This window comes from Odocoileus virginianus, chromosome 22 (assembly GCF_023699985.2).
Source record: "Odocoileus virginianus isolate 20LAN1187 ecotype Illinois chromosome 22, Ovbor_1.2, whole genome shotgun sequence".
Taxonomy (NCBI): Eukaryota; Metazoa; Chordata; class Mammalia; order Artiodactyla; family Cervidae; genus Odocoileus; species Odocoileus virginianus.
In genome coordinates this window covers 51,876,729-52,019,710 of record NC_069695.1, presented here as the reverse complement: position 1 = coordinate 52,019,710, position 142,982 = coordinate 51,876,729, and the positions used below count along the sequence as shown (strand labels likewise).

At 47.1% G+C, this 142,982-nt stretch overlaps 2 protein-coding genes and 1 long non-coding RNA gene across 7 annotated transcripts; 2 read left to right on the top strand and 1 right to left on the bottom strand.

The window, feature by feature from the left end:
- The first annotated feature begins 21,446 nt into the window (after positions 1–21,446).
- On the top strand, positions 21,447–37,127 carry LOC139030406 (uncharacterized). Its single transcript, XR_011482778.1, has 4 exons — positions 21,447–21,729; positions 23,467–23,623; positions 30,677–30,859; positions 36,869–37,127. It is a non-coding gene; the product is annotated as an uncharacterized lncRNA (long non-coding RNA).
- TIMM21 (translocase of inner mitochondrial membrane 21) lies at positions 31,123–44,726 on the bottom strand. 2 transcript variants are annotated; one of them, XM_020877037.2, is made up of 6 exons: positions 44,133–44,726; positions 42,220–42,282; positions 42,024–42,121; positions 39,689–39,762; positions 39,497–39,602; positions 31,123–31,945 (listed from the first exon to the last, which is right to left on the bottom strand). In XM_020877037.2, the coding sequence occupies exons 1-6, from the start codon at positions 44,431–44,433 to the stop codon at positions 31,877–31,879; spliced, it is 711 nt and encodes a 236-aa protein (XP_020732696.1). In that variant the 5' UTR covers positions 44,434–44,726; the 3' UTR covers positions 31,123–31,876. The 2 variants fall into 2 exon arrangements, with proteins under 2 accessions (XP_020732696.1, XP_020732694.1); XM_020877035.2 differs by lacking the exon at positions 31,123–31,945 and adding an exon at positions 38,907–39,393 and having other exon boundaries at positions 44,133–44,722.
- A 204-nt stretch (positions 44,727–44,930) lies between these two features.
- Positions 44,931–81,793, top strand: FBXO15 (F-box protein 15). 4 transcript variants are annotated; one of them, XM_070452965.1, is made up of 10 exons: positions 44,931–45,512; positions 52,245–52,355; positions 54,162–54,266; positions 58,122–58,364; positions 58,804–59,013; positions 62,516–62,642; positions 63,680–63,762; positions 64,612–64,754; positions 80,129–80,253; positions 81,421–81,793. In XM_070452965.1, the coding sequence occupies exons 1-10, from the start codon at positions 45,385–45,387 to the stop codon at positions 81,688–81,690; spliced, it is 1,545 nt and encodes a 514-aa protein (XP_070309066.1). In that variant the 5' UTR covers positions 44,931–45,384; the 3' UTR covers positions 81,691–81,793. The 4 variants fall into 4 exon arrangements, with proteins under 4 accessions (XP_070309066.1, XP_070309069.1, XP_070309067.1 ...); XM_070452966.1 differs by lacking the exon at positions 44,931–45,512 and adding an exon at positions 45,862–46,044; XM_070452967.1 differs by lacking the exon at positions 44,931–45,512 and adding an exon at positions 46,085–46,448.
- The last annotated feature ends 61,189 nt before the right edge of the window (positions 81,794–142,982 follow it).

The window sequence follows — 142,982 nt, the reverse complement described above, 5'->3', positions numbered from 1 at the left end:
TTTTTTTTTTTAAGCTACTGGAATGCTCTAGGGTATAGGTGACTTAAGGAGACACGACGGATGGATGAAGTACCGGATGCTGGGTGCTTCCTGTGCCGGAGGGAAAAGTGCCATAAAGGGTGTCGGGGGTCTGTTGGCAAAATCAGAACATGGATGGCGCCCTGGCAGGCGAGGTGGTGGCAGAGAATGCAGTGTGTCTCCCGGTGGCTGCGTGATGTCACAGTGGGCCTGGGTCTGCTGCATGCTTGCCGAGCTGCTGCCAGGAGGGGGACAGCCCTGCCCGGCACAGGTCCGCACCCCATGCTCCCCTCCTCTGACCCCCACCTCGTGTCTCTGTCCTTCCCAGCCAAGCCCGGCTAGGCCGCTCTTCTCCAGGTCACCATGAGCTGCCAAAAGGTGCAAACTGCTCACTCTTACCTAGCAGATTGGTCACCAGTTGGTGAGCTAAAGGATATTTTCTTCTAGCACATTTGACATTTCTTTAGTGAGTAGTTAATGATTTGCTTCCCTGGCTTTGTTTTTTATGATTGAGTCTTTTCTTTCGGTGCCCTGGATTCTCAACGCATTTGTTTCTGAAATGGCATTTCTGATGCAGAAAGTGTATATAATCGGAGTGTGTGGTTTTCATTAATAAAACGGTTGTCTTTCAGCCACGTTGTCATCACAGGACCAGGCTACAGCACCCCTCACTTAGGGGGCCACACCCGTCCAGGGAAGCTGGGGCCTATACTTTCTGGAGAATGACTGGGTATCACAGCAGATGTTCGCTGGTGAGGAGGCCTCCATGATACTAAAGTCTTTGTAGAGGCCTGGGGCTCCCAGGCCTAGGAAGGGCAGAGGGCAGAGGGCAAGTATCTGGCCATTCCCTCCCAGCCTCCCTGGCTGCTTCTCCTTGGAGCTGGCGGCTTCCTGCGTTCTCTGCCTCTGAGATGTTCACTGGCTCTGCCTTGGACCATGGCTGGCCAGCTGCTGGGCAGGCTCGTAGGGCCTAGGAGGTGATCTCCAAGGAGCGGCTCCATCAGTGAGGGCCGGAGTAGGGCCCAGCACCCCCACTGCCTCCTCTCAGCTTGGGACGGTGCTGAAGTGTGACACGTGTCCTTACTGAGCCCTGAGGCCCGCACCATGTCCCCGCTTCACTGTCACAACCTTGGCTGCCTGCCTGCCATTCCCTGGCTCACCCCCCACATTCACTGCTTGTTCTCGTGGGCTCATTCCAGGATCGACCTCCTGAGACCTCCTAGCCCAGTTTCAGATCATAGGCTTCAATGGTAAAAACCCAAGCTCACGAACTCAAGTTCCATCCAATCTGTGTCTGTGCCAGTGTTCACCGAGTTGATCTTTTCATTTTCCTTTTTAGAAATAATCTTCTGAAGTAAACCACTCAATAAAATCTTAATTCATATTAAAAAAAGATATCATAGGGCACATTCAGCTACTTAAGAAACATTTCTGAGTTGAAAGCAAGGATGGGAGCTTCCCTGGTGGCTCGGGAGTGAAGAACCCACCTGCCAATGCAGGAGACGCGAGTTTGATCCCTAGTCTGGGAAGATTCCACATGCCTCAGGGCACCTGGGAGCCACCACCACTGAGCCTGCGCTCTAGAGCCCGGGAAACACCACCACTGAGCCCATGAGCCGCAACTACTGAAGTCCTGGCCCTCTAGCCCACGCCCAGCAACAAGGGAAGCCAGCTCAGTGAGACGCCTGCTCACTGCAGCCGGAGAGCAGCCCCAACTCGCTGCAGCTAGAGAAAAGCCCGCAGAGCAACGAAGGCCCAGCACAGCCAAAAATAAATACATAAAGCCAGAATGTTCATATGAGCCCTTTATACAGTGCCAAGGCATAATGCTATGTAATATTATTTTATGACAATGACAAGCCATCTGAAAATAGTCTTCCAACAAATATTTTAGGAGCTATTCTTCTCAGCTGTTGTGTTATTAGAAACTGATTTCAAGGACTATTAATTTGTGACTGCTTCACATATATTGCCTGGTTGATGGAAGATGCCAGCAGAACTCGACCATGTGACACATCATCTTTGGAACTATAGGAATCAACAGTCTCTAGAAAGCGTGATGACTGACCAGCACCTTCTACTCCTTAGCGCTTTCATCTATTGAGCATGTATTTTTCAAGTGCTGCTGTGTGTTTGAACCTTTTGTTCCTAGAGACCCGGAGCTGTGAGCACCTTGTGCAGGTGGTGGGCGGGTGCAGGAAGGGAGGGCAGTGGCGTGGGACCCCTGCCGTCACAGACACTTGCCCCGTATTCCAAGAGAGCCCAGGATGAGAGGCAGATAGATCAATAAATAAGCATGACACGTAGGATTAGAAATACTGTGTGCTTTCTTCCCGAACGCGAGCCTGGGTTGTCCCAAGTCTGGCTTCTCAAATTTTTCATTTGAAGTCCCATCTGTCGCAGTTGGGATTAATATTTCAAGCCCTCTTGCGACACAGCTTGGGCTGGCACAATCGATCGTTCACAGGGCGGCCTGGCCTCGGGGAGCATCGGGCAGGATTAGAGGGCTGTTTCCTCATAGTAACCTCCTGGGCTTCAAGCGGGAGCACACATCTTTTTCTTGGCAACCGGCAATGGTTGAAACAGGAAGGAGTGCTGGACTTAGGAGGGAGGAGAGATGGGTTTTCAGTGTGGGCTTTGCCCTTGACTGTGTGACCCTGGGCAGCAAGCCACGCCCCTGTTTGGGTGCAGATTTCTTCAGTGGCAGAGCCCTGGGTGGTGATGAGTGCGCCTTGTTGCAGAAGGGCCTGTGTAGGGAAAACATGGCTGACAGGTCTCCTCTGCAAAAGGGAAGAAATGGCAACCTAAAACCAGGAATTGCAACACTCTGTGTGCCTTTTAATGTAACATTTGAGACTTCTTTCTCCTGAAGATGGACAGTATGTCACTTGTAGGTGGCTCCTTATTAGACGAGGTCACCCTAAGACCTCTTGCAGCTTGATAAGTTTGACCTCCCCTTGCCTCCCCAGTCTAACCTCTGGTAGTAGCAATGGTTTTGACTTGAGATACTTGGTTGTCTTGCAAAGATATGTAGAGGGTTGCAAAAGAGGTGCTTGGGATCTGCTTGCCGGGGCAGAGTTCTGGATGCCCCTGTGAACTGGAAGGTGCATGGGCGAGGGGGCTGGCTCGTTCCAGCTCTGCCTGAAGCAAGTCCACACTCCCCTCCCAGCTGGACTACAGGGATCCGGCGGACCCAGAACCTCACATCGGGAGTGGTGACCTCCTTATCTGACATGGGTATTTGCTTGTTCGAATTTACCTTTGCTGTGTTTTCTTTGCCCTTGACATTTATTAACATTCGGTAGTTTTATTTACAAGTCATAAGAGTTCATTCAGATGCATCATGGCAAGTCCTTGGGGTGGTTGCACATCAGAGCCTGTTTTGTGAGCACAATCTGCATTACGTACCTGGGTTCTACTCACCCTAAGCCTACCATGCGGGGTACGGGTCCTTGGCAGTTTTTGCTCTCAGATTTCTTTCTCATATGTTCCCTGTTCAGCTCTGTGTCACTTGGGGCTGACCCCGACTCTCTTTCCCAGACTCTCAAACTAGTCAGTCAATCCTAAGGGAAATCAACACTAAATATTCATTGGAAGGACCGATGCTGAAGCTGAAGCTCCAATATTTTGGCCACCTGATGCAAAGAGCCAACTCATTGGAATAGACCCTGATGCTGGGAAAGATTGAGGGCAGAAGGAGAAGGGGACAACAGAGGATGAGATGGTTGGATGGCATCACCAACTCTATGAACATGAGTTTGAGTAAACTCCGGGAGATAGTGAAGAACAGGGAAGGCTGGCGTGCGGCAGTCCATGGGGTCACAGAGTCAGACACAACTAAGCAACTGAACAAGAACAGCAGAAAGGTGATTCAGTCAAAGGGGACCAGGGTCAGAGACGGACTGAGCAGGAGGAAGGGACAAGCCACAGGGACTTTTCTCCCCATGTTTCCTTGTGTCTCAGGCAGTGGCTGCACTTTCCTTCTGGCCCTGGCTTTCTGTTGGGCAGGCCTGCCATGGTTCCCACCTCTCTGGGCTAAACCATAACCTGTTGTTTGAGTTGGGATGCTGGTTGAGTTTAAGGGTTTGGGATACTCACTAGAGGCTACATTCTACTGATGGGCAGTAATAATGATCACGCAGATGGTGCTGGAAAGCTTCTGAAATGACCATCCAGTTCTGAGCTGGAAGTCTGGAAGTCCAGTCTGAGCTGGGTTAGGCACAAATCCAAGAGGTCACTCAGAGGTCAGCGTCAAAACAGCAGTTCATTTCTTGTAACCACAAGGAGAGCCTGGCTGTGGATCAGGCCCAGTATCTAATTGTGTGGGCAGTAGAAATGACAACCAGGACTTCCCTGGGGGGTTAGTGGTTAAGAATCTGCTGGCCAATGCAGGAAATATGGGTCCAATCCCTGGTCTAGCATGTGCCCCCCTGGTCCACATGCTGGGGGGCAACTGAGACAGTGAGCTGTAACTTACTGAGCCAGAGCTCCAGAGCCCACGCTCAACAAGAGAGGCCCCTGTGGTGAGAAGACCTCCAGCCTCAGCAAGAGAGCAGCCAGCCCTGCTCACTGCAAACAGAGAAAGCCCGTGAGCAGCAACGAAGACCCAGCTCAGTCAAAAATAAGTGAATAATATATTTAAAAAAGAAAACCAAATGACAGCTACAGTAAATCCCTTATGTTAAATTCAGGGCATTAGTGGGAAGAGGAGGGACCCGGGGATTTGGGAGGGAGACATCTGAGTGGACTCAACCAAGAACCCTGACCACCCCTACTCCGATTCCTCCAGCCTGTCTCACTAGATTTCTCCCTGTCTGAGGAAAGTAGGCTTTCCTGCATAAGGACTGTGTGCTGAGGTCTGTTCTCGCCACCTGCCTTTGCCTCCAGACGTATAACCCCAGTGGGTCCCAGGATCTTTGTTCCCTGTAAATGCTTGTCAAAGGGTCTCTACTGCAGAGAAGACTCAGTAATCAGTGGACAAGATGGTCTGTGCTGTGTACCAGCATCTTCCTCCATCTCTGTGGAGGCTCGATGGGCCAAGAGATGGAGGTTTTTGACGGCTCAGCACAGACATCCTCTTTTTCAAGGCAACCTGGGTACCACCACTGCCAAGGGCCCAGTCTGCCAACAGGACAACCATGAAAGGAAGCTATTGCCTGGTAACTGTTGGGGGCAGGGATGAGAGGCATTGCCAGAAACCTAGCAGTGAGTTACTGATGTTGTGCTCAACTCATCATGACTGGTTCTTCCTGAATAGAAAGGCATCCTTTTTGGGTATGGGTTTGTCCTCCCTGACTGAATTGCTTATGTAAACTTCAGACACCCCTTGCCCAAGGTCCTGGAACCCTGCATGGGGATCGTCCTTCTCCCGGTGAGGACATGTAGCCCTGGGCCCCTCTCTTCTCACCCTCCAGCCAATCATCACGTGGCCCTGAAAGAACAGAGCAGCCTGGCAGGCAGCCCCTTGGGAAGCTGAGTACCATCTGACAGGACATGGCAGATGTCTTAAGCCAGTAGATGGGTTGATGATGCTCTTTGGCCCTCAGTCTGGGAACCACAAGGTGGGACCTAATAACCCACAAAAGAGTTCTTGCTTTTTATTCTCACAGCTTTGAAATCTGCTGGTTTAGATGCTTCAGTTCTCATTTCAAGAGAGAAAAACTTGCAACAACAAGTGATAAACAGGGATAAACCATAATGGAAAAGAATATGAAAAAGAATATACATAGATATGTATAACTGAGTCACTTTCCTGTACAGTAGAAATTGGCACAACATTCTTTTTTTGTTTGTTTGTTTTTATTTTAATTGGAGGTTAATTACTTTACAATATTATAGTGGTTTTTGCCAATACATTGACATGAATCAGCCTTGAGTGTTCATGTGTTCCCCATCCTGAACCCCCCTCTCACCTCCCTCCCCATCCCATCCCTCAGGGTCATCACAGTGCACCAGCCCTGAGCGCCCCGTCTCATGCATCGAACCTGGACTGGCAATCTGTTTCATATATGATAATATACATGTTTCAATGCTTTGGCCCATTTTTTGATTGTGTCATTTATTTTTCTGGAATTGAGCTGCAGGAGCTGCTTGTATATTTTTGAGATTAATTCTTTGTCAGTTGCTTTATTTGCTATTATTTTCTCCCATTCTGAAGGCTGTCTTTTCACCTTGCTTAGAGTTTCCTTCATTGTGCAAAAGCTGTTAAATTTAATTAGGTCCCATTTGTTTATTTTTGCTTTTATTTCTATTACTCTGAGAGGTGGGTCATAGAGGATCCTGCTGGGATTTATGTCAGAAAGTGTTTTGCCTATGTTTTCCTCTAGGAGCTTTATAGTTTCTGGTCTTATGTTTAGATCTTTAATCCATTTTGAGTTTATTTTTGTGTATGGTGTTAGAAAGTGTTCTAGTTTCATTCTTTTACAAGAGGCTGACCAATTTTCCCAGCTGCTGCTGCTGCTGCTGCTGCTGTCACTTCCGTCATGTCTGACTCTGCGTGACCCTATAGATGGCAGCCCACCAGGCTCCCCCATCCCTGGGATTCTCCAGGCAAGAACACTGGAGAGGGTTGCCATTTCCTTCTCCAATGCATGAAAGTGAAAAGTGAAAGTGAAGTAACTCAGTTGTGTCCGACTCTTTGCGACCCCTTGGACTGCAGCCCACCAGGCTCCTCTGTCCATGGGATCCTCCAGGCAAGAGTACTGGAGTGGGTTGCCATTGCCTTCTCTTTACCACTTGTTAAAGAGATTGTCTCTTCTCCATTGTATATTCTTGCCTCCTTTGTCAAAGATAAGGTGTCCATAGGTGCATGGATTTATCTCTGGACTTTCTATTTTGTTCCACTGATCTATATTTCTGTCTTTATGCCAGTACCATACTGTCTTGATGACTGTAGATTTGTAGTATAGCCTGAAGTCAGGCAGGTTGATTCCTTCAGTTCCATTCTTCTTTCTCAAAATTGCTTTGGATACTCAGGTTTTTTTGTATTTCCATACAAATTGTGAAATTATTTGTTCTAGTTTAGTGAAAAATACCATTGGTAGCTTGATAGGGATTGCATTGAATCTATAGATTGCTTTGTGTAGTATACTCATTTTCACTATATTGATTCTTTCAATCCATGAATATGGTATATTTCTCTATCTATTTGTGTTATCTTTGATTTCTTTCATCAGTGTTTTATAGTTTTCTATATATAGCTCTTTAGTTTCTCTAGGTAGATTTGTTCCTAAGCTTTTTTATTCTTTTCATTGCAATGGTGAGTGGAATTGTTTCCTTAATTTCTTTTTCTGTTTTCTCATTGTTAGTGTATAGGAATGCAAGGGATTTCTGTGTGTTAATTTTATATCCTACAACTTTACTATATTCATTGATTAGCTCTAGTAATTTTCTGGTAGAGTCTTTAGGGTTTTCTATGTAGAAGATCATGTCATCTGCAAACAGTGAGAGTTTTACTTCTTTTCCAATCTGGATTCCTTTTATTTCTTTTTCTTCTCTGATTGCTGTGGCTAAAACTTCCAAAACTATGTTGAATAGTAGTGGTGAGAGTGGGCACCCTTGTCTTGTTCCTGACTTTAGGGGAAATGCTTTCAATTTTTTACCATTGAGGATAATGTTTGCTGTGGGTTTAGCAAAACATTCTAATCAACTAGACTTCAATACAATTTTTTTTTAAAGGAAGGGGGGCTGCATAAAACTGGACATTACCTCAATCACCACCTGACTGTCTTGAATTCCCTGTGCTACTCAGAGCTTCAGGTCACATCACCCCTGCATCTGGCCTTACGGGAGAGATTCTAGATAAACTTTCTTGATCTACTTGTTCACCAGTAGAAGGTTTGAAGGTGGACTAATACTATGTTTTGATCACCTGGGGAAGAGGGTTGAAATTAGGAAAACTATTAATAAGTCTTAGCGTGAAAATACTTGAATGCAAAAGAGAAAGCAAGTTAATGAGTAATTAGCAGCAGCAGGTGTTTAGAGAAGAAATGGGGAGAAGGTGCGCACTTCTATTGGTTCATGTTTCTACATTAGGGTTTGGAGGGAGGCAAACTTATATGCAGAGTACATCATGAGAAATACTGGGCTGGAGGAAGCACAAGCTGGAATCAAGATTGCCGAGAGAAATATCAATAACCTCAGATATGCAGACGATACCACCTTTATGACAGAAAGTGAAGAGGAACTAAAAAGCCTCCTGATGAAAGTGAAAGAGGAGAGTGAAAAAGCTGGCCTAAAGCTCAACATTCAGAAAACTAAGATCATGGCATCTGGTCCCGTCACTTCATGGCAATAGATGGGGAAAAGGTGGAAACAGTGGCTGACTTTATTTTGGGGGGCTCCAAAATCACTGCGGATGGTGATTACAGCCATGAAATTAAAAGATGCTTACTCCTTGGAAGGAAAGTTATGACCAACCTAGACAGCACACTAAAAAGCAGAGACATTACTTTGTCAACAAAGGTCTGTCTAGTCAAGGCTATGGTTTTTCCAGTGGTCATGTATGGATGTGAGAGTTGGACTGTGAAGAAAACTGAGTGCCGAAAAATTGATGCTTTTGAACTGTGGTGTTGGAGAAGACTCTTGAGAGTCCTTTGGACTGCAAGGAGATCCAACCAGTCCATCCTAAAGGAGATCAGTCCTGGGTGTTCATTGGAAGGACTGATGCTAAAGCTGAAACTCCAATCCTTTGGCCACCTCATGAGAAGAGTTGACTTATTGGAAAAGACCCTGATGCTGGGAGGAATTGGGGGCAGGAGGAGAAGGGGACGACAGAGGATGAGATGGCTGGATGGCATCACCGACTCAATGGACGTGGGTCGGAGTAGACTCTAGGAGGTGGTAACAGACAGGGAGGCCTGGCATGCTGTGATTCATGGGGTCGCAAAGAGTCAGACATGACTGAGTGACTGAACTGAACTGAACTGAATCTTTCTGCAGTGTGGGAGACCTGAGTTTGATCCCTGGGTCCGGAAGAACCCCTGGAGAAGGGAATGGCAACCCACTGCAGTATCCTGCCTGGGAAATCCCATGGACAGAGGAGCCTGGCAGGGTACAGTCCATGGGGTTGCAAAGAGTCAGACACACTTAGTGACTAATTAACAACTTGGAGCCAGGCTGCCTGAGCTTCGAAGTTGGCCCTGTCCCTTGCCAGCAGGCGACATCAGGTGACTTGTACAGACTCTGTCTGAGTTTCCTCTCTCATAGAACAGAGGTGGTAACAGCTCCCACTTCCTCACGTCACTCTGAGCAGTCAGTGAGGGAGTTCATGTAATGTGTTTGGAGCATCATTTAGTGGGTATTCAATCAATGTTTTGGTGGTAAGGTGATGTTCATATAGGCATAGATTCTGGGCTAGAATTGTCACATGTTCAGATTGATGAAATCTAAATAAAGAACCATAGTTTAGAAAATAGTCCTTGAAAGTATGATTTACCTGCAATTTTTGTTCGTGTGTGTTTTGAATGTGGTACCTGCCCTATTTTAACAGCTTTATCGGGATATAGTTCACATGCCAATGGATGCTCTATTTTGAGAGTGGAAAATATTCTAAATCTGGAGTCCTGGCTAAGATTGCAATAATAATATCGTTATTGGACATGCACATCTAAAAATAGAATTTCTTTTATATATCATTTCCCACAGTTAGAAATATGTCTGGTTATTTTGATATATAATTTCATTTTCAAAGGTAACATGAATTACATTGCAAGCACTCGTTCAATTAAACATTTTGTAATAATTCACCTTTCTATCTCTCCTATGAAGATCTTTTATTTCTGAGTGCTTGCAGCATAATCGGGCTTCCCAGGTGATGCTAGTGATAAATAACCTGCCTGCCAATACAGGAGACATAAGAGATGCTAGGTCGATTCCTGGTTTGGGAAGATCCCTTGGAGAAGGAAATGGCAACCCACTCCAGTATTCTTGCCTGGAAAATTCCATGGACACAGGAGCCTGGGGGGCTACAGTCCATGGGGTCGTGTATGAGTTAGACATGACTGAAGCAACTTGGCACACACACAGCATAATACAATTATATCACCTTACTGATGAATGTTTATAAGAAACTAAGTAAAATCATTATTAAATATTCAGCATTTTTATTATCAAATGTGGGTATTCATTTTCTTAAGTTACTTTTGCTCTAGCACTGAGTGGAATTGAGCAGACATGAATAGGAACGATTTCACAGTTCACTGAACCAAACTAATGGGTCTTATCTTTTCCACGCTTTTCAATTTCTATCATTCCAATGACATTCTGCCCTCTTTTGATTATATGTCATGGACTTAGAAATAATATTCCCATTTCACACAAAAGGTATAGTTTTTCTGATAGAGGCCATTTCTCACTCTTCCACACCAATTTATTTTTGGTTGACAATACTCAAGATCTTAAGACAATTGCTCTTTGGAAAAGCAAAACTAAATGTCTCACAAGTCAGCTCCTGCTGATAACACCCTGGTGTCGGCGAACCTGCTACAGTCCTCTGCCTCCTCCTCCCACTCCCCCAACCCTGCTGCCCTTTGCATGGAAGCATTTTATAGAATGGATTCCCAGCTACTCAGTCATAGCCAGTGAAAGATAAATTTTTTATTAGTCTCACGACTCTGAGAAAAAGTGAGCTGCTCGCTCCCAGGAAAGTGAGTCGCTCACTCACTTAAGTACATGAGCTTTTAATCTACAGGAAACTTAAAAGTGCTCTTAAAGCTTAGAACCATGACCAACTATTGCTTAATAAGTTTCATCTAAAAAATAACATATCAATAAGGTCAAACTCTACCTCACTGCACCTCATCTAGAATTTCTTGAGTGACATTACTCACATTAAAAAACTGGAAAATATTTAAAATATGATTTTAAAACTCCCTTTAGCTTCACCTACAAAGACTTAGACCTTCCCTGATTGGAAGAAGAATCTGCCTGCAATGCAGGAGAGGCAGGAGACCCGGGTTTGATCCCACAATCAGGAAGATCCCTGGAGAAGGGAATGGCTAACCCACTGCAGTATTCTTGTCTGGAGAACCCATGGACAGAGGAGAGAGCAGCCTGACGGGATCACAAAGAGTCGGGCACAAGTGAGCGACTAAAACACTCTTTCACAATACATGTTTAATATCACCAGTTAATAGAACATAACTGATCTTGGATGTTTTAGAGTATGGATACTATGCCATGTGTCTTCTTGTTAAAAAGGAGAAGCTGGGTGTTAACTGTCTCAGTCACTCTGATGAAGAAACTGAAGTTCTGAGAGGCAAAGTCACCTGATGGCAGTATAAGAAGGTTCCCAGAAAGGACCAGGTCATCTGAGCAATGGATCCCCAACACTAATCATAAGCCTTTAAATAAGCTAGGCATGCCTTGAATGGCTGTTGAAGGAAAGATGTTTTTGAATCGCTGCTTTCAACATAGAACACTCTCAAATAAAAGGTCCAAAAAAAAAAAAAAAAAGAGTTATGTATGATCTGATCCCCGGAAGTTGTCTTAAAAAAATAACCCCCCAAATCAGCTTACTTACTTGTCACTTAGATACCCATGTGATGGATGTCTGCCTTGCAGGTGAGAACCATTCCCACCTTCACCCAGCAACTTGCCATTTACTTGGGGGTGGTCCCCTCCCCCTGCCATTCCCATTCCAACCAAATGTCTCTGGCAGAATTGTTGGGTTCCCATTAGGGCCACACATGGCTGTTGTTGTTATTATTACTGCTGTTCAGTCACTAAATCACATCTGACTCTTTGCGACCCCATGGACTGCAGCACACCAGGGTCCCCTGCCCTCCACCTCCCGGTTTGCTTCAATTCATGTCTATTGAGCTGAAGATGCTATCTGACCATCTCGTCCTCTGTCATCCCCTTCTCCTCCTGCCTTCAGTCTTTCCCAGCATCACGGTCTTTTCCAAGGAGTCAGTTCTTCACATCAGGTGGCCATAGTATTAGAGCTTCAGCTTCGGCTTCAGCATCAGTCCTTCCAATGAATATTCAGGACCGATTTCCTTTAGGATTGACTGGTTTGATATCTTTGCAGTCCAAGGGATTCTCAATAGTCTTCTCCAGCATCACACTTTGAAAGCATCAGTTCTTCACTGCTCAGCCTTCTTTATGGTCGAACTCTCACATCCGTATGTGAGTACTGGAAAAAGCATAGCTCTGACTACATGGACCTTTGTTGGCAAAGTGATGTCTCCAGTTTTTGATATGCTGACTAGGTTTGTCATAGCTTTCTTTCTAAGGAGCAAGTGTCTTTAACTTCATGGCTGCAGTCACCATCCACAGTGATTTTGGAGACCAAAAAAGGAAAATCTGTCACTGCCTCCACTTTTTCCCCTGATGGGACCAGATGTCATGATCTTGGTTTTTTGAATGTCGAGCTAAACCTAGGCCATCTCCTAGGACGTTCTGCTGAGGAGAAGCCGGTCACCTGTGGGCGGGGTCGTGACCTCCCTCACATTTGGCTGTTCAAGCCTGGATTCCAGGCATTTTTTTGTTTCTTTTGCGCCTAAGCTTGCTGATCTGTTTCCGGACATTAGAACCTAAAGCCTAACTTGCACACAGTGTCAGTTTATTCCTGAATAGCACCCATGCATGCATCCAGACACTCAAGAAACGAGTTAGCACTTGGGAGGTGAGCCGACATTGGGGGGTGGGCGGGGGGTCTGAGCTGTGTGGCACCCCAGCCGCGGGGCTTCTGAGAACCCTGGTTCCCAAGCCTGCGTTGCTTGCTACCTTCCAGCATGCCTTTCTCTAGAATCTGTGCCGCTCACCACCCTCCTAAACACGTTTCCTAGTGTAACAACAGCCGACTTAATTTAGACATATTTTTAAAACATACTTTAAATTTTTTTCAGCTTTATAGCAGTGTAGTTGATGAAGAGAATTGTTAGATATTTAAAGTGTACATAGTAGTGACTTGATATCCATATACACTGTGAAGGGAGTCCCTCATCTAGTTAGTTCACCACCGCCTCATGTATTTACCTTTTGTGTGTGTGAGACCATTTAAGCCCTACTCTTTCAGCACATTTCAATTATACAACAGTGTTGTTTAGTGTGGTCAGTATGTTGTACACTTGCTCCCCAGATCTCATTCATCTTATTAGCTGAAAACTTGTACCCATTAAAAACCAACCTCTTCTTATTTCCCCCAACCTCCAGCCCCTGACAACCACTTTTCTGCACTGTTTCTGTAAGTTTGACTTTTTTATTTTTGATTCCACATATACATGATACCATGCGGTATTAGGCTTAGACTTTACTTAACATAATGCCTTCAAAATCCATCCACGTTGTCACCAACAGGAAAAGGCACTCAGCATCACCAACCATCAGGGAAATGGAATCCAAACCCCAGGGAGATATCACCTTACACCTGTATGGTTGAATACTATCAGAGCGAAAAGAGGTAACAAGTGACAGTGTGAATGTAGGGAACAGGGAATTCTGCTGCGCTGTGAGGATGGAGATTGGTGCAGCGACTATGGAAACAGTGCGGAGGTTCCTCAAAAACGTAAGGATAGAGCTGCCATTCCAATTCTGGGTATATACCTACAGGAAATGAAAACAGGGTATGGAAGAATTATCCGCACCCCATGTTCAAGCTGTGTGATGCACAACAGGCAAGAAATGGAAACCTATTTTTCAGGGGATGAATGGATAAAGAAAATGTGGCACGTATATTCATACAATATTCCATTACTGTCCATGGAGTTGCAACGGGTCGGACACAACTCAGTAACTAAGCACACAGCACATGTATGTAGACACTATAAGCATACACATAATGTAGAACATATACATAATATATAACACATTGTATAACATATATAATATATAACATGAAAAGTGAAGTGAAAGTGTTAGTCGCTCAGTCTTGTCCAACTCTCTGTGTCCACATAGACTGTAACCCACCAGGCTCCTCTGTCCATGGGATTCTCCAGGCAAGAATACTGGAATGGGTTGCCATTCCCTTCTCTAGGGGGTCTTCTTGGCCCAGGGATCAAACCCAGGTCTCATGCACTGCAGACAGATTCTTTACCATCTGAGCCATGAGGGGTATAATAACACATATTATATATATATATATATATATATATATATATATATATATATATAATGTATACATAACATATACATGGAGAAGACAATGGCACCCCACTCCAGTATGCTTGCCTGGAAAATCCCATGGACGGAGGAGCCTGGTGGGCTGCAGTCCATGGGGTCACGAAGAGTCGGACACAACTGAGCGACTTCACTTTCCCTTTTCACTTTCCTGCATTGGAGGAGGAAATGGCAACCCTCTCCAGTGTTCTTGCCTGGAGAATCCCAGGGACGGGGGAGCCTGGTGGGTTGCCGTCTTTGGGGTCACACAGAGTCGGACACGACTGAAGTGACTTAGCAGCAGCAGCAGCAACATATACATGATATATAATAAATATTGTACATATAGAATATATATTATATACATATATAATGTAATATTATTCAAGCATGAGAAAGAAGGAAATCCTGCAATTTGTGAAAATATATATTTTTATATTCAACTATTTAAATTGCATTTTAAGTGAGATGATTGCTTCCTAAAGATATATAAGGAGATGTTAAACTTATCTTTCTTGGATAGTTTTCTTTCAGAAATATTCTCAGAAGGTACTTGAACTTTTTCCTGAAATGTAGCTACATGCTAACTTTCTTCTCAGACTGATTCATAGTTAAACCATTTCCAAACACAAAGGAATCTAAAACTCCAACTTATCTGAATGTATTCTTTAATAGAAACTCAATATAAGGACTCCGCCCTCATCAGTGCACCACATCCACAAAGCTAAGCTGCCGCATTTAGAGATTTGCCTATGGCCTGAATTTCAGTAACTTCACAGTTGTGGCTTTTTGTCTCATGACTTTTGTTCATAAAAGAACTTTCTTTGGGGAAACTTTCATAATTACAAACTATTTAACTGCCACCAACTTGCGGAGGCGGTGGTGTTTTGGGGCTCCTGTGTGAAAATGTTAATCTCTCAGTTGTGTCTGCCTCTTTGCAACCCGGTAGGCTGTAGCTCGACGGGCTCCTCTGTCCATGGGATTCTCCAGACATGAATATAGGAGTGAGTTGCCATTCCATTCTCCAGGGGATCTTCCCGACCCAGGGATCAAACCCAGCTCTCATGCATTGCAGGTAGATTCTTTACCATCTGAGCCACCAGGGAAGCCCCAAGTCTCGGACTCCTGCTGCCGTGGAAGCCAGCACATGAAGAGGACTTGGAGATCATCGGGCCAGCATCCCTCGTCTTACCTGTCACTGGAAGCTGGGAGGGGACAGGCCCCAGGTCCCTCTGCCATCACAGGAGAGGACAGTCAGTTCAGCAGCTTCCTTTGGCTCATCTCCAAATTCCCCGTCAAGCTGGCCAGGACTTGGGCCAATAGAAGCATCGGGCCACCAGCTCCGACCTGGACTCTCTCCCATAGGGAAAGTGGCATCGGAGGAGCAGCCGGCAGCTTTATGTAACTTGTGCATTTTGGCTGAGATTGCTCCAAGCCCGGAGCTCTCGCCGTTGAGTTCTCAGGTGACAGCAAGGCTATCAGAGTCCTCCCTGAAAGCATTTAGAGGCCCAGTGCCTGGGGAACAGGCAAGAAAAGGGAAGTTGACACTCAGTAAACATTTGATTACGCAGTCACTGTTAATCCTCACAGCCAGCCTGTGAGCAAGGTCACTACATGAGTTTCTCACGGCTGCCCTAACAAAGTGCCTCAGGGAGGCTCACTCTTTCACAGCTCTGGAGGCTGAAGTCCCGAATCAGCCTGTCTCGGGAGCCTTGGGCTCCCCCAAAGGCTCTGGGGAGGATGCTTTCTGCCTCCTCCACTTCTGGTGGCAAATCCTGGGTGATCCTAGGCTTGGACACATCACTCTGGTCTCTGCCTCCTCCTCCCCATGTCTCTCTGTCTTCTCTTGTCATAAAGACACCAGTCGTTGGATTCGGGGCCCTCCCTGATCCAGCCTGATCTATCTTACATTACATGTTAATTACATCTGCAGATACTCTATTTCTATATAAAGCTACATTCATATATCCTTTTGGGAGACACAATTAACCTCCACAATTACCATCATTTTACAGGTGAGTAAGGCTCTGAGGGCTCCCCTGCTGACTCAGTGGTAAAGAATCCACCTGCAATGCAGGAAATCCACATTCAGTCCCTGGGTTGGGAAGATCCCCTGGAGAAGGGAATGGCTACTCACTCCAGTATCCTTGCCTGGAGAATTTCATGGGCAGATGAGCCTGGCGGGCTACAGTCCACGGGGTCACAAAGAGTCAGACACGACTGAATGACTAACACTTTCACTTCACTTACATTAGATACTTAGGAAGAAAATCAGAAGATCTATGCATTTGAGTTTTGTGAACAAAGATAGAAGTGGCACCTACTGCCTCCCCCCAGACCCCCAGCCCCAGGGAAGACCTGCTAGCATCCTGCTTCCCGCTGACCCAGAGTGGAAGGTGGAACTCCATCCCATTCTCCCAGCCTCTGCTGTTTTATGGGGCACTCCCCCCAACCCCAGCTCCTGGGCCACGGGGTCGGACCTTCTTCTTTCTCAGCACTTCTCCCCAGTTTCAGGGTCTTATCTCCTTTACAACCTGTCTGAGGTGCCTGAGCAGTACTGGCACAGAATCTGGTTGTTGTGAAATAAGATTATTACACCAAGACACGTTTTTCCTGTCTCCTTCTGCTGACTGTCACTCAGCACATATGACTGAGATGACTTTTACTTCTCTCTCCAAGGAGAAAGTAACAATAATAGCACTTGCTGAGCTGGGCGTACTCTGACTGTGGCATACCTGCTCCCTCCTTGTCCTCCTCCCTGAAAGATTTGAAGGGATTGCAAATATCCTGGCTCAGAGATGAGGAAACAGAGACTGAGGAGCTTGTTCCAAGCTTCTTGGGTCATAAGACCTCCAGGCTCCATGCTTTTACCAGTACAAGGCTCCTTGCGCAGGAAGGTGACATCTTCCCAGCCTCTGAGGTGATATCTACTTCGTTCTCCTCCTCACTCCAGTAAAATAATTACGAGGGGATGTGTAGAGTTCGTTGTCTGGAGTTTTCCAGAATGGCACGCCAGTCGCGCTTGCCTTTTCCTGCACTCATTTCTGCCTTCTGGTTCTCCATCCAGACAATAAAAACCCCAGCTCAGAGCTCTGAAGGGAGCAATCTAGAGGAAGAGCCGACATTTCCTGCCTCCACCCCCCGACCCAGCGCATTTGGATTTGAGGGAAGACAGTGGTCAGTGGGTCCACGAGTCCTCAAATCAGTGGCATGCATGTCAGCTTTGTGGGAAGTGGGCAAGACAGACACTGAAAAGTGAGGGCTCTGGTCCCCTTAGCTGTTCTGTAAACTTCACCTCAGGGCTTGCTCCTATCCTTCAGCCATGTCTGACTCTTTGTGACCCCAGGGACTGTGGCCCACCAGGCTCCTCTGTCCATGGGATTCTCCAGGCAAGAATACTGCAGTGGGTTGCCATTTCCTCCTCCAGGAGATCTTCCCCATCCGGGGATTGAACCCTCATCTCTTATGTCACCTGCATTGGTAGACGGGTTCTTTACCACTAATGCCACCTGGGAAGCCACACAGCAATGGACTGGAAATGCTTCTGAAGGGTGCCCCAGGTGGACGTGAGGCTTTTCCAGCTCTGCTCTGTACTTTCTAATTCAAATATTAGGAGGTTCCCTTCTTGGAACTTTTTTTTTTTTTTTAATTTTAGCTGCACTGTGAGGGATGTGGGATCTTAGTTCCCTGACCAGGAATCAAACTGACGCCCCCTGCATGGGAAACTCAGAGTCTTAACCACTGGGCTTCGAGGGAAGTCTCTCTTTTTAGAACTTGATTGCCCCAAAGTGGAGTAGAAATAGATGAAATATTAAAAACGAATTCCAGGAACAAAGAGCCCATCTTTAGAGGGGTAAGGATGCTATTTTAAACCTTGGAATGTAGCTTCTAGCAATCTCCATATTCTCTCCTTGCCATCACCAAAGTTTACCTCTGGCAGCCCTGGAACCTTCCTTATCAAGATGCCTGTCGAATATTAGACAGTCACACTCAACCATTATGAACTTGTTCATGGGATGAGCTAAGCTGAGCTTCCTTTAGGAGAGTGTCAGCATCAATGGAACAGACTAATGGTGTAAATACAATTTCAAAGGTGTTTCTAACGCTGAAGAGATTAACGGAATATTTGCAAGGGTGTCAGAGCATAGTTTATCATGGGGTGCCACTTGCCAGTCCTTCTTGTGTATTCGTCAGCTCCAGTCTCCTGCAGCTCTACTGGTAGGCATACCTTGATTTTAGTTATTACAGATAATTGACATGGGGCTTCCCAACAGCTCGGCAGGTAAAGAATCTGCCTGCAGTGCAGGAGATTCAAGAGACCTGGTTTCCATCCCTGGGTTGGGAAGATTCCCTGGAGGAGGACATGGCAACCCACTCTAAAATTCTTGCCTGGATAATCCCATGGACAGAGGAGCCTGATGGGCTAAGGTCCACGGGGTCACAGAGTTGGACACGACTGAAGTGACTGAGCAGATAGACATAAATGATAGTGATCACCCTGGATGCGTGCTTGACATATGTCACTATCATTCTCCTACTTTTTATTACTTCATATCACCTTTTCTCCAGTCCCTTGCCTTCTGTTTCCCAAACCGGACTCCTCTTTCACAATCTTGTCCTTCTTGTCCAAATTCAAAAACTTGCTGACATTTAAAAATCAACCTTCAACTCTCTTGGCCTCTCAGAAACCAAATCCTGGGGGAGGGTCTCCACTGTGGCCACACCCACCGACCTTCCCGACTCCACCCACCTCCTACTTCAGACCCCGCCCACTGCCCTTCCGGCCCGCCCACCGACCCTCCCGACCCCCGCCCATCGCCCCTCCTATCCCGCCCACCGACTCTCCAGACCCCGCCCGCGCGAGAAGCAGCCTCCTTTCCTGTCTCCTCCACACAATTGCATAACGGGACAAAGGGACACAAAAGGGACAACACGTGGATCCGAGTTTAAGGAGCGGATCTTCTGCATTGTGTCCAGAGAGATGCCCCGGACATAGGTCACCTGGGCCTCCCTGGCCCCCTCTGCCCACCGCCCCCCTCGACCCCCCACTCACCTCGGCCCTCCAGCTCTCTCTAGAGGGTGTGAGTGGTCTCTTTGGCAGGCCGGGGTACCTCGTGGCGGGGGTGGGAGGGGTCCCTTCCCAGCCCTTTCCCACCCCCCGCGGTGTCCACTGGCCCCTAGGAACCCTTCCTGCCAGATTGAGTCATTCTGTCTGATCCCCTGGGCCACCTGTGTGCCTCTGGCTGCACTGGGGTCCTGGGGTCCCTGCGGGCTGGGGGCGGTGGCTCTTTGTGTCACCGCTGTCATCTGAGCACTGCTGTGTGTGTGCTCAGTCTTGTCTGACTCTTTGCGACCCCAGGGACTGTAACCCTCCAGGCTCCTCTGTCCATGGGATTCTCCAGGCAAGAACACTGGAGTGGGCTGCGCTGCCCACCTCCAGGGATCTTCCCCATCCAAGGATGGGACCCACGTCTCCTGCATTGGCAGGAGGGTTCTTTACTGTCTTAGGCAGCTGGGAAGACACTGAGCACTAAAGCTGCGTGTTTATCTAGATGACTGTCCCCAGGCCCTGCTCTCCAGGATGTGGGTTTCAGGCCTGAACACTGAGAGGAGTGCGCTGGGCCCAGCACTCACGGAGCTGGACCGTGCGCCCGAGGCCAGCCCCCTTGGGGACGCCCCCTCATCCTTGTCAGCTCGGTGCCCTCAGATCCCTCCCTGTGCAGTCTTCAGGAGCAGGACCTGGGGGGCTCTGGAGGCTCCACCCCCACCTCGAGGGGCTTGGCCAGCATTTCTGCCGTCCTTCTCTCCTGCTGAGAACCTAAATCCCCAGGGTCAGGAGGTGGAGAGGCACCCCAGCCCATGGCTCTGACAGTTGAGGGCCAGAGACTGACGTCAGACATGGTTTTCAGGGGCTTCTTCACCTCCAGGCTCCTCTGCCCCTGTTTGCCATTCTGGGAGCTCCTGGGGACAGAGGGCTTAGCTGATACCTCCCAGGGCTCAGAGCTGCCTTGATTGCCCTCTGATCAGAGCTGGCCCCGAGCCCCAAGTGGGACAAAGGCCAGCACCCGTTCTTTTCATTGGCAGGCGTTTTATTTGTTCGACTTACTAGTTACCTCCTCATTAGTCCAAAGAGAGGAGAAGGCCTCCCCTCTTCACCAAAAGGACCCAGCTTAACACCCACCAGATTCAGATTCCTCTGGCTTCTCAAAGTGGGAGGGGAGGGAGATTTTTAGAGAAAAACATGGCTTTTGGAGAAAATACGTTTTGTTTTTATGCTTTCTTTAAAATTGAGAATGTCTTTTAAAGGGTTTCAAAAAGTTCCATTTCTTACAGTGCTTGGCAGGTCCCTTTAGATTTCTGATGCAGTCAGGTCTTGGGGATGACCCTGGTTTGTTGTTTGTGTGTTTACTCTGATAAATCTGATGAACAAGCCTCTTTGGGAGAGTGTGGGGGTGATTACAGACCCTCTAACTCTCAGCTGATAAACACTGGAGTATGTAGCTCACTCCACTTTGCACAGGAAATGCACACACATTGCTTTCATGGGGTCATAGGTCATGTTCCCTCTTTGCTCTTGTCTTTAGCTGACTCCCCCCACCCCACCCCACATAACTACAAGCACTGAGTCTCTCTCACCTGCACTGCCCTATCCTGGGTCTACCCTGACGCTCACCGTCCATTGCTATAGTGAATTCTTTATGCTTCTACTCTATCTGCTCTCAGAGAAAAGGACTGAGTCTTGCTCAATTTTGTGACCTCACCGTCCAGCACACTCTTACAGAATGCATACACAGCGTTTAAGCGTCTGCTGAGCACGTGGAGGCTGTGTAAATAGCTTTTGCTCTTGTCCAGTCCTGTCTGACTCTTGGCGACCCCATGGACTGCAGCACGCCAGGCTTTCCTGTCCTTCACTGTCCCCTGGAGTTTACCCAAACTCATGTCCATCGAGTTGGTGCTGCCATCCAACCATCTCATCCTCTGTCGAGATGCCTTCTCTTCCTGCCTTCAATCTTTCCCAGCATCAGGGTCTTTTCCAATGAGTTGGCTTTTTACTTTACATTTAACTGAACTTCCTAGGGGTTCTTTAGGTTGAAATGAATACTATATATAAAACGAATACTAAAAGAACAAACTCTTTAAAAGACGATCTAAAAAGTGTTGTCTTGAAAGAACGCCTTTGTAATGATCCATTTACTGTATTTCACGGAGCTGAGATTCATTTTGCTGGGTGTCTGTTGCCCTCTAGTGGCTCCAGAGGGTTAAAGCTCGGGAAACGGTCCTCAAGACGGTCGTTCCCAGGACACGTGGGCGAGAATTTCTGGACAGGAGAGGCGGGGAGAGAGACGTTCGCAGCAGGAACGGTGTGATCATCTCACACAGTAACTTGGCCTTTTATACAGACTTCTTAATACTCTTCCTCTGTTTACAAAACAAAGAAACAGAGACCGCAGAGCCTTAGATGCTGGGGAAGGCAAAAACCAGAGCTCCCTCTTCTGGGCAAACGAAATTCTGAACAGCTTGGGGCCGCTTCCGAAAAAGGGCCGCCCACACCAGTGAGCAGGAGTCCTGTCTTCACCTGGTGACTCACCTCGCCTCTCGATCGACAGAAAGGTAAAGATAAGAGTTACTACTCTGTGTGTGTCTGCTTATTATGAACAGTTTTCGGTTCACTTTCCATTTTCTATCATGTGGGGGCCATTATTTTCAAGCGGCTTATAATTCTGGGCCTGGGGAAGTTGCTTGTGAGAAATGGAATCTTTCCTGATGTATCAATCATCAGGTGTTCCAGTGTTCCAGCCGCAACTAACGATGAGCTGGTGAGCCCTGAGGGCACTCTGGAAGGAAAGAATACCTGCCCTCTAGCAGCCATCAGACTGCAGCCCCTCCCCTAAGGTGAGCCCCCTGGAAAGCAGGTTGTGAAAACACAGGACGCTGGCCCGGGATAGCTGAGGTGCATCTCAAAGGACTGATTTCAGAGAGCCCGGACTCTTGCATTTTCCCATACAGAGAAAAGGCTAAATTCCTTAGCCTCAGACATTTGGTTTTCTTTAGTTAACAATAATCTTTTGATGTTCTGACTACCTGCCCTTGAACATTCATTGGAAGGATTGATGCTGAAGCTGACGCTCCAGTACTTTGGCCACCTGATGCAAAGAACTGACTCCTTGGAAAAGACCTGCATGCTGGGAAAGATTGAAGGTGGGAGGAGAAGAGGACAACAGAGGATGAGATGGTTGGATGGCATCACTGACTCAATGGACATGGGTTTGAGTAAACTCCAGGAGTTGGTGATTGACAGGGAGGCCTGACGTGCTGCAGTCCATGGGGCCGAAAAGAGTCGGACCCTGAGCGACTGAACTGAACTGAACTGAACCTGCCCTTTGTTGCAAAACTCCTACATAACCTGGCTTTCTCCTCCTCTCCTCATTGGAGCGGTTCTCCCAGGGTCACTTGAGATGCTGCTTCTTGGGCTTAAGTCCTAAAAATTCCCAGCCAAAACACACACACACACACACACACACACACACACACACATGCACACACACACCAAAAAACCTCTCAACTTTTCGGTTGTGAATATCTTTTAAGTTCGCGTTTGTGTGCCTAGATTCACTCTCAGTGCAATCAGCGTGTTACTGAGTCCAAGCTCACTCTGCTCACTGGGAGACGAGGTGTTGAGGCAAGGAATATGACTTTATTTGGAGAACCAGCTGATTGAGACGATGGCAGACAAATGTCTGAACATAATCATCTCACCTGGGTTTGGATGCCAGGTTCCCTTGTGGATCAGAGATGGGGGAAGGTGAGGAAACAAAGTAGAAAGGCCATCAGTCTTGCAGATATCTCCTAGAATGGCAAACCTCAGGCTGGAGGATGTGTTCCTTCCTTCCTGCCATCCACAGGTGGACTGGCTTCTGAACAAAGGCACTTTAGCTGAACAGTCAGGCAGAGAGGCAGGATTCTCTGAGGCAGGCCATCATGTATGATTACAATAACAGCAACAACGATAAAGTAAGTCACACAGTTCCAACAGGGGGTCAGAACTGGCTTCTCCCTGGGTGAACCAGCAGTGTGCTCTTTCCTCTGAGGACCCGGGGAGGAGAGGGAGCCCCTCACCTTGGACACAGCTTTGGGGCAGGGCAGGGAGATCCAGAAAGGCAGAGATTACGGTAAATGACATTTTTGTGAAATATATTAAAAGTAAAAATAAATGCAAATTTCCCATGATAAACGAAACTATTGGTGTTCTAGGTAAAGACGGGATCAGCTGAACTGACTTTTCTTTCCACTTCGGTCTCCATTGTGGCTGGTCCACTGCTGATTTCTCTTTGTTGTTTTTTTTATTAGGAAAGAGGAGCTTCCCTGGTGGCTGAAATGGTAAAGAAATTGCCAGCAATGCAGGAGATCTGGGTTCGATCCCTTGGTTGGGAAGGTCCCCTGGAGGAAGGAATTGCAACCCCCTCCAGTATTCTTGCCTAGAGAAGCCCATGGACAGAGGATCCTGGTGAGCTACAGTCCATGGGGTCATAGGAGTCAGACACGACTGAGTGACTAACACCTTCACTCCACAAGTGGTTAAGGGCCCAGCCTCTGGTACCTGGATTTCAAACCAGGTGCTGCTACTTACTGGGTACCTGATGTTGGGTGACGTTCATCATGTGAGTCCTTAAAAGTGAAGCCTCATTGGTGACTGGGTTGGAATAGAGGAAAGGGAGGATGGAGGAGAGATTCATTCAAGGTGTGAGAGGGGCATGGCCCATCTTGCTGACTTTGAAGATGAAGGGCAGGAACCAGGAGACTCAGGATGGGAGTGGCCCCTAGAAGCTGGAAATGGTCCCCAAATGACAAGCTGCCAACCCCCCAGTAACAGGAGAGAAAAATAAGGGGCAAAACAGGAACAATAAAGAGAGCAAAAAGACATGCGTGCTTAGTTATTTCAGTTGTGTCCGATTCTTTGCAACCTGTGGACTGACTGTAGCCCGCCAGGCTCCTCTGTCCATGGGCTTCTCCAGGCAAGAATATTGGAGTGGGTTGCCATTTCCTCTTCCAGGGGATCTTCCTGACCCAGGGATCAAACCTGGGTCTCTCACCTCTCCTGCATTAGCAGGCGGGTTCTTTACCACTAACACCACCTGGGAAGCCCACAGAGAGAGCAAGAAAACACGTGTGCCGGCCTTTACATGGAAGGGATGTGGGGGAGTTGCGGGTGGTGAGCACACCCTGCACCCTTTTGGCGGACTGCGTGCTTCAGGGCGGTTTGCTCTGTTCTCTCCCCACCCCTGCCCCCGTCCCCGTCCCTGCCCCCAGTTTGGGGACCTTGGCTCTGGACCCTCATGTATTTTACATGTCTATCAGGGCAGCAGGAGATTCAAAGTGCCTCAAAATTAAAAGCTTTTTATTCTCTTGCTTTCCCCCCCACTGCTTTTATTACATACAAATTTGGCATAGAATACCATGCCTGATGCGGACATGTAATATTTAATAAACAGCTGTTGCTTTTTCTTTTGCTATCCCCATGTGTTAAGATTTTGTGTCTGTGTGTTCAAAGCTAAAGAAAATAAGGCTTCAGTGTATTTTATGTGCCTGTTAAAAGCTGAATTAACAGCACTGTGCGTGCTTAGAAGCCTGTGACAACAGCCAATGGGCCGCCCAAAGCCCATTTGCAAGAAAAGGAAAGAGACCCTTCTTCAATTAAAAAAGGTTAATTTGGAATGCTACTTTTTTTGATAATAACAGTTAAAAAAACATAAAATCAGTCTATGTACATTATATAAATCAAATTGTTGAACCCAATGAGAGGTTTAAAAAATTAATCAAAATAATTAGGAACTCAAAGTCTCCAGGATATAATAATTAGCTTCATATAGTTTATCCATTTTTCTGTTTTCCAATATTTTGTGAAATTTGTCAATAGTAATGGATAAGGAGAGCTTCCCTGCTGGCTCTCTGTAAAGAATCTACCTGCGATGCGGAAGACACAGGTTCGATACCTGGGTTGGGAAGATCCCCTGAAGGAGGAAATGGCCACCTGCTCCAGTATTCTTGCCTGGAAAGTCGCATGTACAGAGGAGCCTGGTGGGCTGCAGTCCATTGGGTCACAAAGAATTGCATATGACTATGTACACACACACGCACAATGGATAAGGAAGTAGATGGTAGTAAATTCAATCTCATCCTTTGTTGTGTTTGACCTTGGGACATGTGTTTTCCCTGATATTTAACTTATTATCTCTAAATAAATGATCAATCGGGTTGAAGTTACGGTAGATGGGGGGGAAAAGACAGCAAAATATGGTCGTGAATATAGTGTCTTGATTGTAGCTGACTCTTGAGACAGCATGTTGTGGGCTGTAGAGAATTCCGAAAGTATGAGATAGAGGGGGAGATGGGTCTTTGAGAAGCAATTTGGAACCACAGCATATTTCTGAGTAGAGTAATGGCATACTCAGAAGGACAATAAGCAAGTTGTTTACGTTTTGGAAACTACAGGAAAATGCTTGAGTAATGTTACAGATTCAATTACAATCACACTGAAAACTCCTTAAACTCCTTAGGCTCAATGAATAATGACTATCTGAATCCAAGAGTATCCCTTTAGGGTAAATCTCTACTTACAGGAAAGAGTTTGATACAGACACAAACTCAGGAGTGGCTCTAACAGTAGAAAATAATATATGACATGAAATTTAGGGAGCCCAGCCCTAAATGTTTGCTTTGCCAGAAGCTGCGTCATTATGATCAGGATTGCAACCACTTAAGTTTTACCCAATAAAAACCTATTAGGGACTCCCTAGACGGTAAGGCGGAGAAGGCAATGGCACCCCACTCCAGTACTCTTTCCTGGAAAATCCCATGGACGGAGGAGCCTGGTAGGCTGCAGTCCATGGGGTCGCGAAGAGTCGGATACGACTGAGCGACTTTACTTTCACTTTTCATTTTCATGCATTGGAGAAGGAAATGGCAACCCACTCCAGTGTTCTTGCCTGGAGAATCCCAGGGACAGTGGAGCCTGGTGGGCTGCCGTCTATGGGGTTGCACAGAGTCGGACACAACTGAAGCGACTTAGCAGCAGCAGCAGCAGACAATAAGGAGGCAAACTGTAAACGTGATAGGAGGCTGTTGAACAATTGGCTGGGCAGACAGGATGCTTGGGCTGTTACCTGGAGTCATTACCCAGTTCTGTCCAAGGATGTAAAAATTTCATTTAAAGATATTTCCCTTTATTAAAACACAGGAGCAGTGAAACTTTCTACTGGCTTTTTGGAGACCAAAGGAAAGAATCTTACTTTGCTTGATTTCTCTAAGGCAGAAAATACATTGTGTGTTGTCCTCATTGAGTCACGATGGCCCCAGAGGTTCTCAGAATGGCAACTTTAGACAAATAAGCCTGGAGCTCTGTTCTGTGGTGGTGGCCCCGGTGACTAGACCCCTGGTGGAGAGACTGAGGGGAGTTAGGAGGGTCAGTTCTCCTGAACACCCCCCACCCCCACTGGCCTGTGACTTGTAGCCTATGGCCTATACTCCTGTGCCTGGGTTTAGGGTCTCAATTCCACAAACACAAGTATGATGGGCTTTTGAATGGAAGAGTCAATGAACTGACTACAGAATGGGGGTTAGTGAGATGCAAGCAGCTTGTTAGGAAGAAGGAGTCATGATTATAGTTTTGGAGAGAGGTTTAAAGATTAAAAGAGGTAGGTTTTAGAAGAAATAAACTAGAAACAATTAAAATATTTAATTCAGTATTCAAGCTAATTCAATGGTAAGTGATAAAGTTATATTAATTTAAAAGTATGACCTTGAAAAGAAATATTTTCTCCAGTTTCATCATAAAATGTGGCCTAGGGAGGGCAGCAGGAGCATCATTTCTGCACATCCCCCCCCCCCCCCACCTCCAGCTCGCATGCATACACTCAGTATCCACAGCTCTAATATCATAGTGACTCCACCACTGCTTCTGGCAAGGTAATCCTCTCCGAACACGGGATCTCAATGACATCAGGACAAGACAGCTAGCACAAAGGGCTTTCTGCTCATCTCACTGCAACGATTTGAGCATCACAAAGAAAACAGCACCCTTAATTCGAGTAAGATAAAGTTTTGAAGGTTTGCAAACTTGTAATGACACGCAGGAAAGAAAAGTTAATATCAAATGCACCAAACAGCACTGTGAATGCAACAGGGAGTGTTTGATTTTTGGTGGCCTTTAGAAGTCGGGACTTGGTGCATGAGTGCATGAGTGGCTGAACTTCAGGTCCCCGTCTGTTTATGAGGCACAGGTGTGGCCCTGTTCGGCAGTGTTGCCCGGGTGAACGAGCCTTAACAAAGCTGGCTATGTGATGGTGGAGTCCCTTGAGAGCCTATTTCAGTGATGACACAATATCGTGATTAGGTCAGACAGACCTAAAGCCAGTAAGAGGGAGTAGGCATTCATGTATGCATTCGTGTAGGGGCTGCTGGCAATTCCCAGGGAAGCAGAGGGGAGTGAAGAAAGGGGGTGCATCAGAGGGTTCACTCCTGAGAGGGAAAGCACGTGTGGTCTCTTTCTCAAGGTCACCTGCCCTGCAGAGGGGAGGGAATTAATGATGCCTTGCCGTGACATCCTGTGCAGTGGCCCAAGGGCAGGCTAGTGTGCTGGACAACACGTTCCTAGGGGATGGAGGGACACATATACAAAATTAAGAGGAGAAAGGGACAGAATCTGATGGACAAATTCTGCGATGCGCGTTCAAGTTCTTTGTCTCAAGAACATCCAGACACTTGTTCCCCACGGGGCTCAGCTTCCCTGGCTGGGTACTGTGCTCTGCTCCTGCTTCTAATTTTTTAGCCTTCTTATTACTCTCCACCGTCTGTTCCCCAAAGCTGAAGAACATTTGTGTACAGATGAGAATTTTCCTCAAGTGAGGCAGAGCAGACAGCAGGCCGTAAATATTTGATGCTTTCCAGGATCATTTTCTTGCAGAGTATTAAGAATTCATGCCAACAGTTGGTAATGGGTTATCCGAAGAATGCTTTGCTTAGTAAAGCATTCATCTTGGTAAAGGATAGGAGGAAAGGACTTGGATAAATTCAGAGCTGAGGTTTCAAAGAGCTGCAGTGTCATTTTGCTCATGGTGGCAGGCTCACCTACCTATTAACAACACTTAAAATTCTCCTCTTGGACTGTTCTTCTTTAACAGCTTTTTGGGAGCCTCCGACTTATGGAAAAGTGGCAAATATGTGCAGTACAAAGAACTCTTTTTTTTTCCTATACCATCTGAGACTAAGCTGCTAACATGTTGTCACATTATTTCCACATCCTTTAGTGCATATTTCCTACAAATAAGGATATTCTCCTACTTGAATGTGCTGACTTATATCCCCCCAAATTCATATTGGGGCTTCCCAAATGGCACAGTAGCAAAGAATCTGCTTGCCAGTGCAGGAGACGCAAGAGACTCAGGTTTGATCCCTGGGTCAGGAAGATCCCCTGGAGTAGGAAACAGCAACCTACTCCATCCAGTATTCTTGCCTGGAAAATTCCTTGGACAGAGGAGCCTAGCTGGCTCATCAGGCCGCAAAGAGTCGGACATAACTGAGCAACAGAACACACACATACAAATTCGTATGTTGAAATCCTAGCCCTCAGGACTTCAGAACATGACTGTATTTGAAGACAGGATCTTGAAAGAGGTTGTTGTTTACTTGCTAAGTCGTGTCCAACTCTTTCATGACTGCATGGACTGTTGCCTGCCAGGCTCCTCTGTCCATGGGATTTCCGAGGCAAGAATGCTGGAGTGGGTTGCCATTTCCTTCTCCAGAAGATCATCCCAACCCAGGGATCAAACCCATGTCTCCTGCGTTGGCAGGTGGACTAAGAGCCACTAGGGAAAGAGGTAAGTTAGAATGAGGTCATAAGGGTGAGCCCTGATCCAATGTGGGGTCCTTACATGTAGAGGAGGTCAGGACGCAGACACCCGCAGAGGGAAGATCAGGAGAGGGTGGAGGAGGCGACTCTTGCTCTTCGCACACAGTTCTGCCCTGAGCAATTGGTGATGTTTGCTCCCATCTGGTGTCTCCTCGGACGCTTGGAGGATGCGTGAGCATGGCATACGTGTGGTTCTGGTCTTCAGTCCCGAGTTGTGCAGGAGAGGAGTCCAGTGGGCTCAGCTGCCTGTCCTGCGTCCCAGCATGCCGGACACTGAAGTCTGGCCCGTCCGGTGTGGACTTATTTTCACTGTCCCTCGTCTCCTGCCTGCCAGGACCCCTCCCAGCTCCCCCACTGTGTCAGATACATCTTTATTCTTATGCTAAATTCTTAGGGTGATCCATGCTGCAACATTTTGAGAATTTATGGCAATGAAAGGGAAGTAACATGCCTGATCATATGCTACTTGGGGAAGGAAATTATGGGATATCTTTTCCTTCTTAAAAAATTTATTTTTAATTGGAGGATAATTGGTTTGGAATATTAGATCCTTTCCTTTTAAGGTATATTCCCTATGGGTAAATTATGAGGTAGCTCGGAGGTGCTATATAATGTATTATTGTAAGTCATTATATTGCTCACATCTTTGATTAAAATAGTTATAATTTTTGCTGCTCTCCAAGTATTTAAAAACCAGGATGGGTAGCTATCACTAACTCGAGGGAAGGTCATTTAAGAAAAAAAGATAGCTTTTTTTAGTGGCATTTGGTAAAGTAGAAGGGGGATGAAGGGCATATTTTTCTTTAAAAATATGCTATTGCAGCAGTTTTGTTTAAAATACTTTTGTTTAAAATTACACCATGTGTTGATTTTTCCCAGTTTCTCATTTCTGTGTTGTTCCTTTGCATTTTTAAAAAATATTAGTTTTATTAACTTGACATTCTTCCCTTTCTAGGTGATTTATGGCCATTAGCTCTGGTTTATAGATACATTTTCTGTTTTCTTTTTGGCCATGTCTCATGCGGGATCTTAGTCCCTCACCAGGGACTGACCCGGTGCCGTCTGCCTTGGAAGGGGAAAGCCTTAACCATTGGACCACCAGGGAAGTCCCAATCTTTTGCATTTTGACCCTGCATACTTTGGTTACATGTGTTAGACTGTTCCTGGAAAATAAAACTGAATTCTTGTGGTCACACATTTCCACTGTATAGAAAAATGTAGCATTAATTTCAGAACTTCTGTGGATCGCTGTTTTTGAACAAAGGCAAGTAGACAGAGTGGTGACAGCAGACCTTGCCTACAAGCCCCCTAGTTTCCAGCCTCATACTCAGCTGGACGTGCGTGTTCACCTCTGACCCTCACGCCCCTTGGTCTCCATGTCGCCAGCAGATGCATCGACACTCAGAGAGGGCAAGTGAGATTGTCCATGTGACTCAGCCATGTCAGGGGCAGAACAGGAATTCCAGTTACGGGTCTCTCTGTAGCTCAACAGCTGTGCCCCTAGATATTTGACCGTAAGACATTTGCAGATTTCCCACTTATAGTTTAACACTATCTTGATTTTCACAGCACTGTCAAAATTTCCCAGACTCTTCTCCTTAAGGAGTGGAAATGTGGCTTGTCTGATAGTTGATTTCTACAATGTTTTTGCAGCCAAAAGCTGCCTGGAGGAGCATCTTTCCTTCTCCTGCCAGCAGGACGCCTCAGTGCTCCCGGCCCAGCGGTTGAGTGGGAGCGTGAGATTGGGGACCCATCTCCCTGACTCCTCAAGTGGCTATTGATACCCTCTCAGCTGTGAAGACAACCTGAGGCCAGGACCAAACCAGAATCCTACAAGTAAGATCCTAATAATGAACAAGGCCAGTGGGAGAAGAGATTTATAATGGTAAAAGAATCTTCTGTGCAGAGTGTAGTGGGTGAGGGAAGATTTCATAGCACAAAGAAACCACTTCTCCTTTTCAGGGATGAATCCGGACCTAAGTTGAAAATGTAGTTGAACTCAATGACAAGGTTTTAAAACAGACCCAACTCAAAACACTTCTCCAAATAGTTCTGCTCAATGTAATTTCGAACAAGGTATTTGAACGGCATATTAAAAATGCTTCAGAGCTAAGGGTTTATTTCTTTTTCCCTCTGTAAATTATTCTGACCAAGATAGGGAATCTAACTAACGTAAACCTTTTAATTACATTAAACAGTCCTATATTCCTTCTTGTTCTGCAAATGTACTCAGATTCGAAGGCTGTTCTACAAATTGTCACGTATTGTTCATTTCTTTGAATACTGCTTCATAATGTCACAATTTCCATAAAGTGCCAAAGGGTATTTCTAAAGTCCCTTGCAGGTAAGTCGAAAAATTACTGCAGGGTGTCCCTCTGGCAATCCAGTCATGAGGACTTCATGGTAACTTCTGTAAAAGGCATTAAGGTGGACAAAGACCTGAACTATTGAACTCAAGCAATTCACTGCAGTTTAACCTGACAACTGGGTGACTGTGGCCGTAATCTACTGTTAAATCCCTTCGCTTATCCTAAACATGGTCTCTAATGTCTGATCAGCTGGGTTATAGGGCACTGAAATCATTGAAGAATGTCATCTGTGGTTTTAGGGTTTTCAGGGAAAAAGAGTCAGCTCTACCGAAGTCAGGGTTTGGGGGGCAGCTTGTCAGTTACAGCCTGCTCCCCGGTCCTCATTGACACTTGGCTCTGAAGGGCTCCTCCAGCACGTGGGGCGCAGGGAAGGCTCGGCTGGAGGCTGGAAGACAAGGCTCTGTTTGCTGCTTCCCTCTGGGCATGCGGGGAGCCCGACAGAAGTTTCATTCCAGGCGACCTTCTTTGCTGTCACCAGGAACAGTCAGATAATTGACCTCTGCTGCAGGTTAATCGTCCTTCCCACACTGAGCCGCCGTCTGTGAGCTGGTGTCTGTTAAATGACCACAGGTGTCGTGTTAGTAGGTGGGAGCAGAGCCCTGGGATGCGTGGCTTGGGAGGGGCCAGGACAAGACATGAGAGTTCTGGAGAAATGGCTGTGTGAGTACACCCCAAGGCAGCATTTCTCGGGGCCGCCGGCGCCCGCGGTGTGTACTGGGCCCTGCTAAGGCTCTGTCCCGAGGAAGAAGATGGTCTGGTTAGAGAGACACCAGCACACACAGGAAACTCAGTGACAAGCTTGCTAAGCAGTGAGAACCAACGTGGGCTTTCCCCTGGCCCACTGTTCAAGGTTTATCCGTGTTACTTGACTATGAATCCATTAAGAATGACAGATTCTTGGGCCCTGTGATGGATTAAATGATGCCCCCTAGTTGGGTACTCAACTGATAAGACTTATCTTCTGATCCAGAGACCCAGAGATCCATCTGTGTGTGTCTGTGTGTGTGTGTTAATTGCTCAGTGGTGTCTGACTCTTTGTGATCCCATGGACCAGAGTCCGCCAGGCTCCTCTGTCCGTGGGATTCTCCAGGCAGGAATACTGGAGTGGGTTGCTATTTCCTTCTACAGGGGATCTTCCCAATCCAGGGATGGAACCTGGGTCTCCTGCATTGCAGTCAGATTCTTTACCATCTGAGCCAACTAAAATAAACCAGTATTAACAATAATACTAACAATGATGCTGTCATGCTTGATAAAAGACAGAAATCAACATTTTTATAACTCTGACATGAAAAAGAATAAACCTGTTACAATCCAATTATTTGAAACTACTTGAAAAACAAAATATTTTGATGTATTATGTCCACTTTACATAACTATAGGTTAGATGAAGTGAACTCGCTCAGTTGTGTCCGACTCTTTGTGACCCCATGGACTGTAGCCTACCAGGCTCCTCCGTCCTTGGGATTCTCCAGGCAAGAATACTGGAGTGGGTTGCCACTTCCTTCTCCAGGAGATCTTCCCAACCCAGGGATCGAACCTGGGTCTCCCACATTGCAGGCAGACGCTTTACCATCTGAAGCACCAGGGAAGCTCATAGGTTAGATGCAAGTAGATATTAATGACCATGACATTTAGCTTAATAGCTTGATGATTTTTATCTGAATTGCTCCTAAGCAAAACTGGGGGCTTCCACGGGCAGCCCATCACACACAGCGGCTTCCTGGAAAAACTGAACAGCTGGTCTTGATTGTCTGTGCCTCTTCAGTTCCTTGAGAAATCAACACACAGGCCTTCAGTCTCCTCTGTAAGCAGGAAGCTGCAGGCACCACAGAGCACACATTTGTTTTGTAGCGTTTCCTCCTCTCTGTGACAATGCTGACAACTTTTCTGAAGTAGATGAACGTCCCCACGTCTATGTTCGCACGTGGCAGGAACAGTGGGTGAATGTGAGTAACGAGTTCTCATCACTGAGGCTCCCCTGGACTGGAGTGTCATTACTGCCAAGTCACTTGCTTCTTCTCTTCCTCCACTGCTTTTCTGTCTTCTCCCCGTGACTTGATACATGACTTGATCACGGAATTCTCCAGGCAAGAATATTGGAATGGGTTGCCGTTTCCTTCTCCAGGGGATCTTCCCGACCCAGGATGGAAACCACCTCTCCTGCATTGCAGGCGGATTCTTTACCACCGAGCCACTGGGAAAGCCCATGATGTTGCCACATGTACCAAATATAATGTGTGCAATACATGCCCTGATGGATTCTAGTTGCCAGAAATAAAGCCAGGATCTCTCAGTTCAGTTTAGTTGAGCTCAGTTGCTCAGTCGTGTCCGACTCTTTGCGACCCCATGAATCGCAGCACGCCAGGACTCCCTGTCCATCATCAACTCCCGGAGTTTACTCAAACTCATGCCCATCGAGTCGGTGATGCCATCCAGCCATCTCATCCTCTGTCATCCCCTTCTCCTCCTGCCCCCAATCCCTCCCAGCATCAGGGTCTTTTCCAATGAGTCAACTCTTCACATGAGTTGGCCAAAGTACTGGAGTTTCAGCTTCAGTCCTTCCAATGAACAGCCAGGACTGATCTCCTTTAGAATGGACTGGTTGGATCTCCTTGCAGTCCAAGGGACTCTCAAGAGTCTTCTCCAACATCACGGTTCAAAAGCATCAATTTTTCAGCACTCAGCTTTCTTCAGGTCCAACTCTCACATCCATACATGACCACTGGAAAAACCACAGCCTTGACTAGATGGACCTTTGTTGGCAAAGTAATGTCTCTGCTTTTTAAAATGCTATCTAGGTTGGTCATAGCTTTCCTTCCAAGGAGTAAGTGTCTTTTAATTTCATGGCTGCAGTCACCATCCACAGTGATCTTGGAGCCCCCCAAAATGAAGTCTGACACTGCTTCCACTGTCTCCCCATCCATTTCCCATGAGGTGATGGGACCAGATGCCATGATCTTAGTCTTCTGAATGTTGAGCTTTAAGCCAACTTTTTCACTCTCCTCTTTCACTTTCATCAAGAGGCTTTTTAGTTCCTGTTCACTCCCTGTGATAAGGGTGGTGTCATCTGAATATCTGAGGTTATTGATATTTCTCCTGGCAGTCTTGATTCCAGCTTGTGCTTCTTCCAGCCCAGCATTTCTCATGATGTACTCTGCATATAAGTTAAATAAGCAGGGTGACAATATACAGCCTTGACGTACTCCTTTTCCTATTTGGAACCAGTCTGTTGTTCCATGTTCAGTTCTAACTGTTGCTTCCTGACCTGCATACAGGTTTCTCAAGAGGCAGGTCAGGTGGTCTGGTATTCCCATCTCTTTCAGAATTTTCCAGTTTATTGTGATCCACACAGTCGAAGGCTTTCACATAGTCAATAAAGCAGAAATAGATGTTTTTCTGGAACTCTCTTGCTTTTTCAATGATCCAGCAGATATTGGCAATTTGATTTCTGGTTCCTCAGCCTTTTCTAAAACCATCTTGAATATCTGGAAGTTCTTGGTTCACGTATTGCTGAAGACTGGCTTGAAGAATTTTGAGCATTACTTTACTAGCATGTGAGATGAGTACAATTGTGTGGTAGTTTGAGCATTCTTTGGCATTGCCTTTCTTAGGGATTGGAATGAAAACTGACCTTTTCCAGTCCTTTGGCCACTGCTGAGTTTTCCAAATTTGCTGGCATATTGAGTGCAGCACTTTAACAGCATCATCTTTCAGGATTTGAAATAGCTCAACTGGAATTCCATCACATCCACTAGCTTTGTTCGTAGTGATGCTTTCTAAGGCCCACTTGACTTCACATTCCAGGATGTCTGGCTCTAGGTGAGTGATCACACCATTGTGATTATCTGGGTCATGAAGATCTTTTTTGTACAGTTCTTCTGTGTATTCTGGCCACCTCTTCTTAATATCTTCTGCTTCTGTTAGGTCCATACCATTTCGGTCCTTTATCAAACCCATCTTTGCCTGAAATGTTCCCTTGATATCTCTAATTTTCTTGAAGAGATCTCTAGTCTTTCCCATTCTGTTGTCTTCCTCTATTTCTTTGCATTGATTGCTGAGGAAGGCTTTCTTCTCTCTCCTGGCTATTCTTTGGAACTCTGCATTCAAATGGGTATATCTTTCCTTTTCTCCTTTGCTTTTCACTTCTCTTCTTTTCACAGCTATTTGTAAGGCCTCCTCAGACAACCATTTTGCCTTTTTGCATTTCTTTTCCTTGGGGATGGTCTTGATCCCTGTCTCCTGTACAGTGTCACAAACCTCAGTCCATAGTTCATCAGGCTCTCTATCAGATCTAGTCCCTTAATCTATTTCCTACTTCCACTGTATAGTCATAAGGGATTTGATTTAGGTCATACCTGAATGGTCTAGTGGTTTTCCCTACTTTCTTCAGTTTAAGTCTAAATTTGGCAATAAGGAGTTCATGATCTGAGCCACAGTCAGCTCCTGGTCTTGTTTTTGCTGACTGTATAGAGCTTCTCCATCTTTGGCTGCACAGAATATAATCAATCTGATTTTGGTGTTGACCATCTGGTGATGTCCGTGTGTAGAGTCTTCTCTTGTGTTGTTGGAAGAGGGTGTTTGCTATGACCAGTGCATTCTCTTGGCAAAACTCTATGAATTTGACCATTTCAACTAATTTTTCACTTTGGCATGCTTCCTTTTAGTATTATTTTTAAAATTCCTTAGATCTTCAATCCATGGAATGGATACATGCAAAACATTTAATGAGGTCTTTGCTGTTAACTGTTTTTAACAAAAGTTCCCCATAAATTCCATGAAAATGGGAAATGACAGGAAGGAGAGGCATTTTACAACTTACCAGAGATCTTAGTAATGATGACTGTAAACAGAAGCACTGACTAATCATTTCCTAGGTTGGGTGGGGAGTCTGGAAATGAGGTTTAGTGGAAGAGGAGCAGATGCCTCAGCAGGTCCTTGGGGTGTCAGGGGAAGTGGGGGATACCTTTCTTGGAAGCTCTGTGTACATTACTGCCTGCCCCAGCATCAGATGCCTGATGGTGAAAAGACATACCCAGCGTATCTGGTTAATGCGAACGGTTATTCTGAGCTGTTTATGTTGGAGGTTTTGAGTAAATGTGTTAGTTACTCAGTCGTGTCAGATTCTGCCACCCTATGGACTGTAGCCCACCAGGCTCCTCTGTTCATGGGGATTCTCCAGGCAATAATACTGGAGTGTATAGCCATGCTCTCCTCCAGGGGATCTTTCCCACCCAGAGATTGAACCCAGGTCTCATGCACTGCAGGCGGATTCTTTACTGTCTGAGCCACCAAAATAGTGACACCATTTCCACTGCAAAGAAATATTTTACTGTGAAAAAATTCTTTTTTTTCCCAAAAGTGCACAAAACTCTCTAGGGTCAAATCAATAGACATGTATCAAAGCATTTACTGTGCTTCCACTATCTGTATGATCAAAATATTAATTTTTTTTTCTTTGCATTTTGTTACATAGGACTTCCCTGATAACCCGGTAGAGAATTCACCTCAATGCAGGAAATCCTGGTTCGATTCCTGGGTTGGGAAGATCCACTGCAGAAGGGGTAGGATACCCAGTCCAGTATTCTTGGGCTTCCTTTGTGGCTCAGCTGGCAAAGAATTTACCTGCAATGTGGGAGACCTGGGTTTTGTTTGTTACATATGAAGTCTTTTTACAAGCTGGTTGTTCTTTTGCTGCAAAACCATCTTTTGCTGATGTGTGTGTGTGTGTGTGTGTGTGTGTGTGTGTGTGTGTGTGTGTATTCTGAAGAGCAATATTCATGTTTTCTTTTTTCCAAGCCTTTTCCTAGAGAAATTTCAACCTTCCAGAGGCATTAGATGCACATTATTTTGGGTGTGATTTTGTTTTACTGATCCATGAATGCTTTTAGCTGTGCCAATACTGTGTCCATGATTTTTAGTCTTCTATTTCTTAGAGCTGGCATGCTAAGACTTCAGCAGCTTTTAAAGTCAGCTTCTGAGAACTATGTTGTCTGTGTTTTAGAATTATGTCTAGATGCTTCTAAGGCTTGGATTCAATACAACTTTTGAAAACCTACTATCTTCCAGATATGCTAAGAACTGAAGGTACAAAAATGAAAATGATACCTTAAAAGGCACTGTAAGGTTGAATGCATGAATGAGAATGCCTGTTTCTGGCTCCCAGTAACAGTAAAAAACAGTAGAGCCCCACGTCCCCCATCTAGCTGGCCCCATGAGGCTGTGAGGACTTGACGAGACCACATCTGGCAGGAGGTACTTTTGGCTGCGCAGGTGTGTGGCCGGGGCTGCAGAAGCCTGACATCTACCTCTTGGTGTGCTGTAAATTCATGGTCAATAACTTCAGGGCAAAAACAATGCCTTGTGATCCCAATTCTCATAGAAGACTTTTGAAAATGCCACTGAGGGGAGGACAAATCCTACCCAACTAAGTGGCAGCTTCCATGACTGCTTTGCCAGGAAAGAAATATGAGAGGCCTGATTAAGAAAATTCCAAGTACTGAGAATGTTTGGTTGCAAAACACAGATAAAACATCTTAAAATGGCTAAATCTCAAATATTTTCAAGTGTTCATCTTGAGTTTGATTCCAAAATAGATGGAAAGCTGCTGCTTTGGGCATCTTTTTAATCAGTTCAGTCACTCAATCATGTCTAACTCTTTGCAACCCCATGGACTGCGGCATGCCAGGCTTCCCTGTCTGTCACCAACTCTCACAGCTTGCTCAAACTCATGTCCATCGAGCCAGTGATACCATCCAACCATCTCATCCTCTGTCGTGCCCTTCTCCTCCCACCTTCAATCTTTCCCAGCATCATGTCTTTTCCAATAAGTCAGTTCTTCTCATCAGGTGGCCAAAGTATTGGAGCTTCAGCTTCAGCATCAGTCCTTCCAATGATTATTCAGCACTGATTTCCTTTAGGATTGACTGGTTGGATTTCCTTGAAGTCCAAGGGACTCTCGAGTCTTCTCCAACACCACAGTTCAAAAGCATCAATTCTTCAGCGCTCACTTTGTGGTCCGATTCTCACATCCATACATGACTACTGGAAAAACCATAGCTTTCACTAGATGGACCTTTGTGGGTAAAGTAATGTCTCTGCTTTTTAATATGCTGTCTAAGTTTTTCATAGCTTTTCTTTCAAGGAATAAGCATCTTTTAATTTCATGGCTGCAGTTACCATTTGCAGTGATTTTGGAGTCCAAGAAAATAGTCTCTGTTTCCACTGTTTCCCCATCTATTTGCCATGAAGTGATGGGATCGGATGCCATGATCTTAATTTTTTGAATGTTGAATTTTAAGCCTGCTTTTTCATTTTCCTTTCATCAACAGGCTTTTTAGTTTCTCTTTGCGTTCTGCCTTAAGGGTGGTGTCATCTGCATATCTGAGGTTATTGATATTTCTCCCAGCAATCTTGATTCCAGCTTGTGCTTCATCCAGCCCAGCATGTCATATGATATACTTTGCATATACGTTAAATAAGCAGGGTGACAATATACAGCCTTGACATACTCCTTTCTCAATTGAACATCCTTTTATTAGTTTCAATTGTATTTCACAGATTTTATACAACATAAAAAAAGCACTGAATATTGAACTCTATTTTATTTATATGGTGTAAAACTTTTAATAACAAAAGTTTATCATAAAAGATGTTAAGTAGAGCAGAAACTCTGCCTGTGACCATTAATGCAAAGATTTAACAAAAAGTATGCTCTATTTCATGATTTTTCACTCTAGGAGAAAATCTCTAATTCAGTTTGTCTAAATGTAACAACTACCCAGTGGCCTTCACTTTTATGAGCTTTACTCCCTCCTGTTTTATTCAAAACAGAGGCTGGCCAAGGCTGAAGATCAGAGCCTGCCACACCCATCAGGAAACACAAGCTTGCTTGTTCTTCTGATTGTCTCAGGATCGATTATCTTCAATGACAATAGTTCTAGAATAGGGTTCAAGTTCTACAAATATATATCGAAATTCATATTCTCCACTTTCTGGGTTCTGGGAAAAAACAAAAACATAAACGAAAGAGCATCAAGGCCTTGCCCTCCCCTTGGCACTTCCCATGAGTCCCGGTTCAGGATGCCTGCCCCCCACGGCTCACCTCCTTCACTTCAAGATGCACGGTTCCCTGCTTCCCAGGCTCCGAGCCCTGGATGTAGAACTTCACTCGCATGTGTTTCAGCCCATCTTTTACGTATTCAATAAAGCTGTCAAGAAAATGAAAGAATGCAAGCCTGACTTCCTCTCACTCAAGCCTCCCGCAGCAGCCCCGGATCCCGGCTGGCCCCGATACCTAACGTGCTGCCTTCGGCCTCGTCGTGTCACCTCCCCGTAGCCTTTGACGGGCTCGCCGAAGACACTGATGACCTGGAGGACACAGACCAGGCCTGCTCAGTCAGGGCTATGGTTTTTTAAAGTTTCCTGGAAAAATATTTCCTGACAAACCAAGTGACCCCACGAACTGCAGCACGCCAGGTTCCCCTGCCCTTCATTATCTCCCAGAATTCACTCTAGTTAATGTCCATTGAACATTTTTAGCAACATTTACCCAATGGTGTCTGATACTAAAAGTTATGAGAGCAAAATGATACTTTAGTCACTAAACACACATATAAAAACAAATGACTATTTAAAGCAAACCAGATCGAGGGGTAGGAAACCATTATTCCTAATAGGAAAACATACAACGAAGTGGAAATGAAATTTTTACTGAACTAAAAATGCAAATATTTTGGAACATTTTCATAAAATACAAATTTGATATGAAAGTAAAACAAATATTGCTTCAACTCTGTAAATATTTAGTTTGTTGAGTATATTCAGTATCAAAATTTTCAGACATAAATAAGAAGAAATAGGTAAGATGAGACATATTAAAGAACTATGTAGTTGAAACAAATGGGACAATTCTTCAAATAACTCACTATAATAAACATGTCGGTATCAGAACACTAGAATTTTCTGTTTTTCAATCAGTCACAGTGCCTGGCAAAGAACAGACCCTAATAAATGCTGACAAAATCAAATTGTTAAAATTTAATTATTCTTTGTAGAGCTCTTTCAGGCAGCAAATTAAGTTATGAGCTTGAAAACATCGCACTCCACATTTATTCAGGGAAGTTCTGTTTTGTTCCAAACGCTGAAAATCACTGAATGGCTAGTCTGTGAACAACACAGCAACTCTTCATCTCTTCCAACATTTAACTATGCGATTGATCATATTTATCACGGTAGCGTGTAAAGCATATCTTGTCAGGTACAATTAGGTTTCCCAGGAACTACAGTGGGAACTTCCTTATTCCCTGCTGAGTTTCACTCAGAGCAGCATCTCCCCCATGGCTCTCAGATCGCCCAAGTTCAGTAAGAAGGAAAGATGTCAGAAACCGTTAGCTCCTGAGGCTCCCGTGCCGACGGGCCTAGACACTGATGGAGCATACGGAGGCGGTGCCCAGGGAAACCCAGAGCTGGGCATGGATGCTGACAGGACCTAGGCTGACCTTCCTGCTCTCCCCAGGGACCATCTCTTTGACATTACTCCTTGGTCTATACGAGAAACAGCCCTGTGATTTATGATACTATATGCCATATTCTTTCAAAGTACAAGAATCAAGCTTTCAATGAATTTGAGTTTTCAAAGCTTTCCACCCAGGGAGTAAGAAATCTGGGCCTTCACAGGCTACACTGCCTTTCTCTCTGTGACTGGAAAGCCCTATGGAAAACTTCCTTCTCGATGGGATCCTTTAAAAAAATAATCAACGTGGCTTTTCTGCGTCTGTCTACTCCTGGAGTGTGGTTCAGGCAGGCTGTGCTTAAGACCTAAGATCTGGAATCAGACAAACTTGGACTAGGTTCTGGCTCTCCCTCTTACCAGGCTTCCATCGTGGCTCAGAAGGTAAAGAATCTGCCTACAAATGTGGGAGACCTGGGGCTTGATCCCTGAGTCGGGAAGATCCCTTGGAGAAGGGCATGGCAACCCACTCTAGGATTCTTGCCTGGAGAACCCCATGGACAGGGGGTTCTCTGTCCATGTAGAGGAAATCCTTTCCTCTACTCCTGGTGGGGTAGAGTCCATGGAGTCGCAAGGAGTCAGACATGACTGAGAGACTGATACGTTCACTTTCTCCCTCTTACTGGCTTGGTCCTCTTAGCTTAGTTATTGACTCTCTTTAGACGTCAGTGTTCTTCTGCACGCAGGATAGAGACCGCACCCGGCAAGAGTGGTTCTCCTGAGACTGAGCACAGAGTGCTCAGACCCTGGGCAGAGTGTGTGGTGCACACTATGCTCTCAGTAAGCTCCAACAATTCCTACTATGATCATGAGATCATGAATCGGGTTTTTAAAAAGACTGGACACTTACTGCATGAGTTTAATATGCTGGTATAGTCTAAGCTTTTACAATTAGAATTGAAATGTCCCTGTATGGACCTCTGGGTGCTGCCCATAAATCAAAGCATTTCAAGTAGCAAACAAAGAGCTAATGACACAATCACAACCCAACCACTCCAATTTATTATTACATAAATTTCAGTCTCGGAACCACTATGTGACTTCTGCCCACCACTCCCCCAGTTACCCCAACGTTTTTTCCTATCGTCGGAGTCTGTGTAACTCAGTCTTGAAGACTAACCTCGGGATGCGATCTGCACTTTTCTAGGGCTTTCCCATATATCTTATTCGGACTAGATGAAGAAAAAAGTTCTCTGAAGATCGTGTAAAACAAGCCACCTGAAAATCACAGAAAAAAGAGATCTAGCAAAACAAGAACAAGACAAATGGAGAGTGAAAAAGACATTCAGGGGGTTTATACTTGCTGTGATTTCAACCTGTAATGGTGATCCCAATAAGCACCACTATTAAGTAGGTAAAATCTCTTCCAGCTTCTTTCACTGTAAAGAGAAAACACCCCTGGTTACATGTGTGATGGACAGGAGCCGGATGCTCTTGGCTTCAGGATCTCCAGCAGGTGAGACATGCTTTTGGGACACGGGAGGGGTCAGCACGTGTTCTGGAGCAGCTGCTGTCAAATCTGCACATCAGAATCACCTGGAGTTATTTGGAAAGAACAACAGCCGACTCTGGGAGCAGGGCTGAGGAGTCGGTACTTTAGGTACTTGATCTTAATGCCTCCTTAGTGTCTAAGATGAGGAAATCCTTTGCTCCAGTTCCTTTGAACCCTCCCACATGAAGTGGCAGCTCATGCCTCCCAGTTAAAGGCTAGCTCTTCCTCCTGCTCGAAGACCTGGTGGGGTCTTCCACCTTGCAAGACACATGCTCTGGCCAGGGTACAATGCAACTGGAAGGAAGGAGGAAACGGGCCACCCCACCCCTGAAGTGGCCGGAGGCCCCATCAGCAGAGCCAGCTATATCCCAAGGGAGATGGGAAGGGGTGCAAAATATAGACCGGGACGAGTGGGAGCTGACCTATCAGCACTCTCCGATCAAACAGTGAAGTCTGACAAGTAGCCTGGGAGCTGGTGCACAGCTCGGCTCACGTTTGGAAAGATGGAGTGAGCATGGTCCACATTAAGTGAAGTAAAAATGACAGCGCTGCCACGGTGAGCTGTGGGTGTGGTGGAGGGGGTGTCATACACCAAGGCCGGCTGTCCTGAGGGAGGGCCTGGAAAACACTGCTCACAAGGGTATAGAAGGCGGTGCTCTCATGGCCCTGGGGATGGCCCAGCACTGAAGCCAGGTGGGAACAGTCACAGCAATGAACAGCTTGGTTTCTCGACCTGAACTGCTCTTCACTCCTTGCATTCATTTACCGAAGGAAGGCCAACTCCATCAGGAGGCACTTCAGCAAGTATAGATTCCCCTGGTCCTTCACCAGGGCCCCTTGGCCATTAACTTGGTGACCCTATGCTGGAAAAGGGGACACTTCAAGGTCCACTGGACAGAGTCTGAGCTGACATCAACAACTAAAGAGTCTCTGTGGTCCCTCTGTTAAGTACCTGTGGTGGCTATGTAATATAAGAGCCTGGCATGTAAGAGGGTCACAGCTGGGTGGACTTACCAGATGATCATTCCCTGATTTTCAAAGTATAACTGGAACGGCTATACTCAGTCATCAGCAACAATAGTCCCTAAACTAGGTCCTTCGAGGTGTACTGCCCACCATACCGTAATGAGTAGAGTCCAATGGAAGCCTCTAAAACTGTCTCCCACTGATCAAAATAGTAAATAAAAAACAGCACTGCATCTAAGGGCCAAATGAAAGAGAGAGAGTGCTATTCTTAGAGACTAAAGACAGGTGTGGTTGTCCTAAGAGGTAATGGCGTGGCTATTAGAAAACTGAAATTAGAAATACTCACATTCAATTTTTAGTTGTGTGAAACTGGGGAAATGAGCCTTATACATACTACTGAGTCCTGTCTGAAAAAGTAAACGGTGAGATTCAAATGAGATGAAGTAACACCTGGGAAATCTACTTGTCTGTTATAAAACATTAAACAATGGTTACGTTTTATAAGCTCTCTCCACACCAAAAAATAAAAGTTGAGAAAAATCTTACAGACATTATTCAGCAAAGCTGTATCAAAATCAGCCTTCAAAGGTGAGTTTTCAAATCTGGGAAGAAAATTGCAGGCCTATCTTCTCTGCTTCTTAACTGTGTTGAACGGTTCTACCTTTTAATTTGCGTGAACCGTTTATTCTCGGCTCTGAACTCATATAAAGGGCGTTGGCAGCTCCCGTCACGTTTGCTAAGAGACTGATCGCTACACGGAATCCCCTTTACCTTTTTGTGACGTCGAGAGGACGGTTTCCCCGCTCTGACTCCTGTGCACAGACACTTGCTTGCTACCGTCCTCCTTCGCGCTCTGGGGGCTCCGTCCTTGCGTCCAGATGGACCTCTGGGTGACTCCCCAAATACACCTAGGTCGCGCCGTCGCCTTCTGCTCTTGCAGCCCCCATCTCCACCTGGGTTCCGTCTGAGAGCAAGCTCTGTGAGGCACGGAGTGTGGCAGAAACCATGGCTTCCCGGGGCGCCCGTGCAGCCTCTCCGTGCACCGCACAGCTCGCAGGAGAGTGCAGATCATGTTCCTGGAAGGCCGCCCCGCTCAGGGAAGACGCCAGCTACGAAGGGCAGACCTTCTCGACCGGCCACACACCCGGCCGGGCGCGGGATTGAGCGTCGCGTCTACACCGGTGACGCTGCACGGGCGTGTTCGGCAAAAACGTTAGCTCCAGCTGAGTCAATCAAGACAGAACGTCTCCGGAAAGGAGCTGACGCCCACTTTCCCTTCCCTTCGGCTCTCCTTTCACTGGACTGAAAGTACTTGGATTCCTTTCTTCGCTGACATTCACCCGATCCTCGCCAGGCCCCTTGCAAAGGGACCTGGAAGGCGCGAGGACTCCTGGGAGTGGTAGTTCGAGGGCGGCACTCCTGCCGGAACTGCCGCGGTGCGGGACGCTCAAGGACTACATCTCCCACAGTGCAAGGCGGCCGGGGCGCGCGCCGACGCCTCGGGGCTTTCCACACGCCCCTGCGCGGGCGCCGCCCGGCTCGACCTGACAGGAAGGCGGGGCTTTGTTGGTGGCGGGCGGGATGGGAGTCCCTGGCACTGCGAACTTCAGGAACTTGCAAAAATCAAGTTCGCGATTACAAACCGCCCGTCCCGGTGTCTCTCTAGAAGGGACCGTGCCAACTGGGGAATTCTCGGTCTGACTGTGGCCCTGCTGTTGCCTCTGGGCAGACGATGTAGCCTTTTCGTTTGGTGTTCTTAAACAAGTCGGGCAGGAAGCAGCGAAGACTACCCCACAGCTAGCAGGTGGAGAGGGCGAAGCCGCTTCAGAGCTCGCGCGGGCCAAAGAGTGTGGGCTATCGTCTCGCCGCCGCCAGACGTCCTTGGCGTCGGCGTCGGCGCTGACGCCGTGCCCGCGGAGCCGGCTGGCAGGCGGAGTTGTCTTCGGCCCCGCCCCCAACAGCGCCTCTGCGCACGCGCCAGTGCCGAAGGGGCCCAGAGGAGGAGCGTCGGCGCTGGGTATCCATGGCGACCGGACGCGGCCGGCTCCTGCAGCTGCAATGGCAGTGCCTCGTGGCGCGGCCCCAGCCGCATGGCTGCTTTGGCTCAGCTTTCCGGAGCCCCGGGGCTGCCGCGGGGCGCGCAGGGTTCAGGTGACTCTCCGGGGGTGGGGTGGGGGAGGGCGCCCGGGAGCCCCGACGGGAGTAGCCCCTCACTTCCCCGCCTCCGTTTCTCTTTATTTTCATTGATTCCGACCTGTTCGCGGGAAAGGTCTGGAAGGACGAAGAGAGGAAGTGTCTAAAACTTGGAAGCGTGGGGTTACCCCAAGTCACGGTACAAGTCGAGGAGCTTCCGTGGAATATTCTGTCTCCTCGGTTCATTCAGTTAGTGGGCCCTGGGGGTACGGGGGCGTGCGAGCCCCTAGACCCAGAGCAGCCCTCGCAGAGAGCCGCCGCGTGGACGCGCCCACCTGCGGGGGCAGGTGCGAATCTCCGCGCTCCCGCGCCGGGTCTCTGGCACGGCCCCCCTCCAAAGCGTGTTCCCGAAGTTGTTTCCTAATTCTGGGGCCGGGAGTCACCTTTTGTCTTTTTTATGACTATAGAAAAGTCGATAATACTTATCAAAACATAATCAATTTTCTCTCCTGCCCCCAGTTCACGAACGGAGGACTCAGCCCCTAATCAGGTAACGCTGTTAGGCAGGTTGGTCTGGGAGCTGCACCTCCGCCATCACGGCAAGATTTGCGTTTCTAAGCAGACCCTGGGGGGATGCCTTTTGTTAATAGACAGACATCCCTACGTGCTCGCTCCCTGATTCTTTTCTGCAGTCTTCCTGTCCACGCGGAGGAGGGTGTGTGTGTGTGTGTGTGTGTGTGTGTGTGTGTGTGTGTTGTTGTTGTTCTGGTGACAGGGGGCTTGTCTTCGCTCCAGTTCTCTCGGGGTACCCTGGGCCTGAAGGGTGGTCCTCTTCTGCAGTCACAGAAGGAGATTGGAGGAGTGAGGTGGGGAAGGGGCTGGGCGCAGGAGGTGGCAACTGCTTTCCAGAAGGAACTTCAACTTAACTCCAAGGACAGTGGCTCGCTTCACAGAGTGAGTGTCCCAGGTGTCTGAGGAAGCATCCCTGGTGCTGTCTTCATGTCTTATTACATCCCTTTCTTTCATCGTGAGCTGTTCCTAGCTCTGCACCGGTCTTCCCAGTTAGATTGCAGGGTGGAGGAATAGTGCTAAGGACCGTTTGCATTCTTGGAGGCTCTCTTTTTGCTTGTAGATCTCGATTTACGGATATAGAAAGTCTGCCATATTATGCCTTGTAATAAGCCAGATGTCTGTGTTTAAGCATAGAAAAGGATTCTGTTACTAAGCAGTGACTAACACTACACGACGACTACTTACCAGCTCAACTACTTAAGGTATATTTTTTTCCCTCTGAATCTCCAGGACTGTCCTGTGTCCATCCTGCCGGGATCCATTCCCCTTTTACCCTAGTTTCAGAAGCAGGGCTCCCCTCCCTAGGTGTTACGGTGATAGTTGGTTTTTGAGAATAGCTGTAAACGGGCTGCATATCACAAGCCTCGTGACACAATAGTGACAATGCCTGCAAAATTTCTATTATGTAGGAGAGAAAGACAGGAATTTAAAGTAGGAAGATTGAACTTTAAATCAATTTGCCACTGTTACTAAAATTAGTCTTTATATATAAGGCTCTGTTAGTGGGAAGCAGGATGATTGTTACATGATGAATCTTCTATTACTTTGTAAGTTGAGTGAACTTCTTGTTGAAATGATGTAATTAGAATGCCTGTAATTATGCCTGGCATGGAAGTGTGCATGGCAGTCTGTGATTTGGTGATATATAAATTCTTTTTGGTCAAGAAAAGTCAGATCTTAAGAATGGTTATAGTCTAAGTAGGTGGTTATTTTTAATGTCTCGAGGCAGAAAGAATTAGATTTTCACAAAGAATCACACAAAATGTTTAATATGTTTAAATCTTTTTAACACAAAATATGAATTTGTATAAATAAATATCTTAAACTGTAAGACTATCACAGAAAGCTGTCAAGTTGACTTAGTTTCTGCTTGGTCTAATTTCTTTGATTTATCAGATATTAAGAATCAGGCCCAGAAAGTAGGTTTTTAAAATACTGAACTTAATTCAAAGCAATCAGGTAAAGTTTGTCACGTTAAAAAAAAAAATCGGTTTTAAACTAAATGTCATCTTCCTAGTTATAAAGCTTAATGCGCACTGCTTAACTTTGTAGCCATACAGAGCTTTATGCCATGCGAGGGACTTCCTGATGGTGAGCTGTGTAGCCCTGTAGAATGTGCAGTTATTTTTTTTATGGAGAAATGCAGATGTGCTCTCAACGGTAAAGTCCATAACAGTAAGATGTATGGTGACACAGACGTTACTGTTAATTACCTCGTTAGAGCCTTAGTCTTCTGCTCTGGAAATGAGGGGCTTGGGAGATCTAGTTTAATCACGGAAAGACAAAACAGAAACAAATAGGCTGTACTTAGAACAGATATGAGCCAGTGGGCAGGGGATTCCTTCTTGATATGGAAAACTAACATAATAGCTTTGGGGAAAAATGTTAAATAACTGGTGGGTAGTATAATACATTTTTATAATAAGACAAATACTGATAAGTTACCCATTAGAATGCAATATTTGCATTAATTTTTCATATTAAATACAAGACTTCAAAGAAGTTTTGAGCTTTCTGCAGGGTGTGCTCCCAGATTTTGGAAGACCTGGAACCCAGAATGCTTGGGGGCCTTTGAGAACAAAGGCTCCAGCCGAAAGGATGTTTTTTTGCTGTGAAAACTGTGCTCCCAAACCTTCCTGTGTTTGGGCTTCTCAGTTTTGAAATGAGAACAACAACCCTCCCTTACAATTCATTACATTTTCAGTACACAGGAAATATTAGAGAGTACACTGTGTTCTCTCCAATCTTCCGGCTTCTATTTAAAAACAAGCACGGCCAAAAACTCTGTAATCCCCTAATCTTGTGAATCAGATGTATTACCAGTTAATACTTGGTTATCTTTCCTTGCAGACTGCTTTTCTTTGTGTGTATATGTTTGGTTTTTTCCTCTGAAGAGAGAAATAGAAATAAAAGATTTTGTAGTGTATGCTGATAGAATCTGCATTTTTGATCAATGTGTTATTTTTAGCAAATATTTATTGAATGCCTTCTTCATGCTGGGGGTGTTGTGGGTGTTGAAGAATAGACAGTGAACAGAGCTCATTCAGAAGCCCTGCCAGCACAGCCCTTCCACCCCAGTGATGGTGGGCGAGTGAAATGTGTGGTGTCTGGTGATGCGTGCTAAGGAAAAAAATGGGGGGCATCGTGTGTGTGTGAAGTGGAGTCTGGAGTTTAGAGGCCATGGCTGGAAGATCTCAGTGAGATGGTGATGTTTGAAATAGTCAGACGGGACTGAGCAGCTAAGCTTGCAGGCACTGTGTGTAGGAGGTGAAGAAGCCGGCCTTGCAGACGCTGTGAACTTGTTTTTATGTAAACCCTCCCACCTGAGTTGCAACTGTCCATTTTAACTGACTGAATGTTGCTTTTTTATGGAGGCCATGGGAATGAACTGATCCCTGTCTGTTTCTAGGGGCTTCTTCCCTGGTGGCTCAGTGGTGAAGAACCCACCTGCCAGTACAGGAGATTTGGGTTTGATCCCGGGGTCAGGAACATCCCCTGGAGAAGGGAATGGCAACCCACTCCAGTATTCTTACCTGGAGAATTCCATGGACAGAGGAGCCTGGTGAGCTACAGTCCATGGGGTCACAAGAGTTGGACAGGACTTAATGATTAAACAGCAACAACCAAATACTGTTTCTAGTACTTTTCCCACTGTAGGCAACTTTGAGATGAATGTTCCGGAGTGAATCCTTTGGGCTCTCTCTTTTTTTTTTTTTTTGCCTTGGGATGTATTTCTAGACCTGAAGTTCTTGGCTTAAAAAAATACATGTCTTCAAAGGATCTCGATATTTACTAGGACTTGCCTTTCCCTGCACTTGGCACCAATCCATGCTCACAGTAGTGAAGGAGAACGCCTGCTCATCTGCAGCCAAGCCACCCTTATCATCGCTTATTGGGTCTTTGCCAGTTTGCTAGATTGAAACTGATGGATAGATCTATTTTACTTTTCTTTGGTTTCCTTGGAAAGGCCTAGGGTGACCGTTTTGATTTTTTTTCATCTTTTGATTGAAGAAATACATAATGGCGAAAAGCTGTTATCAATTTACTAATGCTTCTAAACAAATTTGTATTTGGTCAGCCACCACAGTAGAATTCGTTTAAGTTATAAAATATCTGTGAGAGATGCTCCTCAGTCACTGGTCAGTAGTATCTGCCTGTGTACAGACTCTCAGACTTCTGGGCACCCTTGTGTAGGGGTCTAAAGGTAACCCAGTGAGGACTTGATAGATATTGTTATTAAATGGAAGAGTAAAAAAAAATCCTTCAAAGCTTAAGTAAGCTTAGAAAGCTTTGTCTCCTTAAGGTGTTTTCTTTGAATAAGTAACACAGGTCATCTAGAGTTTGCAGGATTGGTTAGCTGCTTAAAATAAGGAATGCTTTAAAAAACTGTGCGTGCAGTGTTGAACTGTGTATTGTACCTGCTTCTTCCGTTCTTCCCAAGCTCATGTCTACCCAGAACCTGAGGACGGCCTTTATTTGGAATTGGGGTCTCTGCGGATGTCATTAGCTAAGATGAGGTCATGCTGGATCAGGGTGGATCCTAAACTGAACGTGACTGCTGCTGTGTATGGAGACACACACATGCAGGGAAGGCCGCCTTGTCAGGAGGGAGCAGAGGTTGGGATTAGCTCAGCTGCCACGAGTCACAGGACCGTCAGCGCCATCAGAAGTTGGAAGAGACGGGGACGGAGTCTGTCCTAGAGCCCAGGGAGGGAGCATGGCCCTCCCAACACCTTGGTTTTCCTGTTTGGCCCCTAGGTCTGTGAGACGATACGTTTGTGTTGTTTCAAGCCACCCTGGTTTAAAGGTGCTTTAAGTCATGTTTGCTCAGTTTCTTCTGACTATGATTCCCTGGACTGTGGCCCGCCAGGCTCCTCTGTCTGTGGGATTTCCCAGGCAAGAATCCTGGGGTGAGTTGCCACTTCCTTTGCCAGAGGACCTTCCCAACTCAGGGGTCGAACCTACGTCTCCTGCATGGCAGGCAGAATCTTTACCTCTGAGCCACCTGGGAAGCCCACTTTGTTAAGGCAGCCCTAGGAAATTAAGACAATTAGGAGATTGTCTTTTACTTCTGGTTGCCATTATAGCAAGATCAGTGGACTTGAAGCTTGTTGGCTATAGAAATCTTTGCTTAAAGAAAAATGTCAATAGAAGTATAAAAATTACTGCCCAGGTGGATTCTCTGACTAAAGGGGGAGAGGGCATTGCGAAGCTTTCCAAAGGAGCATCTCACCCTGCCCTCTCTGGCTCTGCATTTCTGCACTGGGCCAGGAAGTCAGGCAAGATGACGAGCACCTGAGAGCCTCCTGCTGTATGAAGCTGGGATGGAGAGGCAGCAGGATCTGGAGCGTACTCTGCCTCTCCTGGGCTGAGATGCCAGTGCACAGAGGATCACAGTGTTTCCTGGAGGCCTGCCATGTGCCAGCCAGTATGCTCGTTTCTGAAGAGAAAAATCTAGCCAGGGAAGAGAAACTTGTGCTCTGGCTGCTCAGAAGCACCTGGGGAATCGTCAGGCTATTTGAGTGCTTGCTGGCATGTCCATCCTGGCATGTGTGTCTCCACGGCGGGTACCAGGTGATGCCAAGTCCGTGGGCAGCACCATCCCCAAGCCTCCTGAGAGCAGGCTGTGCTCACAGTCAAGGGTCATCCTTTGTCCATATCTGTCCATGTGGACTTCATTCTTCCGCTCCCAGAGAGACTGTTGCCCTGACTTCCAAGTTCTTGGGGTCCCCTCCCTTTGCTCCCCATGCAGTCATTGTGCGTATCTGTTAGGAAAAATAGGATGTGGTGATTAAACCTGTGGTGAACAGAGTGTATCCTCAGAGCTGTAGGGTTGGTGAACCAAGCGTGTGGATACCGCATCTCTAGGTTCTAGTGGCTTCTGAAATGCTTTGCTGGCTGGGAGGGTCAGTGAATGGTGTGTGTGTGTGTGTGTGTGTGTGTGTGTGTGTGTGTGTGTGTGGCAGTGGGCGGGGTGAGGGGGTCACGTGTGTGGGGAGGGCAGGTGAAGAAGCAGGTTCTAGCTCTCCCCAGGAGAAGCAGCATGTCCACCAGGAGCTGTGAGCTTGCTGGCTTTCTGGGCGTCTCAGATCCCTGCCCAGCTGGTGTTGAGAACGGCTGGTCTTGGAGTGACTGTGATGAACATTGATTTTAGTGGGTGGGTGTTTGGTCCTCCTGCGCTGTGACTGCCGGAGCCAGAACTGGGACCACTCGTTAGCCCTCCAAGATGGGCACACCTGGAGACGGTGCCACATCCAGTTCAGGAATTTAAGTGGTTTTTTTTTTTTTAACTCTGTTGATGTCAACTTTATTGTTTTTCTATTGTGTTATTTAAACTGGACAGTTGACACATTTTATCTTTTCCCTTTTTGTTTCCATTAAGTATGCTTTTTTTAAAATTATCTATTTTTGATTGGAGAATAAGTGCTTCACTGTTTCCACTAAGTTCTCCCTGTAGCACCTTTTGATGGGCTGACGGTGTATAAAACGCAGCAGAGTTAGCCCAGCCTTCAGGTTTGCTCAGGACACTGAATGTCTGACTGCCCCTCCAACCCACCTCCCCTTCTGTAGATGAAGTTTCACAGGGAGTGGTCTTTGGAGTGTATGAATCCTTTCTGTTTCACAGAGGGGAACGGACAGTTCGCCTTTGTAGTTTGTATTTTCCATGTCTGCTTTCAGAACGAGGCCAGGCGCCATGCTGCCCGAAGGCCCCGCTGCCCTGAGTCGCTGTGCCTGGCAGGACAAGGCCTACGGGAGGCCCCGCGCGGGCTGCTCTGCGTCCCTGGACAGGTAAGGGGCGGAGATGCTCTGCCGCAGCTCCGGGGGGCAGGGTCATTAGAGAAAGTTTAGTGCCGGATACCCCAGGTTGCTGTTTTGAGCTCTCTAAGAATAGAAGTGTGCGGGGAGAAAGTACAACGTGGAGAGCTGGCTATGAGTCACCACAGCCTGTCACTGTCATCGTCAGACTAGTTTCATGAAGCTGAACTAGTAAAAGTGACAAGTGCATTTAATTTTCCTTTTTAAAAAATGTTCTTCACAATTACTCACTTTCCACTTGATAAAGACCCTTGAAAAAGGAGAAGGAAGATTAGAGTGTGTCCTTTGGAAAGCTCAGGAGGTCTCTGGCTTACTTGGCTTTCAGGGTTTGGGGAACCCTTTTGTGTCATGTCAGGTTCTGTTCTGTGACCCTCAACAACAAGATCTTAGAAACTGAAAAAAAAATTTGCTATTTGAACTTGATGCTGAAATGCCTGTGGCTTCCTACTGTACTACCGCCCCTGCGGCAGCAGCCGTGCACTCGCTTCTGTGCAGTCCAAAGGTCGGCGCCACCAGGGGCGTATCACGGAGCGGGACGTGGGCTCCCCTAGTCCACATGCTGCAGAGCTTGGATTCACCCAGAAAGCCCGAGTGCACGTTTTGGACTTTTAACATCGCATCGTGACTAGCTCAGGAAACAGTGTGCGTACTTGTACTGTGTTTTTAAAAAGAAAGGAAAAGTCAAAAAAGAAAGATTTAACTAAGGACATGGATTTAAACTTTAAACCGTACGCTCTGGGAATTTTTCTGTTGTTCATTCACTCTGTCGTGTCTGATTCTTTGCGACCCCATGAACTGTAGCACACCAGTCTCCCTGTCCTTCACCGTCTCCTGGAATTTTCTCAAAATCATGTCCATGAAGTCGGTGATGCCATCCAACCATCTCATCCTCTGTCGACCCTTCTCCTCCTGCCTTCAATCTTTCCCAGCATCAGGGTCTTTTCCAATGAGTAGGCTCTTTGCATTAGGCAGCCAAAGTATTGGAGCTTCAGCATCAGTCCTTCCAATTCAAGATTGATTTCCTTTAGGATTGACTGGTTTCATCTTGTTATCCAAGGCACTCTCAAGAGTTGTCTTCTTATTCTTCTCTGGGAATAGACTCTGTCATACAGCAATCTGATAGGAGAGCTAGAACAAATAGCGCTTCAGCTGATCTGCCCATGGATACCCTAGGGCCTTCTCTGAGCCAAACGCTCTGCTTTGGTTTTCTTCTGAACCAAACGCCTCTGCCTCCTTTAAGGAGGCAGTTGGTGAGCTACTCACATGTGTTCTCCTGAGGCTTCCAGTCCTGTGGAGGACCCAGATTAAAACAAGGAGTGGATTATAAATTGGGGTACGTGCTGTCCAGAAAGCAAATGGACTCTAATCCAGATTAATAGGGTGGGATGGTCAGGCAGGACTTCTCTTGAGGAGCTGACATTTAAGCTGAGAACTGAACACGGAGATGAAAGGGCCTGGAGAAGAGCCGGCGGAGAGGGACAGTGTGGTGGGCGGGGTGGGGGGGGGTCGGCACCTGCTGCCAGAGCGGGTGCTGGGGGGTGGGCAAGGGAGGCTGCCTGCGGGCCCAGGGGCGGGGCTGTACGCTCAGAGCTCTGATGCCGTTTGCTTTCTGACCTTGCCTCGTTCACTTCTCTGCCTGAGGAGGCAGGAAGGAGAGACACCTGAGAGCTGCCATGGGAGCCCCAGGCCTCTTGCACAGAAAGGGCCGCTTGCGTTGGGAGATGAACGGCCAGGTGTTTTCTGGAAGCTGCTCTGACTCCTCTCCCCCCGCCCCCCCAGTTTGCCCTCAGAGGTCCTGCTGAAGATCCTGTCCTACCTGGATGTGGCGGCCCTGCTGTGCGCTGGGTGCGTGAACAGGCGCTTCTATCACCTGGCCAGCGACAAGTAAGCAGACTGCACGTTGCTGTGTGCCCAGTGGCGTGGTGAGGGAAGTGGTGAAAACTAGTGGGAGCTTTTGAACCGTTTTCGAGAATTTAGAAGAATTTCAAGAGTGGTTTCAGACAAATGTCTACCGGTGAAATTTTCAAAGGTTTTAGGAAAGGGATACTCTTTGCACAAACTGGAAAAGGTCGCACTTGTTCTCTGTGTAGCTGTTGGAGGAAGTGGCCTCAGGCCTGTTGTCCGGGAGGACTCGCTGTTCCCCAGAGGTGGGCAGGCTTCCCCCACAGCCTGCAGCAGCCGTGGGACCTGCCCTGACCTGCCCTGCTGACCCTGCCGGGCCTTGTGGAGCAGACCCCACAGGAAGACAAGGGAGGGGCTCCCTGAAAGCTGCCTGCCATGGGATGTGCTTGGTGCAGGGGCGCAAGGGGAGGGATGGGGAGCAGGGAGCATGCCCAGGGAGCCTCTGCCCCGGGGGAGGAGGCCCGCAGAGCCCCCTGGCTGGTGGGGGGTCTGTGGGGAGAGGGGTGGAACCCCTTCTTCTGTGCTGTCGCTGTGATTTCTGTCGGCGGCTCAGAACGTTGTCTTGAGGCTGAGAAGTGGGCTCCCCCCAGCTTCTGGAGAGCTCATGGGGTCTTGACTGTGACAGCCCTCTGTCTTTACCATCAGAAGGTCAGACAGGTGTTGGTCCACATAGGAGCCCAGTGTCAGCCAGGGCAGAGCACGATGGAGGGGAACGCGGATTTCAGGGCTGGTTTACTTGGTGAGCGGGTGGAGAGGGACGGGGGAGGGCTGTGGTGTGTAGACACACCTGCACAGTGTTCCTCAGTGCGGGGCCGGCAACAGCTGCATTAGAGTCAGTAGGAAAGGTGAAAAAGGTATCGGACCCCTGGTGTACATTTCTGCAGATTTAAATTCTGTGTTCTAGAATATGTGTTCAAAATTTCTCCAGCCGTGTTCTCATAATAAGAAGGGGACATATGCCATTCTCTGGTTGGTCAGGGTGGTTTTCTTATCCGTGAACTTAAAAAAGCTATTTCCTGTATGAGAAAGTACGTGTCTGTGTCAGTATATATGCGTAGTGTCAGGTCCCGAGATAGCTCGAGAATGAATGGAAAGCAACTTTTGTGTGTCTCTTCCTTAGTGACCCTCAGAGAGAAAGACATTCTCCGAAGCAAAGAGCAGTGAGGTGTTTTTCAAGGAGGGGGTTGAGTAAATGACCAGAACTGTAGCTCCTTGGGGGTTCTTGATTCAAGGACAGAGCTGAGACTGTTCAGATAGACTCCTAAGCTGTGAGTTCCCTAGTCTCTGCCCCTCTGTCCAAGGCTCACGGGGCGCAGGCTCTGTGCTCTCAGGGGCCTGGGAGCCTCAGTGTAGTTAGATTCTTTGCACTTTTGTTGTCGGTTATCTGTCCACCCCACTTTCTTGGACGTGGTTGTCTGTAAAAATCTGAGCTGCTTATGAAGTTACCCTCGTGTTTGTTCTCTTTTTATGGAGGAGAGTCTTAGTGGGATAAGTTGAATTGTATTCTTAAGAGTTACAGTCTGATTTCACAGCCAGACTTCATAAAAGGACACGTTAAGAACTGAATAGGTAAGCCATGAATGTTCCTGAGAAGTTGGTGGTACTTTTTGAGCTTTGTTTGAAGAGAGGACAGGAGCCGTCCCGTGGCCAGGTACACCGCTGACTTATGGGGAGACGCGTCACAGGGTGGGGTCTCCCTCTGCCCCTGTTGCCTGGGGGGCTGTCCCCCCACCTGCATGGGGCAGCCCTCGGCGTGAGCCCCGGGCTCTGCGGTGGGGGGGGGGGGGTGTCACAGGGAAGCTTGGATCGGGCTGAACCTGGCTCTCTCCAGTGCCCGGGAAACACTGTTCATCAGAACGTTCAGTTGGCCCCGTTTCCCGAGCAACCTGAGGGAATTCTTCCTGTGCTTGGCTCACAGTCAGATAGCTCTTGCCCTTCAGTCTGCTCTAGCTTTTTAAGCAGGTGGGGCATTTTGTGATCAAGAAATGAATGCTTTTGGGTTTAGGGACTGTCTGAAAGCCTCTTAAGCTTGACCTTTGCGTTTTATAAATAACGAAGTGGAACAATATACGTAATACTGAATATTTTAATTGTGTAGGATGTTTTTTATTCTCTTGAGGCTCCACCGATGGTGCATTAGGTGAGATACTGTGTGTGAAAGTGGTGCATCACACAAGTGTAGGGTGGTGTGACCAGCCAAGGGTGTGACATCACCACCCTGCCCCTCACGCCCCTCCCCAGACCTGTGTTCTGTAGTCTGTGAGTGCCGGAGCTTGTGGAAAATAGAACGAGCCGCAGTCCCTGTGGCACGCAGGTGGGAAGTTTGGGGTTCAGTGGAGATCTTGCTGAAGTAGAACACTGAAGTGGAGTGACCTGAGTAAATCAGAAGAACGCACGGACAGGCATTTATGCAAACGGAGTTTTCGAAAGCAAGCGTCTCCTCAAGGGATTTTGGTGAAAGAGCTCAGGTTATCTGGATGTTCTCAACTGATCATTATTTTGCATCTATTAGCCCATGTACAAAAGCCTATAAAATTATGAGCTGAAACATGAATACTTTAAGACAGAAATCTTGGAGTGAAATGCTTTTGTGAGGGGAGAAATGACTAGAAAAACTCATACTAGAAAGCGATGTTGGTAGCAGGTAGGGGTCTGACTGCCTGTTAATTTGCTAGAAGTCCTGCATGGAATGTTGAATCGTTCTGCTATCAGAAAAGGCTGTCCCCTCCAGACCTTCTGCTCCAGAAGTCCTGCCTTCTAGGCCTCTTGCAGATCATCCTTTTCTGCATTCAATAGAAATGCAGAGACAGGAATTAGTCAATAATTAATTATGTAAATTTCACCCTTCACACCAGGAAACCATGCTAACTCCTGCCTTAGTTTCCCTCCGGAGTGTCTTTCCTTCCTGTTGGAGAGTGTTGGTGAGGGGACCCCCGGCTCAGCCCCCATCGTTGCTCCAGAGCCTTGGGCTCTGGGTCAGAGTGATGTTGGAATTCCAGTGCCACGGCTGATGGGTGCTCTGGGTGTGGATACGATTGTTGGAGCCTGTGTCTCGGTGCTGCTGAAGAGTCAGGGACAGGTGGGGGTTGAGGCAGTGAGGATTCAGTGGTGGTTCTGTCACCAGTGAACACAGACCTGGGCAGGGCACCTTGCAGCTGGGCCTCAGTCACATTGTCTATTCAGTGGGGACAGTCGTAGCTGCCACCTCCTGGGTTTGCTGGGAGGTCGAAGTGAGTGAGTGCTTGTGAAGTGCTGAAGTGTGCTCAGAGCTAGTGCTCCAAAATGTTACCTGTTGTCAGGTGTTATTAATCATCTTCAATTTATCCTCTTTGTGCAAGCAGTTCATGTTCATTGTTAAAAAATTAAAATACATGTCAGTTACCATCGGCATTTCTCTCTCTGTGTATATACATAAAACTGCTTTCTGATCTTTTCAAAGACACGCATGTATACAAGCTAGGAAGTCACATTGTGTACCCTTCTTGCTTTCTCCTATGTTAGACTTTTCAATTATTGGTGTAAGAAGGCACCTTTTATTTGGGATGACACCAGGGTAACGAGATCACTCATTTCCCTCAGGCCTGGGAAGCACGCTTTTCCCATTAGTATGTGTTTCTAGAGTTGGTAAATCTAAAACACTAACCTCACATAACAGTCCGTGTTGACACTTGAGCAGCTGTGAACGTTTAGCTTGAGTTAGTCATGGAAATAACTAGATAACCGTTATTTAACTCATTGTTAAATCATGTAAAACAGTTGTTCTGTGTTTCTCTAACATATTTGTTACAGGCATGTGACAGTGTCTCTTAGTTAACACATTTGTTTCCTGTCCCCCAGTTTTATTTGGATCAGAATCTACTCAGCTGCCTTTTCACCTAAAAGATCTCATTGGAGAGTTGATCCGGCAGAGAAGACAGACTTGTCTGTGAACTTACTGTCAGCAGGGGATAAAGAAGCTGGATATTGGAAGAAAGAGTATCTTACGAAACAGATAGCGTCTGTAAAGGCAGCTCTAGCACGGGTTCTCAAACCTCTGCACCCCCACACAGGCCTCCCACTGAAGACCAAGGAGGCCCTCAGGTGGGCCTCACGTAGCAAAGAAGGATGGCCTGAGCCCCGAGTGCTGTGTGTGCAGGTCGCACGTGTGGTTTACATGGGGAGGGACTGTTGGATGTTTTGTGGTCTTGTGTGCCTATAAAATAAATGGTATTTTCCCATCCCACATATATGGTCCAAAGGTTTCACGTGGCCTGCTAGTCGTATCCAATAAAGCGGGAGATGCAAGGCCCCGCTCAGCAGGCAGAGCCTTAGTCGTCTTCACCTGTGCGTCGCCGGCTCCTGGCACAGAGCGGCGGTTCCACGGGTGTCTGTGAGGTGAGGGGACAGGCAGGTCCCGAGAGAGCTGCTGTGGCCTGAAAACTCAGACCAGGCGTGTTCTGGAGCTTTAGATGACATGTGGCAGACTTCATTTTTATTTTTTGCCATGATGCAAGCACTCTGCTCGCTTCTCTGTCTTCAGGATGTCTGGCTTAGGCTGGGTGATCATCCTGAGAGGGGACGATGGAAGAGAACACACCATGGAGCACGCACACCTCTCCTTCAACGACTCCTCCGTAACGGTCGCGTGGCACAGCAAGGCCTGGCCGCCGCTCGCCACGCTGTCCACCTTGGACCTGTGTGGGGTGACGCCGGTGTTCCTGGGGCAGTCCAGGACCCCCACCAGGATCAGGTACGTGCTGGCAGGCAAGGCTGTGTCACGGGGAGCCACTCTTGGCCTGCCTTCCCTTGTTAAAAAATATTTTGATTTGATTGCATCTGCAAGCCTTCTCTTTCATTCTGGATTACTATCAAATAGGAAAAGAAGGGGCTTACGCATCGATAAGCTCATTGTTGTTGTTTAGTTGCTCAGTCGTGTCTGACTCTTTGAGATCCCATGGACTGTAGTTCGCCAGGCTCCTCTGTCTGTGGGGTTTTCCAGGCAAGAATACTGGAGTGGGTTGCCTTTTCTTTCTCCAGGGGATCTTTCCGACCCAGGGATTGAACCTGCATCTTTTACACTGGCAGGAAGGTTCTTTTCCACTGAGCCATCAGGGAATCCCTATCCACGGCTTAGGGAATGGTTTTCTCATGACAGTTTCCTGAATGATAGATGGCTGACCCTTTGAGGTTTTTCACTTTAAAACCATTCTAATACAGAGACATATAAAATGATTATATTTCCCTTCTTTAGAAGGTGATAACAGTAGTCATAGTTTAAGCATTAGACCATGTAGTCATTCACTGTTTTGTCTGCTTTTCTGTTGGGCTCGCTGGTTGTGTCGTCTCCTGCAGGGGGCTTGCTGCTCATGCCTCCACACTCACCCGTGAGATGGGGTGAGTGTGGCTGTGACGCAGTGTTCGGCGTGCATGGCTGCTGTGAGATCACAGAATCTCACTGTCCCGTGCGCACGTCGGGTCTTACTGCTGCACACACATCGGGTCTGATGTGTCTTATTGCTGGTGCTTACTGAGGCCTTGTTATTATTCCCTTGTGAGGTAGCTGTGCCCTGGGTTCACACTCATTCTTAGGCTTTTGGTTTTCCCAAGAACTCAGTCGTGCTTGCTTTTCTAAGCTGGATTTTGTCCCGTGTGGCATCCCAAGCTCCTGGATCTCCGCGTGTGGAAATGCAGAGGTGGCGGCTGCCTTCTCTGGCATCAGTTTCTCTTACGCCCCCAGCCCCTCTGACCTCGCAGTACGTTGTTCTCACTGCCCTTTGAGCTGCAGCCCCACCATGGTCTCCGCTCCCAGCCCCTGCCAAGGAAGGTGTTGAAATCTCACTGCAGCATCTGCCTTCTGCTCAGTAGAACCGCCTTCTTTCCAGGTGTCCCTGGATGCAGACACGATTCTGCAGTTTGTGGCCGAGCCGCTTGTCTGTGGTCCTGCCCCTGGCGCTGGCTCTCTGAGGGCTATTTCAGTGATCTCTGGTCTGGTTGTCGTGCTGTGACCGTGGGGGTGTCATATTCCTAGTGCTAGTGAGTCCAGGTTTTATTGTATTCCAAAAATATTCTTACTACTGTGAAGGAAAACATGGGCATTACTTCCCCTGCCTATATTAACTAAAGGTATTTTGGGAACAGCTACTTTTTTGGAATGGTACCTTTATCTGCATGAATCTCTGAAATTCTGCCTGGTATCATTGTGGACCCTAGATTTTTCTACTGCCCTGTTTAGGTTTTATGCACTGTGAAATTGTTTTCAGAGAGTGAGTCCGCAGCCTCTGTACCTGTGTGACTGAACAGTGCGTTACTGGCATATCATGAGATTACGGTTATAGGGACAAGGACAGAACATTGTGCATCAAAGTAAAACGCTCATGAAAGTTCATAAATGGGTGGTGTTGAATTGTAAACTCACTCAAAGATATGATGTTCCTGAAACTGTCATCCAAGTCAGGAATACCTGATACTGCACAGTGACAGAAAGCTAGCACTCACTGTGAAAATTCATTTAATGTAATTTATTTCCATTAAAACCCACTGAATTTCAGCTGGCATTTATTTGATCCGCGGCGCTGAACAAACTGAAAGTGCTTCTCAGGAGTCTGTTTTGATCGCTTTTATTGTAGGTTTGTGAGCAGATGCGTCCATGGTGCAGAAATGAAAACCCTTCTGCATCTGTGTGACAGCAAAGGAGAGACGTGGTGATTTTTATTTTGTTTCCTCTATGAGGATTTTTTTTTAAACAATGAAAGCCTTATTTATGTATTTCCAGTTTGCACATCCCTGTAACACGTGCCTTCCTGGTCGGACGGGTTATGCTGTCTGTGTCTCTGGTGTTCTCTGTTCTTCAGGGGATGCTCTGCCTCCCGGACTTGTGAGAAATGTCAGGTCACCGTCAGCCTTAGTTTCTGCGTCAGGGTGAATTGTAAGGCCAAGGCCAACGGGGACCGGCATGGCCTCTGAGGTGTCCATCAAACTGGTCTGGAGCCGTGGTCTGAGGGCTGGGGCTCCTTTCGGGGTATTTTCCCAGCCCCACCCACTTGCATCCACGTTGGTGGCATCATCGCAGTGGCTGCCGCCCCTGAGCCCCTCGCGGTGCCGTGTGCTCTAGGGAGAGGCTCTCGTGTCATCTCCTGCCCGCCCTCCCTCCCCAGACACCGGTGAAGTCACGCTGAGACAGCGTGCAGGGTTGGAGCTAAGCGTTCAGCTCCGGTTCTCCTGACTCTACACTCGGTCTCCAGCCTGGTGTTCAGCTTCCCCCAGGGTATTCTCCTCACGCTCGGTGTATTTTTAGATCCTTGCCTCACACTTACGCTCACCTAACCTGTGTGGCTCTTAGCACAAGAAGCTGGATGAGGGGCTCGGCTGGTCAGGTAGCCATGGAGGGGTCTGGTTTCCACACTTGCAGCCCCTCGCTTTCAAAGAGTGCATGGTGGAACACCCTGGTTTTTACGTGCTTCTGCCTAACGGACATCTGAACACCCATGACCAGCTGGCGTGTGTCTTAGGTGCTGGAGGGGCCCCCGGGGCCCCCCTCTCCTTAGAGAGTTCCCTCTGATTGGAGCTGAGCTGTGTTAACCGGCCACCGAGTCCTCCCCTCCCTCCCGGTTTTGTTTTCTTGAATTGCCTCTGGGAATGACAGACACCTCCATCCACCGTGGTGGAACAGGTGATCAAAAGATCCTTCTGTTGATGTGTGTGTCACAGGCAGTAGCGCTGAGCTGTATTCTCTTGCACGCGGGAGTTACTTACTCTCAGATTCTGAATTGTAACAGAGTTCACGCTGCGCCTCGTTCATGAAAACCCTTGTGATTTTGGTTTAAATTTATTTTCTGATGTTAACAATTTCCACTGTTTCTGGGTTGTTCTTGATGATAACTTGAAGAGGTGGCTCTGCTTTCAGGTAGACTAGTGGACCTCTCCTTTTTTGTCATTTAAGGGATTTCATCTTCTGCGTTATCAAGGCCCGTCCTTTGAGGCTCTGCTCCTGATGGCGGTGGTGTCCAGGCTTGTGAGGACGGCCCTCTTGCCCCTGGGCGATGGTGCCGCTCACTGCAGCGAGGGCAGGGGCCGGGGAGAACTCTGGGCTTACCCTGTTTGCTTTTTATTTATGCAGGTTGTCTCTCCCTACGAGCTACCTGTTCATGGTTAGATGTTCCTAGAAGTCTCTCTAGACGCACTGAAGAGCGTGGGCAGCACGGGCCAGCCAGAGCTCACGTTCCTCTCTGCTTTCTTTGGCATGACGTTCAAAGGCCCCGATGGCATTCTCTGATCACCAAGTACCAACTGAGCCAGCTGAGCGAGTTCAGCGCGGTGGGTGGCGACAGGCTGACGCGGGTCTTCTGCCTGCCCCCCGGCCTTGTGGTGGGGCTCTGGAAGGTGAGCCTAGCGTGCACCTGCCCCGCGGCCTCCAGTCCATACCCTAGCCGCTCCCCTCGAGTGTGGGGCAGAGGGTGGGTCCCGTTCCTGCTGCCCCCTCATGCCTTCACCTTCCCGCCCGGGTCCCACTGCTGCCCACGCCCACGGCACAAACCCTTCCTGCCCGCCTGCTGGGTTCCCATCTCCCTGTGATTTCCCAGGACGTCCTCTCCTATCCAGGCAGTCCATGCTCCTGCCTGCCGCTCTGCCGAAGCTTCTTCCTGCCTGTTTCACCCCGGGGGCTCACCGGTGTGTCTGCTCGTGGCGGGGGAGCAGCCCCCCAGGCGTTTCCTTTCCCCGGGATGGTTTCCAGTCCACCAGCTCCTCCTCATCCCTTGGGCAGTTGTGGAAGTGAGGGGCGACAGTGTCCTGCTCCCCACGCGGCCAGGCCGGCTTGCCCCTGTGGCTGCGGCCTGTGAACAAGCTGATTGTGAGAATGGTTCACACATGTCCCCAATGACGAGGCAGAGCCCGGGCCCCTATGCCAGCCTCCAGACCTCCTCTCCCCTCATTCCGCCATGGCCTCTGCTCTTCCTCACTCCCTCCCTCTGCGCATGGTGACTGTGGACCATGCTGCAGGTGGCTTGCTCTGGGCTCGTGAGTCGGTCCATCTGGGTTGGCCACACAGGTGCCAGGACCTGGCTGACCCGATGGTGGAGGTCTCACCAGCGTTCTCTTTATCTGTGAAAAGCCTCCGAAACAACCTGGAAGTAACAGTGTATATTCTCACAGTCACCATATGTCACAGGGCACTCTGATGTTTCACGGGTGCAGGGTGTTAATGCTTTTGGCTCCATGTGCTGTGCGTCTCGGGTGCCTCGTGGTCGTGCCGTCTCTGTGATGTCGTTTTATCAGGTGGTGATGGTGAGTTAGCACCGCGGGGTCTCAGACGCTGAGACATCACATCTCTCTGTGAGATGCATGTGCTGAGATCAAAAACAGCAACCCTGTAGACAATGAAAATATTTCCACTGACACACGTCTTCTTTTAATTGCAGAGGGAGAAGGAGCTGGCGTTCGTTATGGCAAACCTGCATCTGCACCTCCTGGTGGAGAGGAGCATGCTGGGGTCGCCTGTTGTGTATGTATCACTGTGCAGTTTTGTACAGTCAGTGTAAGGGAGTCTGAGGTGAAACCGTCCTAACATTCTGAGAAGAGCTGCCCTGTTTTTCATCAGTAGCCGCAAGCAGACGGGCATAATTACGCAGCTTTTGCCAACGGTTACTGGGTTACCTGCGAGTAGCCTCCGCTGGGGCTCAGGCTGGCGCGCCGTGTGGGATGCGGTCTATAGACCGGGGCAGCGCCTTGCAGTATGAGGTTCGGGCGCACTGAGACGCCGCCCGCTCCTGCCGCTGCTCCGCGTGCGCGTATGGCCGCAGCAGGCAGGCCCCTGGCCCCTGGGGTCTGAGCTCCAGGCGTGGGCTGTGCTGTCCGTTTCTCGGCTCCTCTCACCCCCCCGGGGCCAGGGCACCCGCGTACCAACCTGGAAAGCTCCCGAGTGCCGCGCCGTTCGGCACGTTAGCTGCTAGTGTGTTTCTTCCTGGGTGAAGGCTCATTCAGCGTAGCTCTGGGTCTCCTCCCGGGGGTCCCCGCGCTGCTGGTCTGTTGTCCGGTGCGTCTACCTGCCGCACAGTCAGCCCTCTGAGTGCCAGGACCACCCGGAGCAGAGCTGCTGTCCGGGCGGCTCCCAACCACGCTGCGTCCTGGTGGTCCGGGGGTGCCCAGGGAACTCGCGACTTTTGCCCGTTTGTACAGAAGTTGAGAAGAGGAACACGTCCGTCCTTCTGAGCCAGTGGTGTTGAACCCTGTGGGAAGCCGCAGAGGGCTGGCGGCAGCTGGCGTCTTGGAGGGGTGCTCGTTTTTCGGGAGCCTTTCCCGTGGAGCGTCCTCCTCTGGGCTCACAGACTCGCGCATGTGTTCCGCTCCTCAGCCCCTACGAGCCGCCGCCTCACGCGCCCGTCTCGGACGACAGCCCCGAGCGAGGACTGCACGGCTACAGGCTCCACGTGGACATGCACAGCGGCGGCGTGTCCTGCCTCTGCGGCTCCTTCCGCAACCTCTCCGCCAACAAAGGTGAAGCTCAGTGAGTTTGAGTTTTTGTTTCGGTGTGAAATTCAAAGACTGGAGAGGCGAGGGGACCACTTTTTATACGCGAGTTAAGGAAGGCCCCCGAGTGACCATGGACCCGTGTCCTTCCTGGCCCTCCGCGCCCTCTTCCCCCGCAGACCCCTTATCGCAGGCTGTGGGGCTTCCGGGTCAGCCCTACCCTCTCCAGTTGCTGGCTCTGGCTCCATCTTCCCGTCGCCCTTCTCTACCTTCTGGAATATTCTCTGCTTGCCCTTTCCACTGGTACCTCCTGCTTTGCCCGACAACTGCCCGCTCTCCCACCCCGACTTCTTCCTTCTCAAAGGAGTGTGGTGAATGGGGTGGATGGCCCCCACAGGGCCAGTGTGGGGCGTGCCCAGGGTGAGGGCAAAGGAGCCCAGAGTTGGTGGACGGGAGGCAGGGGGCATCCCCCCGGGGGTGGGGGTGATGCAGACTCCTGCCCTGGTTCTGACGGTTCCCACCTCGTGGTGTTCCTTGTATCCTGTAAACTTGAACTTCGGTGTAGAGACTTGCATAGACTCAAGTTTCACACTGGTGGTAAGAATATTCTTTAAGGGGGAAATTATATACTTCATTTCTGAATGTCCTATTCCCCCAAATGCTTTCACCTAATGGATTTGACATCCATTAATACTCCCTGCCTGGGTGTCCCAGGTGGTGCGAGTGGTTAGGAACCCATCCCCCAGTACAGGAGACCTGAGAGGCTTGGGTTTGATCCCTGGGTCAGGAAGATCCCCTGGAGGAGGGCACAGCAGCCCGCTCCAGGATTCTTGGCTGGAGAGTCCCACGGACAGAGGAGCCTGGCGGGCTGCAGTCCCTGGGGTCGCAAAGAGTGGGATAGAACTGAACAATTTTGCAGCACGTTAGCAATACTCCCCGCCTACATCATCTTTCTGTAGTTTAGAAAATCGCACCATTCTGTCAGCATTTATTAGCTGAGCTCTGGTAGAGAACTTTCCCCCTCATTAACTGGGGGACTTCCTGTAATGGCAGGGTAAATGCTTTAACCTTTTTCTTTTAACCACCAATTTGCCGATTACGAAATTGATATATTTATTACCTGCTATGGTAGAAACAGTTTTGAGGACACTCTCTCCTGTCTTTCTTGTTTAGTGTCACTTTGGACTCTTGGCTTTTTATGTACTCAATAATTTATAATCAGTTACAGACATTATTCTTTGTGAAGCTAAAATTGTCCCCAGTTTGGTCACTGGGATCTACTTCAGGTCGGCTTCTCTGCCTGTTCATACACCTTCCTTCTTCTCTGAGTCATCTTTGCATTTGTCTCGAGATTTCTAGGCTTTTCTGTGGGTGTTGGCACTTTTATTACACTTAATGAAGAATGTATATGTTAACCTAGGGTGAACTGACATCTTTGTTTTTTATTTGTCCCTCCCAAGTATGTGGAATGTCTTTCAGTTTGTTCAAAAATACTTTTATGTCTTTTTGGAATGTATCAGAATTTTCTTCATACTAATTTTGCACATTTCTTAAGAGTTTTAGTAACTATTTCCTCTGTTGTTTCTGCTCTATCTTCCAACTGTTTTGTAATGTCTTTGTGTGGTTTTGGTCTCAGGTGACTGCTGATCTCATAGAATGAGTTGGGAAATGTTCCCAACTCTTGAATTTTAGGGAGGATTTTGGATAGAATTGGCAGTAGTTTTTTCTTAAGTGGTTGGTGTAATTCACCTTTGAAGCCATCAAGTCCTGGAGCTTGCTCTGTGGGAAGGTTTTTAGCTACACTGTCAATTTCCTTTACGGATGTTGGGCTGTTTAGGTTATCTGCTGCTTCTGTGAGCTTTGGTATTTTGTGTCTTTCAAGTAATCTGTCTAAATATAAAGACTGATGAGTGAGTTCATCAATGAGTGGGTTCATTGATGGGTGGGTTCATCAACAGAAGAACAACCCTGCTTCTTCTGTAGTAAATTTCTCCATGAATGTTTACCAGATGATGGGTACTTAAATCCATTATTTTATTGATGGTTTAGTCACTAAGTCATTTCCCATTCTTGCGACCCTGTGGACTGTAGCCCACCAGGCTCCTCTGTCCATGGGATTTTCCAGGCAAGAGTACTGGAGTGGGTTGCCATTTCCTTCTCCAGGGGATCTTCCCCACCTCGGGACTGAAGCTGGTCTTCTGCCCTGCATGTAAGTCTCTTGAATTGCAGGCAGATTCTTTACTGACCTAGCCACCAGGGAAGCCTGGTCCATTATTTTATTAGAGATTATAAAAGGATGATCCCTTAATTGTATCATTCTTTCTTCATCTATTATTAGCGTTTGATAAAGACGGATTTTCTTTTGTCAATTAAGTTGCCATGAAATATAATTAATAGAGGAAAGGCATGATACATGCTTGATTCTTTCTTGATTTACATACAGCATAGTAATTTATGCTGTAATAGTCTTTGAAGATGACTTATACGTTTTCTGCGCTCAGTTGCTCAGTCCTATCTGACTCTTTGTGACCCCATGGACTGTAGCCCACCATGCTTCTCTGTCCATGGGATTTTCCAGGTAAGAAAGAGTACTGAAGAGGGTTGCCATTTCCTTCTCAAGGGAGGTATTATTGTCAATTCATGGATTGAAAGAGCAGAGGTTATTTATTTTGGTCCATTTGAAGCCATTGTTTTATTATTACTGTGATGTTCAGACTGTCCTGTCATGGGTCATCTGCTTCTCTTCTTCTGACATGATGCTAGTCCTCTTTGGTAGCTTGCTTGTGTTCCCACAGGATGAGATGCTTCAATCTCATTTTGTCTGTTTCCCAACCAGACCTGGTCTTGGCCATTTCCCCAGGACCTCTGTTTCTGTTTATTTTTCACTATAGACTGTGGCATTTAGAGATCATAATCTATAGCCTAAGGACGCCTGTTGCTCTTGGGTTTTCATCTCTTTTAGGGTTTTCACTGGGCAGAGCTGTGAGGTTTCTAGACTTTATAATATGTAGAAATAAATTATGCATTCATTTAAAGTAAAGATCTTGGGGTTTTTATTCACCTATCATTTTTATGTACTTGTAGTTATTTTCTTATGCTGAAAGTCTTTGTTCCAAACAACATCAAAATATATAAAATTTCAACCCCCCCCCCCATATTGATATTATTAGTAATAACCTATTGTGTGTTAGGGCTTTCCCTGTAGCTCAGTCAGTAAAGAATCTGCCTGCAATGCAGGAGACCTGGGTTTGATTCCCGGGTGGGGGTTTGATTCCTGGGGAAGGAAATGGCAACCCGCTCCAGTATTCTTGCCTGGAGAATCCCACAGACAGAGGAGCCTGGTAGGTTACAGTCTGTGGGGTCGCAGGAGTCGGACATGACTGACTAAGCACACATTACATGTTATTTTAATAAAGATTTTCCTTGTGGCTTTTTATGTACTTAAGACATATATACATCACGTTAGAAAATGTTAAGTCACCTAAAATAATTCTGCTGTGTGTGGTTGTGCTATCACCTTGATATACAGTTAGGGTGATTTGTTTCAGTTGACTTATTTTTCAGGATTGCTTTGCTTCTGTTTTTGCATTAAGAAATTACATACCACATTTACATGGTCCAGAGTTGGAGTTATAAAACAATGTAATTCAGAGACATTTACTTCTGCCCTGTTTCTTCACTTCTGTTCTTGCCCTCCCTCCAAAGGGAATCCTTCATGTTAGTCTAAAGTTTCTTCTTTCAATGTTTCATTTTGAATACATAATGCTATATACTAACATACTCATATTTCTCCCAATTTTTAAAAATGAGGCATACTAGACTCCCTTTGAAGTTACTTCATATTTTCCAATTAATAATTTATTCTGAAGATTAGTTTTTAGAATAAGATACAGGTCTTTCTCTTTTTTTCCTTGCCCAGTAGCTCATTTGGTAAAGAATCCACCTGCTGCAATGCAGGAGACCCTGGTTCAGTTCCTGGGTCAGGAAGATCTGTTGGAGACGGGATAGGCTACCCACTCCAGTATTCTTGGGCTTCCCTTGTAGCTCAGCTGGTAAAGAATCTGCCTGCAATGCGGAAGACTTGAGTCCTATCCCTGGGTTAGGAAGATCCCCTGGAGAAGGGAAAGGCTACCCACTCCAGTATTCTGGCCTGGAGAGTCCCATGGACTGTATAGCCCATGGGCTTGCAAAGAATCGGACACGACCGAGCAACTTTCACTTGTTCATGTCTTTTTCTCTGGTTTCCAGCCTTTGCTGTTATAGATAGTGGTTTAGTGAATATAAAGTGAATAGCCTTGTTCACATATCACTTCACGTCTTGTCAGCTTGTCTTTGGGAGACTTTCTTAGAAATAGGATTGCTAGCTCAAAGAGTACATTGCAAATGTAATATTGAAAGATACTGGCAAATTCCCCTTTGTGAGAGTATTTCCAACTTAATGGGGAATTAAGTTAATAAAATATGTTGTCACTAAGTACATTTCTTCTAGGTTTTTGTTATATGTCTTCTTAAGTTGAGTTTCTTTCTATTTTTGGATTTGTTGGATTTTTTACAAAAATCAGGAATAATTATTAAATGTTATGAAATACATTTGGGCAACTATTGATGATTTCTTCTCCTTTACACTATTAACATAGTAAATTTCATAAATACATCTTCTATGGGAAGGTTAACCTCCTAGAGTCCCTAAGACAAGCTCCTATTCTCATATATGTGCTTATTTTAAAAATACTAGTTTTAGTTATTTGGTTTCTAGTATTTTCCATTTAAACTCAAACTATAGTTTTCAGTTTTTTATGTTTTAAATTTGTTTCTTTTTCAGTTATAAGCAGGTTTTCTACTTTTGATTGAATCAGTTTTAAGATTTGTGTAATTTCCTAGAAATCATCTGTTTTGGGCTTTATTTTGATCTTTTCCTAGCTTTTTGAGTTGACTCCTTAGATTTTTTAATTTTCAGGTTTTCTTCCCTGCCCCCAGTTCCCTTTGTGCCCAGAATCTTGGAGTCTCGAGGTTGAAAGGAATTGAAAGGTGATCTAAAGAATGATCCATTCTGGACTTGAATTTGCTCTGCCCAGAAACAGCCCACCTGCCTTTTTTTTTGCTTTTCATTGAGCCCAGAGTAGTTTCTCTGTCTGTCCACCCATTTACCTTGATTCTGTTATTTAAAGGAGAGAATGAAGTCTTGCCCCTTTCTCTGGGGCGCACTGTTGCGGTGCTGCTAACGTGCGCACCTGTCCCCAGGGCACCGTGTGCATGCCCAGGGCTGCTGCTGCAGAGGGCCCGGTCTGGCGCTTCAGGGCTCCTGCCCCGGGCCCTCGGGTGCCCTTCTCGTCCCGCCCTCCCAGCCTGACAGTCTCTCTTCTCCAGGGGCTGGGCCCAGGCCCGTGTCGGGGGGGGGGCTGCTAGGACTTCAGAGGAGAGGACCCCCTGCTCCTTGTTCTCGGGGAGCACCATGTCCTGCTGACCGTGCTCTGCGCCCCTCATGCCTGAGCTGTGCCCTCGATTGTGAGGAGGCCAGGACGAGGGTGGCAGAGAGCCCGGGCGGGCCCTCATCACAGGCTGTGTTTGCGTCGTGCCTGTGTGAGTCTTCACGGCGAGCCTGTGGGCTGGGCACTGTGCCCACTCCCGGGTCACTGCTCGAGCGGCTGAAGCGTGTGCTTGGGTGCTCCGGCTGCACCCCAGGCTGACTGTGGAGCCCAGGGTCTCGAGCACTTGGCTGCTGTCTCCTGGATGCTGTACTTTGCAGCGATGTGCTTTCTCCTGTGTGTGACTGTCTTTTCAAGGCGATGGGCTCGTAAGGGTGTCAGGTAGGGGCCTTTCTCTGCTGGAACGCTGACGTACCCTGAGAAGGTGAGATGATTGTTAGCTCATGAAGGAGGCTGAGTATAGGAGAATGGCAGCCTGCGATGGGAGCAGTTCAATTTGCCTTTCATCTGTTGTTTTCACCGTAAGGGACGTTTTCCCCGTAAGGCTTCACACGACACTCTTGCATGTTTCCTCTGCCTGTGGTTCGGCGATGTGGACCAGCAGAGGGTGCTGTTGCCATCAGATTCGTCATCTCTCTTTACCAGGGTACAAACCCACGCGTCCTCTAGGTTTGGGAGAAATGTGCTCGTGGTTCCAGGTGGTATATTTAGTCAATTCCAGCTCTGTCATTGTGTGAGGGGATGATAGCACAGTGCCCCGTCAAGGGTAAATGTTTTATCCTCACGGCCCTAGAATTGCAGGGCACTGAGCAGTCTGGCCTGACTTCGGAGGCAGCCTGCAGGGAGTGGCAAGACCTTGGCAGCTTGCACCTCCTTCCTCCAGATCCTTGAAGTATTTCTTCTCCACTGACTTTGCTCTGTATCCTCGCGGTAGTAAATCTTAGCCATTAAGACAGCTACGCCCTGAGTCCTGTGAGTCCTCCCAGTAGGTCCTCTGGGTCTTGGGGACCCAGTGCCAACCATGTACCCACATCTGCAAAAGTACAGAAGTCATAGTGTGCCCAGGGAAACCCAGCCACCCTCCTCCCCCCGCCCCCAAGGCTGTGCAGTCACATAGGATCGTGACGGCACCTGGTGAGTGCTGTCTGCCTGAGAAGCGCGTTGGAGCCTCAGCACCCAGGGCTCTTACTGGGGCTGGCCATGTGGGCACCCTCTGCCAGCCTCACCCACATTCCAGACTCCCAGGAGGAAAGGTGTTCAGCTTGGATCACGTTGTCGGCACAGACTGCTCAGTCAGAGAGGAATGGTGAGGTGGGAATCCTCCTGAAACCCGTCTCCAGACCTCAGCCAAAGGCCGGCAGGCTTTCTAAGGGTAGTCTGTCTCAGGATGCCAGTGCAGTTCACCCAACGGAGGAGCAGACAGGAAGTGGTCCAGTCGTGTCTTTGAAATGTAAATGGATCCTGAAAAGGAGCACGTTCAGCAGTGTGAAGTATGAAAGAATGTGTATTTTTTGATCTTAGTATCAAGCTAATTATTACCAATTTTCAGAAGCTGGAGGAAAAAGATTTTGCACAGTACAGCATGTTGAGACTTATTATCAGTGTTGACAGGGAGAGTGATGGTAAAGAGACAGAGGAAAAGAATTTTTAAATAACAAAGTATGCTGCTGGTGTCATTTATTTGAGTTGTTACAAAAATGCATTTAAAAACTAATGGCTTTTTCCTTTTATGGGATTTGAAAATTCTGAATATGTGGACATTTGTAAAGAAGCAAACAAAAATCGCCCAAGGACAACCCTTGTTTCTCTTTTGGTTCATTTTCAAGTCTCTAGCTGTGTTTATATTTGTGGACCACATTGTGGGAGCAGTGCCTGCTTTTCCCCCACATCACTAAATAGCCTTTGAAAAATTAGACTTTGGGACGTTTATGACAACCCGTTGTTTGGTTTTATTATGCTTTATTGACCTGTGCTCCTTCTGCTGGGCGTTTAGGTCTCCTTTTCCATGATTATACCACTACTATCATGAACATTATTTTGAAAAATGTTTGGTAATTTGAGAGGTGAAAATGACATCTGATTGTTTCAAGTATGCAAATGTTGAATGTTAGGCTTACTATTTAAAAGGCCTGTGGACTGTAGCTGAGTTTGGCGGTTACTGAAGCGCTGTCAGGTGGGCTGTTTAAGGGCACCTCAGCTGTTCAGGCTGCAGGGGCACCTGTCACTGGTGTGTGACCTGTGGCAAGGTGAGAGAGGAAGTGAGGAGTGTCGCAGGAGAGGAGGGTATGCCAGTGCTGTCTGGTTTCATGTTTCTTTCCTAACTGAATTTCCAGTTTGTGTTGGATTGGTTCCACTGTTTTAAATGTTTACTAGATCTATATGAGTTATATTGGTTGCAAATATTTTCAATATTTTGTCTTTTGCCTTTTAAGTTTTGTACATGTTGCTTTGGATCTCCCCCCCCCTCCCCCCAAGTTGTTGTGTTTTTTGTTTTTTTTTAAATATTTATTTATTTTGCCAGGTCTTAAATGTGGCATGAGGAATCTTGAGTTGCAGCATGTAGGGTCTAGACCCCCCACCAGGGATCAAATCATGGCTCCCTGCACTGGGAATGTGGAGTCTTAGCCACTGGACCACCAGGGAAGGTCCTACTCAGAATTTTTCATTGTATATCATCAGTCCTTTTTTTCTTGTTGTTTCTTCCAAGATTTTTACACGTAAAAAGCACCCACGTGGCAAGGCCAGGTGAACATTCACCTATGTTCCCTTTCGATTATCTCCCATCGTTTTGTAAACCCAGGGCTTCCCTCGAATCTTAGCCCGGTAAAGAATCTGCCTGCAATGTGGGAGACCTGGGTTCGATCCCGGGCTGGGAACGTGATCACAGGCAGCCTGCAGTTCCCTGCCTTCCCGGTGAGGCTCTTTCTTTGCCATGGGCCGGCCCCTTCTCCTTGTGACTCTACCAGGCAGGAAGTTTGTCCAGCTTTACTTCTGGATTTTGTTACGAAAATGTGTCACTCCCCCAGGGTCCTGTTTCTTACCAAAGAACTTTTATTGAAAAGGTCTCAGTTATTTCCATCCATTTATTATTTTAGATGTATTTAAAATAATCACTTGGCCAGATTTTAAGTGTCTTATTTGGATTTTGATCAGATTTGATTCAAATGTGTACATTAACTTAGAAGGGATTGATGTGGTTTCATTCAGGGCTCTGGACTTTTTGTTGTTTTCTCCCCTCTCCTTAGGAGAAATGTTTGTTACATAGGTCTTTGACTTTTTTCAGCTCATTATCCTGTCATTGTGAGTGAATACTCTTTAGGTTATATTTCCATTATCTGTTACTAGATTCATTTTATATCCTTTGGAGATTTTGTGATGTGCTTTTCATTAAAATGCTGATTAAATAATAAATAGTGCAGTACTCTGTAAGGCTCAATAGAAAACACTGAGGGATATGAAAGAAGTTATGGGCCTGAGAAACTTTTTACTCTGCAAAAACGTAGGGTCGTTCATCTTTTGAGGAGCAGAAACTGTTTAGCCCAGATAACCTCTTAAGAAATTCTACTTAAAATTTTTTATAGTTTGTTTGAGATATGTTTCTTATATAGTATGTTACCCCATTTTTATTGGTTGTGATTCCAAAAATAGTTTTTTGTTTCCTCTGTTCTTTAATACTAATTACTTTCTGTGTTTCTAGGTCAAATTATCCTGTCTAAACATTTATGGTAACAGGAAGGCATTAGAAATTGTTTAGTATTTTCTACGTGCTGATTATCTAGAAAAATTACAGCAGATAATTTTTGTAGCATCTTCGTCAGTAGTGGTGGTTACCTTTTCCCTGGTTTGCACATTCGGTGGCCCATTATGAACAAGTCAGCACTACAGACTGCTGTCCACTCGGCAGTAGGACATAGACCTCCATGCATTGTATGTCACGGCTCGTTGGGAGTCAGTGGTCTTTCCCCTGAAGCAGGACGGGTGATGTGATTTGTGGGGCCCTGTGTAAAATGAAACTTTGAGGCTCCTTGTGAGAAAATTATTCAGTTCAGAGTGGTGACATTAAACCAGGAGGGTCCTCTGCAGATGCACAGGTTGTGGCCCCTGAAGCTGGCAAACCCCTCCCCCGGCCCCTGTCTGCCCCAGCCTGGGGACCCAGGACCTGTGTGGAGGAGCCTTGAGGTTCTCAAACTGTTTATTATCGTTTAGTTGCTCACTCGTGTCTGACTCTTTGCAACCCCATGGACTGTAGCCCACCAGGCTCCTCTGTTCGTGGAATTTCCCAGGCAAGAGTACTGGGGTGGGTTGCCATTTCCTCCTCCAGGCGATCTTCCTGACTGAGCGACAGAACCCATGTTTCCTGCATCGGCAGGTGGATTCTTTACCACTGAGCCACCTGGGAAGACTTTACATGAGCCCTTTTCCTCCTCTTTTACATTTCTGGCCTCTTTACTTCTGTTTGAGATTCTAACTTCATGAATGCCCAGAAGTTCCTTAGAGAAAATCACAAATACATGTCCACTGGGTCTGTCAGACTTTTTTCTTCGTGTTTAGGGACCTGGTCTGTAACTGCATTTAGCTATTTACATTTTATGTACATCAGGGGTTTGAAATAACAGACATGTCTGAAGATTATCTGAAGATAATTATCTAAGAAAAATAGCAAAGCCATGTGTATTCCAGGGGAGATTTACTTTAGACAGCTGGTAGGAAATTTTCTCACCTTTAGAATTAGTGTCATTGTTGTTTGATCATTAGAGTTGTTCCTAATTACTGCTTTGTAGCATCAGGGCTGCGCAGCTGTGAATTGTTATACTCTGTGCATGTATTTCTAGGTTTATAGGGTCTCCCTCTCTCTTTATCCCAAACTTGCAGACCCCTGAGAGTTGCGCCCGTCCCATTTGCTTGTGCTCCTGAGCTGGCCTCCAGAGGGTGGTCGGGGCTCTGTCTTGTTCGGTTTATCTGTTTAGTTAACCTGTGCTCTGCTGTCCTTGCCTCAGGCAGTTCTAATCCAACTGAACCCCCACCTCCTGTGCTCTTTGCTTTAGGAAAAAATCACTGCTCTCTCCTCCCCACTGTCTGTACTTCCCGCTTTTTCTGTGTTCTATTTATGATGCAAAAAATGAACTCTAATCATAGCTGAGAAATGAGAACTGTTAATAGTAGTGTCATTAATATGTCACAGAAGACATGACCTTTATTCCCAGAGACTAGGTTATTTCAGGAAAGAGATCCATAGTCCACTATCTTTAAATGTTAAGAGTATAGGGCTCTCCTGGAAGCTCAGATGGTAAAGAATCTGCCTGCAATGCTGGAGAGCCGGGTTCAATGCTGGAGACCCGGGTTCAGTCCCTCGGTCAGGAAGATCCCCTGGAAAAGGAAATGGCAGCCCACTCCAAAGAGCTGGACATGACTGAGTGGCTAACACACAGCGGTTTAGGAAAGGAAGAGATGAACGCAGTTAGAAGGGTGCTGTCAGCCGCAGAGGTGACTGGTAAGCTCCCTAAGGCACTGGGGAATGAGGAAGCGAGGACTCAAGTGGGCCCTGCCCAGAGTTACAGGTTGGATGGGAGAAGCAGGGCTGGTGCGTACGCGGAGGGGCAGGCCTTTGGAGGAACACTGATCAAGGTAACAGCTAACCCTTGAGTGCCTCATTTTCTGTAACTTTCCCCTCTGCTTTCCAGCTTAGAGAAAATACAGGAATAGTTCAAGAACTCCCATATACATTTTTCTTTTTTTGATGATAGACTAGTCTTGCTTGTTCTAGGACGTCATACAAACGGGCTCATACAGTATGTCCTCGTGTGTTTAGACTCTTTCAGCATAGCGTCTTTGTGATGCAAGGGTGATCGTCATTCCTATTTATTAATGAATTGTATTCCATTGAATAAATACACCAGAATTTGCTCACCTGTTTTTCTGTTGCTAGAGAAGGAATTTGGGTTGTTTTCCGGTTTGGACTGTTAGGAATAAAGCTACTATAGAATTCTTATGAAAGTTTTCTTTTTTTTGTGGGCATACATTTTTATTTCTCTTGGCTAAATACCTAGGGCTGAAAAGTTGAATCTTAGGGCAGATTTATGGATTTAAAGTTGACAATCTTTTTTTTTTTAATGTATAAGAAATTTTTATGTATTAGAAGTTACCAAACTTCAGTTTTTAGACTGGTTGTACCGTTTTACACTCTCATCATCTGTGTTTGAGTGTTCTGGTTGCTCCATATCCTGGGCAACCATTGATGTTATTAGTCTTTTAAATTTTAGCTGATCTGGTGTGTGGTAGTAGTGGTTTCTCCCTAATGGCTGACAGTGGTAAGCACTTTTTCACATGCTCATTATCCATTTGTATATCTTGTTCTTGGAGTATCTTTTAATCCTTGTGTCTGTGTATTTTGTCTCTCTATTCCTCAATTGTTAAGAGTTTTTTATATATTCTGGGTAATAGTCCTTTACCAGTTACATGTTTTGCAAATATTTTTTCCCAGTCTGTGGCTTGCTTATTCAGTTTCTTGGTGGTTTAGTCACTCAGTTGAGTCTGACTCTTTATAACCTTGTGGACTGTAGCCCTCCAGTTTCCTCTGTCCATGGGATTCTCCAGGCAAGAATACTGGACTGGGTTGCCATTTCCTTTTCCAGGGGATCTTCCCGACCCAGGGATTGAACCTGGGTCTCCTGTATTGCAGGTGGTGTCCTGCATCACAGGTGAATTCTTTACCAACTAAGCTACCAGGGAAGCTCCTCATTTTCTTGGTGATTTTAGTGATTTTACCATTTTAGTGATCAGAAGTTTCTCATTTTGATGAAATCTCATTATTTTTTTGTTTTATGGTATTATTTTCTGTTAAAAAAATAAACTGCAGCACCAGGTTAGGAGAATTGTTTCTTCCAGCTGGATTATGGTTTAAGTCTGTGAAGCATCCTTAAATAATTTTTGTATGAAGTATGAGGCAAGGGTTGAGGTTCATTTCATTTTCCCAAACGAATAGAAAGTTGTTCCTACACCATTTGTGAAAAGGCTTTCTTTTCTCATTGAATTATTTTGATGTTTTTGTCAAAAAATCAGTTGCTTGTAAAAGTATTGGTCTATTTCTGGACTCATCTGTTCTGCATTGTTCATCTGTTGATCTTTACAGTAATACCATGCTGTCTTGATTGCTTTAGCTCTTTCGTAATTCTTGAAGTCAGTTATTTTTCTTTTTTTCAAGATTGTGTGGCTATTTTAGGCCCTTAGCATTGCCATGTGAATTTTAGAACCAGCTTGTCAAATCTTATTTTTTATTGATAAATTAGTTATTAAATATCCGCTGGATGGAGTATGTATGGCTGGATTCCTTTGCTGTCCACCTGAGACTGTCAGAACGGTGTTTGTTAATCAGCCATACCCCAGTACAAAAGAAAACATTTAAGAAAATACCTGCTAGGATTATGATTGAGAGTATTAAGCCTGTATATCAAATTTGGGTAAATGGACATCCTCACAGTCTCAGGTCTTGCAGTCCATGAACATGGTGCATCTTTCTGGCTGTCAGTAGACTTAACTCTTTAGATGGATTATTATTGTTGGGATAATACATAAAAGTGCTTAGTGTGGCATTTATAATGAGCCATCCTTTAATGTTACTATTTACTGTTAGTTCCATTAATCACACAGCTTTATAAAGTACTTACTGTTTGAATCTCATTTTGATCGGCTTGGAGCTTGACCATGGTCACACTGCTAGTAAATGCCTGGGCAGGGTTTGAAATGAAGGCCTTACGACTCTTAGATCTCGTGCTTGTATAAGTACATGTCCTGGAAGCTAAGGGTAGTGAGCCTTGTGTTGTATTTCTCTGTGGTTTGGGGGTGGCCTTTATGTGTTGGCAGGTTAAGGTTAGACAGGATCCAACAACAGAGTTTATTCCCAATGGTTTACGTGTCGCAGGAGTTTAATGAGGGTGTGTTGGCTCACAGTCTCCCTGGAGAGCTGTAGCTTCTCCCGTGAGAGCATCACCCTGTCACACCAGGAGCTGACCCCAGAGCGCTGCTCGTGCCCCTGGCCCCATCCGTCAAGGCAGCTTTCCCTTCTCTGCCCCCGCCTGCTGCTCACACTGACCCAGGTGAGCAGGGACGCGCCCCAGCCAGGAGCCAGGCCACTCATCCCTGGTCACAGGAGGGCTTGGGTGGCAGGCAGGGACCCCAGGGGATCAGCCATTGTTGGGGGGCTGCAGCTGGTTCCCCAGCACGTCTGGTCTGTGCGTTCATACTTTCTACTGTGTTGGTAGTAAGATGAAAACAAAGCCTCTTGAGAATCTAAACCCACATTATACATTCTCAGCTAGTATTTAAACCAATGGGTGATCCTGTTTCCCTGATTTCATATCCATTTTAATCTGTCATAACATGTCATGTAGACACATAACATGGTCTGGGTTGCGTTTCTGCCGCTTCCCTGCTGTGTGGCCTCAGAGAGGGTGCTGTTCACCTCTCTGCTTTCTCAGCTATGAGCTCAGAGAAGCACAGTGTCTAATGAGTAGTCCTGTTCTCGGCTGTTCTTTTAAGCTGCTGTGCACACAGTGCCTACCTCATGCCTGGTGTACAGGAAACACACAGAAGCGTGACCCGTTTCACGCACACTCACCGTCACACCTGCGTCCTGTGTGCAGACTGCTTACATGGAGGGAGAGCTTCCCCGTGTTCCGTCTCAGAGGCAGAAGCGCTTGCTGGGGTTGGTGGGGAGAGCGCTGACCGTGAAGACGCCACAGTGTCTCCAGGGGGGATGTCTGGTGATGACGGACGAGCAGTGGTCCTCGCTTCCTGGAGAGATTTCATGTTTACTAACTTGGACGGATGCCACTGAGCTGTTGCTGGCTGTGGTGCCTTGGAGTCCACTTTCTGCTGTGGCCCGAGGACCGGCTGGCAGTCCCCCACATGGCTGTGCGGTGACACGGGTCTGAGCAGGGCCACATCTGCTGGGAAGGATGGCATTGCCTCGCCTCCCCCGAGGCCTCGCTGGAGAAGCTGACGAGGAGGACCTGGGCTGCCCCGTCCTTGGACCAGACCCACTGATGGGCCCCGCGGAGCTGGAGCCGCACTGCTTGACGGGACTCCTCTCAGAGCCCGTGTCCTCCCTATATGAGGACACTGTGCAGAGTTCCCAGAACTGGACTCTGGCTCCCAAGGCAGCTCAGCTTTGGCTTTCTCTTGTCCTGTGAATGGAACGGCGTGGGGTCAGAGAGCTTGTGCTCTTCCTGGCTCTCCTCCCGCTGCTGGCCCGTGACTCACATCTCACGCTCGGGCAGGTGTGGCCTCTGCGAGTGAAGGCCCGTGACCCTGTCATGGGTGATGCAGCCTTAGCGGGACGAGTTACATTGGGTGCAGGAGGGTCAGCGGCCCCGCGGGCCCCAGGTGTGCGTGCAGCCCCACCGTGACAGCCCCGGCGGTCAGGCTGCTCGTAGGCCGCTCAGTGCTGGTCTGCGTGGCCCGGGATTTCTGCTTGTTTCTCCGCTTGTGAGGACATGCTGTGCGGGGCCTCCTTCCCTGACCGCGTCCATGGTCACCTGCTCTCCCCGCTCCTTTCTCTGGACGTCTCTCTCTCCCTCACACCTAATGCCCTTTCTCTGCACTTTCTGGCCCCTGTTTTCTTAAGCTCCACTGCTCTGTTTCCCCACTTTCCTTGCTGTTAGGTTTTATCAGATCAGTGGAACCCCTGGTGATCTCTCAGCGGCCTCTTCATGGTGACAGGGTGCTGTCTGGGTTCACCCCAGGGGTCTGCCCGTCTCCCTGGTGAGACACGCTCATTTCTCTGTCTTGGGAATGCAGGTGCAGATGGTGGTGCCCTGACCTCAGCCAGATGCTGGGATTTCTCTTTCCTTCTATCCCCAAACCCAGCTCTTAGATCCACGAGGCTTCCTTATAGTGGCTGACCCGAGGAATAGTGGCTGACCTGTCGTCCTGTGTTGGTTGGTATGTAGTAATTTTAAAAATCTTCAATCTTTTCAGGATGCCTTGAAAATGAATACATGAAGCTCAGTGTGATAAGTTTTAAAAATAACACAGAACACCTACCTCTTATTGGAAAAGTTGGCCTTTCTTGGAAAACTAATAGTTTTGATGGCTGTATAAAGGTAATTTTTTTTCTTAAAGTACTTGGTCTCTGTATCATTAACGTGTCTGATGATGTGTATGTGATGCTGCTTTCAAAGTCCTAGATTGATTGTTTTGGTGTTGGAAGAGTTATGCACGTCTTCTTACCATTGACCATCAGTTGATTGACTAATCTAACGCTTACTGAGTGCCTTATTTTCCACTGAGCGAGGTGGGTGGGTGGCACTCAGCACCGTTTCTGAGCGGTGTTGATTGCACCCCCGCATGCATTCCCTCGAAGCCCTTTTGGCTGTTTGTTTTGTGGAGAAAGAGTGGAGCTATAGGTTGCACCAGGCAAGTCGCATTTATTCAAAAACGTCTTACTCATACACCCATTTAAAGTATATTGCAGTTCCGTTCCAGCATACAGATATTTCCTTGAACAGTTAAATCGGAATTTGCCTCTGTCACAAACCAGCCACACGGCGGGGAGGCTTGATGTGGCTGGGGGTTGGTCCGGGGTGGCGGAGGAGGGTGGTTCTTGCAAAGTCTGGCTCCTCTTGTGACCCCTGTGCCTGTGGGTGCCCTGGTTCTCACTCCTGTCCTTCTGTATTTTGTGGGATGAACTGGATTTCCATGGTACGGTTCTGCTGTGGATGCAGAGGCCTCCAGTGAGCTGGCTTTATCCTGCCTAGGAGCATGGAAGCCTCGTCACAGGGGTGAGGGATGATGACTGAGGCCAAGAGCCGTGTTGTCGTCAAGCATGAAGACCACCTCATTATCACTAAGGCGTCTCCCTTGACCCACTTGCTCTTTGCTGTGATGAGATGTTTCATTAATTGTACATGTAAACAGGTATTTAAGCTTCGGCAAAGATCTGTCATACACAAAAGAATATTGTTTCATTTCTTCAGGAGCGCAGGCCAGGCTTTTTAAAATGGGTTCAGATGAGTCTTACAGAAGCATGTATGAGAATGTTGAAATCACAGTCGATCTTGAGGACCAGGAAAGGCAGGACAGCAACACGGCAGACTTAAAGGGTCAGGAAGTCCACACACACTGCACGTGCTGTTCCCTCCTCCTGTAATTTTGTTCTCTTTCCTCTTCTCCCTCCTCTTTCATATAATCCTTCATGACGAGGCTTCAAAATCAGGTCCAACTGGGATTGTTATCCTTGCCACTTATGAATATTTGTGTTTATTTTGTAGAGTTGCTCTATAATTGACTTAACTCTTTTGGAGGAGTACGGGAAACCCTTCTGGTGTTTCAGCTCTCCGGTTTGCGTGAGATGCTGTCCCAGGCCCTCTGACGGCCCTCATTTCTTGGGGGAGGCATACTGTGTGGACTACTCGGATTCGGAAGGCAGGCTGCACATGGAGCTGGTGTGGATCGAAGACACGGAGGAGTACTTCATCGTCAGCCTGGCTCTCTACCTGCGGTTGGCAAAAATAAACCAGTGGTTTGGGACAAAATACTAGCAGCAGCAATCGGTGGCAAATTATTATTGCTGTTTGTTTTCGTTGGACTAACTGGTTTTGTTCTTGGTGTTTGTCTTGAGTTAAAATAAAGCACTGGTCTGTTTGGTGTTGTCTTATTTCACATTATAAATTATGATTCCTGGGTCATTTTAAAGTTAACATTTAGAAGATTAAGTTAAATTTTAAAAACATGAAAGTAGCACATCACAGTGGAAATTCATATAAAATAAAAAAGGGAAATATTTACTCTTCTCTTGCCCTTGCACTTTAAAATACAAGAAAATGGATGAGACTGGAAACTAGTAAGTTTTCTCTTGAGGGTGTGTGTGTGTGTGTGTGTGTAGAATAAAGACCAGGTGACCTGATCTTTATAAAGGCACTGTGTGTGTGGGTGTGTGTTGGGTAAAGATCATGTGACCATTGTATGTATGTGTGTGTGTGTGTGTGTTGGGTAAAGGTCATGTGACCACTGTATATGTGTGGATGTGTGTGTGTGTTGAGTAAAGATCATGTGACCACTGTATGTGTGTGTGGGTGTGTGTGTGTGTGAAGATCATGTGACCATTGTATGTATGTGGGTGTGTGGGGGGTGTGTATTGAGTAAAGATCATGTGACCATTGTATGTGTGTGTGTGGGGAGGTTTGTGTTGGGTAAAGGTCATGTGACCACTGTAAGTATGTGTGTGTGTGTTGAGTAAAGATCATGTGACCATTGTATGTGTGTGTGTGTGGGGAGGTTTGTGTTGGGTAAAGGTCATGTGACCACTGTAAGTATGGGTGTGTGTGTTGAGTAAAGATCATGTGACCATTGTATGTATGTGTGTGTGTGGAGGTTTGTGTTGGGTAAAGGTCATGTGACCACTGTAAGTATGTGTGTGTGTGTTGAGTAAAGATCATGTGACCATTGTATGTGTGTGTGTGGGGAGGTTTGTGTTGGGTAAAGGTCATGTGAAAGTATGTGTGTGTGTGTTGAGTAAAGATCATGTGACCATTGTATGTGTGTGTGTGGGGAGGTTTGTGTTGGGTAAAGGTCATGTGACCACTGTAAGTATGTGTGTGTGTGTGTGTGTTGAGTAAAGATCATGTGACCATTGTATGTATGTGTGTGTGTGGGTGGTTTGTGTTGGGTAAAGGTCATGTGACCATTGTATGTATGTATGTATGTGGGTGTGTGTGTGGGGGGTGTGTTGGGTAAAGATCATGTGACCACTATGTATGTGTGTGGGTGTGGGGTGTGTGTTGGGTAAAGATCATGTGACCACTATGTATGTGTGGGTGTGTGGGTGTGTGTCTGTGTTGGGTAAAGATCATGTGACCACTCTGTATGTATGTGTGTGGGTGTGTGTTGGGTAAAGATCATGTGACCACTGTGTCTGTGTGTGGGGTAAAGATCATGTGACCACTCTATATGTATGTGTGTGAGTGTGTGTTGGGTAAAGATCATGTGACCACTCTCAATGTATGTGTGTATGTGCACGTTGGATAAAGACCATGTGACCACTCTATGTGTGTATGGGGGTGTGTGTTGGATAAAGATCACATGACCACTCTATTTATGTGGGTGTGTGGGGGTGTGTGTTGGATGAAGATCATGTGATCACTGTGTGTATGTGTGGGGGTGTGTGTGTCTGTGTATTGGGTAAAGATCATGTGATCACTGTGTGTGTATATTGGATACAGAGGATTTTTTTCTTTATAGGTTAGAACCCCAAATAAGTAAATACATTTAAATCTGAACTTCATGGTATTCATTAGGATTAGAAAGTGCTGTATTCATAGCATTTAGCAGCCACATTAGTATTCAATAAAGGAAAGTAAAATAGACAAATAATCTGCTTCACAAGGAAAGATGCATGTGTAATCATCCGAAGAAATTGTCATTCCTTAGAAGAGAGAAGTGTGGCGCACATGCTGTTCAGACAGCAGCTCTGCATCTGTGGTGTTGGAAGTAGGCCGGGCTGGAGAAGAGGGCCGCTCTCCTTTCCCCAGCTGGACGGCACCAGGATGGAACAGGAAGCCGGGTAGTTGATGGCAGCACCGTGAGGGCTCACAGTTACAGCACTTGTCTGCATCACAGCCGGCTGGTCCGTGAGTGCACCCCAGGCTCCATCCATCCTCAGCTGTTCGCTGCGTCCGTGGAAACTACTCTAAGGGGCATACCAGCAGCAGGGGGAGCTAGCTGGAGGCAGGGGTTGGTGGGTGAGCGAGTCCTTCCCATCTGAGCTAACGTTGGAAGGGAAGGTTAGAGGGAGGGGCCGGTGAGGCATTGACAGTCAAGGCGTCTCATCAAAGCCCTGTGCTCACCAGCAAGTGAGGCTGGAAGACTCACCCTTGGCCCCGCTTACCCTCTCATGGGTCTGAGATAATGTCCAGCTTTGGGCAGCTCCTTCCTCTCGTTTGTCCCCATCTTTCTAAGTAAAGATCTGTAGCTGATTCTGGTTTTGTTGGTTTTAGCATCTATTGACTTATGGTCAATAAAATATCTCTCTCTTACAGCAGCCATCTCCCCTTTTGCATCATACCAGATAATTCCTGCAACATAAAGTCTGTTGTTATGATTTGTTACTATGTAATATTGTTCCTGGTGAGGCTTCTCTCTTCTACAACCTTTTATTTTCTTGGATTAGTAATTGCCTTCTTTTGTTGACTTGCATGGGTTTTCAATGAACCTCAAGTTTTCCTTAAAGGTCTCTCCAGTGTTGCATGTGTTGGCCAGTTTTTCAGTGTATCCCACCTCCTCTCCCACCCACACAGGCTTAAATATATCAAATACTCTAAATTCTACTGTGTCTTCCCACTAGGCTCGTCCCCTGAGTTCCGCCTCTGCTTCAATCTAAACTTCTCTGTCCAGCCCTCCTGGACACCCCGCATCCTGAGAAATCTCCTGTGTGCATCCTGTCTGTGGAGTCTTGACTTCATTCTTGATTTAAAGTTGACCCTTGAACAGCGCCTGTGTGGACCCTCTGCATAGTTGGAAATTGGAGTATAGTATAAAGTTGGCCCTCCCAGTCCTGGCTTCCTCAGAATCTGCTCATTCACCCAACCTCAGATCGAGCAGCGCATAGTAGTAACTGTTGGGAAAAGCCCGAGTGTCCGTGGACCCACACAGTTCAGACCCAGCTGTTCGGGGTCAGCTGTACACCTGCTCTTTAATGGCACAGGTTTTCCGGTAGGTCTCGAAGGAAGTGTCACAGGAGATGTGTTTGAGGTCCATGAGTTTCTGAAAACCATCTGATAGTTTAACTGGGGACAAGTTGTAGACAGCTTTTCTTGAGCATTTATCCTGTGGTTGTCCATGAGTATCTAATGCCATTTGGGTGGATCTTCCTTTGTGTATGATCTGTAGTTTTCTTTCTGGAAACTTTTGGAAATTATGCTCCTTGTTTTGAAATCTCAAGATAATGTGATTGAAGTAGGTCTTTATCCTTCATTATGGGTCATTTTAATCTCAGAATTTGTGCACTTCAGTTATGTGTTAAAAATGTCAGTTATTTTCTCTGTCCTATTTTTCCATTCCTTTTATTAATCTACTGTCATCCTTTCCGGGTGGATCCTCTGAAGCTTCTTATCTTTTCCTCCTTGTAGCTCTTAGTCCTTTGTTTTGCTTTCTGTAACAGTGTCTTGGTTTTCTTTTTCAACCCTTCTCTTTAATCTTTTTTTTTATTGTGATGACCAGCTTTATACTGTATACAATTCCTTTTCTAGTTCCATGGCTGCTTCGCAAGTACAGTCTTTCTCTAAGGTGGCTGGCAGACTGTCTGTGAAGGGCCCAGTGGTGGCTTCGGCGTTTGTGGAGCATATGGTGTCTGCTGCATTGACTCAGTGGTGCGACTGAGCGTGAAGTCAGCTCCGGGCCGCCCGCAGGGGAGGGACCTGTGTTCTGCGGAGCCTTGATGTACCTGCAGGTGTAAGTTGAATTGTCCCCAGGCTGCAGCCTGCAAGCCTGCACACAGGTTCTAGGGTTATCAATTTCAGTTTTCAAAACAGTTTCCAGCTTCACTCTTCGGCAAAATCACAGCAAGACTCATCAGTCGGTGCTGAGTTTGTGGGTGACACTGTGATGAGAAGCGAGGTACTCACAGAGTCTTGGAGGAGAGGATGAGTCCACAGTGGAGGAAGCTGGAAAGGCCACACCTGGACCCAGTCTCCTGTCGCCCCCTCGCCCCCGCCCCCCTCCCGCTGGTCTGCTGCGCTGTGGCTGGGGGCTCTGCCCAGAGGAAAGCCTTTGCACTCCACCAGGGCCCCTGCAAGTGCAGGCTCTTGACCCCCCTTGGGCTGCTCGGACCCCCCTCCCCGCCACTGCAGGCGCCTGCCATGCTGGACCCGACATCATGGCTGTAGAAATGGACATGGAGGATGGCGGATTTCTCAAGGTTTAACATGCAAACCTGTATTAGTTCTATACATCATGAATGTCCACAGATACGCCCAGTGTAAATAATTTAGCCCTATTGGGGACTGGCCCATCTTAGTATTACATGCATTGAGATTACATTAACAGCCATTAAAAAAAAGCATTTACTAATCATTACTGCTTTGTCAGAGAGAAAGTCTTTTTGTCTGCAAAGCAAGAGGATTTATTATGCTGGAATATTTTAAATACAAAGAGGAATAAGAAGCAGGGCTCATGGAGCTCAATCAATTCAAGTGAAGTAACAGGTACAAACTCTTCACTATGCAGTTGGCAAAGGAATCAAGCGTGAGTTACATGCAGAGAAATGTACCTGCCACGGGCGTGCAGTTGATGGGATATACTTTTATTTCAAGTGTACTCTGTGTAAAATTTTGTCTGATTCAAAATCAGACCAAAGATCTGACTGACCTTGTTTACTCGCTCAGTCATGTTGGACTCTTTGCGACTCCATGGACTGCAGCACGCCAGGCCTGCTTCCCTGTCCTTCACCATCTCCCTGAGTTTGCTCAAACTCATGTCCATTGAGTTGGTGATGCTATCCAACCATCTCACCCCCTGTCACCCCCTTCTCCTCCTGCCTTCAATCTTTCCCAGCATCAGGGTCTTTTCTAATCAGTTGGCTCTTTGCATCAGGTGGCCAAAGCATTGGAGCTTCAGCATCAGTCCTTCCGATGAATATTCAGGGTTGATTTCCTTTAGGACTGACTGGTTTGATGTCCTTGCTGTCCAAGGGACTCTCAAGAGTCTTCCCCAGCACCACAGTTTGAAAGCATCAGTTCTTCGACTGACCTTGGCAAAAATGGATTTTATAGTGACTTGATAGTTATCTATTGTTCTTATTAACATCTCTTTATGAGTCTAATGATTATAATTGCTGCGGAAAGAAAATGCTCGCACAGGAAGATCACTGTGTGCAAAGTGTTTTTCCAGTTTGTAAAGAAACGTGCTTTTAAAAACTGCAGGGACATGTTGGTCCTACACACTGGGTACATTTTGTCTGTGGAATAATACAGCATCCAGCTTCAACATAGGGCATCGTCTTTGGTCTCCTGGGGCTTCAAGGAATAACAGCTGGATTTTCTATGAGCTCCTGCTAGGCATGTCCTGGGCTGCGGATGCCCCTGGGGCTGAAAAGGGAGCGTAGCATGCCCAGAGGAACAGGGTGGCGGTGGTGGTGGTAGAACACGGAGATGCTGTCCAGGCGGCTCAGCAGAGCATCTGCCACATCCCAGAGGTCGGGAGAGGAGCGGACTGGTCCGGGGCCTTGATGGGCTAACGGGACAGCTACAGAGGGGCCCTGCCTCTGGCGGAGCATGAGGACCAGGCCTCAGGGGCCTCGGGCTTGCACATCCTCCATTTCAGGTCCACGTGAAATGATGCTTTGCTCTGGAAAAGGACCCTCAGGATGAGTGCCTGTTCTGAGAACTGTGGAGAAACTGGGGAGTGCTCCTGGAACGTCGGCTCTCAGAGTCTTCCTGAATTGGCCCGGCCTTAGCCCCGACCACTGGCCTGAGTTACCCTCTGACTTCTCTCTCCAGCCTCGGGGGGACACAGTGAACTACCGGGGGACCTGCCCTGAAGGCAAATGTGCGTGTTTGCTGATTGACATAGAGTTATGTCAGAGTGAAATAGGTGTACAAAATACATTCATTGTAAATGTCTGCTTCAGGAAAGTGTCTACGGACTTGAGAAGAAACACCTGTGATCACTCCCTGACTTAATGCTGCCTGGGGAGAAACATTCACCAAGATTAATAATAAAAAGCTTTCACTAAAGATCGGGAGCTTGTTGTGTACCAGGCACTGTGCAACAAACTTTACCTGTAGCTTTTTAAAAAACCTGTGGGGCAGATGGTACGATGATGACCTCATATGATGAGGAGCCGAGGCTCAGAGGGTAAATACCCACAGGTACATAAAGCCATGACTCGCCCCTGTCTGAGCTGGAGCCCTAACTGGTGCTGTGTACGTGTTGTATGTTATACCACATGTCCTGTGGCTCTGGGAGGCAGAAGGACCATTGAGGACAAGTAAGACCTGAGAAAAGGTCACCAGGCTCCCCCGTCCTTGGGATTCTTCAGGCAGAACACTGGAGTGGGTTGCCACTGCAATTTTCTTCTCCAATGCATGAAAGTGAAGTCGCTCAGTCATGTCCAACTCTTTGCGACCCCATGGACTGCAGCCTACCAGGCTCCTCCGTCCATGGGATTTTCCAGGCAAGAGTACTGGAGTGGGTTGCCATTGCCTTTTCTGAGGTAGTTAGCATCATGTAAATAAATACATATAATGAAGCCATTTCTGCCTAATCCAAGGATACAGCTGTTTAGAAAGTTACGCCTTTCCTGAAGCAGACATTTAAAACAATGTATTTTGTACACCCATTTCATGCCTTGGAAAAAAAGTTATGACCAACCTAGACAGCATATTAAAAAGCAGAGGCATTACTTTGCCAACAAATGTCCATCTAGTCAAAGCTATGGTTTTTCCAGTGGTCATGTATAGATGTGAGAGTTGGACTATAAAGAATGCTGAGCACCGAAGAATTGATGCTTTTGAACTGTGGTGTTGGAGAAGACTCTTGAGAGTCCCTTGTACCTCAAGGGGAACCAACCAGTCCATCCTAAAAGAAATCAGTCTTGAATGTTGGAAGGACTGATGCTGAAGCTCCAAAATTTTGGCTACCTGATGTGAAGAACTGACTCATTTAAAAAGACCCTGATGCTGGGAAAGATTGAAGGCAGGAGGAGAATGGGACAAGAGAGGATGAGATGGTTGAATGGCATCACCAGTTCAATGGAGATGAGTTTGAGCAAACTCCGGGAGTTGGTGATGGACAGGGAGGCCTGGACCTGCAGTCCATGGGATGGCAGAGAGTGGGACACAGCTAGGGAACTGAACTGAACTGATGCCTGAAATCAGTGAAACCAGTACATACCTATGGAAAGACTGAGCATAACTCAGTCACTGTGAAGAAGCCAGGGAGGCAGGGTCTGCTCTACAACGAGGAAGGCTTGGTGTAAAGCCAGGAGGTATGAGGCTGCCCCTTGGTGCAAGGCAAGAACAGACAAATGCAGTAGAAGACAGAACTCAAGAGATATGTTTGATGGTGCAGGTGGCTCAGAGCAGAGGAGAAGAGTGGCTTTAACAGCTGATGCTGGGACAACTAGGTGGCTGTCCGGAAGCAAAAAAAGTGGACCCACCACACCACACCCAGAAACACATCCCTGCTAGACTGTAGATGAAAATGTGAATAGTAAAATAAGAAAGCTTCTGGGAGACAGTATGAGGAGCTTCCCTGGTGGCTCAGTGGTAAAGAATCCACCTGCCAGGGAAAGGGACTTGGGTTCGATCTCTGGGTTGGGAAGAGATCCTCCTCTGGAGGAGGGCATGGCAACCCACTCCAGTATTCTTGCCTGGAGAATCCCATGGACAGAGGAGACTGGCCGGCTACAGTTCATGGGGTTGCAAAAGGGTTAGATACAACTTAGCGGCTAGACAACAGCAACGACAACCACTATTTTTAAAAAGACAGCAAAAGAGACTCAGATGTATAGAAAAGACTTGTGGACTCTGTGGGAGAAGGCAAGGGTGGGATGTTTCGAGAGAACAGCATCGAAACATGTATATCTAGGGTGAAACAGATCACCAGACCAGGTTGGATGCATGAGACAAGTGCTCAGGCCTGGTGCACTGGGAAGACCCAAAGGGATGGGGTGGAGGTGGGAGGGGGGACCGGGATGGGGAATACATGTAAATCCATGGCTAATTCATTTCAATGTATGACAAAAACCGCTGCAATGTTGTAAAGTAATTAGCCTCCAATTAATAAAAATAAATGGAAAAAAAAAATAAACACTAAAAAGACAGCCTGGGCAGTACTTCTGTGTGTTGAGGTCGCTGACAGGCACTGGACTCAGGCACCCTTCTGAACTCTTTTAGAAACACCATCCTCATTGTCAAGGGAACGCAGTCTCTTTTCTGATAACTCTTGCTAAGTATCCCTCCCTGTGTCATGCCCACGCCTGCCTCTGAGTACCTGTGGAGAAGAGAAATGTCACTCATTGGCCGTAGTCCCCTCCCCTACTCGAGATGCTCAGAGTCAGCCTGATTCCCGCTGGGTCCTCCCGGGGTGGCTTTTACAGGGAAGCTGCGGCGGGTCTCAAAGCATCAACCAAAGAAAGTTGAGGAGTAATCTGAGCTACTAAGGGGATTTCACTCATGGATGATTATGCCCATGAGAAAAAAGGGAAGTCTGTTTATATAATGTATGCATAAATAAAGCAGAGTATCTGGACTTGACCATTTCAGCTGCAGTGATGTTTTGATTGCATACGTTATTAGGAAAAATTCAGACTTGGTAGAAATAGAAAACCCAAAATATGACTGATAGTAGCTAAATTTTCACATAAGAACATTAGACTTGGAAGAAATAATGAGCTTGTAAGAAAATGCTTAGTGGCGAAAAAAAAAAGTTAATTTGTTAAATTCGATAGGGACCCCCCCAAAAATCAAGAAATTAAATTTGTGCAGTGAAATATGTATGGAAAGGGATTGCTCTTGATGAAAGTGAAAAAATGCACACAGTTTGCTTGGGTGCTCTAGAAAGCTGATCAAAGGGTTATGCTGGTTTAATGGCATTTAATGTTGCTAAATTCTAAGGGAAATATTTTTATTGGTGAATAGAGTCTAAACATCCTCAGTGTTAAAATGATGGGGTGAAAACATTCTGTATTGATTTAAAGGGTTGAGTACCTCTTCACTGCAGCATGCTGTTAAATTCTGATGCCACTGGACTATGGAGCCTGCAATAGTAATTATTTGATCTTTTATCTACACACAGTCTACACCCCAGTGGTCATCTGTTGCCCCTTGTTCTTGTGCTTTTCCAATGCACATTGACCTCTTACCTCCGGTTAGGGCAGAAGAAATTGCAGTTGTCATGAAACAAGATACTATCTTGAACAGATTTACAAACACCATCCACCCATTTTCCCAGAATGAGATCCTTCGTGTGAAAAGATTCTGTTGGCCATTGTTCCACTGCTGAATTGCTCATTTGCCCCATCATTTCCATTCTGCTTAAGTGGAGTGAACGGTCAGGCAAGAGAGGTTTGTTTCTATAGAAGCAGTGACCAAGCTGATGCTTTGGTTCACGATGTGCCCTCCATGCGGCCCCGACAGGTTGGCCTGATGCCAGGTTGTGTCGTCAGCTGGACACGCTCTTCTCTCTTGCACGAGAAAATGATTATGGTACATTTATAACTACTTTAACAATGTTTTAAACAATTATTTTATTTATTTTTGGCCGTGCTGGGTGTTCGTTGCTGCAGGTGAGTTTTCTCTAGTTGCGGAAAGGCGGGGCTACTATGCACGAGCAGAGTGCTGACTTCCCTTCCTGCGGAGCACAGACTCAAGAGCCAGAGGCCTCGGTAGTTGGGGCCCACAGGCTTAGCTGCTCCGTGGCGCGTGGGATCTTCCCGGACCAGGGATCAAACCTGTGTCCCCTGTATTGGTGGGTGGATTCTTAACCACTAGACAGACCACCAGGGGAGTCCTATAACTACCATTTAAAGAGATTCTCAAAGCTTTCTGTAGGAAAAAGTTGCCAGCTGGAGAAACTTTGTCTCAGAGGGGAGCAAAAATGGAAAACCTTCCACACTGGTATTAGGAAAAGGTTAAAAGTTTCACTCTGGAGGCAGAGAGCAGCGTGATGTCATCTCACGGGTTTATGTCACCATCGCATTTATTCCCCAAGGGCGTTGTTACATTAGGAAGTGTAACCATGCATCTTCATCACTGTGATTTATGTTAAAACCTAATCGCAACAGGGAACAGTACTTCTGTGGGTGGCGTGTCCACCCGCCAATCTGTGGATGCTTGGGCCTTGAAGGAATTTATTCCCTTAATGTTCTGTTTGGGACTGAAACCCGGCCCCATGTCAGGAGTTGAGTATGGCTCCTTGGACAGAATACTGAGTGAAAGGGGAAGTGTTAGTCGCTCAGTTGTGTCTGACTCTTTGTGACCTCATGGATTGTAGCCCACCAGGCTCCTCTGTCCATGGAATTCTCCAGACTAGAATACTGGAGTGGGTTGCCATCCCCTTCTCTACGGGATCCTTCCGACCCAGGAATCAAACCTTCACCTCTTACGTCTCCTGCATTGACAAGTGGGTTCTTTACCACTAACGCCATATGGGATAATTTTCTGGGGAAGTATTTCCTGAGAGCTCTGAGCTGTAGATCAAGGCCACCAGGGATTCACCTGCTGTGTAAAGTCTGACAGATCACCAGGTGGTGAGTGGAGGAATCCTAATGGACCTTAGAAAGTCTTGGGGACGATAGGGTCCAGTGGTGAGAAACACAGGAGAGGCCGCAGCTGCGATAGAGGAGAGAGACCTGCTCCTGTTCAGACTGCCCCTCACCCAAGTCATTCCACTCACCACAACGAATACTTACTGCAGAGTGGCTACAACTCATTACTTGCCTCTTTGCAGTTTACTCCACTGCAGGCTGGAATGAAATTTGTCTGTGATTCAACAGTAATTTCTCTGTTTTCACCCTTCCACGTCTGTTTAACTCAAAGATAAGGCTGGAATTCTCAGAGCTCGAATGAACGTTCCCAGACAGCTTTCAATGAGCCAGTCGAAAACTCCCCAGGAACGAAAGACAGGCTCCTAGCTCTGTTCTCCGCTTGCTGAACTGGAATCTTAGTGAAGTTGTTCCCTGGGAGGCAGTCAGCGATGCCCACCTTGGGATCGGAAATCCGATATATATATAACACGCAGCTGCAGATGGCGCTGAGCCTGCCGCGTCATTCTCTCCTTCCTCCTCATCCACCGAACCAGGAGAACTGGAGAGAGAGGCATCAGCCGTGTGGACGAGGGAGGCAGAAGGCAGCTGAGAACGGCCCGTTTCAGGAAGTTGAGAGCATCGTGACGGCGCTGCGGCTGCAATGTTCTCGGGAACCATCTGGGCCCCAGCGCGCGCGTGGAGGCTGTTGTATCCTGGTTCCAACTCTGCGGTTCACCTTCAGAATGACCTTGAGGATGGCATCTAGAAGAGGATGCTGACTGGGAGAGCGCCCTCCTAAAGCCTGCAGACAGGACACGTGGAGCTGATGAAACCTCCAGACTTCCTTAAAGTTTGCCAAGGGCAAGATACATGATGATGTCATCCCTTACAGAGCAGGCAGTCAACGAATGTCCAGTCGAAGTGCATTTGTAGAAGTGAATGCAATTACCATCCTTTCCCCGCTTGACTCAGGCAATTAAACCACTAATATCCATCAGAAAAGCGGTGCTTTGTTTATGGGATGAAGCAAGCTATTTTTAGAAGCAAATGAATGCTGGAGATTGCGCTCCCAGCACATTTTGTGGCCACGTGTGTCCAGACGAGTTAATGGCTTCGTTTTGGGGAATGTGGCTTTTGTGAAATTCCTCAGCCAGAGCTGGTCTTTGGAAGATGTACATAGCTGGGATGAAATTTTCCTATGAAGCATTGGGATGAGTCCCGCTTTCTCCACCTGGGAACCTTAACAGCTGATGCGCCCCCACTCCGGTCACCTGCAGAACTGTCCTACTGTCTATTAATACCAGACTGGGCAGGAGATGGAGAAGAGATTGTGAACCTGACAGCCTGTCGGTGTGTGAGACGTAAAGAAGGAATCGGTAGTTAAATGCTGACCTCTGAGTTTGCTGTTTTCACTTATTTTTCTCTACAGCTTAACACACAAGATCAACTGAGATCATGTGCGCGGCGCGCTCAGTGGTGTCTGACTCAGTGTGGCCCCAGGGGCTGCAGCCTGCCAGGCTCCTCTGTCCTTGGGATTCTCCAGGCAGGAATGCTGGAGTGGGTTACGGTGCCCTCCTCCAGGGGATCTTCCCGACCCAGGGATCAAACCCCTGTCTTTTATGTCTCCTTCTGGCAGGCGGGTTCTTTGCCACTGCACCACCTGGGAAGCTCCTTTCCTGCACAGAAGTATGTTTTAAACAAACCTGACTTGGGAAACACTAGACTGTGAAGTAGATACATTAGGGTGAGATCTTTTTGCCTGGTGAGGTGCTTTTTCACATTATGAAAGAATTCTCAAACATTTGACTGTTTTTCCTCCCCAAATTGAAATAGACTTTTTAGATTGCTATGGATTATAAAACAAATAAACACTTTTGGTAAGAACTTTTAAAAGTACACAGCAAAGTACAAACAGGAAAATAAAAATCACCCTCAAATGGGCAGGTACAGAGAACAATAGCAATGAAAAAGCAGAAGTACCAATATGACAGAAACTCACAAATATGAGAGCATTAGGAACTAATCTAGTTCAATAGAAAAGTTTTTAGAAAAATATAGTAAAACTTCGTTCAATAAGAAATGGAACATGTGAATAGAATGTAATCATTAAAAATTCAATCAGTAATCAAAACCCCATATATTTTTAAAAAAAAAACAGCAAAGTTCAAACTATTTAAATCTGCTTTTTTGCATTATATTCAAGGACCAGAGAGTACCACTAGCTGGCAACAGGATGTGCTGGAGCATATGAAGACAGAGAATGCCGTCCAATTCATTCTTAAACAATTAAAAGAATTTTTAAAATTGTAAATTGTAGCAACATATAGAAATTGCATGAAGGAAAAATGCACGGACTGATAATTACTATAATTCAAAATCGTGGCTGACACTCACCCAATATTGCCACAACCCCTGAGTCCTCAGTGCATTTCCCATCAAAACACCTTCTCTTTTCCCTAAAGATAACCACTGTCCTGACTTTAGGTTACCACATTCTTATTTGTCCTCATACTTTAATAATCTAAACATGCATTGCTAAATGCTTTAGTGTGGTCCATTTGTGAACTTCATGTGAATGTTTTGGGTGGAGGTCCAAGGCATGCCAGTAGGACTGGAAAAGGGGGAAAAAATGAATAAGGACTAGAAAGAAGTAATCTAACTGTTATTGGTAAATGATATGACTTTCTACATCAAAAACCCACACTAACCCACTGAGAAGTTATTAAAAGTAGAAACTTCATTAGGGCTTCTGGAAAAATATCTGTGTATAAAAATCAACCTAATTCCTTTAAAAATCAACAATCAGAAAGTTTAATTAAATAATGCTTTATTGTAATTGCCCCCAAAATCCACCCAAATAAAAGCAAACTATATGGTACTTGGGGAAAACACCCAACCAAGGATATGTTAGACCTTTCTGGAAAAGTCTTAACAGCTCTCTCAAAAGACATCAATAGAAATGTAAATAAATAGAGAGTTATCACTTTTATACACAGAAAGACTCTTAATAATGTCAGTTCCCACTAAATTAATCTATAAATTCAATACCATTGAAATCTAATTGCAAGAAAAAAAGTTTTACTTTGTAAGCTAATTAAAAAGCCATGTGGAAAACTGCAAGTTTAAGAATGGAGAAGACAAGTCTGAAGAAGCAGGTAGTGGGAGATGCTTTGAAGATTTATTTTGTAGCTACAGTAATTAAAACTGTGGGAACTAGCTCAAGGGCAAAACCTTGATTTATAAACACACAAAACTGAGAACACAGAAGCAAAATAATGTACAATGGACACAAGTTAATGGCAAGGTAGCCATAGAAATCAGGTGGGGAATATGGACTATATAAAAATGTGCTGGGACTATTGGATACCCATTTGCAAAAAATCAGAATTAAAATTAGACACTCTGCACAAAAATATATCCTAGGTAGACCAAAGACATAAGCAAACTTTCAAATTTGAAATGAAAACGTCAGAGAATATCTAACCTTGGTGTAGGGATGGATTTTAAATGAAAAACATAAAAAATACAAGCCATAGGAGAAAAGATTAAATCAATTGTCTGTAAGCAAAACTTCCATTCATAAAAAAATGAGAAGACAAATCAAAGATTGTGAGAGGTTTGTAAAGCATATAACTGATAAATATATTAACGTATTTATTGAATATAAATGTTTTAATATATTTAAGCAAATATACTTATTTTAATTATATTTAATATATTAAAAATCCTTCAAAGCAATAAGCTTAAGACCAAAAACTTGATAGACATTAACAAAGGGTGTAGACAGATGTCCGACTCTTTGCGAATCCATAGACTGTAGCCCGCCAGGCTCCTCTGTCCGTGGGATTTCCCAGGTAGGGATACTGGAGTAGGTTGCCATTTCCTCCTCCAGGAGATCTTCCCGACTCAGGAACTGAACCTGTGTCTCCTGCAGCTCCTGCATTGGCAGGCAGATTCTTTACCACTGAGCCGCCTGGGAAGCACTGTAGGCAGAAGGGTCACAGGAGAGGGCCTGCGGGCTGACACTGAGCACGTGAACGAAGATCCACATCATCGGGGAGCTTCAAATTAAACCCAGTGAGGCGCCAGCTCACACTCCCCAGTTGGCAGTGATGAGCAGTTCTGACAGCTCCAAGTCCTGGTGAGAATGTGGAGACTAGAAACGCATATGGTCTGCTGGTGGTTGATACAACCACTTTGGAAAGTAATTTGGCATTTCTCATAATTTTAAATATTTCAGATTCTATAATTTAGCAATTCTAAGGGTCTTAGAAAAGACCCTGATGCTGGGAAAGATTGGGGGCAGGAGGAGAAGGGGACAACAGAGGACAAGATGGTTGGGTGGCATCACTAATTCAATGGACATGACTTTGGGTGGACTCCGGGAGATGGTGAAGGACAGGGAGGTCTGCTGTGCTATGGTCCATGGGGTGGCAGAGAGTTGGACATGACTGAGTGAAAAACAACAATTTAGCAATTCCATTTCTAGTATGTGTGGAAGGGAGACTAGTGCACAAGGAGAGATGCTTAATATTTATAATGGTGCTGTTTGTGATAGCACCATTGGAAAAATCCTGTATGTCCATCAATAGGAAAATGAACAAAACATTGGGTATATTCATAAAATATAACACAGTACACCAGTTAAAATGAGTGAATCAGAGCTACATGCATGAACATGAATAAATCTCATAGACATAGCATGAGAATATGATACAATTTATATAACATTTAAAAATCTTTAAGACCAACTTGCATATATTTTTGGAAGTATGCATTCATAGAAAAATGCCTTTAAGGCATTAAAAACAAGCATAAGAATAATAAACTTCAAATAAATGGTTAAATTTGGGTAGAGAGAGATGGAAAGGGTTAGGGACTGAGAATTCTTCACAAAACAGTGATATAAAGACAATATGGTAAAATAGTAAGAAGTGACCAAGTGACGATGCTTGAAATATTTCACATGTCAGTTAAAACTGTCATCAATATATATCATCGTATCTCCATCCATATCTATCTATCTATGCATCTATTATCCATCATCTATGTATGTTAGATTTTAAGATCTCTGCTGTTCTTTCTTAAGGACATACCATATTTCATAGACATACTACATAGTGATTTCCAGATTGTAGTTTATGTAAAGTTTGAATGCTTTATTTTTATTTATTTTTGTAAAGAGATATATATGTATGCTTTTATTATTTTTTAATTGGAGTATAGCTACTTTACAACATTGCATTAGCTTCTGCTGTAAAATGAAGTGAATCAGCTACATATACATATACATATATCCCCTCCCTCTTGGATCTCCCGCAGAGAGATGTAAATATACATACACCTGTAATCTCATTTACTTCATCAACTGGGACTTCTGAAGGACACTGTGAAAGAACAGAAGTGCATGGAAGTCTCTTCCTCTGAACCTCAGACAGCCCTCCTCCCCCAGCCCTTCCATGCCAATCCCTCACACCTGAAAGTCTGAATAAAGAATGCTGTGAACATAAAAAACAGAATGACTGGATTGAGGAGGTATCTGTGATCTGAGTTTGAAGATATAAATTTATATAGATTGTCCAACAAGAGGACAGGGAGATTGCTGTGATGTCTTTTCCTCTGTACATGAGATTATCACATAATAGACTACACTAGTCCCTTGTTCTTTGATTTGAAGAAATGACTCTATGTAGCTTTAGAATGGAGGCAAAACCAGGTGTAATCCTGCTGTGAGCAGGTGACCAGAGGTGTATGACTGGGTCCTTAGATCTCATACTCAGAACTCGGCTGTAGCTTCCAGGCATGACTGGGAAGAACCACAAAACCTCATGAAGACAAGAATTGCTCTGAGTCACCCGGGGCCCATCCTTCTTGGTGCCAGATTGCAGGGCCCGCTTAGGTGGTGGAAGAATCTGGGCTTGTTGTGAGAGCCACACCATGGCTCAGCTCCTGCTGCTCTAGTTAGAGATGCATTTCAAGGGCATTTGCATCAGTTCAGGAATCTTGAAATGAGTTCTGAAAATAGGACTCTGCTAGAAGGGAAAAAAGTGAAAACAATGACAGACTTTATTTTCTTGGGCTCCAAAATCACTGAGGATGATGACTGCAGCCTTGAAATTAAAACACGCTTGCTCCTTGGAAGGAAAGCTATGACAAACCTAGACAGTGTATTAAAAAGCAGAGATATCACTTCCCTGACACAGGTCTGTATCATCAAAGCTCTGGTTTTTCCAGTAGTCATGTACAGATATGAGAGTTGGACCATAAAGAGAGCTGAGCAGTGAGGAATTGATGCTTTTGAGTTGTGGTGCTGGAGAAGACTCTTGAGAGTCCCCTGGACTGCAAGGAGATCAAATCAATTAATCCTAAAGGAAATCAACCCTGGATGTTCATTGGAAGGACTGATGCTGAAGCTGAAGCTCCAATACTTTGGCCACCTGCTATGAAGAGCCAGTTCATTGGAAAAGACCCTGATGCTGGGAAAGATTGAGGGCAGGAGGAGAAGGGGATAACAGAGGATGAGATGGTTGGATGGCATCACCAAATGAATGGACATGAGTCTGAGCAAACTCTAGGAGATGGTGAAGGACAGGGAAGCCTGGCGTGCTGCAGTCCATGGGACCATGAAGAGTCAGACTCAACTCAGCGACTGAACAACAACAGCCCTGCAGTAGAAAGATGGGAATTTAGATGAAAATATTGGAAAACATCTGATATCTGCCCCTAGCTTTCTGGAGCTCCTAGGGCTCCCTTTCTCATTCACCAGCCATTCCTACTGCAAGTGCAGTATAAGCTGACGCTAGAATTGGGGTGCTGGCTCCCCCCAGGGAGGGTCTGTTACCACATCTGTTTCTGGGTGCAGCTGGGAGGCTTGGTCGAGCGTCGGATGAAGAGCATTGCTGAAGGGGAGAGTCAGATGAGACATCTGAGCAGCTTCCCTCCCCCTGGAGCCCTGATAAACCACAGTGCCTGGCACAGAGTAAATGCCCAATAAAAAGTAATTTACTTAATGAACAAATGCATGAAGCCATTGTTAGTTTTCAGCCACAGCCTGACTTGGTTTACTGGGTAGCATGTTCCTGGCTGTTATTTCTGAACATACAGTGGCCTGTTTTTACCAGCTTGGCAAGAGTTTTTAACCCTCATACTTAATGCGGGTCGAGGAGATAATTGCTATTTAATATTTGAAAAGCCAATAGATGTCTTGGGTGGTGAAGTCCCAAAGCTTTGAATTTGTAGCTTTATTATCCATTGTCTCCATGTTCCCTTTGACTTGGCCTTTGGCTTGCATCACTGTTTGCTCACTGTGACTCAGAGGCCCTAAGGCCCTGGAAAGAGTAAATGCAAGGATGCCTCCAGTGGGCAGGTGCCTTGGGGAGGATAAAAGCATTTGATAACTTAAAGGTGGTGGCCTTATCATTTTGATCACGTGTTTCAGTAGGAGCAAGGGAAAGGGAGAATGTCCATCATTTGCAAGACCCACAAGGTGGTCGATGTGGGGAAAAGAAAGGGCAGGAGGGGTCTCCACTGGGCCGGGCACAGAGATGTTAGCTGAGCTGGGCTTGAGGGGTGCTTGGCGGGGAAGGATTCCCACAAAAGGTATAGATTGAGGAGTTTTAGACCCCAAAGGAAAGCATCTTCACCCGCTACCTTGGCACTTTGCCTGTAGGAGAGAGAAGGGGGCGGCAGAGGATGAGATGTTTATATAGCATCACTGACTCTGTGGACACGAGTTTGAGCAAACTCCAGGAAATGGTAAAGGACAGGAAAATGCATTCTAAAGCTCCCATTTGCTTCAGGGCATAGACCGGATCCTACCACACAGACAAGACACAGTCCAAAACCTCAAATTCTGCACACTGTACAATAACCAGCACAGAAGAAACCCCCAGCCAGAAGCCATCTGATATTTGGGTAGTTAACTGAAGAAAAGCTGTGGTTTCTCCAGTGGTCATGTATGGGTGTGAGAGTTGGACCATAAAGAAAGCTGAGCGCAGAAGAATTGATGCTTTTGAACTCTGGTGTTGGAGAAGACTCTTGAGAGTCCCTTGGACTGCAAGGAGATCCAACCGGTCCATCCGAAAGGAGATCAGTCCTGGGTGTTCATTGGAAGGAGTGATGCAGAAGCTGAAGCTCCAATACTTTGGTCACCTGATGCGAAGAGCCGACTCATTTGAAAAGACCCTGATGCTGGCAAAGATTGAAAGGGGGAGGAGAAGGTGACGGCAGAGAATGAGATGGTTGGATGGCATCACTGACTCAATAATGGACATGAGTTTGAGTAAGGTCCGGGTTTCTTCTCTGAGTGCAGGTTGCAAGTCTGTGTTGTGTTTCTTGCATAAACATCATCAGTTTTTGCATAAAGCAACTTGCATAAAGTTCATCAGCTGTGGTTTCTAGTTCTGATTTCTTTAAAGTAGATTGAGAACTTAAAGATAATTGCAAAGGAATCTAAGTTCAGATTCCCTCAAAAAGCAGTCATTTTTGTTTCTATTGGCAGAGAGTTAGGCTAACCTCATTCCTCAGGTGATAACAGATTTGTAACGGGTCCATACATTTCTGGGTTTTACTCTAAGGTGTCATTCTGTCACCCACATTACCTCATGTTTTATTATCAACTGTTACCCTTCATCACCTGTTGTCACCCCTTGAGACCCTTATTTTTGTTGATTACTCTTAAATATATATTTATCTTTGTCAAATAGATGGTGATTTTTGTGTCTTTAATTCACCTAAATGGTGATGCTCCTTACTTTTTTGGGATCATCTATTCATAATACTAGGGCTTTTCATGTGGCACTAGTGGTAAAAAAAGCCCGCCTACCAATGCAGGAGACGTAAGAGACTCAGGTACGATCCCTGGGTCGGGAATATGCCCTGGAGGAGGAAATGCCAACCCACTCCAGCATCCTTGCCTGGAGAAGCCCATGGCCAGAGGAGCCTGGGGGGCTACGTCCATAGAGTTGCAAAGAGTTGGACAGTACTGAAGTGCCTGAGCACACAGGCATTCATACTGCCAAATGTATACCTAGTTTTCAGCTTTTAACTAGAGTGCCATGATGCAAGCATGTATTTTTGTGCATATTTCTTTGTTGCTGTTGTTCAGTTGCTAAGTCATGTCCCACTCTTTGCGACCCCATGGACTATAGCACACCAGGCTCCCCTGCCTTCCACTATCTCCCAGAGTTCCCTCAGATTCATATCCAGTGAATCAGCGATGCCATCTAACCGTCTCATCCTCTGCTGTCCCCTTCTCCTTTACCTTCAGTCTTCCCCAGCTCATCCCTTATTTATAGGCAACACATCAATTATCTCATGTTGTGAAACAAAACATCCCAAATGTTTATGCCTTGAGTACTTTACTTGTTGATGATTCTGTGGGGCAGCAGGTGGAGGGCTGAGAAGTTCTCCGGGTCTTGTCAAGGGTTCCTCGTGGGGCTGTGGTCTCCTGGGGACCATGTGGTTGCTCCCCTGGGGTCCCATGACCCAAGGCAGCATCACCACCATGCTGACTGTCCACTGGGCTATGCATCCTGGCACCTGGCGGGATGTTCAAACCTTGATGCTACTTTTGGAGTCATGGGTGTCTTATTGCCAGGAAGTGTAACCTGGTAATTGTGTAGTAGAATCACCAGAGTAAAAAACTTAAATTTTTTTTGTAAAACAGAACTTCAAAATTAGTTAAATTTTTTGTTGTAGGAAATGGCTCATAATTACGCCCAGCACATAATTTTCTGTATTGTCACTAAAATGATCAGTCTTGATAAGAAGAAGTTATTCTTACTTTCAGAACTTCTGCTGTGACTACTTATTACCAGACTCCATAAGGAGTGATTCATATATCTATATAAGACTTATTATAAGTAAAATATCAGCAGTTGAAGTAGAAAAATACAAAGAAGTTTGGACTGCTTCATCTTTACTTGCTGGGCCATTTGTTTATTCACCAAACTCATCTATTCAGCAGATGTTTATTGAACACTATTTTGTACTGGACTGTAGGAAAAACATAATTGGATAAAACAATTTGTTCTTCCAAGGAAATAATAATCCAGATGGAGAATGTGAGATGTCCCTAAAAATGATAATGCCAGACAAAGCCAGAAAAATGCCATAAGGGATTTTTTGACCAAGTGCTATGAGCCTTGGAGGGGGTAGATGTTTTCTTCTGGCCATGAAGGGAAAGGATTAATATTTATGAGGAAGGTAATGGATATCAAAGATCATTTATCTGGATCTTAAATGATGGACTCTGCTGACGGGTGAACATGAAGGTCAGAGGAAGTGAGAACGGACTTCTGGTGGCGTGGGGGTGAGGGAGGGGGTGCTCACGAAACTGAAAGTGGGCAGCAAATCCAAAGACAAACACGCTGGGAACATGCAGACGAGTTCAGAACAAACTGCAGAGAAATGCCAGTAAGGCACTTGGACATTTCTCTGTAGAAAAAGGGGAACCAACACAGCTTTTTAGGCAAGAGAATAATGTGATCAAAATTCCGTCTTAGAACAATTAATTTGACTGAATCTGGGCTTTGCTTAAAGCTCCTTTCTGAGGTGGAAGGAACTGAAATTGAGCTAAGGAAATGCTGGGAAAAAAACGGTAGAGGGTTCTCATTAGTGGGGAAGCCGATGGTCTGAGAGAATGTGGCGCCCACATTAGGAGGGCTGTGTTATTTGCTTCGGGGTCTGGTCGTCACTGGTGACCATCTTGTTTACTTACGTGTTTCCTTGTTTAAAGTTTGCTTCCTCCTCCCGACTAGAGCAGAATCTCAGGGATCTCGTCCGCATCGTTTGCCTCGGTGCCTGGAACAATGCCACACACACAAGAGGCAATCCTTCATTATATTTTGAAAGAGTCAAGATTAATGGAATATCAAAAAGGTTAGAATAAAGTGAATCTCAATTTGATTTGATTTTCTCCAGGAAGAGTGAGTTTGGGGACCGATATGGAGAAAGGTCTAATTCTTGTGTAAAGTTGTATGTACCATTTTCAAAGTACTTATGACTATTTTACTTATATGAAAGGCAGTCATTTATTCCTTGGACATTTATTGAGCAGTTGCTCTGGGGCAGGGCTGTGCTGTGTGCTTACAATTGTGAGACAGTTGCTGCCCTCGAAGCCCTCACAGGCTGATGGAAAAAACCAGAATGCACAGAGAATTATAATAGACCGTGTCTATTAGTCAGGGTTCTCTGGAGAAATAGAACTGGTAGGATAGGCACTTATATAAAAAGGGATTGTATAATAGAGAATTAACTCACATGATTATAGGGGTGGAGATGGCCCAAGACCTGCAAATCCCCAGGGTCAAGAGCCAGAAAGAGCTGATGTTTCAGTTCGAGTCCAAAGGTTGGGGAAAAACCAGTGTTCCAATCCAAAGACAGGCAGTCAGTGGAGGGTTGCTCTTTCATTCTGTACAGGCCTCCAGTGCCTGTATGAGGCCCAGCCTCACGGGGAGGACCATCTACTTTACTCAGTGTTCTGGTTCCAATGTTCACTGCATCCAGAAACATCTTCATGACATAGGCAGAATCATGTTTGACTAATTGTCTTTGCACCCGTGTCCCAGTCCAATCAACACATGAAATTAGCCATCACAGGGTCTACTGTTAAGACGGAGAAATTAACCAAGGTCCGCTCAAACTAATTCCATCTTGGGCAATTGGAGAAGGCTTTGGAAAGTAGGCAGCAAGGGAAATAGTTGCTTGATATTACTGTCCTCTCTATTTTTAAAGGAGGAGATAGAAATTCAGGGAGATTAAGTCACTTCCCATCACACAGACAGAAAGTGATAAAGCCAGGAGTTGAGCCCACATCTTCTGGTTCCAGATTTTATGGTTTTGCATTATCCAGAATAAGCAACTCAAAGAAAGAATTATATTTAAAGATGGTGAAAGAACATCCAGTTTAGAAAATGATTTGCGATTCAAGCTGTAGCTCAGTTATACCCGAAGCTGCCAAAGGGACTTGGGAGGGTCACTTTAAAGTCTCGGGAGGAGAAGCTTTCTTCGGCTTCTCAGTGCCCACCAGCAAAACCCCTGAGATGGCGGTGGGACGTGCAGGGGTGGCCTGTGGCTTTGTTACTCGGGGTCTCACACTCATCCTGGTTTCCAGGTGAGTGAGGTAATGATACAGAAGAGTCCTGGGGCTCCCGAGTGTAGGAAGTGGGCTTGGAGATGCTGGGAAGTGTTCTGAGTACTTGTCCCCCCAACAGGCTCATTTCCTGGGTGCTTCTGCTTGATGGTCTCCCTCTAGCCTGGTTTCCCTCAGGCATTTTAGCTCTTGCCCCCTCGTGATGTTGGCAAGCAAGTAGCTTCTGGGTGTGAGACGTGTCCCCCCCCAATCCCCCCACCCCTATAAGAACTTAAGTAGGCGGTACCAGCACAGTTGTGTCCAAGTGGATTTTTTTGTTTTTTTACTTTTAATTCAAACTCTTAAAAGTAAAAGAAGAAATAATGCTGTGAGTCCACTTGGGTCAGTGGCAGCTCTTGCATGATGCAGAGTGTCTGCGAGAGCCACCCCCTAACTCAGGATGTGGTGGGATTCCAAAGATGCAGTGGGCTTAGCAGGACTCTCAGGTTTATTTCCATGAGAGTCCTACTCTCAACTTCCTTCTGTCTGGGACTCCGCTGTGTTTACCACATCAGTGACTGGCTGTGTCCAGGCCTCATTACCTGCTCTTCCCAGGAACACCAGGCCACTCGCTGCAGGGTCCTCCAGAAAGCACGCTGACCTGCCAGACGCCAAGTGCATCCTGTTTGGTACTGCTGAATTACAGAAGGAAAGAGGACATAACCTTCGCTCCCCCTCCACCTGCAGGCAGATCACTCTCAAGGCTGTTCTTGCTGTGGGTTTTCAACTGCCATCTGAAAGGCGTGTTAGTCATCTTAATAATGTGAATTAATCACAAGCCCATCCTGGTGGACAATATCGCAATCAAAACAACAGAGTCTGAAATGTTCCAGCCAAAATGAGAACTTATGAGCATAGCTTAACTCAGAAATATTGCAGCTGCAGTCAACAAGCTTCCAATCAAAAGAGACTCACAAGCCATATCTGAGATTTTCTGTCTGTTGAAAGTGCTTTTGTCACTAAAGTGGTATCAGCAGTGTAATTTCAGACTCAAACAAGGAAGAGAATTACAGTAATTAAGGACATACTGTGACCAGAACACTTCCAAGCAAATGATACTGTTGAAGTTGTAACTTTCTGAACCAAATGAATTCTGTCTTATATATCAATTTTTGAAGAATGTAATTGTTATTAATAAGACATTAACAAGATATCATTTTCTTTGATAATAACTTGGTCTTTCCATAAAAGTGAGTTATTAGAATAATCAGAAACTGCATTAGAACCTACAATATAGAGATGATACAGTGTTTTCTTCCATTTCTGACATATTTGATGCTTTTCAAAATGTGCCTATTCTGTTTTTTTTCAACTTGTGTTAAATTATACAGGAGTCAAAAACTAACTCTTTGGTTTTTTGCAAGATTTTACAACTCTTTTTTGGAATGACCGTGCAACTTTAGAATTCTGTGTTCTCTTTATCCAATCATGGAGTTTAATAGAAAAGAACAGAAACCAACATTGACCATGTACTAGGCACTATGGAGATGCTTTCAAATGATGCAATTATCTCAGGAATTTGAGAATTAGTTCCTATTACTGAAAGTTCATAGCATAAAATAAGTTTTAGAAGTTTAATCGGGTTGAAATGCTATTTTCCCAATTAATGATTTGCCAAGAAGCGGCAGTTTCATATAAACATAGGTAGCAAATATAAGTGGCAGGTACAAATGCTCTAGAAATGTGGTCCATCCATCCATGTGATTTTAAATCAATGGATTGTGAAATTCTTCTGTCAGAAAAATTGATTATGACTCTTTAGGCCGTACTCTAAAATTACCCCTGTCATCGTGTATTAACGTGTTCCTTCCATCGTGCGGTTTTCCTCCTGGGGCGTTTGCCCTTGGCTGTCAGACGACCTTGTGTATAATGTGGTCGGGGCAGCAGAGTGCAGGGACCACGGGCATCTCACCCTCACGAAGAAAGTTCTAACCCTCTGTGATGAAAGGCAAACTAAAACACCACCGAGAGGCCATTTCTCATCCGCCAAATCAAAGCAGACTAACTTAAAAAGCACACGGCATCCTTAGCTCACAAGCGTGGAGACCAGTACCTCCTCCACTGCCGGTGGGAGGGGAGTTGGGACAGTTTTTGTCCAGGATAGTTTGACTAGAACCATCAACAAGGTTTAACCCTCCGAGGCTCTCACTACATGTCCAGAGTTCATCCAAAGGATGGAGTGACGTATTGGTGCACAGATTTGTGTACAAGAGCGCTCATTAGACGGCAGGTGCAGTGGGGACAATGGGGAAGTCGCCTGCCTGCCCGGGGTCAGCGCGTGTGGCCCCACGAGGACACACCGTGGAGTCACTGAACATGTCACCTGACCGAGGAGCGCGGAGAGTCCTGCAAGTGGAAATGCTTCCAGAGACACACGCAGGGTCTAGTACGCTCACAGGCACGCACCCGCGTGTGTGGGGAGCGCCTGTCCCCGGGTGCCGGTCAGCCCCAAAGACGCAGCTGCCGTGAGCCCCGTCGGTGTGCGATGCCTCGCGGTCCTGCAGCGTGACTGCACTGGCCGCGGTCGGGTGGGCGGCTCAGGTGACTGTCCAGCGGGGGCTGGGCGTGGCTGCCGGGCCCGAAGCCTCTGCCCGCAGCTCTGGGGCTGTGGTCCCCCTGCGTGGCCTCTCCAAGGGCTGGCTGATGCGTCCTAGCATCTCAGTGGGCCAGGGTGGTTGGGACTTTCACATGGTGACCGCTTCACTCCTCCCTGGAGAAAAGGTGGAACCTTCCAGATTTCCTAAGGGCTAGACCCAAAGCTGGCACTGCACTACTTCTGCCCGATCCATGCGTTGGGTTGGGCACAAGGCCAGATTGTTCAGTGGGGGTGGGGAGTGCGGGAGTGCGCCTCACAATGAAAAGAAATTGATGGCAGCCAACTTTGGGGGCTATCAACTGCAATGCACACATGACTTTTATTTTATTATTTGTTTTTTTAAGGTTTTACCTTTAGGTCTATGAACCATTTTGAGTTAATCTTTGTATATCGTGCAAGGTCTGATCAGGTGGTGTTGCTGGTTTGTTTGTGTTTTTTTTGCATAGAGGTATTCAAGTTTTCTAAGGGCTTCCCACGTGCCACTAGTTGTAAAGAACCCACCTGCCAGTGCAGGAGATGTAAGAGATGTGGGTTCGATCCCTGGGTCGGGAAGATCCCTGGAGGAGGAAATGACAACCTACTCCAGTATTCTGGCCTGGAGAATCCCAGGGACAGAGTAGCCTGGTGGACTATAGTCCATGGTGTCGCAAAGAGCTGGACACAACTGAAGCGACTTAGCACATTCAAGATTCTAGTGCCACTTACTGTCCTGCCCCATGTGGCATGCAGGACTGTAGCTCCCCCATCAGGGATTGAATACACATCCCCTGTATTGGAAAGCAGAATCTTAACCACTGGGCCACCAGGGAAGTCCCTCCATGTGAATTTTAAAAGCCATCTTCTCTGATGGTGTGATTATAGCTTTATATGCATATTTTCTGTATGCTGTCTGTCTCTCTCAGATTATTTATACTGAATTTCTACTTTATCATCATCAAAAACAATAAAGGAAAAAACCCCAAATCTTCACTGTACCAAATTATAAAATAATAAAAAATTATAGCCACGAGGGTGAATTGACGTCTACTGCATTGATGTAAAAATGCATCAGCATAGTCCTTGTTTTCCACAAGCTCTCCTACTCAGGCCTGCATCTTGCCCTAGTGACCACGACTCTGAATGTAGAATTCTACATGGAGATGAGCATCCTGGGGAGTCACTGGGGGTGGACGGTGTTGGGGAGGCTGCTAACAAACTCTTTCATTTGGAACTAAGCTCCTCTCATAAACAGACAGCTTTTGAGATAGAAGATATTCACATTAAATCATACTACATGATTTTTTTATGAGTTGAAAAGTCAACACATAAAAGTCATAAATACTGATAATAGTAATGTTAAATGTAAGTCAGTCAATGAAATTGTCTCTCTATCCATCTAATGAGATACAGTCTGACACCAGGCTTATTGGTAAGAGTGGAAAAAAACTCTGATGATATTAAGTTTTGGCAAGTTTGAGGAGCAGGAGCCCTTTATATACTGGTGGTGAGTATAAAAATTGACCCATTCACTTTCCAAACAACCTGGATAAAAACATATACCATTTGATCCAGCAATTCCAATCCTGGACATCTAGAGAAACGCATATACATACCCACCGGGACACATGCATTACTATGTTCATGGCAGCATCATTCAACACTGCAAAGCTTTGCAAATAATCCACCAGCAACAGAGTGGACACATAAATTCTGGTGTGCTCAGACAGGAGTGGAAACGAACTACAGCTACACATATCAACATGAAAGGACCTCATAAGGTTGTTGTATCATTTGCTGAGGACTGGGCAGCTTCAACAATAGGGATTTACTGTCTCACATTTCTGGAGGCCAGAAGCCCAGGCAGGACTGGTTCCTTCCAAGAGCTGCGAGGGAGGCGTCCACTCCAGCTCTGCCTCCTCGTCCTACAGATGACAGTCTTCTCCCTGTGCACCTGACCTTGGTCTCGCCTTGTCTGTTGCTGTGTGCAAATTTCCCTTTTTTCTAAGGTCATCAGTCAAACTGGATCAGGGCCCATTCTCCAGAACTTACTTTCACTTATCACTTATGTAAAGACCTTCTCTGTGCGTAAGTTCACGTTCTGACAACTGGGTAATTAGACTTCAACATATGAGTTTTTTTTTTTTTTATTATTCATTTATTTTTATTAGTTGGAGGCTAACTACTTCACAATATTGTAGTGGTTTTTGTCATACATTGACATGAATCAGCCATGGATTTACATGTATTCCCCATCCCGATCCCCCCTCCCACCTCCCTCTCCACCCAATTCCTCTGGGTCTTCCCAGTGCACCAGGCCCGAGCACTTGTCTCATGCATCCAACCTGGGCTGGTAATCTATTTCACCCTAGATAATATACATGTTTCGATGCTGTTCTTGTGAAACATCCCACCCTCGCCTTCTCCCACAGAGTCCAAAAATCTGTTCTGTACATCTGTGTCTCTTTTTCTGTTTTGCATATAAGGTTATTGTTACCATCTTTTTAAATTCCATATATATGTGTTAGTATACTGTATTGGTGTTTATCTTTCTGGCTTACTTCACTCTGTATAATGGGCTCCAGTTTCATCCTTCTCATTAAAACTGATTCAAATGAATTCTTTTTAATGGCTGAGTAATATTCCATGGTGTATATGTTTTGAGAGAGTACAATTAAATGCATAGCAGTCACTTTTTATATTTTATAATTAGGCTGTGAATATTTATTTTTATTTAATCAAAATATGTACATCAGTCCACCACACTGAGGAGGATGTCCGTGGCTTTCAGAAGATTCTCAACAAGGCCTATGACCTTCAAAAAAGTTGAGAAAGAGTTGGAGATTAGAAGTGGAACTTCTACTACTAGTTTTACCACTTCTATTGCTGGTGATACCAGAACTAGAAAGAGTTGTTAAATGCTACAGAAACTTATAAGGAATGCACATAGATTGTATTTATAGGGCATTGAAAAAACAGGGTGCTTCTGTTTGAAATGGTTTATATGTATTACTGTGGGGAGTTATTTTAATAAATCACTAGTCATCTTCCCCTCTTTAAGAAGGATTATATTTAAATCATTTCAGATATATAGTTTTCTAACTTTCCATGAAAAGTCTCTTCTAGTATATTACATATCACTTGACGTACTTGCCTTTAGTATGGGTTTCTGGACATAGGAAATGTTTAGGACAATTTGTGGAAAATCGCATACGCTCCCTGATGCATCCTCCCACCCAGGGGTCTGCCTCAGGCTACCTTTCTCAGTTGTGTGTGTGCATGTGTGTGTGCTCATTCACTTGGTCGTTTCTAACTCTTTGCGGTCCCCTGGACTGTGAGCTGCCAGGCTCCTGTGGCCATGGGATTTTCCAGGCAAGAATACTGGAGTGGGCTGCTGTTTCCTCCTCCAGAGGCTCTTCCTGACCTGGGGACTGAAACCGAGTCTCTTGTGTCTCCTGCATTGGCAGGTGGATTCTTTAGCAAACCCAGGACAATGACCTTGGCTCTCGTTCTAGTCTACACTATTGCAGGCAGGTAGGACCTCCTGGGTCCAGGCCTCTACCTGTGAGCAGTACTGAGATGAGGGGTCTTTGCTTTGGGACTTCATAGATTTGTTAGGAATGACTGAATTCACACTCTAAAATAAGAACTATATAATTTTACCATATATTAACTTAAATATATATTTAAGAAAACCCTGTAGAATTTTCCAGGGGTTCTGATAAAAATAGAATGTGATTTCCCTAATTACCATAAATTAAGGCTAAATTAAAGGGTGTGGAGTAGCGGCTTTACTGAACGGTGCTTTATCATGGGGCTTTATTGAATGTGCAGCTTTCAGGGGTGAGCCCCATGGCCCTGGAAGAGGAAGAAGGCAAGTGTGTTTGAGCTGAATGGTCAAAAATGCATTCACATGGCCTCATGTGGAAGCACCTGTCCATGTTTCATATGCACCGACCACCATGAAATTCACTTAGCATTTACACATTGTTTTAATTTACAGCACACAGACCTCTGGAGAATTCTTGGCTGTTCACTGCATATTTATCAAATGGAAAAGCATATGAGTCCATTAATACTGGGTTGGCCCGAAAGTCTGTTTGGGTTTTTCTGCAAGCTCTTAGGGGAAAACCCAAGTGAACTTTCCGGCCAACCCGACACTGAAGGGGAACCTCTGTTTGCAGCTGCGCTGGGTGGGAAAGGCTCTTCATGTCCGTAGCATCCTGGAAAGGACTGAGTCTTGGGGCAGGGCTTGGGGGGAGGAGCCTCCCAAGGACCAGGCTGTCTGCTCACCCCGCTGGTCCTGGCCCTGCTTCATCCTGGACTCACTTGTCAGGACCTGAGTCTCCTGCTTCCCTCCTCCGGGTCTTTCCTGGAGGATGGCGTCAGCCCACGGAGATGCTGCGAATGAGGAGAAATCGAGAGAGGGTGAAGGGGAGCCCAGGTGTACCCCGCTTTTCTAGTTTACTCTACATTCAAGAATCAATCTCTCAGCTTTGTCTATGCAGATGGCTCTTTACATTCTCACTAAATTCACAGAAAGTTCCTAGTTTGCAAAATCATGTACATTCTCATGCATTATATGTGCAATAAAGAATAAATGTACTTGCTTTATGGGTGCAGTAGTTGTATTTCAGCCGTGAAAGCTCTTTCTCAGCTGTGGCGAAGAAACATCTAAGAACTAATGTTGGAAAAAAAAAGAAGGAATTGTGTCCTTTGTTTTAAACTGAGTGTTTGAAACACATGAAGTACTGAAAATCGCTGTATTTTAAAATAAATCACGGTGTGATTGAATCGTTGCTAATCTAGAGGAGGATAAATTTTGAGCGGCTCCCTGCCACTGACTCTGTTTAGTTTTAGGATTTACTGCCTTTTATTATCCTTAGAGTATGAAGTCTGAATAAATTCCCTCCAGACCTGAGCCCTCTGCCTTCTAGGTTATTTTGCTCCCTTATAATTTCTCTTAGAAGAAAGATAAATAAATCAGACGTTTTCTGCTGTATGGGACACATGTTTCACTGCAGAATCCGGGCGCTGGACGCAGCAGGAGCTGTGTGTCCGCAGTGCCCAGCACGGTGTTGACCCGCGGGCTCCAGATCGGTGTGGTCCAGAGAACTCACCACTCAGCCGAGCTGCACAGCCACAGTGAGGGAGGGACCCGGCGGGGCTGGAGGAGGGAGGGGCGGCTCGGCATTCACTCATCGGACAGGAGGGCATCCCAGGCCAGCACACCTCGACCTCGGCCCTCAGGACGAATGGCTTGCCTTGCAGAGGCAGCTGGGAGGACGGCCGGCCCTCCACCTGCCCACCGGCTCCATGGCGGCTGCCTTTCACGACAATTCCTCTTTTCATCCTAGAAAAATGATGCCTGTCCTGGCCCATTTCTTTTAATGGAAGCTCCTTAATAGCCCTGAAACAAATGACTGTTTTGTGAGCAGACAGCTCTGAGGGACTCTCTCTAGGAAATAAAACCGAGTGATGGGAGGGATCTGTGGTCCTTACCAGCCCCGCTGCAAGATGAGATCTGGGTAAGGAGGGGGCTGGGACTTAGAAGTGGGAGCCTCTGGGAGACGAAATAGTTAGACCCTCGGTCTGATTGTAACACCCATGGGTAAACAAGAAAAACACGACATGAGGACATTTTGCAGTGGATTATCTTTTACTATTATGACAGTGGTGGTTTTGTCGCTAAGTTGTGTCTGACCCTTGCAACTTCATGGGCTGTGGCCCACCAGGCTCCTCTGTCTATGGAATTCTCCAGGCAAGAAAACTGGAGTGGGTTGCCATTTCCTCTCCAGGGGTGAAAATGCATACTTAATGACAAGTAGATAAACCGCTGATCAGAAAAACCGAAGAGTGCCACTCCCATTACAGTGTGATATTAAAGTGCTGCCTAAAGACATTTTATAAAGGAAAAAGTGTTTGAAGTTTAATTTTATAAAAGTCAACACCATTCAAACAAGCATGATTATTTGCTGGATTTTAGCTTTTTGTTTCCTCAGAAAAAGAGAGATTATGTGTTCACATTTCAGGGGCTTCCTGGGTGGCTCAGTGGTGAATAATCCGCCTGTGCTGCAGGAGACATGGGTTCGATTCCTGGGTTGGGAAGATCCCCTGGAGGAGGACGTGGCAACCCACTCCAGTATTCTTACCTGGGAAATCCCATGGACAGAGGAGCCTGGTGGGCTACAGTCCATGGGGTCACAAACGAGTCGGACATGACTTAGCGACTAAACAACAACAACGACATATTCACACTTAGCTTGTATGAACTGCTGGGCTGCTCAAAGCCATCTGTGCAAACTTTTCCATGAAGGGGGAGATCTCAGAGATTTTATCCTCCACAAAAAGTGACTTTAGAGGCCTCTTTTCCTTGGGGCAAGGAGGCACTCTGTAGGTCAGTGTTCACACCACCGGCTTCTGCATGGAGATTCTCACTCCATGTCAGCAGATGTGACTTGAACCATCTCTCACATTTACCGCACAAGCTGAGGAGCTACGTGTTTCCACTTAAATGGAGTTTCTCAGGCGAGCTGGAATCGTTTCAGGCCGGGGTTTCTTGTTGAGGTTGCTGACCTCACTTAACTCCGAGGAGCACAGTTGGTGGCCCTGCAATCATCTCCCCGGCTGAGGAGACAGACCCACCGGCTCTTTGTCATAATGAGTGTTTCACAGGGCGTTATGGAGGTGGTGGGAGGCAGAGGGGGGATATTTATGAAGCGTCTTGATTGACTCTTTGCATTTATTTTCAAGTGGCAACTCCAGCTACCTACTGAGACAGATTGCTATTTATGGGAAAGCCTTATTTTTGGAATTTTCATTTTTTTCCTAAAAGGGTAGGATACTGTAGCGCCTTTTTTTTTTTTTTTGGTTGTTCTTGTTCCTAGAGAACTTTGTCAATGTGATGAAGGTTTGACAGAGGGGCAAGTTTCAGCCAGGACTCTAGTGTGTCGTTAGATCTGGGAATTAGAAGGATCCTGGACTCAGCCATCCCGACAGTCGTCATTTTAGAGATGGAAAAGATGAAGTGCAGGAAAGGGCCCGCCTGCACTGCTGGGCAGATGGAGAAGGGGAGACGATGCTTCCCGACCCTGGGCCACTCTGACTTTCACACCCTCCTTTCCCAAATCTTAGCCTGGTCCTTCCCCACCGGCCTCCTCCCCTGCTGCCTCCTTCAAACTCTTTTAACGTTGCTGAAGCCTGGGCCAAGCTTCTTCAACTGGTCCTGAGGACCTCTGGGGACCCCCAGCACTTGCTTCAGATGCTCAGATGCACCACAAAAGTCCTAATGTGTGAAGTGTCCATCGGGGTTGTCAGTGGCGCACTTCTCAGGAGTAAGGGTCTACAGCATCCATTATATTCCCTCAAGGTAATCTGTGATGTTAAAAACATAGCCACTTCCATTAGGAAGTTTCCTGAAGTAGGGGGAGGTTGACGAACTCTTTCATGTTCTCAGGTAGCTTTTTACTGACGCTGATGGTGGCTCTCTGCTGCGGTCACTGGTTCTCTGCGGTTCTGGTGAAACAGCTGAGTGTGTTATCCCTTGTCATGTAGTCTTGAGTTTGTTGTTGTTCAGTTGCTCAGTCGTGTCTGACTCTTTCTGAGCTCATGAACCGCAGCACGCCAGGCCTCCCTGTCCTTCACTATCTCCCAGAGCTACTCAAACTCATGTCCATCGAGTTGGTGATGCCATCCAACCATCTCATCCTCTGTTGCCCCCTTCTCCTCCTGCCCTCAATCTTGCCCAGCGTCAGGGTCTTTTCCAATGAGCTGGTTCTTCCCATCAGGTGGCCAGAGTGCTGGAGCCTAGAGTTTAATAAATCTCTGTCAGTCTCATCCCCAGTTTGTCCCCTGGAGACAGTGTACCTCACCTGATATTGAAGCATCCTTAGGAAAGGATGCCACTATCTCTTGGGTGAGCCCCAAAATGGAATGTCCTGGAGGAGGTGGCTCACGGGACCAACATGCCTGATACCTTCAATCACCAAATGTGCAGGAGGCTCACTGTCAAACTGGTCCAAAAGCACATGGGAGCCTTGCTTTAACAGAACCTGGCATTTGCCCCAAGAAAGGACGCTGCAGGCAGAGCCTCACTCACGCCCTGCAGAGCGTGACCACACTGACACCACTGCTGAATGGCTCCCTCACGTGAGATGTGACATCACTTCCCAGCTGCCGGGTTTATGGTTCCCTTCAGATATTTCTGGCTTGGATTCAAATGGATGAATCAGAAACATGTAGCTTTTGGTCTTGGCATCAGTTTCTTTACCATCTCAAAATTATCTCCAAATTTTTTTAAATCTTATTTTCTCCAGAATTTAGATATAAATTGTGTCCTTCTTTTTTATAATCTGTACAGGCATCTTAGGGGCTACAAAGGAGTGGATGAAATTCCAAATATCTCTTTTCAAAAGTGCCGTGGACTCATTCCAACCAACCACTGACAAGGATTCGAGACCCTCCTGTGTATCAGGATTGCACTGATGAAGACAAGGTTGGCTTTTAGATAGCGAGAGGGATAGTAAACCTGTGTGTGCGCATGTGTGCTCCGTTGTGTCTGATTCTTTGCAACCCCATGGACTGTAGCCCGTCAGGCTCCTCTGTCCTTGGAATGTTCCAGGCAAGACTACTAGAATGGTTTGCCATTCCCTTCTCTGGGGGATCTTACAGACTCAGGCATCAAACCTGCGTCTCTTGTGTCTCCTGCATTGGCAGGTGGATTCTTTACCACTGGTGTCACCTGGGAAGCCCTAGTAAGCATATAAAACACATAAATAAGTAGAAATATGTAAATATGATAATGCTTGATAATGGTAGGTATGCGCCAGTCCTCGTTAGCAAACAGCACAATCCGTCAAGTGAAACAGAGAAGGACCGTGCCTGGCTACTCCGAATCCGCTGGACGACGGGCGGGGGTCGGGCGGGAGCAGGGCTCCATGTGGCCTCTCGCTGCCCTGGACGTGTGAGTCCACATAGCCCCCTCCTGCCCCCCAGTGTTGGCCCTGCTGAGGTCAGGGGTGGAAGTTCCGGCTCCTGGGGGGCAGGAGAGAGAGAACTGTTCTGTCTCCCACCCTCAGCGTCATAGCTGATGTCTTGAGTCTCCCCCAAAGTAGGAAGGGTATTGGGAGATGCCAAGTGATGTCTCAGACAGCGGTTCAGGGAGTTTCAGAGTGTTCAGGAGAGGGCCCATCCCTAGGATGGGTAACGTTTGAGCTCAAGTTCAGGTGGTGGGAGGATGCAGCCAGCTGAGCCCGGAGAGAACCTTCTGGACTGCAAAGTCCAGACACGGAAAGGAGCAGGTGGGAAGAGAGATGGGGGAAGGAGCAGAGCTGGGGTCCGGGACAAGGGTCTAAGCAAGGAAGAGGTGGGGTGAGGGGTGAAGTCAGAGACTGCGGTGTCTTATCACGGGGGACTTGCAGATTCCTACACGAGGCTTCGCTTTCCCTGTGTTTGTGGTGGAAACTGTTGGAGGTTTAGATGTCACTCACTCTGTGAGGGGAGCGCTAACCAGAAGCGCTATCACCCTGATCGCGGGGAGACAGGCTGTGGCAGCTGCCCGCGTGACTGCGGGTGGCACCTTGGAAACAGAGTAGGTGAGAAAGCGCGGTTTGCGTGCGGGGGGAGGAAGCCCGCAGGGGCTGCGGTGGCTGTGCGGGGTGGGGTGGGGGGGATCAGTAGCTCATTTTCAGCCATGCTGGATTTAAAAAGACTGTTAGCATCTCAGGTGGGAATGTTGAGGATGCAGATGGATGTATGAATCCGGAGCCCAGGGAAGAAGCTTGGAGATTCAGATTGGAGAACCCTCATTTGAAAATGGTGCTTCAAGCCACAAAACAGGACATCACCGAAGAGTGCAGCCGGAGCCGAGTGGGGAGGAACACGCCAGGGGAGGAGGGTCAGGACGGGGCAGACGGGAGGGTTCACAGTTGAGTTCACAGTCACGTGGTGTGCTGCTAGCTGCATGGCATTTTTAAAATAAGGAATTCGATGAGATTTGCATTATTTCAAATAGGCACTGCAGAAGCGTTTTGAATTTTTTATTATCACGAAGTTATTTCCCTCCATGAATATTATTTATTTATATTTATATTACATTTGCTTCCCAAGAAGCGCTTGAGGCATTTTGATATAAAGTGATATTTGAGGAAAACCATTAAACTAGAAAATCAAAGTGATAAGGAGAGCAGAGGAAGCTAAATGCTGTGTGTGCTTGTGCGCTGTACCCGGTCACCGCGGCTGAGTATCGCATTAACTCAGTCTCCCAGCAGCCAACATCAAAAGGAACACATTAGGTTATATGACTGTCTTTAGCTGATATGAAGAAATGCTTGGATGTAAGGGAGACAAATTTTCTTCCCAAACACTAAGGAATAAGTTTCTCTGTGTCATCCCCTACATAGTGATGGACAGCATCCCTATGAAACAACAGTGCCATCGTATTTTATTCTTACAGAAATCTTTGGAGGTGGATCCTACTATTTCCCCATTTTACAGATGAGGAAACTGAGGCTGGGAGGGTGTAAGTACATTGCTCAGGATCACACGGCTGAGAGGAGGTAGAGCTTGGATTTGAACTCAGTTCTGTCTGAGGCCAGTCTCTGAATACTCAAGGTCCAGGCCATAAACCATCACCGGGCTGTGTCATCACCATGCTGGTTTGCTTTTGGCTGCATTAGGTCTTAGCTGTGGCTCATGGGTTTAGATGCCTGGAGGCAGGTAGTATTTTAGTTCCCAGACCAGGGGTCAAACCCGAGTCCCTGCACCGGAAAGTGGATTCTTAACCACTAGACCACCAGGAAAGTCCCCCATTTCTGTCCTACTTATCCACTGCTTTATTTCCATGATAGTATTTCTTTAAATATTGCTCCAAACACTTCTAAAAAAATTTTGCATGTTACCATACACATTTTACATATTTCCATGTGCTAATCATTAATAAGATAATTTATTTTTCATGTACAAAATCTGTCCAAGAACAGAAGACAGTGCTTTATCCCAGCTCATTTATCCCCACTTTTGGGAACCATTTAACCTTTTCCACAGGGCTTAGGAAATATGTTTTGAAAATACTGTATGTTTTAATGGGCCAAATATTAGAAAATATCATAGGATTTATCTTATGATCCAGCACTGTGATTTCTCTTGGGTTTGGCTCTAGGTGTGAAAGCCAAGACTGTGTTTTATTTCTGAGCTTCACTGGTGTTTTATGCCGGCTGTAATAGAATTTAGTGCCGTATCCTTTTCCCAGAATCTTAATAAACAACCGGGAGCAAGTCGCACCTCATGAGCGGTTAGAACGTCCTGACTCAGCAGAAGCGCCTCCATCTTTTCGGAAAGGCAAGCATTCGGCTGTCCCACAAGCTGGTGATGCTGCAGATAATTCAGAGTCGGGAGTGGAGCTGGGTTCTCGGCATCAGGGAGCAGCGAGGCGATAACTCTGACAGCCTCTTGAAGACGTGTACATCTTCAGCCAATATCTTAACATCTCCCAGCTTAGTTCCATCAGCGAATCCCATGATTGCAGTTCGGTGGGTTAGGCCTCGGTATCTAGCAGTTTCTAGAATATCTAATGTGATAATGTTAACATGATGTACCTTTGAGAGAGCGTCCAAAGTCCTGCGTGTCCCCACACATCTCTGCCCAGCGTGCCAGCTGCAAGGACTGTCTGGCTCCATTTCTAGAGCTGGTCGCCCGGGAGGTGGAGGCGACCCCAGCATCACCCCCATGCCACCGCTTGGGGACGATCTGCCCTGGACCCCCACACCCCTCATGGTTATGAAATAGCTGCACTTTCTCCGCTGTCACATCCACATCCCAGACAGGAAAAGAAGATGAAAAAGACAAAGAAGGAGGAAGAGGAAAGGAGAGGTGGAGTAAGAGGAAACAGAGAGTGTCTGTTTCAGGAGAAAAATCAGAAACATGCAGCACATCTCTGCCTGTTGGCTAGAACTGATCATGTGAAATATTCGGAGCATCTAGTTACATTGAATAAAAGTAGGGTTTTGCCCATAAGAAAAGAGAGACTAAGTACTGAGTAATTTGTCCTTAGCATCTTCAAAAATGCTAGTGTTTATGTAACTTTAAGAACTACCCTTTAATAGACATAATCATTTCCTTTCTGTAGATGTAAAATAAAGGGGCTCAGCTGCTCAAGGTCACACTGCTGGTAAACTGGAAGCTAAGACTGAAGGACAGTCTTTCTAGCTCCATCCTGTCATTGCTAATAATATTGTACCACTGCCAATGACCCTAGACTCTTCCGAACGAGTCTAGCAACAATGATTTTTTTCCAACACTGTTGCCCTGATCTGCTCAGGCTGCTGTAACAAAATACTGTGGACTGTGGTTAAATAGCAGGAATTTATTTCTCACTGTTTGAGGGGTTGGAAGTTGATTGGGCTGCCAGCATGGCTGGGTTCTGGCCAGAGATCCCTCTTCCTGGCCTTCTTGCTGGGTCCTCATAAGGCACTTGGGGTGAGGTTGCAGGCAGGAGGTGGAGGGAGAGAGTTGTGGAAAAGAAGCTTCTGGTCTCTTATAAGGGCACAGATCTCATCATGGGGATGCTACTGTCATGAGCTAGTCTAAACCTAATTGTCTCTCCTAATACCATCACGGGCTTCCCCAGTGGCTCAAGCCGTAAAGACTCTGTCGCCAATGCAGGAGACCCAAGAGACTTGGGTTCGATCCCTGGGTCAAGAAGATCCCCTGGAGAAGGGAAAGGCAACCCACTCCAGTATTCTTGCCTGGAGAATCCCATGGACAGAGGAGCCTGTTGGGCTACAGCCCATGGGGTCACAAAGAGTTGGACATGACTGAGTGACTGAACACACACACCATACCATCACTTTAGTGGTTAGGGTTTCAAAGTATGGAATTTGGGGGAACACAACCATTCAGGTCAAAACAACACCGTTTTTTTTTTTTTTTTTTTTACAGCTTAAGACACAAGAGCTTTATTGAAACACACACACAGATATACACATGCAGGGAGGGGGAGATGTTAGGTCAGATACTTAATATCTTTAAAGTAGTTTTATTATAATTTCAGTTATTCACATCTTCTTTAGCATTTGATTAAAAATATTTGTCATTCTGATTAGCATCCAGTGCTATTTCACTGTTTTGATTTCCATTTTTCATGTTATTAGAATGTGATCGTCACTGTGTATCTATTAGCAATTTGTTTCTTTTCTTTTTAACACACCCTACTCATTATATTCTAATGGGTTTATTGTATTTATCTTAAAGACTTGCAAATGTTCTATATCCATAGCAACCACTCTTGATGTGGTATTAATTCAGGTACTATGGATGGATGTATTTGATGCCTTTTGGCATGAAGACTTTTATACTTCTACAGACATGGTAAGATACAACCACATGAGAAGGTGTTTCTTAATTACCTGAGAAGTCACGTTATCAGAGTTTAGAGAAAAGACTGTCTGGGTTGGTCTGGGAAGGTTTCAGAGAAGAAGTGGGATTTGATCTGGACCTTGGAGAATGGTCTTCATAGAAGAACAGGGAGAGGCATTTAAGGTGCAAGAAATTGTGTCTTGGTAGAAATGATGATATGTCCTTTCTTAGGACAAATCCTGAGAAATAATACTGGGGAGATTAATTATACTTCTAATGCATCCTGACACAAATAGAGACAGATGATTTTAATAAGCAAGCTGTTGGTACATTTACTGGTTAGGAATGTGGACGAATGTGAATTTATAGCCATCTCATCTCATCTCATCTCATCTCATCTATAAATAGAAGCTCATTCTGTGGGTGGAATGGAGGGTGCAGAGCCCCATGAGGGTAGGGGCCATGCGCTCGGTGTGGTGGTTAATCTGCTTCCGGGTCATCTGGCATGTTACATTCTGGAACCTCAGTCTGCTGGGGAACCAAGGTCAAGAGCATCCAGCTTCAGAACCCACAACACACACAAAATGCCTTTTTAGTAGCGGCTGATTCTTAATGTTTTTTTCTGCTCTTCTTGTATTAACAGTCATTGCTCTGTTAAATGGGCAAACGCCCTGCTCCACTGGCTGGAGCTGATGGGCTCGGGGTGGCTGCCTGGGCCAGAAGGGCACCTGGCGACCATGTGGTGGCACCTGGCACCCTGCCTAGAGTTTCGGATCCAGTGCAGCTGGCTCAGTCCTCAGGGCTCCTGCCAGGAAGCAGGAGCCCCTCAGGCTGATGGACAGAGTCCTGCTTTACTGCACATGCGCAGGCAGGTAGAGGGCGGCTAGCCTTTGCCAGCGAGTTGGAAGGAGGACCACGTGGTGCTGTGTTCACTGGGCTGTCCTCCCCCAGGGCCTGGTTCTGTTCCCTGGGGACCTGGAGGCTGTCCGAGGACCCTCCTGGTTGTCCTCGACCCCTGGGGGCAGGAGGTGCAGAGAGCGGAGGTGCGCTGAGAGGTCACATCATTGGCTGCAAGGGGGCTCCCCCTGCCCCTCTGAGCACTGGAAAGTGCAGCAGCCCCATCCTGTAATTCTCAGTGGAGTCCTCAGTCTGGGACCCCCTACCTCCTCCCCTGGGAATGACTCTATTATCAAAGGTCTAGACTCATTTCTGAAAGTGTCACCTGTATGGCCCTTCCCCTTCCAGCATCTCAGGGAATATGAAGCAGACAGGGAGGTGCCTGCACTCCTGGTAATATTAGACAAGGCTGGGTGCGATCCCTGCGTTGGGAAGATTCCTTGGAGAAGGGAAAGGCTACCCCTTCCAGTATTCTGGCCTGGAGAATTCCATGGACTAAGTGCATGGGGTCAAAAATAGTCAGACACAACTGAGCAACTTTCACTTCACTTCATTAGCAAGTTATAACCAAGGGGGGCTAGTGGTAAAGAACCTGCCTGCTAAAGCAAGAGATGTAAGAGATGCAGGTTCAATCCTTGGATTAGGAAGATACCCTGGAGGAGGGCATGGCAACCCACTCCAATATTCTTGCCTGGAGAATCCCACAGACAGAGGAGCCTGGCAGACTACAGTCCATAGGGTCACAAAGAGTGGGACATGACTGAAGCAATTTAGCACATTAAGAAGTTAAACTAACCAGAATCAAGAGTGTTAAGTCAGCAGATGGTATTTGGGGGCTGAACACCCCCACCTCTAACACCCCTAAGTGAAATGACTTTAGTTAAGGTTGAGGTCTTGCCATCCTGGCTCTTGGACCCTCCTCCACCCTCGACCCTTTGACCCCGCCAGGCCCTGGGCTCCTGACTCACTTTCAGCTCTGCCCTCAGCCCATCTGCCACCAAGGGCTCCCTGTCCCTCCGTGTCCACCACCATGCGCTGGCCTCTGGGCAGCTCAGACCACCACACTCATGCCCAGGAGCACCTTGAGGTCACATGTGGGACAGTCAGGGGTCCCCCCCTTTGGCATCACCACCTCTTTTCCTTTTTACGGAAGGCGGCAGATGGCCAGTGCTCACGGAGGCCCTGCTTTCTCAGTTGTTGTTCTTCAGTCACTCGGTCATGTCCAGTTCTTTGCAACCCCATGGACCGCAGCATGCCAGGCTTCCCTATTAGTGAAGGACACCAGTCCTTCACTATTTCCCAGAGTTTGCTCAAACTCATGTCCATCGAGTCGGTGATGCCATCCAGTCATCTCATCCTCTGTGGTCCCCCTCTTCTCTTACTCTCAGTCTTTCCCAGCATCAAGGTCTTTTCCAGTGAGTCAGTTCTTCGTATCAGGTGGCCAAAGTATTGGAGCTCTGGCTTCAGCAGCAGTCCTTTCAAAGAATATTCAGGTTGATTTACTGAATAGGATTGAGTGGTTTGATGTCCTTGCTGTCCAAGGGACTCTCAAGAGTCTTCTGTAATGCCACAGTTCAAGAGTCAATCCTTCAGTGCTCAGCCTACTTTATGGTCCAGAGAAGACTCCACTTCTCAGCCTGTGATTGGTTGGGACACTGGGGTCTCCCCATTAGAGACACTCAAGAGCTTGTCTGGGTTTTCTAGGTTCTTTCTTTTCCCTGTTGTAGCTATGCAAATGTCTGTTAGTTGAGAGAAATTCAGCTGTGTCCCTGAGTAGCCATGTGGAGGGATGTCCTGGGCTCCTCAGCATTGTGTGGGTGAGAAACTCCCGTTTAATTTCTGAGATCTGGGCTTTGTACCCAATGCAGAGTCTATTCTGACTACTTCTGGAAGCTGTTCACAATGTTTTCCCGGGTGACATCTAGATGAATGCTCTTGTACTCCCCTGGGGGACAGTAACAAGATCAACATGCACTCTGCTCTTGGTAACATGTTGTCAGAAGATGCTGGGAAGTCATCCCAGGAAGAAGAGATGGCCCAGAAATAGTCATTTGTAAATGAAAAAAGAATGGACTTGGGTAAATGGGAAAGGATTAACCTTTTAATTAAGATATTAAGAAGAGGTGGCAAGAATACACAGAAGAACTATACAAAAGAGACCTTAATGACCCAGATAACCATGATGGTGTGATCACTCACCTAGAGCCAGACATTCTGGAATGTGAAGTCAAGTGGGCCTTAGGAAGCGTCACTATGAACAAAGCTAGTGGTAGTGATGGAATTCCAGTTGAGCTATTTCAAATCTAAAAGATGATGCTCTGAAAGTGCTACACTCAATATTCCAGCAAATTTGGAAAACTCAGCAGTGGCCACAGGACTGGAAAAGGTCATTCAATCCCAAGGAAAGGGAATGCCAAAGAGTGTTCAAACTACCATACAACTGCACTCATCTCATACGCTAGCAAAGTAATACTCAAAATTCTCCAAGCCAGGTTTCAACAATACATGAACCGTGAACTTCCAGATGTTCAAGCTGGATTTAGAAAAGGCAGAGGAACAAGAGACCAAACTGCAAACATCCGTTAGATCATTAAAGAAGCCAGAGAGTTCCAGAAAAACATCTACTTCTGCTTTATTGACTACGCCGAAGCCTTTGACTGTGTGGATCACAACAAACTGGAAAATTCTTCAAGAGATGGGAATACCAGACCATCTTACCTGCCTCCTGAGAAATCTGTATGCAGGTCAGGTCAAGAAGCAACAGTTAGAACCGGGCATGGAACAACAGACTGGTTCTAAATCAGAAAAGGAGTATGTCAAGGCTGTATATTGTCACCCTGCTTATTTAACTTATATGCAGAGTATATCATGCTCTGGGCTGGGTGAGGAGACAAAAGCTGGAATCAAGAATGCAGGGAGAAATATCAATAACCTCAAATATGCAGATAACACCACCCTTATGGCAGAAATCAAAGAACTAAAGAGCCTCTTGATGAAAATGAAACAGAAGAGTAAAATGTTGGCTTAAAACTCAACATTCAAAAAAACTAGGTTCATGGCATTCAGTTCCATCACTTCATGGCAAATAGATGGGGAAACAGTGGAAACAGTGAGAAACTTTATTGTTTTTTTGGTCTCCAAAATCACTGCAGATGGTGATTGCAGCCATGAAAATAAAAGGCGCTTGCTCCTTGGAAGAAAAGCTATGACCCAGCTAGACAGCATATTAAAAAGCAGAGACATTACTTTGCCCACAAAGGTCCATCTAGACAAAGCTATGGTTTTTCCAGTAGTCATGTATGGATGTAAGAGTTGGACTATAAAGAAAGCTGAGTGCCAAAGAATTGAAGCCTTTGAACTGTGATGTTGGAAAAGACTCTCGAGAATCCCCTGGACTGCGAGGAGACCCAACCAGGCCATCCTGAGGGAAATCAGTCCTGAATATTCATTGGAAGAAACGATGCTGAAGCTGAAACTCCAGTACTTTGGCCACTTGATGCGAAGAACTGACTCATTTGAAAAGACCCTGATGCTAGGAAAGATTGAAGGCAGGAGGAGAAGGGGACGACAGAGGATGAGATGGTTGGATGGCATCACAGACTCAATGGACATGAGTTTGAGCAAGCTCCAGGACTTGGTGATGGACAGGGAGGCCTGGCGTGCTACAGTCCATGGGGTGGCAAAGAGTCGGACAGGACTGAGTGACTGAACTGAACTGAATTGAACTGTGCCTGGAATGCTTCTTATATGAGAAAGAAAAAGAATTGAAACCTACAGATTCAGAGACCAATCACTCAGCTGGGCCGAGAAGGATGAATGGGGTCCATGGAGATTCCAGGAACAGGGAACTTGACCCTCAGGGAGGGAGGGAGTGCCAGATGGGAACAGCACAGTGAGTCCTTGGAGACCCAGGTGGCTTCATGTATCCAGGGATGTATGGGGCCGAGTCCTACTCAAAGTCTCCTCGCTAGATGCTCATCAGGCCCTCGAGTTGTGGGCTCCAGAACCTGTGCCCACTTTGTAAAGACCAAGCCTAGAAGTGTATGTGTTCACTGACCAGTTAGGATAATTGGGTCCAGAGGGAGCCCTGGAGAGGCCTTCTCAAGTCACCTGCTCACCTTTTCGTTCTATGCATGGGGAATCTGGAGCCAACTTCTTTGTGACTAGCAGGAGGCGACAAACATGGAGATGGCGTCGGCCTCCCGGGTGGGCAGCTTTCCAAGCTAGACCCTTCCGACTTCTGAGTGTGGCTTCCCCACCCTTGAAGGTTGGCTTATTTATGGGGTTGGGGTGAGACTGGTTCAGTGTAGCAGCTTTGATGGGTTAAGGAGGCATGTAGGTTTTCTGACCCAGGGGAGGTTTTTGCCTTAGCTAAGCTCATCTGGATGTTCTTTTCTCCCTGACTTCAGAGTTTCATTCAGAACATAGACTTTGTTTATGATTTGTTAGTCCTACAAACTGACTTTTGGGGCCAAATAATGATTATTTGCATTCTGGGCAAATGTCACTTGTTGACTGTGAAATATGAGACAGCTGGGCTGAAATGATTGTAAAAGTTCAATGTTGTACAAAACAACTGCTCTTGGGCTTAACTTCAGCACCACAAAGTACGTTGATGGTAATCACCTTGGCTCAACCCATAGACCATGAATTAGTTACTAATCAATCTGCAATAAAGTAATATGACAGTTAAAGTAACAGGAGAGCCTCAGGAGTAAATATTTTATGTGACGAATTAACCATGCGAGGTTCGCTCACGAACATTAATTCAAATCCTGAGGTTAAATTCCTGTGTATTGCGAAGTCGTTGCTGAGTAATCACCTCAGGGCAGAGTAGTGATGCAGGGCTTGGGTTTGCATTTGCCAAGGTCTCTACCACCAGAAATGAGAGGTAACAGTAAAACCATCAACTTCGTTCTCCCTTCTGTTCTAAAGAGTAAGCAAATTGCCTCCCTTCTTCCACTCTAAACCTCCTCCCGAGGTGTCCAGTTTTAGCGGAACACCGGCTGCTCCCCATCGGCCTGGCAACCTCGGGTGGCAGGTTTGCCTGTGAACGTGAAGGTCCAGGAGAGCTAGTGCCGCAGAGAGAATAAAGTCCCTTCAAATGTCCCTGTCCTAACCTCCGGAACCTGCAGTTACTACTTCGCACAGCAGAAGGCATTTTGCTGATATGATTAGTTTAAGGATTTGGAGATGAGATTATCCTAGATTACTGGGGGTAGGGGAGCGTTGGCAGTATAATTACCAGGGTTCTGACAAGTGGAAAAGGGGACAGAAGAGGAGGCCAGGCTGACACCTGGTGAGAAGGATGCTACCTGCAGATATGCTGACTGTGAAGACAGAGGACGGCGAGGAGGAGACAAGTGTTCCATGTTGTCGCTGAGTCTGTGAAATTCCTCTGAGGACCTCAAGCCCTTTATCATTACAGTCATAGCCCCCAGGTTCCTGGGAAAGAGGTGGGTAAGGCACTGAGCAGGCTAGAAAGGAGCCGGGGAAGCAAAGTGCCCCCTTCCCTCGGCATTGAGGACTGAAAGCCAAGGCTGAGCATCACTCTGAGCCCATGGGCTGAGCCCATTTTGTCTTCTCATTCCCCTGGGGTGTCTGCGTTTGCAACACGACCCAGTTGTGGAGGATGCTTTGGAGAACGCTCTTGAGTCTCTGATCACTGGGAACATTGGGCCTGGAGGAATTTTATGAACTCAGAGGAATGACCAATTCAACTGAAATGATGGCAGGAGTGTTTTTAAAGGACATGATACCGTGTGCATCCAGTCTCCCATGCCAACACCAGCCACTCAGCTTGTCCATAGCAGACCCTCAGCAGGTCCATGAGACCAAAGTTCAAGTTCATCTGAAAATTTAGCTCGATCCATTGACTTAAGGGGGTGTCCCCGATGGCTCACCAGGTAAAGAATCTGTCTGCAAAGCAGGAGATACAGGATACTTGGGTTGGATCCCTTGGTTGGGAAGATCCCCTTATGGGCGTGGCATCCCACTCCGGTATTCTTGCCTGGAGAATCCCACAGACAGAGGAGCCTGGTGGGCTACAGCCCTGGGGTCTCAACAGAGTCGGATATGACTGAGCACACTGCTTTAAGGCCGTGGTTCCTCAGTGCACCATGCAATTCTTCAGGAGTCGCTGGTCTCTTCATCCTGCAGTTTGGAAAAGGGAGCTTTGCCACCGGCCCTTCCTCACATCTCAGCGAGTGAGTGCAGACGCCCCCTGCGCCTGCCTGGTTAAAAGCTCTCATTGCAGCTCCTCGCCTCTTCTTGCCATGAATTTAGCGCTCTCAATAAACTTTATCTTGCCTTTTATGTGGCTGCTCTAAAGTCTCTTCTGCTGTCACCAGAGACACCTTTTCTGTTGCTTTTACATCTTTTCTAATTACTCCCAGCTGTGGTGTGGGGACTGTTGTTGGGATCTTTCCTGAAAGCTGGTGATTCTCCTCTGCACCCTCTGGTGACATTGTGCTGGGATGTCCGTTAAGAGAGAGTCTCTGGGCAAAACTTCACGTTTCCTTCCTGCCCTGTCTCCTGGGCTCCTGTTCTCCACACACCTGAGGGCACAAACCTCTATCTTAGAAATATGCTTCAGCTCCTGATGAAACCTAAACTGACATCTATGCCATTGTTCACCGGGCACTTTGAAGTCTGCTTCCTGTCCACGTATTCCGACTGCTTAGCTGGAAAGCTGTGTGTCCTCACATGGACTTCACATTCTTTGTCAGGAGGGCCTGCAACTTACACTTAAGATGCTTCCAACTCCTGATACCGTGATGGGTGCTGGGGACTCAGTCTACAGACACAGGACTGAGCATCAGCATCCCTGCTGTGGCTGTGTCCCCTCTTAGGGATTCACTGTGTGATGTTTTAAAATTTTATTTATTTATTTATTTATTTTTGGCTGTGCCGAGTCTTTGTTGCCGCGAGCAGGCTTTCTCTAGTTGGGCCTAAGGGGGTTACTCTTCCTCCCGGTGTGTGGGCTTCTCATCGGAGCACAGGCTCGAGGCACGCAGGCTTCCGTAGTTATGGCACGTGAGCTTTGTTGCCCCACGGCATGTGGAGTCTTCCCGGACCAGGGGTTGAACCCATGTTCTTTGCATTGGCAGGCAGATACCTAACCACTGGACCATCAGGGAAGTCCCTGCTGTGTGGTTAAAGGAGACAGCACATCCCCCAAAGAGGGTTCCCCGGCTCTGCATCCTGCAAAGGGGCCACTGGCTGATCCAGTCTGACTGCCAACCATGGCACAAGTTACTCTACTTTAGAACTAGTTGGGTCTACTCCCGAATCTGAGTTCTTTGCATCAGGTCTTTAGACAGACCACTCAAGTGTCTTCAGGTAGTGTGAAGCCATACTTTGTCATTAACTGTGTAGTTCTTTCACAGTGCACCCCAGAACGAAGCCGATTAGAGTAATCTACAAGGACAGTTAACTTTAATGTGGTCCTGGTGGTAAACACATCTTTTTGAATCCAGTCACTTATAAACTACATAGCCACGGCTGTTTGAGGCAGCTTCGAGTCTCTGGTGTGTGTTTTTGTTCATTGTTCCCAGTGTCTCTACGTGGCTTATGCTGGCCTGCAGCAGGTTATGTCACATTTTCTTATCTCAGAGTTTATATTGAAATTCCGTATTTCACAGAGTATTATTGGTAGCTGTCCTGTAACACAAGTGCCCCAGGATCAAAGAGGCTTGTCGTCTATTTCCTAGGGCCTCTTCTGCTCTAAAATGCATTGCCTGACTTGGCTGAGTTGGGGGGAGCTGAGCTGCCTGGTGTTGGAGTAGCCGATGGAGACCACAAACCAAGTGAAAGTTACAGTTGACATTAATCTCTCACTGCCGTGGTATGAGCAAGAGGCTACCCCAGAGAAGGTACAGCCCCTGTTCTATTTTCCTCCATGAAGCATCACGCTGGTCATGGTTCAGGTGGATCAGCACAGATGTGGGGGTCCTCCCGTTGTAGAGGGAGCCCCAACTCTGGAAGTTTTATGCCTAGGACTGCGAGGGCCAGGGAGGGGCTGGGAGCAGAAGGTCCTGATGATGGAGTGAGTGTGCAGAAAGCCTCGAGTCTCCTCCTCCCCCTTTTAGAAGGTCACTCCTAGCCATTGGCCTGGGTCATCAGAATTGCAGCCTGTGACTTCGGGCTGCCCATGCCTGCAGTTGCTCAGCGTTCATCCTTGAAGCTGTCCCTTAACTTCATTCCTAATTCTCTAGCTATTTCTGTTCCTGTAATGGCTAATGCCACAGTCGGAGGGCGAGACTTCTCTCCAGTGCAAAGGTATTTGGAGATGCTTGCTACAAAACATTTTTCTGCGGAATGCCTATGATTGCTTCTAATTGTTTCTTCCCTGAACTGCTGTAGTTGAAAAGGTTTTAAAAAATATATACTATTGGACTTCCCTGGTGGTACAGTGGATAACAATCTGCCTGCCAGACCAGTCGAAGTTCGATGCATGATACAGGGCATTCAAAGCCGGTGCACTGGGACAACCCAGAGGGATGGAATAGGGAGGGAAGTTCGGGACGGGGGGGACACATGTGCACCTGTGGCTGATTCATGTCAATGTATGGCAAAAACCACCACGATCAGTTCAGTTCAGTCACTCAGTCGTGTCCGACTCTTTGCAACCCCATGGACTGCAGCACGCAAGGCTTCCCTGTCCGTCGCCAACTCCTAGAGCTTGCTCAAACTCATGCCCATCAAGTTGGTGATGCCATCCAACCGTCTCATCCTTTGTCATCTCCTTCTTCTCCTGCCTTCAATCTTTCCCAGCATCAGGGTCTTTTCCAATGAGTCAGCTCTTCCCATCAGGTGGCCAAAATATTGGAGTTTCAGCTTCAGTGTTCCAATGAACACTCAGGATTGATTTCCTGTAGGATGGATTTGTTGGCTCTTGCAGTCCAAGGGACTCTCCACGATATTGTAATTAGCCTCCAGTTATAATAAATAAATTAATTTAAAATAAAAAAGATCTGCCTGCCAATGCAGGGAACATGGGTTCGATCCTTGGTCCGGGAAGGCGCCACATGCCAAGCAACAAGCCCGTGTGCCACCACCACCGAGCCTTGCGGGTCTTAGCGCCCGTGCTCTGCACGCAGAGGTCACCGCAGTGAGAAACCCGCGCAGCGCTATGTGGGCGCGCAGCGTGTGGCGGGCGCAGGCGCAGACAAGCCCGAGCGCAGCGGTGAGGGCGCGGCGCAGCCCAGGTAAATAAATAAGCATGTTGTTAAAATTAAAAAATAGACGTGCTATCTTTATGTATATATCCAATGCTGGCTCTATACATGTGATAACTAGACGGACTCTCTCCCTCCAGCCAGGGTCACGGCCAATGTGTCCCTCACGGCACACACCCCTCCCCACACGGCCTGGGGCCCGCGGTAATGTAAGCTCTAGTGGTCGTATTTTCTCAGCTGAAACTTGGGACACACGGCCCTGCCAGGGTGACGGTACGTATGGTACACAGGACATAATATTTCTTTCCCAGAAAACCTGAGGCATATGGTCTCCATATGTACAGAATCTATGGCCTCTTGCGCGCCTGTTTGCTGATGAATTTCTCATCACATGAATATGTAACAATAGTAATGTGATTTTTATAGCCTTGCTGTCTGGGCCTTTCCATTTGGAAAATATATTCATCATTTCTGTTTATGGCCAAATTAGTTCTCTCAATTTTGTGGCCAGCCTGACATGATAAGTCATGTATCTTGGTTTTGATGTTCTTCAGTGAGTATATTTTCTTACTTCTATTTAGAGATCTGTGCTCTGTCTAGGCAAAAAAAAAAAAAAATGCTGTGTGTGTTCATTTGTTCTGAAAATGTCTGTGGAGGAGGCTGCTTGATGGGGAATCAGTGTGGGGAGTGATTTCAGGAGCGTGTGGGGAGAAAGAACTAGAAAAGAGGATTAAAGTTTACGAAGTTCTCTCTCTGCTGGGGTCAGCGAACGCGGGCATTCTGAAAGGCAGAAAAAGTGAGGAATGAAGGGAGGTTGAGAACACGGCAGGACAGTGGAAACCATCATGGTGTGGAAGGTGTTTCCAGGCATCCCCTCCTCAGCCTGCTCCCAGGTGGCTAACCGAGAAACCAAATAAATAGGTGACTTTCACCTACAGCAGAGCCAGGAGATGGGGCAAACGCTGATGACACCTGGGAGGGTTAATGAAATGTGTTTGAGTTAAGAAATGAGCACAGTGAGCATTTATTAATATTCATAAAAATCCTGAAAGCAGTAACTGATGACATTCTGGTAGATACGATCACTCCAAAGTAAGCAAGAGGTGACATATTTGATTGGAATAATGAAAACAAGAAGTTCCTAAAAGAAAAATGATCTCTCAGAGCAGTTAAACTAAATTGGATGGGATGCAGCTTGTTAAGATGATGGGTGGAAGTGTGGTGATTGGCAGGCCTTGTCTGTTACATTGACCTTCAGACGGATGTGAGAGCCAAGCCTGAGGCACCAGAGTGATAGATGGGACAGGGAGCCCCTTAATATTTTTCTCTTCATTAGGGAGTTTTAAATGAAATATAAGCTCCGTTTAAAAAATCCTTTGGTTTTTGGCAACAATTCTCTAGCATCTATTTCCAACTTAGTCTTATTTCCCCACCAGGAAAGTGAAAAGTGAAAGTGAAAGTCTCTCAGTCATGTCCGACTCTGTGACCCCGTGGACTATACAGTCCGTGGAATTCTCCAGCCCAGAATATTGGAATGGGTAGCCTTTCCCTTCTCCAGGGATCTTCCTAACCCAGGGATCGAACCCAGGTCTCCAGCATTGCAGATGGATTCTTTACCAGCTGAATCACAAGGGAAGCCCAAGAATGCTGGAGTGGGTAGCCTTCCCTTCTCCAGGGGATCTTCCCAACCCAGGAATTGAACCTGGGTCTCCCACATTGCAGGCGGATTCTTTACCAGCTGAGCCACCAGGGAAGCCCATGCAGGCTACGTAGGTAATTTTTTTCTCCATCTCTTCCATTCTGTGCAGAGAAATGGTCACACCTTTCATAGACCTCTGGAGGTGTTTCCTGTTACCTCATGGCCTGGGGCGTGTCAGCTCAGTGAATGCCTAGGAGGGAGGCGCTGTCACAGCTCACGTGGTTCAGATGAGGACACTGAAGTGCGGGGAAGGTACGTAGCCAGTAAATGTGGACAGTAAATGTCAGTGGGGAAGCCCGCTCAGTCTGTCTCCACAGGTGACTCCCCTGAATTTTTGACTGAGGCGCAATTCAAGACAGGAAACTCCCTCCCAGACTCTCCTTCTTGATTTTATGCCCTCTTTTCGCAGGACTGCAGCCATATTTAGTTGTGCTTTTAAGGCTGAGCTCCATCCCCCCCTTCATCCATCTATCCACTCATGGATCCTCCCTCTCTCTTTTCTTTCCATCTGTACTTCCATTCATCCATCCATCCTCTCTCTAAACATTTTCAAAACCTAAAACATGGTTTATTAATACTAGGTATTACTAATACTAGGTGTACTAGGTAATACTATTAGAATGTACCACGGTTAGTGCTGGGGCTGAGAAATAGTAGTTCCCGTGTAGACATATTTATACATAAATATATAAATTTGTATATAAATATTAACCTCTCTATAGTTACCTCTATACTAATCTATATATGTATTTATCAAAGTAGACCAGTCAATATCTATCTATCTATCTCTCTCTCTCTCTATCATTGATCTATCTGTTTAGTGTCTGAATACACACATGCATTCAGACCAGTGGTAGGAAGCATGACGGAAGTTTTAACCAATTATTATGGCCATCCAGAAGACTGAGGTTATTAAATGATTGGAGAAGTGTGGGAGGGCAAAGCTTATGGAGGAGCTAACCTCTGGATCTGGAAGGGTAACCATGAACTTGGCAGGCAGATAAGTCGAGAAGACCACTGAAGTGGGACTCCTATGGGTGTGTGCATGTGTGTGTGCATCCAGGTGTGTGCATGTGTGATCATATGCATGTGTCACACATGTACCCACATGTGTGCACACACAGCGATGTCCCGGAGAATGTGTCAATGGGCTGAGTTTTGAAGCAGATTGGGATTTCGGGCGTCTGAGAAAGCTGCAGGGGCAGGAGCCTGTGCTGGGGCCGACTGCCCAGTCAAGGCTGATGAAGCCCCGGACGGTCACGTGCAGCCTGGTGGGCCCCCAGCTGCAGACCCTGATGTGTGCAACCCTGCAGAGCTCCACCACAGCACGCGGCCCACCTCGGTGCCCCCCACCCCGTCCTCACAAGTGGCAGATGCCCTGGCCTTGGAGTCAGTGGTCCCCTAACCCGCTGACCCTCACTCTCCTCACCTGTAAACTGGGATCGAGAAGCACGCGCCTTTGAAGCCGGTGGAGAAATGCCTCGCAGTCTCTGGCTCCGGCGGGGCTGGCATCCTCACTGAGTGGTGGGCATGTGGGCCCTGGCCCCGGCTGCCTGGCTGACTAGCTGTGTGACGCTGACTGAGACGGGTAACCTCTCTGGGCCTTGGCTGCCCCCAGGTGTGGGGGGGAAGACCCGTGCCCGGCGTGGTGCTCGTGAGTGAGGGAGCCGCCCATGCTGGTCCTCGGACTGCCGCCTGTCACCCAGCGAGCTGCCCCTGGCAGCAGGGCCTGGCTTCACAGCTGGCCTTGTGCACCAGCGGCCAGACCTCGAGGACCTTGCCCTGTGATCTTCTTGCTTCCAGTGGGATGATGTTTGAGTCTTTTTTCCCTCGGTTGCAGATAATTTCTGTGTATTTTATTTACATAGCACCTGTCAGTTGACTCTGGTGTGCTGAGACCAGTGAGCTTTTTTTAGTTCCAAAACAGTATTTTTGTTCTAAGCCGTAGAGAAGGTGAGATTGACTCTGACGGTGAGACCAGCCTGACCCCGCAGGCTCACGCTGGCCTGCCACCCTTGGGGATCCCTTGTCTGTCCAGCCTTGGGTGCCTTCCAAGTTCAAAGCCACCTGCGTTCCTATTGATCTCAGGAAAGGCACTCGAGGAGTGTCTCCCAGGAGAGGGGGCAGACCTGAGTCACTGTGTTCCTGTGGTCGTTTCTCCAAGTGGCCGGGTTGTGCTCCTGCCAGAGGTGACTGTCCCGGAACAAGATCTGGGTGTCTTCCTTCAAGAATGAATGCAGGGTCTCACTACCCAGAACCAAACCCAAGGAAGACAACTTATTACTTCTGCTTTTTAAAAAAAAATTAATCTTTATATATATATATTTTTAACACCAAAGACATTTTGTACTGGGCTGTAGCCAATTAACAATCTTATGATAGTTTCAGATGAACAGTGAAGGGACCCAGACATACATATACATGTATCCATTCTCCCCCAAATCCCTCTCCCATCCATACTTCTGCTTTTAATAAAAACATATCTTTCAGAATCTGACCTCAGATGTAGCATTATTTCAGGACTTAAGAAAAAACTGGGGGCAGACCACACAACCCGGAATGAGTTACAATGGAATCTGATGCACAGAGTGCGATTAAATGGCTTGTGTAAGGCTTTAAAGTTAGAAGATCTTTTCCTTTGATTACATAATTGTTTATCCGCTGCATCCAGCATAAATATGAGCTGCCGCTCCATGACCTGGGGAGAGAAATCCAATTTGATCTCTTTTTATGCAGCATGTTCATTTTCACAGGGAGATTCAATTATTCCCTCACTTATGAGTCTATAAATGAGTTTGCTGGGCTGGTTCCTGACACCAGCACTCGCTCTCATCATTATTCAGATTAGTTTTCACTTTTCTAAACTGGTCTTCTGCCTACTGCTCTTGGAGCCTGGCCAGCACTGGGGAAGAGGATTAAATAATCCTTCCCTCACCACTTCCTACATGTTGTGCTATTTTGTTCTCTCCCAAATGTCATCCTCTGCTCACACGCACGTTTCCACGGGTGAGGCTCTCAGACGTCTCCGTGGCTGGTCGCTCTGTGGACGGCGGGGCTGGGCAAGGACCCGCCGAGCGGATGGTCCTCTGTATAAAGGCTGAGCTGGGGCCCTGAGCTGATCCCATCCCAGGAGCGCAGAAATTGCTGTTTGTCCACACACAGACCCATTTGCTCTGTTGGGAGCAGAGGCAGAGAGAATCAGCGGGAATAAATTCCAAGGCGTGCCTGCTAAGTCAGTTGTGTCCGAGCTCTTTGTGACCCCATGGACTGTAGCCCGCCAGGCTCCTCTGTCCATGGGATTCTCAAGGCGAGAATACTGGAGTGGGTTGCCATATCCTTCTCCAGGGGATCTTCCTGACCCAGGGATCGAACCCCCGTTTCTTATATCTACCTGCATTGGTGGGCAGGTTCACTAGCACCACTTGGGAAGCCCTAAATTCCAAGGACAGGAAGACAAAATAAGGGCCCCTGGCACAGTAAGTGGGTGGTTTGGCCAGCTGCCGGGGCTCTCTGACGTGACTGGTTCTGCGGGTTCTTCCTTCACTGTCGTGATGGTCTTGCCCAGACATACTCGAGATTCCACCTTGAAGACCGGGGTCGGGGGGCGGGGGCCGCTGCTTCTTGAGTTTTAGGTGTGAGGTGTGATGAGCGCAAACTGTACCCTCCTACGTGGCTCAGCGGTAAAGAACCTGCCTGCCAATGCTGGCGATGCAGGCTTGATCCCTGAGTTGGGAAGATCCCCTGGAGGAGGAAATGGTAACCCTCTCCAGGATTCTTGCCACGGAAACCCCATAGACAGAGGAGCCAGGCGGGCTGCAGTGCACGGGGCTGCCAAGAGGACACGCAAAGAGGACACAGGGACACGGCTGAGCGACTCACACACACCCCCCTTCCTGCATGCGGATCCTGGGGGGAGGGTTCAGCGCAAGGAGGAGGATGAGGGGGAGGAGTGTAAGGAGGGCGGCTGTGCACGAGCCTCTCTTCTCCACTCCGGGGACTCTTCTCACCTCCAGCATCTCCGTCTGGTTGGAGCGCCTCCAGGCAGAGTCCCGCCCCTCAGACACCTCCCAGGATCTCCAGCTGGCTCACTGCCAAGTCACATGGGCCGTGAACCAGCCTTGGTCCAGCGCCTCCGTGGGGGTGTCTTCCTGCGGCTCTCCTCTCCTCACTGGCATTTTCCCTGTCTTTATCCAGAAGAGCTCTGCCCAGAGTCTGCCTTTCTTATTGCTCACCTGGTCCCCAGCTCGAGCTGCTCATCCTTGCTGGGAGAGCTCTGAGCTTTTTGCCTGGTGGAGCCCTGATACTCCAGCTATACCCGAGTCTCTCTGGGTGATGCCCAGGCCAGCATGGGCTCAGGATGGGTCCTAGGTGGCCAGAGTCTTTGTGCGTGATGCCCAGGGAGGCGTGGGTTCAGGACAGGTCCCAGGTGTTGCATCCTGCAGCCTAGACTCTGAACAGGAGGCTAACCCCCGGCCCCTCTCATCCTGAGGATTCAAAGACTCCGTGAATAGGTACAGACAGCCCCATGCAGAAGCTGCAAAACTCTGTGTAAAGGTGACAGCAAATTTGTGACCACCGCCTGAGGGAGCCCCGAGGAAGCAGGCAGCAGGCAGCAGGGCAGGGGTCGCCCAGCGGATGGGCATTCGGGGCGTGGGTGATGGACAGGGAGGCCTGGCATGCTGCAGTCTGTGGGGTTGCAAAGAGTTGGACACGACTGAGCGACTGAACTGAACTGAACAGGGGGCCTTCCTCGGGGAGAGGCAGTGGGGTTAGGGAGCAGGTATGTGGGTGGAGTCAGGCGAGGTGACTGGGCGGAGCCTTGGTGGGGGAGAGGCATCCAGAGCAGGAGGGCCCCAGGCTGTGCCCATTCCAAGTGCCAGGCTCGGCCTGCGTCCTCAGACCAGGGGCCTGCGGAGGCGTCCCCGCTGGTGCCAGTGGCCAGTTCCACGTGCTAGAGTCACACCCTTCATACAACGTGGCCACCCCAGCCATTTGTGACATCCCCAGACGTCTCCAGTCACTGGCAGAAGTCCCCCGGCTGCGGGCAAAGTGGCCCTGTTTAGGACACGACTCTAGTCCAGAGTTTTCTCCAGGAGTGAGATGCATCCCCTCGGGAGCGGTGGGGTGGTGCCCTGCCCCTGGTCCCTGGGGGAGAGCGGGAGTCTGTACCCCTGAGCAGACAGATACTGGATGGGCTCTCCTGCTGCTGCCCTCAGGGGACACGCGGGGCGTGGTGCGGAGCCTTGCCCGAGGGTTTACACTGGGACTGTGTCCTCAGCAGACCCCGGGACTGGGGTGAACGCCCCAGCGAGCCTCACTGTAGTGTGGACCTTGGTGTATTCTGCGCCCGGGGCTCTCGGTGAGTCAGCGCTGTGGTCCCAGAGCTGAAGGCGCCTTAGAGGAGTGTGTATGACCGACACTGACTCTCCAAGTTGGAAGGACCTGTGGGAGTTTAGCCACTTTCACTGTCTGCAATTCCAGGGCCCCGGGACCACCCTGACGTTCGCCTGATTAATGATTCGGGGACACACGCCTGTGAGTGCAGAGTGGGGAGGCTTGGGATGTAATTAAGCGCACATCTGTCTTGGACGTGTGCCCAGATGCTCTGCGATGGGTGAATCCGAAAGTCAATACCAACAGCGGAAGATGGATAGGGTAGCACTGACGAGCTCCATAATCATCGCTTGTGAGACAAAGGCCAGCTTCGCAGGATTCCCGGGGGTTGTGTGCACTTGGGATGCCAAGAAGCTAGTACGTGCGAATCTGTGGGGAACCGAGCCAGAGTCGCCTGCTGGGACCCTCGCCCAGTCACCCAGGCATGGGGTGCTGCTGAGCCGAGAGCCCGGGGAAGCGAGCAGATGCCCCAGGGAGAGGGAGGCAGGCCCGGCCTCCCCCCAGCTCAGTTCTGTTTCCTCTTCTCTGTGAGTCCCTGTTTCCTCTTCTCCAGTGAATTGCACATCCCTGATGGTTTTGGAGGTGAGATGTGCGTGGAAAGCGCTTTGCGAGCTGTGCCGGGCTCCCCAGACAGCGGCCGCCGTGACCGCATCGGCTGCTCCCGGGTCAGGTAGGAAGACGACAGCCGTTCTTCACGGAGGGCAGCCCTCCCTGGGACCCTGGGTGGGATCTGTCTACAAGCCAGGAGCCCCGCGATGTTCTGGGAATAAGGGATGAGGTATGGGTGCAGGGCCCTCCCCAGATGGAGAGGTTGGGAGGCGTGGGGGGCTCTGGAAGGGTCACAGAAACGTCACCGCCCATCCTGTGTTTGTGCCGCTGTGCTGGGACCAGTCAGAGCAGGTGGGAAAGTGTCGGGGCGTGTGGGGCTGGAACCCACATGTGGGGTTTGCAGAAACTCTTAACGCCTCCGTGAGGTGCCCCGGGCCTCTGAGGTCCTCCACCAAGCGACTGCTCAGACCTGCGCTGTGAGCAGGGCTCTCTGGCAGGAAGACCACCCGGACCTGGGGCTGGAGGGAGAGTGGGGATCATCTGGGGTTGCAGAGCATCTATGCAACATCTGCCTTTGGGCCCCACTCAGTGCCCTCTCCCCAGTAAGTATAATCCTACATGTTAAAAGACGCTTGCTCCTTGGAAGAAAAGCTACGACCAACCTAGACAGCATATTAGAAAGCAGAGACATTACTTTGGCAACAAATGTCCATCTAGTCAAAGCTATGGTTTTTCCAGTGGTCATGTATGGATGTGAGAGCTGGACTATAAAGAAGGCTGAGCGCTGAAGAATTGCTGCTTTTGAACTGTGGTGTTGGAGAAGACTCTTGAGAGTCCCTTGGACTGCAAGGAGATCCAACCAGTCCATCCTAAAGGAGATCAGTCCTGGGTGTTCATTGGAAGGACTGATGCTGAAGCTGAAACTCCAATACTTTGGCCACCTCATGCGAAGAACTGACTCATTGGAAAAAAACCCTGATGCTGGGAGGGATTGAGGGCAGGAGGAGAAGGGGACAACAGAAGATGAGATGGCTGGATGGCATCACCAACTTGATGGACATGGGTTTGGATGGACTCCGGGAGTTGGTGATGGACAGGGAGGCCTGGCGTGCTGCGATTCATAGGGTCGCAGAGTCGGACACGATTGAGTGACTGGACTGAACTGAGAATGCTGCACTGAGTGACCCTCCTGCCTGGCTTGTGTCACTTGGTGTGTTGTTTCAAGGCTCATCCATCTTGTTGCATTATTCAGTCCTTTCTTCTTTTTTGTGACTGAAGAACTTTCCGTTGTGTGGACAGAACGTGTGTTGTTTACCTATTAACGTGTGACGGGCATGTGGGTTGTCTCCACTGTTTGGCTGCTGCGGCGCATTCTGAGATAATCGTTGGGATGTGGGGAGCCGAGTCCCTGTGGCAGTTCTCTGGGGTCTCTGCCCAGGGGTGCAGATGCTGGGGCATTTGCTAATCATGAGGTTAGTGTTTGGAGGAGATGCTCTTTCCTTGGCTTCTCCAGCCTGGAGCTTACAGAGGAGAGACTTCATGGGGAGGGTGGTCCCGGCCACGTGGGCCAGGTCAGGGCCTGCTGACAGCACTGTCCACCCTGGTCCTGATCCAGTTGGCGCCTTGCAGCTCCTGGAGTGGCCTGGTAAGGGGGTGGCTGCCCCGAAAGCCACCAGACTGGCTCCTCTGGACTTCAGACCAGAGATGACAAAGACATTTAACCAGGCAGGACATTGCAGACGGAGACCACAGAGGTGCTGAGAGAGAGGCTTACCTTGATCCTCAGTGGCTCTCAGATGGGGCCCCAGTGCTCAAATGACATCCTCTGCCTCTCAGAGGAGGCTGATGGGCTCCCAGGGGATGGTTCTTCATTCCAGGGTCATCCCCATTTAAACGGTGATCTCCCCATCCCGGGCCTAGCAGGACACAGGCCAGCCGAGGCTGAGGAGACCCTGGATGGGTGGTGATGGATCCAGTCAAAGGGAGGGGGCACAGGGCAGCAGATGAGCCTAGAAGTGGAGACACTACACAGTAACCTGGGGACAAGCTGAGGGCGGGTGTGTTCTGAACCAGAATCCATTCCCCCAGGGGCCTCCTTCTACACCTGCGGGTCCTTATTTCTCTGCATATTTTCCACTAAATCCTATCACCCAATACAGACTCGTGCCTCTTGTCGCTGCAGACCGAGGGAGTCTAATCAAACCATGCACAGCCTAGGCACATGCAGGCATACACTCACACCCACATGCACACACCCTCTCATGTCTGAACTTGCTGGATCGCCAGGCTACAATCAGCCAGCCCTGCCCTTCAACACCTTAGCCCTGACTCATGCAGCCTCTTGGCAACTGGCTCCTGTAAATTACTCACGTACTTGTTTCATCATCAGGTTATAGGCCTGCATGATACACACTGAAGGAGCAAGCAAGCGTCAAAGTCATGCTGGAAATTTAGGCTGCAAAGAGTGCTAAACTGGGAAATAGAAGCAAAAACTCACAAAAGTCTTGCCAGGGGTTGCATCAGAAAATCTGGACAGTTGCTTTCAGTTATCTCTTGACTGAGATGGGGAGGTGTAAATAACATGTGGATAATGGAGTCAGTTATTTGTTCAAAGTAACTGGTAATACAGTATTTGTTTGTCCCCAAATGCTCAGTGTTTATCTGTCATTGGTGGTGGTTTAGTTGGTGGTGGTTTAAATCATGTCCAACTCTTGCGACCCCATGGACTGTAGCTTGCCAGGCTCCTCTGTCCATGGGATGCTCCAGGCAAGAATACTGGAGTGGGTAACCATTTCCTTCTCCAGGGGATCTTCCCGAAGCAGAGATCGAACTTGGGTCTCCTGCATTGCAGGCAGGTGATTTACCGACTGAGCTATGAGGGAAGCCCTTATCTGTCATTATGTATTTGTTAAAACCCAAAGAACGCGTGACACAAAGAATGAGCCCTAATGTAAACTACAGGCTTGGGTGGATAATGTTGCATCAGTGGTGGCTTGCCTGCTGTGACACGTGTGCCACCCGGGGCAGGGTGCTGGTGGCGGGGCCGTGTGTCCCGCCGTGTGTCCCGCGTGTGCCCCACCGTGTGCCCCGCGTGTGTCCCGCCATGTGCCCCGCTGTGTCCCGCCGTGTGCCCCGCCGTGTGCCCCGCCGTGTGCCCCGCCGTGTGCCCCTGCCGTGTGTCCTGCCGTGTGCCCCACCGGACCACATCGGTCCAGGTGGTACATGGAACCTCTCTATGCTGTTTCCTCAATTTTGCTGTGAACCTAAAATTGCTCCAAAACTTATTAATATCAAACTTGCTAGTATTAAAAAAAGGAAACCGTATCTTCCTTCCCACTCCCTTTTAAATGTATGGCTCAGAGATTAAACAATGCTATTAAATGATGGCAGACATAAAGAGATGCTGTAAAGACCTGGAGATGAGATTCAAAGCCCGTCACTGCAATCCCGCTGGCTGGGCAGGCCCCTGGGGCCCTGTGCTCCGTGCTCAGTCCTGCTCACTGTGACCCCAGGGACTGTAGCCCACCAGGCTCCTCTGTCCATGGGATTTCCCACGTAAGAATACAGGAGTGGTTTGCCATTTCCTTCTGCAGAGGATCTTCCTGACACCATCTCCTGTGTTGCAGGCAGATTCTTTACCATCTGAGCCACCGGGGGCCCTGGTGTTCTGAGACTCTGGCTTATGAAACAGATGGTCTCAGCCTCGGTGGACTCAAAGGTCCAAGGTCCCCATATGCTCTGGTCCAGTATTTTATCATCTGGATTTGTAACCCAATCTGGTTTGGCTGGCTGTTCACTGCTCATATGCTAATATTGAGAGGAAAACTATCAGAAGAAAAGAATGTTCTTTTAATCAGCAACGCCAGCAATCTGGGAGGATGGTGGACTCATGTCCAGAGACCAACTCCAAAGATTCTGTTCAGCCAGGCCAACTTTTAAAGGGAAAATTGGAGGATAAAGAACCCCAGTGAATCAGGGTTCTCCTCCCCTCTGGAGGCAGGGGACTGGGTTCCGTCTCCTTCTCCACTGTGTGCAGACTGGCCAGCTCTCTCTTTAGAGATCATCTTGCCCGAGTGATCTGTCTGCAGGATCGCTTAGGGGGACTATGGAGGTGGAAGGCTGGCCTTACTTCTTTTTATCCAGGAAAAGAATCAACAGTTTAGACAACGCATGGTGTGTGTTCAGGAGAGCATAATTCAGCAGTTTCAATTTTCTAGTGATCACATGCCTAGAGCTAGGTTTTTTAAAAAAGGTTAGAGGCATTTTGGCTAAGATCAAGTAGTACGGGGACTTCCCAGGGGCACAGTGGTAAAGAATCTGCCTGTCAATGCAAGAGATCCAAGAGATGCAGGTTCCAGCCCTGGGTCTGGAAGATCTCCTACAGAGAGAAATGGCCACCTACTCCAGTGTTCTTGCCTGGGAAATCCATGGACAGAGGAACCTGGGGGGCTACAGTCCATGGGGTTGAAGAGGTGGACACAACTCAGCAACTGAGCACAAGGTTAGAGGGGTCAGAAATAGGCAAACAGGAGAGGAACAAGGCAGCTGCTTTCACATCACTGAAATCTGGCTCCTTCATCACGGGAGCCGGAGAGAGGAGGGTGACACCTGAGCCCCGGATCTGGGGTCAAGACTGTCTTCTGCATTTTCTGCTGTGCATCTTGGACAAAGTCATATCCACTCTCTCCCAGCCTCAGCTTCCACAATTTTGAACTGGGCTTAATAACACTCATTGCACAGTTATTGTGAGGATTATTCAGAAGATACAAAGATATGCCTTTCTGGACCATCAGCACTATTTTTCTTGAGTTTC

Bases quoted from the DNA above. Each gene is read 5' to 3' on its own strand.
- FBXO15 (XM_070452965.1), top strand. From the start codon at position 45,385: ATGGCGACCGGACGCGGCCGGCTCCTGCAGCTGCAATGGCAGTGCCTC. The intron at 63,763-64,611 runs GTATGTATCACT...TCCGCTCCTCAG, and splicing joins ATGCTGGGGTCGCCTGTTGT to CCCCTACGAGCCGCCGCCTC. The intron at 64,755-80,128 runs GTGAAGCTCAGT...CAATCTTTTCAG, and splicing joins CAACCTCTCCGCCAACAAAG to GATGCCTTGAAAATGAATAC.
- TIMM21 (XM_020877035.2), bottom strand. From the start codon at position 44,433: ATGATCTGCACTCTCCTGCGAGCTGTGCGGTGCACGGAGAGGCTGCAC. The intron at 42,122-42,219 runs GTTGAAATCACA...TGTGATTTTCAG, and splicing joins TATTGGGATCACCATTACAG to GTGGCTTGTTTTACACGATC. The intron at 39,603-39,688 runs GTATCGGGGCCA...TTTTCTTGACAG, and splicing joins GGCCGAAGGCAGCACGTTAG to CTTTATTGAATACGTAAAAG.